Source organism: Esox lucius, chromosome 7 (genome assembly GCF_011004845.1).
Source record: "Esox lucius isolate fEsoLuc1 chromosome 7, fEsoLuc1.pri, whole genome shotgun sequence".
NCBI lineage: Eukaryota > Metazoa > Chordata > Actinopteri > Esociformes > Esocidae > Esox > Esox lucius.
The window spans coordinates 17,633,175-17,746,635 of record NC_047575.1 but is presented as its reverse complement, the minus strand read 5'-3'; the positions used below and the strand labels follow the sequence as shown (position 1 = coordinate 17,746,635).

Here is a 113,461-nt window from a genome sequence, read left to right as displayed (position 1 = left end):
TTTAACAAGCTGCAACTATTGCATGTTCCTTGTTGGTTTTTAAATTACCTTATGACCTTATCTTTCATGTCTTTCTACATCTTTAATTTCCCGATTGTCAAGCCTTTGGAGATGTAGCAGACATGAAAAGAAAAAATTTAAGACTGTAAAGAAGTAAGTGGCCTTTTATATTGCTCCTGCTCTGACTTCCCATAAATCGCCTAGTAGAATTAATTCACAGAAGAATTTGGAGTTGGAACATACAATTTCTGTTGTTATATGCCATTTATTTGCAAAACTTTTATTAAAATACTTTTGTAATTAATACATTATATATTTAATATGGCTTTAATACCAATAACTTTTTGGTTTGAGTGAGACAATGTATTCCACTAAAGTTATTATTTCTTTAAGTTATTGTTTTATTAAGATTAGAACATTTTTCATTAGAATTTAGATTTTTGTGCAGTTATACATTTAAGTAAGTAATTTAAGAATTATTATTGATGTGTGCGTATGAATAAAGTGTTTAGAATGTCCTCAGCAATACAATTTCTTGGATATTCATCACTACATGTAAATCAGAAGATTGAAATGACAAGACTGGACCCCTAAAGTATAGTATGTATTTTCAATTTCATGTTCACTAAATATGGGCTTTTACCCAAAAGTGTGGAGATATAAATAATCTGGTATACAGTCAATTGTAAAAAAATAAATATTTGATTAAATATTTTCTGGGCTGTAAATTTGGGCAAGCATTTGTGAGTACATTTATAAAAGGTTAATATTTGTCAGAGACTGACCAGCTATTGTGTTAATTTGACCAATAAGTCATAACCGTTTATATTTTTTTATATAACGCATTTACAAATGTTTGAAAATAATTAATAGCGTCATTTTTAACTCCATATATAATCAGGTACAGCAAGTTAAAGGGGTAGGTACTTAGACTGTGTTGACACATGAAATTAGTATACAATCTTGCTTTTCACGGCCAGAATGATTTTGAGCACGACTTGGAGCCCCACCTTCCAGATAATATATTCACAGTTTAGCACCCCGCAGTCTGATCCAAAGCTGTGACATCAAGGCAATGGCCCCTCGCAGCAGATAATGGCCACAGGCAACACTTTGAACAATTCCCAGAATGCCACCAGACCCCTAATGGAGTGAGCAAGCACCCTGTTAGGCAATCCTTGCCCTTGGTTGTCACAAAAAGGATTTGCTAGTTATATTAAGTTGGGCAGAAACACAGTAATCACCCACCATTGCAAAGGGGCAGAATGTATTGTAAAGTGTCGCACCTCAAAATATTGATATTTTCTAATTATCTTTGCATCCTTTATGTTTCACAAAAGACTGAAACATCAGGGTTTTCCAAACAAACAAAAAAACTATTCCTATCATTTGGGTGGAGCTGGGGTGCAGGGATTTCTTTGGTAATGGTGAGGCCTACTGTATTTTGTTTGTGGACATTGACATACTGTACTGGTAAAACAGTTACAGTTTTCGCAGTTGATGAAATATAGACTTTTACCTAAACTAGGGTCAAGTTGATCTCCATAAATAACTCTTTTTGGTGAAACAGTATGTTAGTCATTTGTCATTGTTTTCACATGCAATGTCAATGCTCAAATCAAATTTTTGCCAGCAAACACAACTCTTTAAAACACAAAAACACAAACCTCACATTAAAAAAAATTGTCACAGCTGATACAGATGATACAGATACACACTTGAATGTGGACTTGAAAAAGTATTGTTTTGGTACTTATGCGCTCTCTTCTTCATTTCTTTTGGTAGCACGTTGCTGCATTCTGAATAATATTATTTTACTACAATGTTTCTGTTTTGTTTTTGTGATCGATATATAGTCAAACATTAAAGATTTTACAGTTTTTCTCAATTGCTTGGGCACTTTTGATCATGCAGCATTCATGTTTTCACAACAAAAAACACGGTTGGCCAGAACATTAAATTGCATTTGCAGAATGCACCAAGACACACAAAATCTAGTACTTGCATCAAAATATACTTGTCACCTGGACCAATAAATACAATACAGTGCAGTATATAGGCTATAGACTATTTGTTAATACTGTAATTATAGTTTGTACCATAAAAGGCAAGTAAAGATATTAGAGTATCACAGAATGGGAAGCCTTTTTTACTCAAGTAGTTTTACTAAAAATGAGCAATGTGGAATGTCAATGAATAGCATGAATATCCAGAAACCAATGGCATTACAGTATTTTTTGTAACCTTTTTCCAATTTGTCTTTTACAAATATTATATTTAGAGAGAACACTCTACCCCAAGCTAACAAACACTGCAAAAACAAAGCAATTTAAATTGTATGTTACACATATACAGTGGGGAGAACACGTATTTGATACACTGCCGATTTTGCAGGTTTTCCCACTTACAAAGCATGTAGAGTTCTGTAATTTTTATCATAGGTACTCTTCAACTGTGAGAGACGGAATCTAAAACAAAAATCCAGAAAATCACATTATGATTTTTTAATTATTCATTTGCATTTTATTGAATGACATAAGTATTTGATCACCTACCAACCAGTAAGAATTCCGGCCCTCACAGACATGTTCGTTTTTCTTTAAGAAGCCCTCCTGTTCTCCACTCATTACCTGTATTAACTGCACCTGTTTGAACTCGTTACCTGTATAAAAGACACCTGTCCACACACTCAATCAAACAGACTCCAACCTCTCCACAATGGCCAAGACCAGAGAGCTGTGTAAGGACATCAGGGATAAAATTGTAGACCTGCACAAGGCTGGGATAGGCTACAGGACAATAGGCAAGCAGCCTGGTGAGAAGGCAACAACTGTTGGCGCAATTATTAGAAAATGAAAGAAGTTTAAGATGACGGTCAATCTCCCTCGATCTGGGGCTCCATGCAAGATCTCACCTCGTGGGGCATGAGTGATCATGAGGAAGGTGAGGGATCAGCCCAGACCTACATGGCATGACCTGGTCAATGACCTGAAGAGAGCTGGGACCACAGTCTCAAAGAAAACCATTGGTAACACACTATGCCGTCATGGATAAAACTCCTGCAGCACACGTCCCCCTGCTCAAGCCAGAGCATGTCCAGGCCCGTTTGAAGTTTGCCAATGACCATCTGGATGATCCAGAGGAGGAATGGGAGAAGGTCATGTGGTCTGATGAGACAAAAATCGAGCTTTTTGGTCTAAACTCCACTCGCCGTGTTTGGAGGAAGAAGAAGGATGAGTACAACGCCAAGAACACCATCCCAACCGTGAAATGGAGGTGGAAACATAATTCTTTGGGGATACTTTTCTGCAAAGGGGACAGGACGACTGCACCGTATTGAGGGGAGGATGGATGGGGACATGTATCGCCAGATCTTGGCCAACAACCTCCTTCCCTCAGTAAGAGCATTGAAGATGGGTCCTGGCTGGGTCTACCAGCATGACAACGACCCGAAACACACAGCCAGGGCAACTAAGGAGGGGCTCCAAAAGAAGCATCTCAAGGTCCTGGAGTGGCCTAGCCAGGCTCCAGACCTGAACCCAATAGAAAATCTTTGGGGGGAGCTGAAAGTCTGTATTGCCCAGCAACAGCCCCAAAACCTGAAGGATCTGGAGAAGGTCTGTATGGAGGAGTGGGCCAAAATCCCTGCTGCAGTGTGTGCAAACCTGGTCAAGAACTACAGGAAACTTATGATCTCTGTAATTGCAAACAAAGATTTCTGTACCAAATATTAAGTTCAATGCAATAAAATGCTAATTAATTACTTAAAAATCATACAATGTGAAAAAAAAAGTGGGAAAAGCTGCAAAATCGTCAGTGTATCAAATACTTGTTCTCCCCACTGTATTGTACTCAGTGTGGTATTGCACTGTAACCTACATACTGTCATTCCTGAATATCTTTGCCGTTGATCTAATTGAATTGGATCCGCTGTCCAGTCTCTCTCATGAAAATTCCATGATTGATAAAATGGTAAATAATTGTGACACAAATTTCCTCTAAAGCTGTAGTTATTTGTATTCCGCTCTGAGCTATTCCAACACCATGCATCGGAATCCCTCTTCCCTTCTCCTTGCTTGGTCCATTCTTGCAATTAGCAACTCATAGGTGACCTCTTTAATGCATGAATAAGAATTGATTGTGGGTTGAACAATGGTGCAAAGATGTTTTGTATACATGCAGAAGAGTTTCACATTCAATGGAGCCGTTTGTATCAGCTGTGACCAAATGATTTAATTGTGTTTGACATGATTTACTCAACTGAATTTTTACGTTTTTAGTTGAGTAGTGATTACCCTTTAGCAAAAATTTGCTTAGCATTAGCAGTGTGTGAATGCAATGAGAAATGACTACTGTACCTGTTTTGCTAATGAAAAACTGCTGTGTTCATTAGGTTAAAATGGAGATTAATTTGACCCCAGTTTACTTAATAGTATCTTGGCCATCAAGACAAACTGTGTGTATTATTAGCATAGCTGTGAACATGTTTCTTAATAATAATGCCAAGAGTAGATTATCAGAAGACCCAAAACACATACCAAGAAGTGTTTGATCAAGTTCTTGAAGAGTCACCTGACACCAAAGTAAACACACTCAGAAAAAGTCTTCCAAGAAATGGCCATCGTTGACCGATACGTTTTTTATTTCAGTATGATAATGGCCCCATACACTCTGCACAGAAGATTAAGACCTACAATAATTGGAGTATAAGTCCTGGAACACTCGCAGTATTAGAGTGCTGACCTCAACATAATTGAAGCTGTGTGGTATCACTTGATCTGGAAAAATAACAAAAACCAAAAGTTACTTTTGCATTCTAAAGGAGGCCACACAAAATACTGATTTGTTTTAAGAATACAAAATATGTTTGTAACTTTTCATCTTATTCTTGTTTATTTGTGTTTACTTCAGTGTGGCCAGAGAGGTCAACACAATATCGGAGTCAGTTCAGAAGAATGACATGATCCACCCTAACAAAAGTTGCAGTTAAATGAAGGACTATGACAACAGATAGCTTAGTTCATTCTGATGTCATTTAACACCTTGACTACACCAGAATCCATGGAAAAAAGTTATTATTCAGAAATTTATTTTTTAAGCTGTTTAACAATTTCTGAATGATGTTGATTATTAAAAGACGGTTAGAAATTGATTTAAAACAATCAAGTGTGGTTTCAATAACGTAGATTTTGTGTAGCTGGAAAGTGCCTGTGTGGACAGTGAACAAATCATTATAATTTACCATAAAAAATATGTATATACATATAAATATACACACATACACAGTACCATTCCAAAGTTTGGAGTCACTTAGAAATGTCCTTGTTTTTGAAAGAAAAGCAAATTTTTTGTCCATTAAAATAACATGAAATTGATCAGAAATACAGTGTAGACATTGTAAATGTTGTAAATGACTAGTGTATTACAAAACAATTTTGCAATTATGTGAGCATAGCTCACAATGGTTGTGCTGATTAAAAAAGCAATAAAACTGGCCTTTAGATTAGTTGAGTATTTGGAGCATCAGCAATAGTGGGTTCGATTACAGGCTCAAAATGCCCAGAAACAAAGAACTTTCTTCTGAAACTCATCAGTCATTCTTGTTCTGAGAAATGAAGGCCATTCCATGTGAGAAATTGCCAACAATCTGAAGATCTTGTACAACGCTTTGTACTACTCTAACCAGAATAGAAAGAGGGGTGGGAGGCATCAGTGCACAACTGAGCAGGAGTACAAATTCATTAGTGTCCCGGTCAAATTGGATTTGATATGACCTTTTTAAATGGATCACAATTTCATCTAAATTCTCATGAATGTTGGACATAAATTCTTTGAAATCAGCTATGAGAGTGGGGAAATGCTTTTATTTATTGAAGTGATGGTTGGTTTTATCATTTAGCCGGTTCTTTCTTTAATACACATGTGGAGTAACACCAGGAAAATCAGTAATGACTACAGTACAAAGATGTTTAGATTATCTCTCTATACAAGCCTCATTTCCAGCTAGTGAGCACCTCAGCCTTAAAGAAAGCAGATAACTAAATATAGTTATGTAGTTTCCTTACAGTTGTACTGAAATATTAGGATTTTACATTAAATATTTATATTGGTTTTGCTCTGTGCAAGTTTAATAGATGAATCATTCCCTCAATTATTTCTAGGTTTTGAATGATTAACACTTATTGAGGAAATATTTAGTCATATTCCATAACGCTGTAATTTCTACAGGCTCCTATTTGACCACATGTCCTGAACAGACTGGATCAAGTTGGTCCCAAGGATGTAATCTGATATTTTTTTTTATCACTAATCAGCTCCAGATGAAGGCATGAAAGAGGAATGTGTGCTTCTGAGTGAGCCTCCTCAAACACAATGGAAGGAAATCATGCCAGAGAGGGCCTCTCGCATTGCACACGCCTGAGTATGTGTGTGCCTGTGTGTTTGTGTGCATGTGTGGCGTCTCCCTGCCCAGGCCAGCCTTGTGTACGCGGCTCATTAACATTTCCCATACACTTCCTGGCTCTCAACTTGGAGAGGCTGCCTGGCACATGTAGTTGATGAGGAAGCTGCATTGAGCCCACCGTACCTTTTAAAGAGCTCAATGAGGGCACTGTTTCATGTGAACCCCCATGGTATGTTCTCAGTGAGTACCATAGCTGTGTAATGGAGGCTGTTCTGACTGAGCTAATCATACAGAATAAGTGCTTGTGCACTTTGCGGCACCTTTTTCAATTTTTGTAGGAATGTATAAGCTTATAACCTTTCTAAATTGTAAAAGCTACTAAAGAGACCACATAAATAATACCTACTCTAAAAACATATTGCACTGTTAGTATTCAACTCTTTTAAAAGTGCATTTACTGTAATTCAACACTGGGTTTTACACAAGTCTATCAGGGCATAGATAGTGACAGAAATACATTATTTTTAGTGATTATAAATGAAATGTGTTTTGATTTCTTTATTTTTAGCTTGTCATCCTGCATCCATTGAACTCAAAATGGATTCAGCCTTTCTCTCCATTTTTCCAAAAAAAGGACTGTGTCATTACTCTGTGTTTGGTGATGGTGGTGAGACACTGTGCATTTTGTGTTGGCGCATTAGTCATAAGAGAGGAAATGCAGTTTCTCATTTTCTGTTGACGTGTCAAATGTACTAGCTTTTTCTCATTCAATGAAGCGATGCTAAAAAAAGAAATAAATGGATTTATGCTGACATCCTGTTAAAAAGCCCACAAACCAATATGACGTGTTTCAGCAGCACATTCAGACATCCAGAACCTGCCCTGTCAATAAATAAGACAGACCATTTCTAGTAGGGCAAACTTTTACTGCCACCTATAGGCTCAAAGAGAGCAAACAGCTTTTCTTTGCTTGAATTAGAATTTATTTATTTATAGGGTTTTTTCTAAGTTTGTGTGCTTCAAGTAAAAAAATTGCCTTTTGTTTCTGCAATTGCTTATTTTATGTGTCATGTTGTCATGCTGAGTCATTTAGATGGCCACCAACTTTTGTAAAAATCTAACAATAAACATATTTTTGTTAAGTGTCTACTCTTTCAACTCTGTTATGAGGGAAGGGGGTTATACCAAAGGGAAGCTCTTTTGTAAGCATATGGTTATGCTGTGTGACCCAGGTCACTTGCCCACTCGAGACAGCGGGAATAAGTGGTACAAGAAAAGTCTAGAAAGGTTAATGACAGTTTAGGATAGATTAGTGGCTCCTCTTTGGATGTAATTCACCCTAATTCCCTCTTATCTGATAAATATTACTCATCCAGATTCTGACCCTTCAAATCTGTTATCCCAGGTCCTATCTGAAAAAATGTGACTGTGTTTGAAAGGCGAGTGAGAAGGATTTGGGGCCAGCAAAATTGAAGACAGAATATACTAGGATATTTTGAAAAGGATGTTTCCGCAAACATGCATATAGTATCTAAGCATGTAAAACATCCAATTAATTCATGATTTTGTTACTAAATTATTGAATGTATTACATACCGTTAACTTTAAATGAAAATATCCAATCTACTTTGATATACAAGGACAGCCTTGCATATTATTTGTATTTCTGACATCAGGAATGTTTTTCATTGTTTCACCACAGTAAGAAAAAGCGTAGCTTTCTTACTCGACATCATTTCCCAATCATAGAATTGCACTGGGTAGGGTGCAGCATTGCAAAATGACTGAAAACAATGGCTGCCCGTGTTTTGCTTGGCACTCTCATAACAAAATCAGTTGTCACAACCGCCTGCAACAGAACAACACAGGGAGTATGATGAACTCTATCATTAATATAAATGTAGAACAATGTATTTTTAGAGTCCTAATGTACAAGTGTACTGTAGATACTTTACTGATTGTAATACAATCAACAAACAATCAACAACCTGTCTGTTGTTAATTAAGTGTTATCTAAGGTTACATCTAGGGGGGCTTGACATTACGAGAGAGAGAATAAAACCATACTTTGACTTATATTTGTTTGCATTACAATTTATTTTCATAGTGTTTTAGTTTATACTGGCATGTTTGAGATGCACCACACAGTATTGTGGTCATCAGTCCAGGGGAAAATGTTGCAGTATGTGTGCACACTGCACAGGCACTTAAAACAGTTCCAACAGAATTGTCTTCACCCTTGCAAAACTCCCGGGAAGGTCTATTAAAAATGTGACTATAGCTTGAGACAAAATGTGTCTCTGATGGCAGTAGATACCTGCAGGTTTACACAACAAAATAATCTAGTGTCTTGAGGCATCTTCAAAAAAGGCAGCATAATATAACCAAGAATTTAGGATTTGGGTAAGGATTAAGGTTAGGATAAGGGTTAGTGTTAAAATAAGGGTTAGGATTAGTAGATAGTTGAAATGTCACTAATAGTCTGTAGAGCATCAACAGATGGACTTTCAGGTAACGTGTTATCATGTAGACCTGCAGCTGAGCTGAGAAACCACTGATTGGTCAACCAAACATTCAACAGAGTTCTTTCACTCTCTCTCCTTTGTGCGTTTTGAATATGGCTGGAAAGCATCCACAGTTTCTCTTCTCTGGTGAATTGCAGTTGTTTGGAGAAAAGGTGGTTAACATCCGTACTGTACTGACATGTAGGTATTGTCAAAGAGTGAAAATAAAAAAGGGATTATCACACATTTTAATGATATTTCCATTTTGGAATGTGGCCAATACCCATAGCTTGTGGTGAAAAGGGGTTGCTACAGTATAGGGATTGGAAGGTAGTCATTCCCCACCCGTATGGCATATAGGAGACGTCTGTTTGTCTATCCAGTATGGAAAACGTTGCAGAGTTGACACTGCATTCAGTAACATGAGAGGTATTATCCTCAATTAAATGCTTGATACTCATTATTAGAGGTTCTGTCGAAGAAACACTTCTGTGCGGTATTTCTGCAATGATTACACTGATTTTGGTCCAGGGCATAGATAGTTAGACATGACAGTGTTTTTGTAATTTAAGACAAACTTTGAATAATAGCATCACTTTGGACAATTCGCAAGTTCCTTTTGATGATTCTTTTAATATTCTCTGCTCAAGTGCTATATTTTGTGACAAAGTACAATCTCTTTCATCCAACACAAGGAGATATGCTCTGCAGATGTCAAGTTGTCCAGCCAATGCATTGAGACTTTAAAGGGATTACATCAGCATTTTCACAGGTGCAGTGTTATCACCTGAGACCTGGAATCCTCACAAACCAAACAGGCAGAGACAGAAAGCATTGGCCTGAGGAGTATTAGGGCCTGAGCAGATTCAGTCCATGCCTCGGCACTCCGGCCTATCACGTTACGCCAGCTTTCCAAACATAGCAGGACTATCCATGTCTGCCAAAGGAAGTGTTATCTTATCTCACAGTTGAGCAGGTTTGGACTCCTCTACTTTAAGTACCTTCTCCATCCCCTTAGCCTTCAGCAAGCTTTTAAGAGTGAATCAGCTTCTAAGTGACCTCTGGAAACAAAAAGCTCTGTGGCAGCTTAGACAGTAATCAGGGGCTGGGTTGAGGGTGATACTACGTTATGCCTGGCAGTGGTGACCAACCTATGACCTTTGGGTTTGAGACTAATCATTCAAGCTCCTCAAAGAGGCATTGTATTGTAATATGTATGTAAAATGCTGTTGATCTGTGCACCAAGGAAATTTATGAGACTTTCGCTCGAGGGACCACTCAGGCAGTCACTGTCTCTGTTACACTAAATTATTATTCTACTGACGAGCAGGGTACACATAACCAATTCATGTCTTCCAATATTTCTTCCTCAATGTGTTACTGAAACCTGACAATTCACAAAAATACGCATGATCTTCAAAGAGGCAAAATATTGTGTGTTGCAACTATGTCAAGAAGGTTCCTTGTGGTTAATTGAATGTCTTTTTTTCAGCTTGTTTTAACTGGATCTGAGGTGTTTTGACTTATGTCACTTTGCTAATCTGGCTAAAACTGGGTTGTAAGCCAACCATCAACCAACAGTCTATTTGAGAGACAGCAAGTGTCTCATTTGAAGACAACATTTTCCAACCAAACTCGGCTCAACAGTCATTGACCAATAAATACATCCCATAGGAAATATTGATTTTGCATGTGTTGGGAGTTTGTGGGGGATTGAGGTTTGATATGAATGAGACATTTTATGAGAGAGAATAGACAGCCACACTGAAAGCAAGACAGTGCATCATAACTGCCAGCCGTAGTCTACCATTATTACCAATCAACTATTTACAATTTTACAGATACCAGGGAGCCCTTAGAGATAATCAAAGGTAATATTCTGGTGTTGTGTTCACACACAAATACACTAAAGTATTTTTATTATCTGGGTTGATATCTAATGTAATGTAATCTAAGGACTTATTACATTTCACTTTTAATTCCTTTTCCATATGGTTCCCTGATCGCCTGTCCCTCTGAGTTTTCTGTTCTGGACGCATGAACACATAAAATGGCCCAGCTGGTCATGAAGCCATCCATCCACCCATCCATCTTCTTCCGCTTATCCGGGGCCGGGTCGTGGGGGCAGCAGTCTAAGCAGAGATGCCCAGACTTCCCTCTCCCTAGACACTTCCTCTAGCTCTTCCGGGAGAACACAGAGGCGTTCCCAGGCCAGCCGGGAGACATAGACCCTCCAGCGTGTCCTAGGTCTTCCCCGGGGTCTCCTCCCGGCGGGACGGGCCAGGAACACCTTCCCAGGAAGGCGTCCAGGAAGCATCCGGAACAGATGCCCAAGCCACCTCAGCTGACCCTTCTCGATGTGGAGGAGCAGCGGCCCTACTCTGAGCTCCTCCCGGGTGACCGAGCTTCTCACCCTAAGGGATCGCCCAGCCACCCTGCGGAGAAAGCTCATTTTGGCCGCCTTTATCCGGGATCTTGCCCTTTCGGTCATGACCCAAAGCTCATGACCATAGTTGAGAGTAGGGACATAGATTGACCGGTAAATCTAGAGCTTTGCCTTACGGCTTTCTTCATCACGACAGACCGATACATTGACCGCATTACTGCAGAAGCTGCACCGATCCGTCTGTCAATCTCCCGTTCCATTCTTCCCTCACTCATGAACAAGACCCCTAGATACTGGAACTCCTCCACTTGAGGCAGGAACTCTCCACCAACCTGAAGTGGGCATGCCACCCTTTTCCGACTGAGGACCATGGCCTCGGATTTGGAGGTACTGATTTTCATCCCAACCGCTTCACCCTCTGCTGCAAACCATCCCAGTGCATGCTGAAGGTCCTGGTTTGAAGGGGCCAACACGACAACATCATCCGCAAAGAGCAGAGACGAAATTGTGTGGTCCCCAAACCTGACACCCTCCAGCCCCTGGCTGCACCTAGAAATTCTGTCCATAAAAATTACGAACAGAACCGGCGACAAAGGGCAGCCCTGCCGGAGTCCAACATGCACTGGGAACAAGTCTGACTTACTGCCGGCAAAGCGAACCAAGCTCCTGCTTCGGTCGGACCTGACAGCCCTTAGCAAAGGACCCATGACCCCATACTCCCAAAGCAGGGAGTCATGAAGCCATCAGAGGTAAACATATACAGTTAGGTCCAGAAATATTTTGACACTGAAATAATTTCCATTATTTTGTCTCTGTACGCCACCACAATCAATTTGAAATGAAACAACTGAGATGCAATTGAAGTGCAGACTTTCAGCATTAAATCAAGGGGTTTAACAAAAATATTGTATGAAATGTTTAGGAATTGCAACCATTTTCATAAACAGTCCTCATATTTCAGGGGCTCAAATGTAATTGGAAAAATTAACACTATCATAAATAAAATTTAAATTTTAATACTTTGTCAAGATTCCTTAGCAGGCAATGACTGCTTGAAGTCTGGAACACATGGACATCACCAAACATTGGGTTTCCTCCTTCATGATGCTTTGCCAGGCCTTTACTGCAGCTGTCTTCAGTTGTTGTTGGTTTGTGGGTCTTTTTGCCTTAAGTTTTGTCTTCGGCAAGTGAAATGCATACTTGATCGGGTTGAGATCAAGTGATTGACTTGGCTATTGCAGAATATTCCACTTCTTTGCCTTAAAAACTACTGGGTTGCTTTCACAGTATGTTTTGTGTCATTATCCATCTGTAAAGTGAAGCACCGTCCAATCAACTTCACTGAATTTGGCTGAATCTGAACAGACAATATATCCCTATACACTTCAGAATTCATCCAGCTGCACATCATCAATAAACACTAGTGACCCAGTGCGACTGGAAGCCATGCACGCCCATGCCATCAGTCTGCCTCCAGCTCATACCACAGATGATGTGCTATATGCTTTGGCTCATGAGCGTTTCCAAGACTTCTCAATACCTTTTTCTTCCCATCATTCTGTTACAGGTTGATCTTAGTTTCATCTGTCCAAAGAATGTTGTTCCAGAACTGGGCTTGCTTTTTGAGATGTTTTTTGACAAAATCTGATCTTTCTATACTTGAGCCTTATGAAGGGTTTGCACCTTGTGGTGAACCCTCTGTATTTGCTCACATGAAATCTTCTCTTTATGGTAGACTTGGATAATGACATGCCTACCTCCTCGAGAGTGTTCTTAACTTGGCTGGATGTTGTGAAGTGGTTTTTCTTTACCATGGAAAGGATTCTACGATCATCCACCACTGTAGTCTTCCATGGACGTCCAGGCTTTTTCTGTTGCAGAGCTCACAAGTGCATTATATTTTCTCAGAATGTACCTGTTGATTTGGCCACTCCTATTGTTCCTGCTATCTCTCTAATTGATTATATTTTTGCAGCCTAAGGATGGCCTGTTTCACTTGCGTTGAGAGGTTCTTTGACCACATGTTGTGGTTTCACAGCAACAGCTCCCAAATCACTCCAGACCTTTTACCTGATTATTTGATGAAGAAATAATGAAGGAATACCCCACATCTGTCCATGAAACAGCTTTTGAGTCAATTGTCCAATTACTTTTGGACCCTTGGAAAAGAGGGGGCTACTTATTAAAGATCTGCAATTCCTAAACCCTTCCTTCAGTTTGAAAGGGAATACCCTTAAATTAAAGCTGGGAGGCAGCACTTTAAGCCCATATTCATTATTTAACTGTAATATATTTTGGTAAACAGCCTTAAATAACAAAACTTGTGTCCAATTATTTCAGGACCTAATTGTATATAGACTAATATTCAAAGGTTTGGGGTCACTTAGAAATGTCCTTGTTTTGAAAGAAAAGCAAATTTTTGTCCATTAAAATAACATTCAATTGATCACAAATATTGTGTAGACAATGTTAATGAGGTAAATGAATTTTGTAGCTGGAAAAAGCAGATTTTTAAAGGAATAGGCATCGGTCTATTCTTGTTCTGAGAATTTTAAGCTATTCCATGGGAGAAATTGCCCAAAAACCGAATATCTCATACAGCACTGTGCACTACTCCCTTCACAAAACAGCACAAATTGGCACTAACCAAAAAAGAAAGAGGAGTGGGAGGCCCCAGTGCACAACTGAGCAAAAGGACAAATACGTTAGTGTCTAGTTTGAGAAACAGATCACTCACAGGTCTTCAGCAGGCAGTTTCACCAGTCCTGTCTCAATGTCAACAGTAAAGAGGCAACTCTGGGATGTTGGGCTTCTAGGAAAGTTACAAAGAAAAAGTCAAAACTCAGACTGGCCAATAAAAAGAAAAGATTGAGATGGGCAAAAGAACACAGACACTGGACAGAGGAAGATTGGAATATAGTGTTATGGACAGACAGATCTAAGTCTGAGGTGTTTGGATCGGTGGCAAAGTGGGAGGTTTGTACAGGATAAAAGGGATCTTGAAGAAAGAAGCCTATAACTTATTTTTGCACTGCCATGCCATACCTTGTGGACGGTGCATGATTGGAGCCAATTTCCTCCTACAATAGGACAATGACTCAAAGCACAGCTCCAAGTAATTCAAGAATGCTTTACAGAAGAAACAGTCAGTTGGTAATCTGTCTATAATGGAGTGGCCAGCCCAGTCACCAGACCTCAGCCCTATAGAGCTGATGTGGGAGCAGCTTGACCATATGGTACGTAAGAAGTGCCCATCAAGCCTATTCAACTTGTGGTAGGTGCTTCGGAAAGAATAGGGTAAAATCACTTCAGACTACCTCAATAAACTGACAAGAAGAATGCCAAAGGTCTGCAAGGCTGTAATTGCTGCAAATGGAGGATTCTTAGACAAAAGCTAAGTTTAAAAGACACAATTATTATTTATTTAAATAAAAAAATCATTATTACTAACCTTTTCAATAACCTTTTAATATTTCTTATTCATTTTGCTGTATTTCCAATTCAAGTTCATTTCATGTATTTTTTCATGGAAAACAAGTACTTTTCTAAATGACCCCAAACTTTTGAATGATAGTGTATCTCTCCAGGATCTGCTTATCCAGACAGCTGATACTGCTTTGATATACTATCGAGCTTAAAGACTAGAGACAAAGAAGCAGAGCACAACACATGTTTGTTTTGTGTTTCCACTTCAAACAGACTGTGGTATTTGAACTCAAGTGAGGAGGGGAGTGAGGAACTTCCCTGCAAACTGTGCTCCTAGTCATATCAAAGAGGATTTCTTTCAAAACACATTTCCCTCTCTGTTACCGGCGCGCACACACACACACACACACACACAGAGTTGGGGAAATAATTATGACATGTTGTATGTTTGAGTTTATTATTTAATGTTATAAAAACAACATTATTTAAACCAAAATATAAATTGATCATCATGCGCGCATTAACCAGTTCTGTGAAGGAAGAAGCGCTAGTATAAATTTTTCCGGTTTTGTTAAAAACAGAGTATATCTTCGATAATATTAGCCGAGTCACATAAAATGTTATTTAGTTATCTACTTGACGCATTACTCTCAGAACAATAGTAGGCAATAGGCCTATTTCAAGTTTCAAGGTTTATTTGTCAAATACATCGAACAACACAGCCAGGACGAGTTGCACCAAATAACTTTTACAGGAATTGTTTAATAGATTAGGCAACTATTTGTTAGATAGCTGTAACATGGCGCTGCCTTCATGTGGTTGATGGGGCCACGTCAACTCCATCCATACAGGTAGGCCATGTGATTCTGCTTGCTTTGCTTCTCTGAAAATTGTGTTCATTGGTGATCATTGCCTCCTGACACCATTTACTTTAAAGCGCCCATATTATGACTGCTTTTCAACAAGTTAAAATAGGTCTATAAGTTCCATAAAACATTTTTCTGAAGTTGTTTGCTGGAAATAGCTTGTAGGAAAAGATTCTTACCTCCCTCTATTACCCTCTGTTTCAGTCCCTTTCAAAGTGTTCTGTTTTCTTCTGCTCATTGCATATTCATTAGCTGCTGTTCCTTTGCCCACGCCCTCTCTAACTGTTACCATGCTAGCGGGGAGAGCATAGTAGCGGTTAGCGTTACCTTGTACTATGTGGCAAAACACTAGCTAGCTAAAATGTTAGTTTGCCAAAACACTTCTTGGTTAGTTTGTGTAGAATTGCAAAATAAAGACAGCTAATTGTTTAGAACTACTTACATGTCCCTCGTCTGCAGGTATTCCACGCAAAGTTGGAATTGCGCACTCTTTTAACAAAAGTTTCTTGGCTAATCCTGCCTTGTACTGACCGAAGTTGGAGAAACAGCCCGTCTCAAAGTGGTTAGCACAAACCGACAATTTTTTGACAACTGTAGCAGGGACATTGCCTTTTAAAAAAAATTCAAGCCATGCCACTCTTCTGTCCTCTGCGGCTGGGACGCGATGGAGTGTTTTGTGCTCCTCTTTACAGCCAACAAAAGCACAGTTTAAGTGATGCTTCGACATGGTGCTTCTGAATCAGTAACACCATGGAGGATATCAGAGAAGAAGTTACTGCTGTACCTGGTGTGTGGAGGCTATAGACGGTGGAGAAATTAGGTATGTTCTGTTGGGGTGGAGGGTGGGAATATTCAAATTTTTCGGACTGTGACGTCACAGTCCGAGGAGTTTTCTAACAGCTCACCCAGAGACTGAAGACAGAGGACATTCAGAAAACCATATCTCACTCAAAACAGCATGGATGTTTTTTTTTCAAAGTTTGTATGCGTGTGGAAGCACCAGAGACACAAAAGAACACCCCAAAACCCAGAAAAATTTATTTTTTCATAATATGGGCACTTTAAGCTTAAAGTGCAGGTTTATAATAAAAGTTTATTTCTTTCATTTGCGTTTTAAAAATCCATCACTGGTGGCCATAATAATCGCAGGTTACGTTCGCGCGGGTAAATCTTATTTCTCTGCGGGTGTTCACGATTGCAAACGTGCATTTGCGTGTCGTGGGTTTCTGCAACAATGTTGGTTGTGGAGCAAATCATCAGACTAATGCAGATTTAGTTTATGTGTGAAAAGCTACGGATATCTTAATTTTTATATACAACAATGTCAATGTCAAGCTGGGAGGAGACCTCGGGGTAGGCCCAGGACTAGGTGGAGAGATTATATTTCGACACTGGCCTGGGAACGCCTCGGGATCCCCCAGTCAAAGCTGGCAAATGTGGCTCGGGAAAGGGAAGTTTGGGGTCCCTTGCTGGAGCTGCTGCACCCGATAAGCGGATGAAGAAGATGAGAGAGAACAATGTCAATACCCTTTTCGAGTAATAGCCATTTATTTTTCAACAATGTCTTGAAGCAATTAAAAACATGATTACAACAAAGAACATCATTAGATTTTGGGTGGTGTTCAGATAAAAAGTTAGATTCTGGAAGATCGAGGTTTATTGGATTAATTGGAATGACTGAATATCTGACAGACTTAACGTGTAATGTAGAGATGTAGCCCAATCATATTGATGTAAAAAGCAATGGTTTAGAAACCCATTTCCAAAATCACTGTAGCCTACATAACCCATAAGGTAAAATGTGAATTCCGTTTTTGGCCAGCTATGTAAACTCTAACATTGATTGATCCCACAAAAGGTGTTCAGTTGGTTATAGGCTATTCCTATTTGTTTTCCAATGCCTCTTAATATGAAAGTAATCTAAAAGTAATTCAGAGTAATCAGATTATGTTACTGAGTTTGAGTAATCAAAAATGTACGTTACTGATTACAAATGTGGACATGTAACTTTAACGGATTACATTTAAAAAGTAACCTACCCAACCCTGCGCACACATACATACAAAAAACAACCTTTGAATTTCTCTTACCCTAATCTTATGAAAGTGAGTTTTAGGTGTTCATACGAGTGACAGATTATCTTCATGTGGGCTAGTGTAAGGTTCTTTTTCATTGCAGTAATCCAAGGGAAAAGACACAAGAAAAACATAAAATTAACAAAACAATCCTTCAGACCTTCAACCAACCCCCTTTTGGTTCTAATGGGTCAGACTTAATGTTTAAATACTTGTATATATTTTTTTTCAAATATGCAAATTGTCAATGTAATATCTGTAACATTCAATTTTAAAATGTTGCCAAAAATATCTTACAGAATAATACAGAAAAGCTTATTATTCTTGAAAATAATACAGTAGTTTACTCTTAAAAAACATGGTTTAAAAGGCTTATTTACAGTTTGTTTTAATTCCTCTGGTACAAATATTATGTAGTTGTTTTTCAAAACTAAACTGAACCCACTTATAACTTGTCATCAAAGCGTGAGGTAGTGCAATTCTCTCAGTTCAGTTACTCTAACAATCACAATCACAAGCAATGTAAGACATATGTTTTTAAATGAGTCTTTGCAGTGCCTAATGTTACAGTTTGTTATTACCACATACTTGTGTGAATAGTTCCAAAGCAGCTAAATAAACTGTATTTAATATTTGAATATTTATCTGGTCTCTACTTCCCTCTATTGGCTATAAATATGTCCACTGTTGTTATAGAATTCCCTTACCAGCAGGGGGAACTGCAAATCCATTTATAGTACATGAAACCTGTCACCATATTGTCAAAGGTTCCTTTCTCATGGCTGATACCATGTGGAAGGCTACCGACTGGCACAGTGGTTTAAGTCAGTTCCTTACAGTATAGTCATTAGGTCAATACATCGCGTTAAATGGAAAAAGTGCCAACTACAGTACATTACATTTCATGGGAAAAGCTGTATGTCCTTATGTCAATGCGTTGTATTTATAGGAAATAGTGTCCATCTGAAGTTTATGAATGACTCCACTGACTGCAATTAATTGAAAAAGACATTGAGCCTTGTGACATTAATCTTTCCCTACTTGAGGTCTACTAGCAACAGCATTCCCACTGGCCTCTTTGTCACTCGACTGTTTTGAAGGTTGGTGGGAGGGGTTGTTGTACAACAGGACATACATCCACAATGAGCTTTGATGAAGATTCAATGTAACATGTAATACTGAGGCTTCAAAACAACTCTGAAGAAGGCAAATAATTGCAGGTAAACCCTTTATCACAAAATAGATTTTAGATTAAGTCAAACATTATCTAAGTCACTAGGATTGCTGAGGAGTCCACAAAATTAGCATTGTTAACTATTTTTGATTGACTTTACTAGCTAAGGACGATATTGCCATCTGTCTAAAATAATTTTGATGATATTAAACAAGGGTTAAATAAGTGACGGAGGTGCAATCCATGAATTGCAAACAAATACACTTAATTTCAAACAAATAGGCTTCATTTAATTTTGTCTGTTACTAAAGTGTCAGTCCTGCACTTGTGACAGAACTGCATCAAAAACGTCTTCTAAAATGTCTTCTACTAAAATGCTGTTCAAAAAGTTAATTAAGCAGCTGTACAGGTGGAAAATAAACTGTGGTGCAGAGCAATGTACAGGGGAGCATGAACTAGGAGATTGATTGTTGGATTATTCTGATTGAGCTATCAACTATCATCCCAGATATGTAACTCAGATTTCTTATTAGCTTTGAAGGCCACATTTGATGCATAGTTCCTCTAGACTGTCCAGACATTTGGGCTGGAGTTTCTGGGAACAAGATTACATTAACAGCAATGCATTGGGAAAAAGGAGTATACTGGAATACTTTGACAAAAATGAAAGCCCTTTGAATAATGTATCCATTATTCCACTAATTGATCACAATCCACAGAGAAAACTTCAACCATGTGACATATTTTTTATATGTCACATGGTTTTATATGACTACAATGACTTGACAAGGAAAAAGGCTATTTTTGGCTTAGGTTTTAGGAACATTTCATAAACAAGGGCTCTGCTCACTTAGTATTAGATGTTACATTTCAAGGTACGGTGGGGTATGGCTCTTTGGTGAGAGAGGGATGTGAACATTGTTGCAAGTCGGTGAGGCACATTTTGTGTAGTGGGCTATGTGTATTATGATTTCATATGCTACACTATGTGAGCCCAGAGTGGAACAGACGGACAGCGGAGGAAGCAACACTGTTACACATGTACTGTTTGGTTGAAGGTTTGAATAAATGAAGCTAGGAATAAATGTCTCTCCATATTTCAATGGTGAGACATTTATCTCTGCTCTAATTTGTCTTGTGTTTCCTGTCAAAAGTCTTTGCATTTCTATGATTCTACCATGGCCTTTCTCTAGACTCACTGTGTCTTCCGATCCCCATCCAACTATGACCCAGCCTGTTATCTGCATCTGCTTGCCTGCCATTGAGCTGTGTACCAAACTGCTGCCTGTCCCCGACCTGTTCCTTCCTTTTCCCTTGGTCAGATACATTATTTGTACTCCACACCTACTCGAGTTCAAGGGTGCATTTGGGTCCAACCCCTGAGCTGTCACACAGTACAATAGGTGTCCTGTGTAAAAACACTAAGACATGGTTTCAGATAGTAATTAAACATCTATGATATATGACTCATTGGGGATGCAGAGACTTAAGATGTTTGCTGAAATCTAGGTTAGCACCCTTAAGATATCTAATTGGGCGATGTTTCCAGCTACATGTTAAAATGACAAGGGTTTCTCTCTGGTTATCAGAGCTGATGGGTTTAATTTTCTTTGATCTTGATTCCAAGGTCTGTCATAAAGGGAGCCCATTCTACCCATCAACCGGTGACAAGGTGTCATCAGCCAGTCTGACACAAGAGAGATGCCCTCTTTTTAGGGCTAGCAACCCTATACAGTCTAATCAATCCACAGAAGTCTTTAGAGTCGGTTAGTCACTCGTTTCAATGTAGGTTTGCACTCCTGCTGCGCCTTATTTCTCTGCACAATTCTGAATATTGTGAGCTGGAATTATGAAAATTATGAACCAAGACTGCTAGTTCAGGGATTGAAAAAAATAAATGTATTGAGTACAGTACAGTGGCAGTTTTACTTAAAGGGACACTACAATCCTGCCTCTGAACAATAATTTGACTTGTCTCCTCATCATCTTTCCTTACTAAATGAGATCAGTGTAGTACTAGCTAGTCCAGGGGGGTTTAGGGTGGGAAGGAATGTACTGCAAGTGTCTAAAGTGAGTAAAAGAAGTCAATGCAAACTGATAGACAGACCAGCAAGACAGTTTAAATTGGGAATATGTCAGTCACTCTGATCAATGCTGTTATTTGAAACATTTAAATAATATATTACCTGCAGGTGTCTGCTGGTAATTTTTGCTTGGTTTTATGCAAGTAGTACAATTAAAAATCTTATATATTGCTCCTTTAAAGAAAATAAGGCTTCTTTTTAAAGAGACTTTTTCCACCAAAGTAGGTAACTCATATGAACTAATACTTCACATCAGAACTTTACTGTGTTCTTGGGAACACTGTCCTTCATGGCAACTGAAGGAAACTTGCCTTGACAATTTTCTGGCTTCTCTCTTAACATGGTTAACATGGACATCTTCTCTGTCTTCTTCTCTGTCTTCTTCTTTGTCTTCTCTGTCTTCTTCTCTGTCTTCTCTGTCTTCTTCTCCCCGATCAGGTACACCTGTTTATAGGCAGTGGATTGGCCATACTCCACAGAGATAGATAGTGGGTCCTCTGGTCTGTCTGACAGTCATGATTTAATAAAAATCCTTTCCATCACAATGTTGCAATGAAGTAGGTGACATTGTGTGGGGGATATATAGAAGTGAAAAAACCTGTCAGCGAGCACTTAAAACCAGTGACTCTCCTCTAAAACATGATCAGGGTGCTTGGATTTTTCAAAGGGAAAATGATCCCATGAACAGTCTGTTGTACACACAAACAAAATGATAAATTGTGACAGGGTACAGAAACGGTAAGTGTCTTCGGCAACACTTACTTGTGACAGTCATTTTCTTTGATTGACTCTGGGTGTGTCCTCGAGTTATGCCAAGGTCAGAATAGGAGCAAAAGAAAAATGTGTAGTAGCACGATAACATGGGGTCCACCAAGCTCTAATTGAGGACAAATTTGGTATTTTTCAAAACAGTTCATCCTCATCAGTTGCTCCAAGCCCTAACAGCCCTGATGCTCAAAGTGACCATACCCAGCTGGATTCAGCATGAACTTCATTGTACAAGGATTTGGGATTTGTGTGGGCGGAGATGACGAGGATGTCTATGGCATCTGTATCCACTCGTACATGAGGGAGGACAAATACGCTCAGAATTGAATCCTGTCTCAAATATACTGCTCAAAGAAATTAAGGGAATGCTTAAATCACACATCAGGTATCGATGAAGGAAATATATTTAAGATCAAAATCTTTACTGTACGTTGAGAACAAAATGAATTACACAACTTTGCGATGTCGGATGCACCGATACATAACGTCCCAGAGGTTCTCAATTGGATTCAGGTCTGGGGAACATGAGGGCCAGTCAATGGCGTCAATGCCTTCGTCATCCAGGAACTGCCTACACATTCTGGTCACATGAGGCCAGGCATTGTCCTGCACCAGGATGAACCTAGGGCCCACTGCACCAGTGTAAGGTCTGACAATGTCTCAGAGGAGATCTATGCAAATCTGTGCGGCCCTCCAAGGACATGCCTCCCCAGACCATCACTGACCCACTGCCAAACCAGTCATGCTGGATGATGTTGCAGGCATTATAACAATCACCATGGCATCTCAAGACTCTTTCACGTCTGTCACGTGTGCTCAGTGCGAACCTGCTCTCATCTCTGAAGAGAATGAGGCACCAATGGCGTACCTGCCAATTCTGGTGTGCTCTAGCGATTGCCAATCAAGCTGCACAGTGCTGGACTGAGAGCACAGGTCCCACTAGGTCCCACACTGTTTCCAACAGTTTGGTCAGTTGCCCACTGGAGGTCATTTTGTAGGGCTCTGGCAGTCCTCCTCCTGTTCCTCCTCACACAAAAAAGCCCTGCTGCCGGGTTGATGCCGTTCTACGGCCATGTCCAGCTCTACTTGTGTAACGGTCCATGCTCTTGAGACTGTACTGGGAGACACAGTAAACCATCTTGCAACGGCACATATGGATTTGCCATCCTGGAAGAGCAGGACTGCCTGTGCAACCTGAATGTGCTACAGGTACTGCCTCATACTACCAGTAGTGGCAAAGACACTAACAAAATGCAAGACTAGATAAGAATCAATCAGGAAAGATAAAGAGAGTGCAGTTGTCTGTGGCCACCACCTGCAAGACCATTCCCTTTTTGGGGGTTGTCTTACTGTTGCCTCTCCAGTGCACCTGTTGTTACTTTCATTTGCACCAAAACAAGTGACATTGATTCATAATTGCTTATGCTTCCTAACTGGACAGATTGATATCACCGAAGTTTGAATGACTTGGTGTTTTACTGCGATGATTACATGTTCCCTAATTTTTATATGTTCCCCATTTTTTTGAGCAGTGTATTTATCATAGGATTATTCCATTTAATCTCAGAGAGAAGGTAAAATATGTATGCTATTTGTCAAACAATTGTTCTCTAGGTGTCATTTTTTCCCAATAACAGGTTGATACAGCAGGGAGCCTTGGACAGTACAGCATTTTTAGTTTTCATTAGCATGTTTAATTTACACACATACATTTTGAGAACAGCAGTTTTGACAACAGATTAATACCATATTTATGCTGACTACAAGTAAGCTACTACACAGGCAATATACCTGTCTAATAGTTAATATCAATGTTTGGGTTTTGAAATAAATTATTCAGCATAATCATACCAAATAAATAGCCTATTCTATCAAAATACAAGTAAGTCATGGTTCTAAAACCCCAGAAATGTGTTTCTACAACAAAAATGTAATAGTGCATTTTAATTTTTTTATGCCACTTCTCAGGGCTGGCATCTGGCCATCTGTGTGTAAAGCTTTGATGATGTCATCTTTTTGTGCCCTCCCAGGGTCGTCTACGAGAACCTTTGATGTTCTATACCTTGCAGCGCATGGCTGTGTGTGATGAGGTGTATTTATGAGCCATTACATACCACCGTCAAACTCTTTGCCCTGCATGGGGTTGATATAGGGCAATGAAATGCTAGGTGATGATGAGCTCCAGCAACCAGGATTTCCTAAGGCATTCAAACTATTCTTTTTCAACTTGCTGGTTGTATAGTGGTAAACAAAACTGGTGGGTAACTCTGCCTGATCGCTTGTTGCCGTGAAAGAAAATAGCATTTTCCACAAAAAGGGCATAAGCTGTGTTTCCTGTCATTTCCCCTCCAACACTCCACTGAAAATGTAATATGTGGAAAGAAATGTGACCCTCTTTGATGTGTTGACCCACATGATGTGTTGCTACGTTATATAGATTTATTTAAGAACAGCCCTGCTAAGAGAGACAATGCTTTCAGCAATTAGATGTTCGCAACATTTAGCAAAAGCTATGTTCTTTGATTGTTGTTATGAAGTTATGACCTAATATGTCTCATTGAAAGATGATAATAATGCTATAAAAAATAAATGTTGGACTTTGTTTCAAAACATTCCATGCAGAAAAAAACAAGCAAAAACAGCAACAGACTCAGCTAACCAGCTCTTACTATAATATTATTGTGCATGTTTTAGAGAAACACTAGACTGCAAGTATATTTCAAAAACCTCTGATTGAAACGTATTCTTGTTGGCTGTGTTGACCTTGAAATCTAACTGACCAATCTATCAAATGCAATACATAAATATATTAAATGAAGAAGTTATACCAACATCAAAAGTACTGGCACACCTACAATCATTAATTTCTGTGCACCCTCCCCTGGAGCGAATAACAGCCCTGAGCTTCTTTCTTTTAAGTTTGACATGGTTGGAGAACACCTTTGGGATCTGGAACACTCCTCCATGCGGCACATTTCAAGATCCTTGCAATGTGCTGCATGGATCTTGAAATCTTGAAAGGTCTGTGCTCGTGAACTACCTCGTTCGATTCCCTCCACTGGTTTCCAGTTGGATTCAAATCCAGAGACTGAGATGGACATTGGGAAACGTACATTTTGTGTCCCTACAACTATTTTTGTGTTGATTTTGATGTATGTTTGGTTCTCGTTTAAAATTAAACAAGAACTTTAAAGTGAAGTAAAGTTAGATGGAAAATGTAATGACACATTGGAATGATGTAGTACACCATAAACAGAACCTGTTTTGGCTCAGCTTTTGAGCACCACTTGAGGACCCCTGGCTAAAGGTATACAAAATTATCTATAATTTTCCTATATCATATTTTTGTTAAATAACTTGATTATTTGGTATTCTTTATTGACTCCTTATGGTTTATAGTAGGGGTGTGCCGAGTACCTGGACAAAATTAGTATCAGAAGGAACATGACCTGATTATAAAATGCCATTATCTATTATCAGATACATTTACAGAAAACCAGAATGTCACTCACATGGCGAGGAATGCAAAGAGCTTGATTCTGCTGTAAGGAAAGCCCACTTCTATGATTGGAATCTATCATTTATAAACACTGCCCTCTACTCGTTTTCCCAGAGAAACACTCTCACACACACAGCACACATACATAATGTCTGCAGCATTTTCAGATTTTAACAGCTTTCACACTTTTGTCTTTCTGTACTAAACTCTACAAATCTCCAAATTAATTTTGCAGTAATTACAATAATTTGATATATAACATCAAGTTAGTTATATCTACCACTGACTTTGCTGGGACGATGTTATCATGGAAGTTGTTGTTTTTGGTGTTATTTAAATCTGACAATGTCTTTCCCAGTATAAGTAATTACAGAGAAAGAGAGAAGTAAATTGAATTAACACATGGGCTGGAATGGTGAGCACAAAGTGTCTCTCATATTCATCCAGAGAAATGTATTACTGTAGATACAAAACAAGTCATAATCTGCATTACTTTGAATGACCAGATGGGAGAGCCATTGTTAAGTGTGTGAGAAAATAGGTATGCTTTATATTTGTGAAATTGTGTTTGGCATGCCTACAATCAATATCTTGTGAACCACTCCCCTGGAGTGAATAACAGCCCTGAGCTTCTTTCACTAAAGTTTGACAAGGTTGGAGAACACCTTTGGGATCTGGAAGACTAGACTGCGAGTATATTTTAACAACCTTGTCACAGACATTCCCAAATTGTTGGAACAACAACAGTTACTAACTACAGCAAATTGAATAATCCCATTTTTTGCATCAATATGCCTTGAAAAGCATAAGATTTTTTTAATAATATGTGTATGTGACCTATGTTCTCAACAAATTTACTTCAAAACCCTGGACTACACTAGTATGTCCAAGTGTTTCATAAATAATATGCCTTTTCAAATGCTTTTTAATTTTTTTTGGGAAAGATTGACTTGTGAGTTGCCTTCTTATGTCCTTATGAATTACACATATAATCTGCTGAAGTAGTCTCCAACCTTTTTTGTGGTACTGTGTACACAATTTATCCACTTTGGCAGCAGCTGTGCCAGATTGATTTAGCAATAATCTTGTTCTATTTCTCTTCAAACAGTACAGTGTGGGTCTGGTCTCTCTAGTACATCTGCTTTGTTGACGTCTGTCAGATGTTGAGAAAATTAATGGTTCACTGCAAATGTTCACATCAGAAAAGGCAGCTTCCCACTGCTTAGTTGTATTGATGTTCAATTTTCATTTTGAACATTGGATCTCATAAAGTTATTCTAAAAGTGTGATCTATTTCCCATGCTGGAAAGTGATAAAAGGCATATTTATGTTAAGCTTGTTTTATTGCTCTTGGAATGGTGCTGCTACAGAAAGTATTTTCTAAATGTAATACTTTAAGGAGCAACATGGCCCATTGAGGCGATGGGGTACATCTGTGGGACAGCCCCTTGGTTCTGGGACAGGGACAAAGGATACATGATTTAAACTATAACTTTGTCTGGCTACTTGATTGTTATCTAAAGAAAGTATGTCATACCATGTAGGAAAGAACAACCTAATATCTGTACTTGTTCATAAAATTCATAAAAAGTAAGACACATTTCATTTTTTTGGCTTTCAATTCCAGCACATTGGACTTGAATCCAAATATTGACCAAGATTGATCAATTTTAGGGGATTCAGGTCAGGTCATTGACTTGGCCAGTCACTTCACCTTTTTGGTTCTGAATAACTCCTTTCTTGGTATTTGCTATCTGAGCAGATGAGATGATTTTATTTACAGTTCAGAATTCAACTGCTGCCCTCAGGTCTAAAACAGAACACACCTCCACCTTATTTAATAAAACTGTATGCCAGTTCCTTTTTGTCCACACGTTCCTCTTCTGCCATCTCGCTGGCACATAATCTTTTGTCTCAAATGTTCACAATTTATTTTTGTGTTTATTTTGGCCATGATCACTTTGAAGCAAACTGGTGTTTTTGCACCTTGCAGTCCTTGCAGTGTAGTTAGACTGGTAAAGTCTTCTGCAAGTGGCTCACTCATCCATGCCTACTGTACCATCTGGAGTGTTCCTGATCTGTCAGACTGTTCTCTATTGCTTTTTTCTTCCTTGTGAGCATTCTTTGGTCAACCAGTTTAACAGTTGACTTTGGAAAATCTAATATTTGTCTTTGATTTATTTATTTTCAGTTGACAACATGACTTGCTTGTGTTGTCAGATACCAGCAACCAACTACAAAAGTGAATGCAAAGCCTAGACATTGACAGCTCTCTTGCGCAAACACTACTGATGCAAACAAACACACCTGTCTAATGAAAGACAGGAGTGAAGCCAATTGTTTTAATACTTTTGTTACCGAATGCGCTGTGTTATTTCGAAATAGTCATCCGATATGGAAGAAAATACCTTCAAATTAAAGCTGACAGTCAACTTTAACCCAATCATTGTTGTATCATTTGAAATCAAAAGTGTTGCAGTACAGTGCCAAAACAACCAAACTTGTCCAAACTTGAGTCCCTGTCCAATTACTTATGGATTGCACTGTATTAGCCAATAATTACTTTTCAGCTTGTAATGCAAAGACCACTTAACACTTGTTCATGTCAAATACCTGTTCATGTCAAATACTAGACTAGAATGTTGTTTGTATCGCCCTTTAATTTACTTTTACTTTAATTACTCCCATATTGAGACAGCATACAATCAGTCAGTTCCCTGTGTAGCCTAGTCTTTATTAACTATGAATACGCCTTTATTAAGGAATGGGCAGTAACAAATAACCAATAAGGTTTGTATGTGAAAATACAGTCCAAATAAACTTTTTACTAACCTACTCACACACGCACTTCTAAACCTTAATTTTTTATTAATTTTTTTATAAATTAAAATAAACATTATATATCTAGAAGATGGCTATAAAATAACACAACACATACAATTTAGTAATGTTTTGACTGGTAGTTTGTCAAGGGAGCTTTCCTAAACTTGCATGAGATTTGTTTTAAAATAGCAACATTTCTTTCAGTTCCATGGCAAATGTGAATGATTGCAGGAAATACTTGAAGACATAAATCTTTCATCCAACCATTTAGAGGGGGACAACTGATTTGAAATGATTTAACAAGGTTTGTGAATCCCCAACCAAATCTCGCCTAGGGCCCCTTAAATTCTACAGCTGGCCCTGGATAGAGTTGACATTATTGAACTGTACAGAACATGAGGGGCTTTATTGCAGGAAATGTAATGAAAAAACATTAAGAAAATACACTTTTTCACTTAGACTGGCTGCTGAGCTTCTTATATCATCTGTCACTGTTTTGAAACATATTCAAGCGTGTCCAATTCCAGATAGAATGCAAAAGTAGGCTATGCTATAGTTTATTAACATTGTCTTTTCTGAAACGTGTTCATTGTACATCATTCAAAACAGCACTGTACTTTGAAAGAATACCTAACTGTTGACCTCAAAGCATAACACAATGATTCAAAACTGACTGAGATCAAATATTTAGAATGCAGATTATTACTGAATGATATTTAGCTGGTAAAATATATTTTTTTAATTCAGTCATGTTAGATTTACATACATTTTTGGATCTATTGATCTATTCTTTACAGGTTTAGCAGAGACTGATGTCTATGAAGGAGGATTACAGATAGTTTAGGACACTTAGAGGTCTACAGGTAGCTGTAACATTGAAAGGTGTTTAGCACTGGAAAGTGTTGGGTGTGGAAAACAGTCACATACTGTACATCCCACTGCGAACAAAAAGTTCATGCTCCATTGCCATTTTTACATGATGAATCCATCGTCAATATGTGCAGCTTTATCCCACATGATCCCATTAAGAGACTTAAGTAGTGCTCTTTTAAGGAGCAAAATTATATATCTTTATCCTATATGTTCACTTTAATTAATGAGATCATAGACCATCCTTTCCTGAGAAAGTTGATAGGATGTTCTTCACATGACAATGGTTAATAGCAATATTATGGCGTTGGAATGGTTGAATTTATTGGGAGATCAACAGAAATGATTGTGCTGCCAATGTTTATTATTTTAGAGATTTTTAACATGTGAATCAGACCACTTCTTTCCCTTTTAAGCGACAGATTTGAGGAGATAAAAATATATTGCTGTACATGTCACTATTAAGCTATAATGCTTTTTTATGTTAACACTTTAAAGATGCTAGCCCATATGCTTTCAGAAGGCATGATGTTTTTTCAGCTGTTGATATTGTAATAATGCTGGGTGTATGAACACTGTGTTAGTATTGGGGATGTGCCCAGAATAGAGATTACAACAATATAATCGACATTGCCAAAGTCGGTGAAAGACTATTCCAATGATTCTCCCTGTCATTTCAACTCCAACATTAGCACAGAAAAGGAGCTGATGTAATATAACATTGGCTAGCTAACTTGCAAGCAAACTAATGTTATTTAATAACTAGCTAATTGTCAACAGAAATAACATAACTTCAACTTCTGGATTAATTCATGGTGATGTTCATTTAGTGTATTTAAAAGTAATTAGCTATGATATGTAATTTCACCTTACATTTTCAAGTAGTCAAATAGTTCAATATAACAGTAATTGTAGTAGGTACATATGGTTTAAACTGTTAAAAAAGGAAATAAGATGAATGTCTGATCATAAAATGGTCAAAATTAGTCAGCATGGCAGGTTAAAAACAGTCAAACATTCAAATGAAAGATTGCTGTATTTCCTAAAAATGTCAAAACGAGGAGTCATTCCCATGTGGTCCTACACATGGTTTGTCAGATGTTGTAAACCTCCAGTTTATGGTAACCAAGTGAATGTCACATCCTGTTTAACTGTGGGTGTGTTGATGTATAAATTACCAAACACATATCTTTCTTGATATTTTATTAGATAAATGTTGATATAATCCATGACAATTGAAGCTGCTGACATCAGGTTTCCTTGAATTTAAAATCAGCATGAAAAATGTCAGAAGTGTGATGATATAATCCAGTATGTAAATACAGGCAGTTTCTCCTAAAACGGGTCAACCAGATGCTGAAAATGTAAAACTGCATTGCACTCCAGTTGTGATGACACTGTACACCCTGACAAGTAGGTGCATTAAAGAATTAGGATACATGATTTGGTGTGACTTTTGTTGGAGGGCATTAAAAGTAATGGATGGGGTTCAGAGAATAAAAGCAGAAGCCTTTGCAGTTACATTTGCTTTAGGTACGATTGGGAGATATCTGCTGAAATCAAGAGGACCTTCCTTTGTAGAAACCTTAAAACTGGTAACATTTGGGAGTATACTTTTAAACGGGAAACAATGTGGTTAAAATAAGAGTATGAAAGCATGGGATAGAATAATTATAAGTTATCTAGTGTGTATAAATTATTGTGTAGTTGTTTGTTTGTGAATTAAGACTCTGGATTTGAGTGTTTTTACCCTATAGTAGTTTGATTTAAGACTTAAGATTTAAGATTAACAAGACTTGTTGACAGTTTTGCGTCCAAGATTTGAAAACAATTATAGTGTAACCAGGTGAAAATGTCAGTTATAGCACATCACCTTCCTAGGTAATATGGGATCAACTGATACCCCCATGACTACTGTTAAATGAAGACAGTATCACTTTTAGAGTCAATTGGAGAGGTATGAGCGGTGACCTAGTATGGGAGTTTTAAAATAGTATTTAAATATTATGTCAAAAATTGGGTTGGCCTGTGGTGTTTGAGAAAGAGAGTTATCCAACACAAAATGTTTATTAAGACTCTATTAATACTAACCACCTAAAATGTTATTATTACTCATCTTATTATCAGGGAAAATAATATGGTTAAATTAAAACAGGTATGAGAATGATTTGCTAAATACAACATATCAAATATTGAAACTGAAAAATGTTATTGTTTCTTGAAAGGAATATGCCCTATTTGAATTTGAGGCCAGCAACACTTTTCAAAGAAACTGGGACAGGGGCAACAAAAGACTGGACAAGTTGCGTAATGCAGAAAAAACATGTTAGGTTAATTGGTAACAGGTCTGTAACATGACTGGGTATAAAAAGGGCATCCCATAGAGGATGAGTCTTTCAGAAGTAAAGATGGGGGGGGGGTTCATCACTCTGTGAAAGACTGCACAGGAAACCATTTTTGAATAACGTTTCTCAACATAAACGTCTGTCTCTCAGGTGGCACTACATTAAAAACAGACAGGATTCTGCGCTGGAAATCACTGCATGGGCTCAGGAACACTTCCAAAAACCATTGTCTGTGAACACAGTACATCCCTGCATCCACAAATGCAAGTTCAAACTCAACTATGTAAAGTAGAAACCATTTATAAACAAGATCCAGAACCGCCGCCGCCTTTTCTGGGTCTGAGCAACTTTGAGATGGACTGAGGTGAAGTGGAAAACTGTCCTGTGGTCTGACGAAATAAATATTTAAATAATTTTTGGGAATCATGGACTCTGCGTCCTCCGGACTAAAGAGGAGAGAGACCATCCGACTTATTATCAGCGCACAGTTGAAAAGCCAGCATCCATGAAGATATGGGGATGCATTAGTGCATGTGGCATGGGTGACTTACACATCTGTGAAGGCACCATTAATGCTGAACAGTATGTACAGGTTTGTGAGTAACATTTGCTGCCATCCAGACAATGTCTTTTTCAGGGAAGGCCTTGCTTATTTCAGTAAGACAATGCCAAACCACATTTTGCACGTATTAGAACAGCTTGGCTCCGTAGTAAAAGAGTCTAGGTGCTAAACTGGCCTGCTTGCAGTCCAGACCTGTCACCCATTAAAAACATTTGGCACATTATGAAATGAAAATACGACAGAGGAGACTCTGAACTGTTGAGCAGCTGCAATCCTATATCAAGCAAGAATGGGAAAATATTTCACTTTCAAGACTACAGTAATTGGTCTCCTCAGTTCTCAAACACTTATAGAGTATTAATAAAAGAAGAGGTGATGCAACACAGTGGTAAACATGCCCCTGTCCCAACTTTTCTGAAATGTGTTGCTGGTATCAAATAAAAAACTAAATATCAGTTTTAATTTCATGTTATATTATTTTCAGTAAAATATTGGGATACATGATTTGCGCATCATTGCATTCTGTTTTTTATTCGCATTTTATGCAGCGTCCCAACGTTTTGGGAAACGGGGTTGTAGGTTCTTTAGAAAAAATAATACTGTGGGTTTGGGCTTCTGTGATTGTGGTTGTTAATGTTTGATTTAGTGTCTGTATGTTAATTAAGACTGATGTTGCAGCTCTGTTTTTCTAAGATGACATTGATGTTGCACAACGTCTCATCAAATTATAAAGATATATTGCAGTATCAAACAAATATGTACGGGCTGTGGGGGAAGGGCACTTTAGTAGTAATTCACAAGTCAGAGTGCCTTTTTAGGGTAGGTTTAAGGTTGTAGAGAAGCACATTTTAAAGATGCATAAACACTGATGATTCAGTGTCATTTTAAAAGGCATTTCACTCTGGGGAGCCTTAGCCGGTTTGCATCATAACTGACAGATTTCTATGTCAGTGACATTTGTTTCAAATGTAACTGGCCAGAAAGAGCAAGGAAATGGCATTTACATTCTTACCAATTCTCTGTACTCTGTATTGTTCGGTCCTTCAGTACACGTCAGAACATGTATTGATGTACTAAAGAGATCTGAAAACATTTATATAAATCTTATTTTCCTTCATTTTGTAAAGCTTCCCTGTAATAATGATGTCAATGAACAATGTCAACAGAGTCAATTTGTCTCTATTTGCAGTTGTCTTTGATTGATAGAGCCATTTGATGTATTTTAGCGATGCTCTTAATTGTAGAGATCTTGACAAATCTACAGGGTGTCCAAATGTTTCCTCTTTCTGAAACACTACCATTCTGGGAGGAGTCCCTCCTTCTCCCCACAGCTGATTTTCTGAACATCATCCTAGTAGAAAGATTGGGTACTGCTAGCTAGTTAACTAAATTTACATTACTTAACATAGTGGCTTGTTATCATGATTTGAAGGATACGTTTTTGCATGTTTATATTCCTCCATACAAAAAAAGGAACTATAGGTGCACCACAGGTGCACCATTAAGAGCATCCTCTCAGGAGTATGTCATCAGCTGCCATCTTCCCTCCGTGCAAGGCATCTACCATACACGAAAGCACAGAACATCATCAAAGAGGTTATGCTCTGTTCACACAGCTGCCATTTGGTAGACACTACTGGAAAATATTGAGGCATGCACTCCCAGACTCAAACAATTTTTTGGGGCTCCTCAACCAGCAACACGGATCTAGGCTCATACTGATCACACATGAACTTTCCAGATGCTCTGATGTCTTTCCATGTACATTCAATCTACATTAGAATATGATTTTGTATGTACCATCCATAAAAATATACATATATTTATAATATTCAATACTTCTACCCATAGTGTTCATATTCCCCATTCTACATTCTTTAAAATTGGTGCTAGTTTACAATGTATATTATTGTTATATTTTTACTTTATATATTTGTTCATTCTTACAACCTACAGTAGATGTCATGTGCCTTGTCACAGGAAATGAATTGTTCAGAATGACGTATTTAGACAAGGCACCTAAATAATTAAACTGTGAATGTGAACTTGATCCAGAGCGTTCTGCTGATGATTTCCTGGTAAGATGTAAAATATGTATTTACTAATCCCATCAGTACCACAACAGTTTAATAAAGTTGAATAAACCAAGATGGCAAGTAAGTTTATTCCACTGATTTGTGATTTAATTCTTGCTAAACAAACAGTGGTTGTAGAAATGTATGTTTTGCCTCTAAGGGTATGTTTTGCCTGTATGTTTAGTAGTTACGGTAATAATTGAGGTATTTAGCTAGCAATAATAAAGTTAAACACATGGGCATCTATTTTTAGATATGGTTAAAACTGCAAGTTTAATACAACATTTGAGCCTATCCATGCTTGATAGGGATCCATCTGCCCGGATGAAGTTATTCTGAAATTATTCTGGCTAGTAGAACAAATAATGGCATCATTCATAGAACTACAACCATGCAAACAAACAATGTATTACATCTCCTGGCCTTGCGGCACTGGACAACAATGTCTGGGTAGCACTGTTATTTAGTAAGCCACAATAGTTCAAATCTGGTGTCACCTTCAGATGAAAGTACCCGACCCTACTTGGATGTATTGTTTACATTTCAAAGAGAAACAAGGCTTGTGTATTAGTAATTTCAAATAGAATTCAATTTTGTATTTACACTTGCAACAAAAAACACTGGACGTGTTTACTTTGACAAGCAAAGACCCAAAATTCTTTCCAAAGCTATGCCAACCTAGTTTTTCAACCAAAAATCTACACAGGTTTATTGACATTCTTGAAAGGTAGTATGCAACCTGGCTATGTTGCTGGGCCAGCTAAATATAAATTATATTAACCAAAGGGAATATAGTTAGGTATGAGTTTTCACAAACTAGTAGCTGATTCACAGCTGATCAAAACAAGCTTAACAAGAAAACATGTTGAAGGACTGATATTTAATTATTTTGTGGCTGTATGTTGAATTGAAATATACGTTTCTGAAGTAAGTTATTTACTAAGCCAGTGACTGTAGCTAATTATCTCAGTAACTTCAGAGCCTGGTTCCTCTCTAGGTTTCTTCCTAGGTTTTGACCCTATTAGGGAGTTATTTTGCTTGCTGTTGTTGCTTGCTCTTTGGTGTTTGTAAAAGCTGTTTGAGACAACAGCTGATGTAAAATCTGTTGGTACTTTATAAAATACATTTGATTGATTAAGTAACAGGAAGCGACTTTTTACATTGCATGTCACTGCTCACATCTACATCAGAGATTGAGACTTTATATTGAGACTACAGTAGCTGCAGGCATAATCTGTGGGGAGTGTTACATGTTACTTCTGAAGGTGAAATTCCACAATTTACATGTTTACCTGTGTACATTATGGGAAAGAAATTATGGCCAATGCAAATCTCTCTAAACATCTTGTTTATCCAAATAAAACCATTGTGGTGTGAAGAGACCTTAAGTTATCAAGACACCAACTGACTCTTACTTCTTTGTAAATAGCAACAACAGTCCATATCCCTGCATCTAGATAAAGGAGTTTAGTATTTCGTGGGATCTGTAAATATGTAAACATGTACATCAACTGTCAATTAATGTACAGGACTCCTACCACTAGTATTCCATTCCATATAATCATCAAATCGAAGACTTAAGTAGGCTGTGTGTAATCAGTCCCTATTCTGCTCTTACATGTTGTCACAAGCAACGCCTTATGCCAAGTACAATTCTGAGCAAATGGTAATATAGGAGTGAGTTAGAGTGATTCTGATTCATTCACACAGCAACTGTAGGTGTGAACAGATTCAAACCAAAAAGGTGAAGTTGTCCATTATGGTTTAATGCGCTAGTTGTTGCATAAATTTGCCATCTATGTTTTCTTTCTGCCTCTACTTCATTTTGCTAATAATAACTTTCAAATATTGACCAGTAGAACCATTACATTTCAAATAATCATCAAAAACCCTATATCCTAAAAACTGCGCTAAGGAATAAAAAGCTATAAGTTGAACCCATTTGCATTCTCTGCAAATAACCCTTTTGGAACCATTCAGTTTATTCTCTGTAGGATCTGAAATATATACAGTATGTATCTGTTTATAGCTGATTGTTCAACCATACCAGATACAGTACATTTACGAATATATACAGACCTCTAAAAGACATGTCACAATTATATATATTTTAATCTTATAAAAATATAACGTGTATATTGTTGTTGGACGTGTCAGTAGAAAATTGCGCGCAAGATGTTTCTCTTTTGACACCAACAGTCTGTATCTTTTCGTGTGCCATCTCTGTTCCTTTACCATCTCTGGTGTTAGTGAAACGTTTTATAGGAGTTTTTCAATGCAGTGGCGCGTAATAGGCGCAGCCCAATGAGCGAACGAGGGCGGATCTTTCGAACCGGATTGCTAGTCTATGTTACCGTATCAGTGTAGGTTACCGTACTTTCACCTTGATTAATTTTGGATGGAAATAACTGTCGATGTACTACATTTTGACATTAGACAGCTCAGGTTAGGGCCGTGAAATAACAGACAAAAGCCGATTATGCTGAAATAGCAACGACTGAAACCGTATTTAGACATGGCACCTAAATCTCTGCCTGAAAAGTTTTTAAATTTAGAAGAGAATGACTTGAAAGAGTCTACCTGCATTTGCAAGAAACAGTGTGACAACTGTAAAATTTTTCTGGGATTCTTCATCTTATCCCTTTCATTGCATCTAGTAACGCTGTTTTGTTATTTGGACCTGAGATCTGAGGTGAAGCGCGAAATTCTACAGAACAGGGAAGAGGCACTGTCATCCGACCAATATTCTCCAGTATTTCAGCTCTTGGATATCAGCTACCCAACTGATCTGCAGGTAGGTTAATTTTCGCCTACTCGCACATAAACACAAACTATTTACATTATGTAAGGTATATAGACTACCAAGTGATTTGAGATAGAGTATCAATTATTTCAAATACATTTTTCAGTTTTCAACATCCATTTTTTGAAGACCTTGCATTTTTGTGTAAGCTTATGATAAATTTAACCTATATTAACCGACCAGAAGTGCAAGGGAATGCGTGCATGGTAACTGATTATAAATGCTATGTTTAGACCGTAAGTGATCAGGGTGTGCTTTGCATAAAAGTGCCTGAAATGATCACATGGTTAACACATTTTTCACTTGAGAGATGTTGAAACGTGTAAATAATTTCACATAGGTGTGTAGGATGGGTATAGTTACTGTACTGTCATTAGTTAACTGATGTTCCTTGTTAAGACACAACAATATATTTGTGGTTCTTAGATTAGAACTGTTTAGACTAGGCTTTTTTAATACAGAGCTTAATTTAACAGTTTGCCCTGTCATCTATTGTGGCGTAATGGCCCAATCATCTGTTGTTGCTTGATTTGAATAGGGAGTTCATGGTGTGTAAGACCTGATGGTGCTTGTTGAGACAGACATCTTTATCGGGAATATGTTGTATGCGTGCCATCAGCATGTGGCACAGAAACATTCCACCAATTATCTCCTTGTATTAACATTCCATTGATCCAAGATGTCTTGTCCATATTATAATCAAATATGATTTTGTCATATGGTCAGATAAAAACTTTGGGTAATTGTTCTAAACATCGCTTGTCCGCAATTTGATTAGCCTGCGGATTGACAACATGAGAGCAAATGTTCTCACTTGTCTGTGATTATTGTGTACAAGATGGCTCTGCCAAACATGTGGTTGGTTTAAAAAAAAAAGTTTTTTCACAGAATCATGATCAACCATGTTAAAATATTTTTACTAATAATTTTTTTTTGCAGTAGAGGATACAAAGTGGATGTGTTGCAATTGCAGATATATTGGCCAAAAATATTCGGCAGTGTTAAAATCCATTTAACCATCTAGAAACTGGTAAAATGAGAGACGTTTTTTGGTTTGGTAGATGATGTCAGTTCTCTGGTATCCTTATTGTTGCCTTTGACCTTGCTACCAGCTGTGAAAGTTACACCGTACTAATGATTCTTATAATTAAATATTCTCATAGTACATCTATTCATTCTTAGCATTTATGTCCAGTCACTATGTTTTAAGGCCGATTGATGGTTTGTTCGCAGAGGTTTATGTTGAAAAAATAACTTTTAAAAGCCCAAATTATATTTTGAATGAACTAAAGCAGGTAAACAACCCCCTGCTTTCAACTTCCCCAGGCATTGTGGCTTGTTTCCAAAGCTCAGTGTGAAATCTCTGACTAGCACAGTTAGGTCTTGACAAAGATCCGGTGCCAACCCTCAACCCGGTATCAAATTGGACTGTGTGCTCTTTTCGAGAGTAGGATTTCTTACAGGATATAACTTTAATAGCAACATTGTTTGTGTGCGCAAGTAATTACATCCACTCAATTACTGAACTCCATTAAAATGTAACATTGTGGGAGAATTTACACATGGCTATAAATGTTAATTGTTGCAGGCCAAGGCCCATATTAGAAATGAGAGACCGTTAGCCATTTCTGTGGAAATATCTGTGAAAGATGCAATTATGGATTAGTTTTTGATGTGTTTGTCAGACATTTCCATTACATACTGTCCATTAAAATTACTGATTTAAACTAAGGCCCAAATTAAAGAAATTAAACATCCAGTGGGGAAAGGTCAGGGTTCAATAGGAGGGCTGTGTAGGGGTTTGATTTAGGAATATTTTACATAATACTTTGTAGTGTCCAACACTTGCAGTTGTAAAACTGAAGGAATATGTATTTAAAGACATTTCAAGTTGGGAGTTTCAAGTAGCATAGCGGTCTAAATCACTGCCTGCTATACAGATGCTTTACTGCCAACGGGAGTTGAATCTTGCCTCCAGTTGTTATCTTTCGATCTAAAAATCTACGAGAAATGTGATTAAGCATTTTCAAAGACAATCAAGTTCAACAACCTTTTTTAAACCACAGAATGCATCCCACACAAAATACACAAAATGTGGTGAATGTGCAAGCTTCTGAGCTAAGCTGTGAAATTAATTGATGATGCATTATTATCTATTACATCCACAATTGTTGTAGATGTTACAGTGCCAGTCCCATTCACCTTATCTAAATGTATAAAAAAAAAATTGTATTGAATTGTATTCTTAATGTTGCTCAACAGTGGCTCTCAAAAGTATTCACCCCCATTGGACTTTTCCACAGAATATTGTGTTACAGCATAAAATCAAAATAAATTGTATCTGTTTTTGCCACTGATCAACACAAAAGTGCATAATGTCAAAATGAAAAATAAAATCTAGTAGTTGTTCTAAATGAATTACAAATACAAAACAGAAAATAAGTATTCACACCCTTTGCTATGACACACCTGAACCAATTGTCGGTATAAGTTATGCAATTTGTTGAGTCCACTGTGTGCAATTATTGTGTTTCACATGACTTCTGGTGTGGTTAAATACACCTGTCTCTTTGAGGTCCTTCTGTGGATTAGTATAAGTCTTAAGAAAACACATCATATAAATGAAGGAACATTCCAAGAAAATCCAGGATAAGTACAAATTACAAATCAGGGTTGGGATATAAAAACATTTCCAAGGCATTGAATATCCCCCAGGGTTCAGTAAAGTCCATTATTTACAAATGGAGAAAATATGGCACAACTGTGAATCCTTGTCCAACAATTTGTTTTACTTGTCCTGGACAAGCGAACCCTGGGAATGTCTTAAAAACTCAAATGTCAATGTCCTGGAGTGGCACAGTCAAAGCCTGGACCTGACTATAACTGAGATTATGTGAAAAGTGTTAAATTCCTGTTCACCCAAGGTCCCCATTCAACTTGCCCAATCTCATGCATAGAAAGCGCAAAAATTGCTGTGGCAAGATGTGCATAGCAGGTAGAGACTTATCCAAAGAGCTGTAATTGCTGGCCAAGGTTATTGACTGAATAATTGATTGTAGTAACTTTCTGTTTTGTATTTGTAATTCATTTAGAAATAAGATTTTATTTTATCTTTGACTATATTTATGATTATGCATTTATTTTTGTTGATCAGTGGCAAAAACTCAGTTTTAAGTAAATTCTGACTTCATGTTGTAAGACAATAAAATGTGGAAAAGTGATAGTTATTCTATATAGTATTACTATCACTTTTCCACATTTTAATATATATATACATATATGTCAGATCCTTTTTCACCTTTAATGTAAACCCATAACGTAAACAATTCAATTGAAAAACAAACTGAAAACTTTGAGGAGGAAAAATAAAAAACCCAAAATATCCCAAAATAAACTAAAACTTTGTTGAAGCACCTTTTGATTTTATTACAGCACTTTTGGGTAGGAGTCTATTAGCATGTCACATCTTGACGTGGCAATATTTGCCCACTCGTCTTTGCAAAAGTGCTACAAATCTGTCAGATTGCGAGGACATCTCCTGTGCACAGCCCTCTTCAGATCACCCCACAGATGTTCAGTTGGATTCAGGTCTGGGCTCTGGCTGGGCCATTCCAAAACATTAATCTTCTTCTGGTGAATCCATGCTTATGTGGATTTGGTTGTGTGCTTTGGGTCGTTGTCATGCTGAAAGGTGAACTTCCACTTCATCTTCATCTTTCTAACGGACGCCTGAAGGTTTTGTGCCAAAATTGCCTGGTATTTGGAACTGTTCATAATTCCCTCCACCCTGACTAAGGCCCGGGTTCCAGCTGAAGAAAAACAGCCCCAAAGCTTGATGCTGCCTCCACCATGCTTCACCGTGGATATGGTGTTCTTTGGGTGATGTGCAGTGTTGTTTTTCCAAAACATACCTTTTGGAATTATGGCCAAAAGGTTCAACCTTGGTTTCATCAGGCCGTAACACATTTCCCAAGTGCTTTTGGGAGTTTTTGCAAACTTCAGCTGGGCTAGGATGTTTTTCTTGGTAAGAAAAGGTTTCTGACTTGCCACCCTACTCCATAGGCCATTCATATGAAGAATACGGGAGATTGTTGTTACATGTAGCACACAGCCAATATTTGCCAGAAATTCCTGCAGTTTCTTTAATGTTGGCCTCTTGGAAGCCTCCCTGACCAGTTTTCTTCTGATCTTTTTATCAATTGTGGAGGGATGTCCTGTTCTTGGTAATGTTTCTATTGTGCCATCTTTTCTCCACTTGATGATGACTGTCTTCACTGTGTTCCATGGTATATCTAATGCTTTGGAAATCATTTTGTACCCTTCTCCTAACTGATATCTTTCAACAATGAGATCCCTCTGATGCTTTGGAAGCTCTCTGCTGACCATGGATTTTGCTTTGAGATGCAACTAAGAAAATGTCAGGAAAATCTGACTAGATCAGCTGAACTTTATTTGTGATTAATCAGAGTCACTTTAAATGATGTGAGTTTGAATATGTATTGTTAATTCTGAAGTGTGTCCACACTTATGTAACCAGGTTATTGTAAGGTTTTTATTTTTTATTTTTCCCTGTCGAAGATTTCAGTTAGTTTTTCAATTGTGACATTGAAAAAATAATGTGACATTATAGGTCACATTAAAAGTGGAAATAGTTCTGACATGATTTATCTTTGTCTCATACTTTTACATCACAAAACCTGACATTTAAACAGGGGTGTGTAGACTTTTTATATCCACTGTATTTGAAATGCTTGCAAAAAATGTATTGGGCCTTGCACCATATTTTCTACTGGAGACGGGTGTCTCAAATATTTTTACTGTTTAGGATCATTTTGACAGTTAAAGATGTTTATATAACTAAGAGATTTACCTCTTGTGACTCATGTTAGCCCACAGAAGGTTATAACTGAATTAAATGTTTATGTACTTACAATGGATATAAAGTCACCGCCCCCTTTAAAAAATTTCACATTTTGTTGCCTCACTGCCGGAAATGAAAACACATAAAAACATGACTACATTTTATACACAGTAATATCCAGGTGAAAATGTAATTCAAAGAAACTCTGAAAATGTATTAAAATTAAAACATTTAAATCCCTATTTAGATTAGTGAACACCCTCCTCAGATAATACTTGGGGGAACCACATTTTGCTTGAACTACAGTACAGCCATCAGTCTCTTTGAGGCCAAAGACTGCATCGGAATCAAAAATGTGCTTTTTGGCAAATCTCTAATGAGACTTAACATTGCCTGTTTTGAGGAGTGTTTTTTTTCTTGCCACCCTACCATAGGGGCATGATTTGTGTAGCGCTTGTGATGTGGTCACATGTACGCATTGACCAATCTTTGCCATAAAGGCCTGAAGCTCTTTCAAAGTTGCCATTGGTTTCTTGGTACTCTCTCTGATTAGTCTCGTTCATGCCCGGTCATCCAGCTTAGAGGGACAGGCTGATCTATGCAAAGTCTGGGTGGTGCCATACACCCTCCACTTATTAATACTTATCTTAACTGTGCCCCAAAGGATAGATAAAGCCTTTCAAATCTTTTTATTTCCATCCCCTTACTTGTGCCTTTTGACCACTTTATCTCGTAGACCTTTTGAAAGTACCTTTCCGCCCATAGTGGATTTTTTGCTTTGAATTGCATTACTGAGCACTGAGGTCCACTATGAACAACTGTTTTTATTCGAAACCAATCAAAATGTATTTTCATTTTTGTATTTTATTTTCACTTGGGTATTGTGTGCGACAGTTTGTAAATAAAGCTTGCTATTTACACAGTATCCCAGTCATTACATAACATCAGCAGCCATTTTACCCTTTTTCCTATTAGGCTTTTTACTCAAAGCTGTTGTAGACCTAGGTGAAATCACATTCTTTACTTATCAGTTTTGAAAGGATGAGATTAATTCATTTTAAATTTTTCATTATCGGGCCAACAGCTATGCACTAGAAACATGTTTGTGGGCTTGGCTAGCCACAATTAGTCCTTTATATTCTAATATTGGATTTTCAGACCATGCATATAACTGTTGTTATTGCTCTTCTTTGTGAAGTTCAATTTGTGCGGGTAAACCCAGACATTTTTGGTGGAGTAATTTGTGCAATTACTTGACTGAGGAATTCTCATGAAACAGTTGTCTCTGTCCTCTGAATGGAGATCATAGATCCTTAATTAGTGTTTGTAGAAAATAGTCAGGATTACATTTTCTGGAGTTTAAAAGGGCAATTAAATGCCGTTGTGGATTTTGTGCTTTTTGTGGGCAAATCAATTTGTTGCCTAACCAGAACACATCCTTTAAAAATGATTTCCTTACAGGACTGCATGACAGGACTGTATTATAAATGAATACCCCTTGATAAAAGCATATACCGAATTTGTGCATGTAGAAAGGGTATGGTTAGAGTACATTATTGTGCCTTAGGGTATAAAATAGTGTGCTGTAATTTCTCAGCCATTGATTTAGCTTGAGATGATGAGTGCCAACTTGAAGGGTCACTGTGGTTATCAACCACAATTCAATGCTAACTCTAGTCATGTGTATAATGCTGGTGGTTGCAAAGTGTAAAAAAAATAAGTTTTTGTGTCTGACTCAAACCTCATTGGTCCGACTCCTTGTGATGTACACAGCTAGTTTTGTCTTTGTAGTGAGTTAGCAAAATCATCACTCTCCCTAGCTTGGGTATGTGTGCTTGGAAGTATGGCCTGATGTGACAATTTAAAACGTAATTGCTAAGGCTCGAGGGTTGAAGGGCTATATACTCTTGTCCAGGTGTTAGATGGAAGTGTGAAGTGCAATCAAGATTGTGGATTTGTTGGGGTCTGTGGATTTGTTGGGGTGGTGTGCTTTTTGTGGGTTCAGAGTGTCTGGGATGATTGTGATGTGGGTCATGATCAACCTTCAAAGCATTTGATGGCTAATGATGTGTGGTATGTGGATTTATAATTCATCCGGGTCAGCTTTGTGTTACATGTGAACAGGGACTACCAAGGTCTGTTTGAAGCCAGTTGGTATTACGGATTGGATCGGGGAAAAGTTAAAGGTGTCCAGGAACAAACCTTCCAGTTAGTCTGTGAATACAGAGTTTGCGCTATTGGCTTTCCATCTGCCCCTACGGCCTTGCAAAGGTCAATCTGTTTAAAAGTCAGCAACAAATATCAAGATCACATCATCGTCCAGAACAGCAGGTGCTCTCAATATAGGGGCTGTCAAAAGGCAGCATAGTGCAGAACCAGTCCAGTGGGAATGCGTCTATTTATACAGTATTTACTGATGCAGGAGACCGAGGTTCAATCACTGGTTCTACCTTTCATGCTGTGTCTCCCAAAAAGCAGTATGCAATAAGAACAGGAGTAACAACAAGCTAAACTAATGATGATGTTGTAACATCTTTTTTTTATTACCCCATGTATATCCGTTGACATGTCCATTCAAAAAATATCCACAGACCACAACATGTATGAAGGTTTCGAAATCTTCATCCTTCAATCTATTTAAACCACTATACCTCCCACAAGGGATCTGTAAATCTGTTATTGTTTGCACATGACACCCCTCAAGTTTCATGTACATTGGACATGTTGACCAGTAAATTACCTGATACAGTCAAAATAACATGGAATTTACTTTAGGAAACACGCCCCAACTCTCCACCTTTAGATTTAGTTTGACAATAGTATTTCCCAATGACCATCATCTGTCACAATCTCTGGTTGGAGGACAACACACATCACATCAATCACAAGGATATCACACCAGTGAATGTGCTATTTGCTGCAGCTAAATATCTCTCTCATCCTTGACCCAGTTTTACTTTTAACGAAACCGCTGCACTATACTGCAACCAAAACTCTGCCCATTTCCCTGCATCTAGATCGATGCCAATCCACTGTATATAAATGTATCAACATTTGTAGAGTTTCTGTAATCGGGCCCCTTAATGTTGTCTATCACTAGCAGCACCATCACACTATGTAACATTCTGGTTATGCGTAAAGGTACTTAGCGAATTAAGGCAACTCTGATACAATATCAGTTTTCTGTCTAATTAAAATTCTATAGATTTAAAGGAGTGCTCCAGGCACATGATCGTCCATTGTTTTAGAGAAGTGATCTCATCTTGTAAAAATATTTTTACATCCAGGATTAGGGTTGTGACAAATCATAAAAATCCATGTGAATTGGCGCGAATAGCTAGTTGTCGTTTTATTTCCAATTACACCGTCATCAAACTGTAAAATGTGTGGTAAGTAGTCAGCAGATTGCTGAAGAATTAAAAATGATAGTACTTAATGTTAACATAAGAAGTCTTGTATGTAGACTAGCTAAAGCACCAAACACGTAGGCTCGAGTTAGATTGGTAGAAAACACAAGATTAAACATTAAGCCAGTGTTCGTGCTAGCTTGTTATAGTTTTAGTTGGTATAAAAGTGGTAGGCAACATATATGGACTGATTACATAAAATACGCAGACGCTTCTTTCAGGCCAAAGAAGTGTCAATGCAAGTCAAGCTGGCCAGCATGAGGCAGCTACATCAGAATGAATTCACCAGAGAGAGAGCCTGAAAATTAAGTGTGCCAAACATCTACATTAAGAAAAAATAAAGCACTCCAGAGCAATTGCAAAAGGACCTGCAAGATGAAGGAAGACCACTATAGGGAATGACCGAATACATTCAGCGGTGAAGGTAAAAACCTAGTCAACATTCTTCAGGAGGAAGATGTGTCAAAGAATGTAGTCTTGTATACAATTCACAGATGAGTACACAAGATAACTTTATATCCCAAGATGCAAACCAGAATGGCCAGTTTATATTTTGCAAAGAAAGTACTTAAAAGAGCCAGTAGATTTCGGAAAAAAGACAGTTGCAACAAAGATTAATCAATACCAGAGTAATGGAAAGAGGAATGTTTGCAGAAAAAAATGCCCATGATTCAAAGTATACCACCTCATTTGTGGAATATAGTGGAGGTGTACAATGGCGAATGGCTGCAACTGAAACTGTCTCTTTTGTCTTCATTGATTATGTGACTGCTGATGGCAGCAGTAGGATGCATTCTGAAGTGTACAGAGACATCTCAGATACAACCAGATGCTTCTAAACTCATTGGGTGGATTGAACATGCCGCCAGACAGTGACCCCAAACACACTGCCAAAGCTACCAAGGGGTTTTTCATTGCCAAAAAGAGAAATGTTCTTGACTGGCAATCACTTAATCTGGATCAAATTCAGCATGCCTTTCAGAAACGTTTTGCATGAAAAAGATATTCAACCGAACTAAACATGACTACTTTATTGTATATAACGTTAATCCGTTAAAATACTTTTGGTACAGCAACTCCTAAAATGGAGTTGCTGTGTAAAAACAATGTGTTGTACTTTCTTAAAAGTTTATCCCATGTGGATGAAACCTCAGCTGCTTAGTTAACATTTAACAGTTAGGAGGTGACTTGATGTGGTGAGCGGTCTTGTTAGTCTCTGTGGGACATATGTGAAGTTTCTGCCCATAAGTCCCACAGCATGGGGAAAAACAGTTCAGGTGGTGGGATTCTTTGGTCATGATTGGCCTGTACTATTCACCTTCCCTCCCTGCCAGAGGAGCATTTCTGGAACAGTGGGTGGCCGGGGTGGGAGGGGTTAGCAATAATCCGGCATTACACAATACAATACTTTTAACTAGTGAAGTTTTTTAACAAGTGAAGGCAAAATAGGGAAAGGTTTCAGGTTAGTGTTGTTGCAATTTGCCTTGTTTCACTTGTTACACTTAGCACTTCATTTCCATACATACAATTTAAGTCATGAATAATTGTAGCTCAATCAATTAAATAATATTCTGCATTATAATATTTCTTCGACTTTTGTGCAGCATAGATAATTGTAAGTAAAGAAAAGTAAGAGACTATGAAAAATGGAGGAGTAGTGAAAGCTAGTTGTCAACCATGCTGCAGAACAGATGTGGGGCCACATTTTACAAAACATTTTTCATGTGGTTTCTGGTTGTCCCAAATTGTTTTTCTTTTTTAAAGCCACAGAAACTGTGCCAGGAGCAAGGGTAGGGTGATCACTTCGAGGAACAAAGGGGGGGGGGTGTATGAGGGGGTGTATGAGGTAGCAGGTGGAAAAACAGATTTGCCAAATTGCTGACAGGTGCTTCAAAGCCTTGGTTAGAAGGTTCAAATACAAAATGCAGTAGGTGAAATTGAACAAGCTTTTAGAATTTGGCTAAGAGCATTTCAAATCAAGATGTTTTTTTAATTTAGTTTTTATGATATTTTTGAGGATTTTGTCTCCCACAATAAAATCATAGGTACCATCATAGGTGTGTCCATTAGTAAATTAGTCAGTTAGTTAGTCGAGTTTACTGTAGTATATTTAGATAAAAGAAAATCCACTGTCCTGGGGTGGTTGCTTTGTCTTTGGTGTAGCGTCATAGGGGCGTTTTAGAAGGAATGGGTGCAGGGTATTGAAACTTTGGTGGCATCTGCACTAGGGCTGCAGCTACTTATTATTTTAATAATAAATTATTCTATTGATAACATGCTCAGTTATTTGAATATGTGAACAAAAAAATGGCTCATGGTAAATGGGGTGTTGCTTTTTACTTTGTGTGATCTCTTGGTCCTGTGTTTCATGAGCTGAAATAAAAGATTACTGTATATACATTTTCATGTGTATATCTGTAATACCAGTAATGTGAAATCCCAAGATTAGGGCCTAATCTCTTTTAGTACAATTCCTATTATGAACTGTAACACAAGAAAATCGAATAATTTGTTGCATGTTGAGTTTATTTTTATTCTTTTTATTCTAGGAGAAAGGTAGAGTAAGAAACACATATGAGGAAGGAGGAGGGTGTAGCTTTCAAAATGTCATTTTTTTTTTATTACGCCAGTTCCCGTAGGCATTTGGCAGTCGTAGTGTTAAACAAATAGTGGACGATGTACAATGACATCTCAGTAGGAAACCTCCCTAATCGGGCCCCATGAAGAGAGGGGAAACTAGAAAACAAATATTCTCTCAGCTCCAACGTGCTAATGGCAAGCGCTAGCAAGACAGAGATAAGCTAATTTGAAGAGGCACCGCCATCTTTCAAATCTGCTATGTGGGTCCATTTAGGATTCAGCGTTCAATACAATGACAAGAGTAAGAAGACCGTAAACCATCTACAAGCATTGTTTTGCCACTGTCGGCTACACGAGTGAAAACACTTATAACATGATGACGTCATTCATACCGAAACCGTACTATTACCTTGACCCACAAATCTGGATACGTACCGAACCGTGGGCCCCTGCAATGGATGAGATGCAAACTTGTGCTGTTGGTGGAAATATAACACACCCAATCCATTTGCTCTGTCTTACCTGCTTATGGTCTCCCAACATCTGTTCTGAGAAGGTAATTGCAAAATGCCTGTCTGGGTCTTCATGTTCTTGACTAAATAGCAGGAAACCAGTGTGAAAATATACTATATTCTTTTGTAAGTGATTAAAGTAGCAGACTATTCTCCATTTGTGTTTTTGCTTTCCATAGTGAATAAAGCATTAAAGCTAATTATGTTATACTAAAGTAAATTGAACAGGCTTAAAAAGTCAAATTTTTGATTTGTTATTGTTACACATAATACATTTTTTCACTATTATTAGAGGACTGTTGACCTCTGATTTTTCAATATCGAAATCACAAATAAAGTATTGTATAATTTGGTCAGGTGCATGATTAACTGCTGTACTAAAAAATGTATCTGTAAGCAAAAGACTACACCTGTAACTTTTCAGGATAGGCAGGATAAAGATGCAGGTAGAATGAAGGAATTTTAATAAATAACTAATATATAACTAAACTGAAAGTAAGACATGATAACCAAAACAAGGTTAAATTGGAACAAAAAGCAAACACAAAGACTGACAAGATAAACTACAAAATAGAGGCATTGATCAGGAACACAGGTGAGGGCAATAACAACAAACAGGTGTCCATGCCCTAAATGAAGGCGAGAGGGCGTTGAGTCTCACATCCTGTGCCAGGACGTGACAGCACCCCTCTGATTCATCACTGTGGACCTGCAGTAGAAGTCAATATTAGTGCAAAGTGTGTGACAATGTTTTCAAAATCTATTTAGAATCTTAGCAGTTTGCATTAGTTTTGCCATCAGCACCCGGTTGATAGGACTGGCACTGGACACAGCTGTTTAGGCACCTGTACTACTATATCATTTTTCAGAAAATCTAAAATTAAGTTTCTAGTCATTGTTTTCAACCTGGTTCTGGGAGTTTTATTTTGCATGTTAATTTTGACACGCCAAGTCCTTAACACTCCAGTTCTTCTCCTAAGCTTTATAGGGCCTTAATGCAGTATTGTGCTCTCAGAACAGCACAGGTTGTAACACTCTATTGGCACAGGGCCTTTGAAGCCTTATGATGGCAACAGGATAACATTGTTAACAATAAACTTGTGACGTGCCTATAGTGAAGTGCATAGGTGTATTATTATGTTGAAGGTGTATAATTATTTCGTTTTCTGGTATCTATTTTACTCAGCTCTGTGATGGAATTATACTGCATCACCAAGCAGTGCTCAGAATAAGAATATTTCTGATGGTGAGGTAGTGTAAAAATGGAACACAGTTTGTGTGCTGTACATTTGCCAATAAATCAATGCAATATTATTTTTCGTTTCTTCAAATTGCGACCATCTTTGGGTTATGTTTATGCACCTTTGGGACTGTTGGTTACCATCACCCCCTCGAAATATGCCTTGGAAGTCTATCTTTGCACAGACATTCTGTTCTACATCCAGCCTGTAGGAGCATTCAAGCCAATTGCAAGGCTGATTATCAAGACTAACAGGTGTGAAACACAGGTGTGTGCGATAAACAAGAATTCAGAATGGTGTGGGGGTATATAAAAATGACTGCTTGGTGATGTATTGATGCCCATGCAATCAGTACCATCTAATGATTAATGTAACTATCTGTTGAGGCCGATGTACTACTAAAACCAACTAAAGTGGTGTTGCATGGCCTAATTACCTCAGGTACAGTACATATTTGCTGTATAGCTAGACCCGGAATCCCGACTGTTTAAACAGTACAGTTCGACCTTCCTGTATTTGTCGAATAGAAAAGCTCTGTTAGACTAAACGTTAGACAATTAAAACATTTTGTTTGGCAAGATGTATTCACCATAGGCCTGTAATTACATCTGTCCTACAACACACTGTTGTTTATTAGACAAAAATGTAACAACGATTTTGCTTGTTGAATTTGAAAGAATTATGTCCAGAACAGGCTTCAAACATATTGAAGTAGAGTGGTACTCCAGGTCATGTCAAATTCATAATCCAATTACAATGAAAATAACAAAGGATTATATGTAGAGCACACAATTTGAAATCTGACGCAAAAGTGCTCCTACCAAAGACTGTTGAATACTGTTTAACATTGAACAAAATGATAATTTCTGGTCTCATATACATAACCTAGCAGCTGGATATGGTCTGCTTAGTTCATTGATGCCCACTACACTAGAAAAAAGTTAAGGAGTTGAAGTGGAATTGTATTTGATTCCCTTAAAGCAGCTTGGGTGAGTGCTTAGGTTGTTAAAACAACATGATTGAACTGCAGCCTTTATTCCTTAAAAGCCTCTGCATTCAAATTAATGTGTCTTTTGGAGGGGAAGGGTCACTTTTAATGAACCCTGTAAAATCTGGTATTAAAAATGTAAACTAAGAGAACATTAAGGACTCAGAAAACATGATCCTGTGTTAAAGATGTTGAAAAGACTCCAGCCTTTTCCTTCAAACAACGAGATAATGCTGTTAGACTGCTGCTTAAAGTATTACAGAACAGTTAATAACTAGGTGTAATTTATATGTCCTGCCAGGTTCATGTTGAGAGTGATTTGGGAAAGCCAAATAGCTGAGCTCTCTGATCTTTCAAAATGAAAGTTGATGAAGTTGTTATGAATAAATTGTCTCATGGACCAGATTTCTCTGAAAATGAAATGACGTTCTCGGTCCCAAAAGTAAACATCCATAAATAAATCTCTTATTTTGAGAAAGGCTCATGTTTTCCACTAATTTTATCTTTCTTGCCCTCTTCTGTCTCTTGATGTCATAGAGATATGATTATGACGGTGTCATTTGTGATAAGCCAGGATCTTTGTTTCTCGCAGAGCAACGTCCAAAGGCCTTCGTGACTGCCTTACTAAAAGCAGCTGTGAGACATTACTGGGACTAGATGAGATAACGCGTGTCTGAGACGTCCCAGGCCCTTTGTTGATATGCAAAGTGTTTGATGTCAGTTTTAGTGCAGCTTGGCTTATGAAAAATACATTTCATTTGTCATGTTGGGAAGCCTTGTATGACTTGTACTTTAACAAATGTATCCCAGTTTCTTTCTTTATGATTTAGTAAAATTTCAGAGAGTTATAAAACTCAATTGCAGGGATTAGGGTGTTCCCTTTTTCATTTCTAGTATCTACGCAAGGATGGACAAGAGGTTTTCTATAGAGCATTGGCATAATGGAAGGCATGTTCAATGGCCATCTATTGACCTACATGTACAGTTAGGTCTGGAAATAATTGGACACTGACACAAGTTTGTTATTTTGTCTGTTTACCAAAATATATTCAAATTACAGTTAAATATATATGGGCTTACAGTGCATTGAGGGTATTCCCATCCAAATTGGAGTAAGGGTTTAGGAATTCTTTAATATGTAGCCCCCTCTTTTTCAAGTGACCAAAAGTAATTGGACAGTTGACTCAAAAGCTGTTTCATGGACAGGTGTGGCTTGTTCCTTCGTTATTTCTTCATCAATTATGCAGGTAAAAGGTCTGGCATTCACATGTGGAAGCTGTTACAGGAACATTAGGAGTGGCAAAATCAACAGTTTTGTACATTCTGAGAAAAAAATTACGCACTGGTGAGCTCTGCAACAAAAAAGGCCTGGACATCCACCGAAGACCACAGTGATGGGTGATCTTTGGATCATTTCCATGGTAAAGAAAACCCTTCACAACATCCAGCCAAGTGAAGAACACTCTCTAGGAGGTAGGGATGTCATTATCCAAGTCTACCATGAAGAGAAGATTTCACGAGAGCAAATTCAGAGGGTTCACCACGTGCCAAGCATTCATAAGCCTCAAGAATAGAATGGCCAGATTAGGCAAAAAAACATCTAAAAAAGCCAGCCCAGTTCTGGAAATACATTCTTTGGACAGGTGAAACTAAGATCAACTTTTACCAGAATGATGGGAAGAAAAAATTATGGCGAAGGCTTGGAACGTCTCATGATCAAAAGCATCATCTGTAAAACACGGTGGAGGCAATGTGATTGTATGGGCATGGCTTCCAGTGGCACGGGGTCACTAGTGTTTATTGATTATGTGACAGAAGCAGTCAAATTAATTCGGAAGTGTATAGAGATACATTGTCTGCTCAGATTCAGCCAAATTCAGCTAAGTTGATTGGATAGCGCTTCACTTTACAGATGACAATAACCCAAAACATACTGCTTAAGCAACCCAGAAGTTTTTAATGCACTGAAGTTGTATATTCTGCAATGGCTTTATAAAAGGAGAAAACCTAGCATTTGGTGATGTCCATTTGTTCCAGCCAGGAACAAGCCAGGAGTGTAGGTTTGATTTAAAATGTGAGGGGGTCAAAGACTGGCGTAGCGTGGTGATAGCGGGCAGGGGTGCAAGCTGTCCTTACATTATTATATATTTTGCAACTATCATTCATATACAGTGGGGAGAACAAGTATTTGATACACTGCCGATTTTGCAGGTTCTCCCACTTACAAAGCATGTAGAAGTCTGTCATTTTTATCATAAGTACTCTTCAACTGTGAATGACAGAATCTGTCACTCAACTGTAAAACAGAAATCCAGAAAATCACATTGTATGATTTTTAAGTAATTAATTTGCATTTTATTGCATTACATAAGTATTTGATACATCAGAAAAGCAGAACTTAATATTTGGTACAGAAACCTTTGTTTGCAATTACAGTGATCATACGTTTCCTGTAGTTCTTGACCAGGTTTGTACACACTGCAGCAGGGATTTTGGCCCACTCCCCCATACAGACCTTCTCCAGATCCTTCAGGTTTTGGGCTGTCGCTGGGCAATACGGACTTTCAGATCCCTCCAAAGATGTTCTATTGGGTTCAAGTCTGGAGACTGCATAGGCCACTCGAGTACCTTGAGATGCTTCTTACGGAGCCACTCCTTAGTTGCCCTGGCTGTGTGTTTCAGGTCGTTGTCATGCTGGAAGACCCAGCCACAACCCATTTTCAATGCTCTTACTGAGGGAAGGAGGTTGTTGGCCAAGATCTCGCGATCATGGCCCCATCCATCCTCCCCTCAATACGGTGCAGTCGTCCTGTCCCCTTTGCGGAAAAGCATCCCCAAAGAATGATGTTTCCACCTCCATGCTTCCCGGTTGGGATGGTGTTCTTGGGTTGTACTCATCCTTCTTCTTCCTCCAAACACAGCGAGTGGAGTTTAGACCAAAAAGCTCTATTTTTGTCTCATCAGACCACATGACCTTCTCCCATTCCTCCTCTGGATCATCCAGATGGTCATTGGTAAACTTCAGATGGGCCTGGACATGCGCTGGCTTGAGCAGGGGGACCTTGCGTGCGCTGCAGGATTTTAATCCATGACGGCGTAGTGTGTTACTAATGATTTTCTTTGAGACGTTGGTCCCAGCTCTCTTCAGGTCATTGACCAGGTCCTGCTGTGTAGTTCTGGGCTGATCCCTCACCTTCCTCATGATCATTGATGCCCCACGAGGTGAGATCTTGAACTTCTTCCATTTTCTAATAATTGCGCCAACAGTTGTTGCCTTCTTACCAAGCTGCTTGCCTATTGTCCTGTAGCCCATCCCAGCCTTGTGCAGGTCTACAATGTTATCCCTGATGTCCTTACCACTTCTAGAAAAACACTCTGATTAGATAAATATCTACCTCATTCTTACGTTATGGGAGGTAATTAGCTAGAGGTAATGTCAGCTAGGTTACCAAACTTTCATGAGCCAAAGAGCACAGTTGCTAGTTTCAATGGTAGTCTATATGGTAACCAGACCTATCCAGCAACTACCTCAAAGCAAAGTGCTTGCGTGTGGTCCTAAAGCCTCTCTAATTCGAATTATGCAATTGCTTACCATACTCCCACTGCAACGTTCTAAAGAGGTTGAGCCTTGCTAATAATAAGAGTTGTGTTGATAAAAAGGGGGTGGGACATAATGCCATTTTTAAAAATTGTCCCACTCATGTATAATGAAACCTACGGCCCTGCTTCAAGCAGTCATTGCCTGCAAAGGATTCTCGACAAAGTATTTAAAATGAACATTTTATTTATGATTGAGTTAATTTGTCCAATTACATTTGAGACCCTGAAATAATGGGACTGTGTATGAAAATGGCTGCAGTTGCTAAACCTTTCATAGGATATTTTTGTTCAACCCCTTGAATTAACTGCAGCTTCAACTGCATTTTGGTTATTTCATTTCAAATCCATTGTGGTGGCGTACAGAGACAAAATTATGAAAATGTCCAAATATTTCCAGACCTATCTGTATTTCAAAGTCAAGAGTCTGTGTATAGTCACGAAAAAGCACTAATCAACTAGCTGTTGAAGATTCATATCTGATGAGTTTGTCATTGGGGGCCGTGTCACCATTAAAAGACAATTGACTATTATCTCCTATTGTTTTAACCCTTCTGTTCCTCTCTCAAAACCTTCCTTTTCAACTTTTTTGGAAAGGAAAGAAAAAGGTGCAGTGGTCTCTTCATTTTTTTCGGAGCTGTATATTTCAATATACAGGATTCCTATAATCTGCAATAAATGTACTAACAAAATTCTAGTTTGAACCAAAGCCCTTCTTCTAAATAAATGGTAAAATGCCACTCGTGCATCCCCACATAAAGGCCATCCCAATACATTATAATTTAAAGTTGAGAAAAACATATCTGTGGATGTGAATGTTGGTTCTTCATCCTTTCTAAAGAATTACCTATGAATAAGGTGATGTTATTCCGCCTTAAAGTGATATTAAGCAGCATTTATACCAGATATTTTCACTAATCACATTTTTCTGTGCTGATCCGATTGGTCAAAATATATTTTTCATTTAAATGAATTGATTTATGAAACACTGAACATCCTAATAGTAACAGATTTGGATTTCTAGATGGGGGTGTATTTGATAACCAGGTCACTTTTATTTATTTTATCTTTTATTTTCTCCTTAACTACGCATCCAATACCAATTAATCATTAAGTCTATGGTTGGTTGAGATTTAGGATGAAAAAAGTTCTATCTGGGAGCTTTTCAGCCTCGTAAGCTCAATATTTGGATTGGTTTGATAATTTGCCATTGCATTTGATTAATGTAACAATCCATACACATGCTCACTCCCAGTCTTGTTTTGTGTTGGGCCACCTTGACGCCATCAGTAAGAAGTTTATAGACAACAGTATGACAGCTATTCATTGTTTGGTTCTGTTTCCCTATGACATTTTTTACATGCTATGGACTGTCCATGGACTTCTTACTGGAGCCAATATGTGTGAGAGATAGAGACAGACAATGTGTAAGGGAGACAGATAGACAGAGACAAACTGAGAGGGAAATAAACAATGTCTCTCAAAGTATTTTTTTCTCAAAACTCTGCTTACATTCATAACCACTACTTGATGTCACTTTCAGTTGCTCTGTCCATGTTGTCTGATAACAGATGCTTCTCTTTGTCAGTACAATATTGTTTCGCAGCTGCATCTGTGACGTCTGTTTGATGATTTAGAAATTATTTGCATGTGAATCCTTTGTAAGTGGTGAGAGATATTACACAGGCAGGCTGCCTTTACAGGACTTTAAAATGTGCCATCATCAGCTCTTCATTATAATATACAGCTCCAGAAAAAATTAAGAGACCACTGCACCTTTTTCTTTCCTTTCCAACAAAGTTGAAAAGGAAGGTTTTGAGTGTGGAACAGAAGGGTTGAAATTAAGAAACCACTGCAAATTGAACATAGAAAGGAAAGAAAAAGGTGCAGTGGTCTCTTAATTTTTTCCGGGGCTGTATGTATTTTTGGGAATTTTATACTTTGAGGTATTTAGACTGGTGAAAGCGCTTTTGCTCAAAGAGCAGTGAGACAGATTTATATCATGTTAATCAATGTAATTCCCAAAGTTGTATGTAGGATGTGTTATTGTTGAGCTGTCGGAATATTTCACACCTTGCTGCTCCAAATTTGCTCCATTAAATTATAGAAGTTAACTAACCCATCCACTATGTGTGTTGACCATACCTGTTTTGAACGAAGCCTATAGCTTATTGTATTTTAAAGAACATTTTGAAAAGGTCAACATAAGCACTCATTATTAGGTCATGTGTGGTATGTCTTTTAAACAAAACATTCAGTATTCACTCAAATGGCTACAGTACCATTGGACATTATCCAGACTCCTTCACTTTATCCAGATTTGTTGTGTTACTCACTTCAGCTGATTTAATACATTTAAAATGGCATAAACATACACACAATACCCCATAATGACAAAGCAACATTTATTTTTGGAAATGTGTGAAAATTTATTGAAAAATATAAAAACCACAGAAATCACATTTACAAGTATTCAGGCCGTTTGCAATGGCACTCGAAATTGAGGTCAGATGCATTCTGTGTCATTTGGTCATCCTTGAGATGTCTTTAGAACTTGATTGGAGTTTAATCAAGTTGAAGAGACAAATTCTAATTATTGTACTTAATTTAGAAAGGTTCTCCCAAGGCAAACAGGTCCTAGGCAACGGGTCAGACTAAGAGCGGTTCAAAACCCCTTAATGAGAAAAATGTTGAGGTCATTGACGTCGCCCGGTATGGCGCAGCCGGGGCCCCACCCTGGAGCCAGGCTCGGGGTTGGGGCTAGTGCGCGAGCGCCTAGTGGCCAGGCCTTTCCCCATGGGCCCCGGCCGGGCTCAGCCCGAAGGAGCGACGTGGGGCTGCCTTCCCGTGGGCTCACCACCCACAGGAGGGACCATAATGGGCCGGTGCGGAGAGGATCAGGTGGCAGTCGAAGGCGGGGGCCTAGACAACCCGATCCCTGGACACTGAAACTAGCTCTAGGGACGTGGAACGTCACCTCAATGGCGGGGAAGGAGCCTGAGATTGTGCGTGAGGTTGAGAGGTTCCGACGAGAGGTAGTCGGGATCACCTCTACGCACAGCTTGGGCTCTGGTACCCCACTCCTTGAGAGAGGATGGACTCTTCACCACTCTGGAGTTGCCCATGGTGAGAGGCGGCGGGCTGGTGTGGGTTTGCTTATAGCTCCCCAGCTCTGCCGCCATGTGTTGGAGTTTACCCTGGTGAACGAGAGGGTCGTTTCCCTGCGTCTACGGGTCGGGGATAGGTCTCTCACTGTTGTTTGTGCCGAACGGCCGAACGGCAGTGCAGAGTACCCAAACTTCTTGGAGTCTCTGGGAGGGGTGCTCCGACTGGGGACTCTATCTGGGAGGGGTGCTCCGACTGGGGACTCTATCTGGGAGGGGTGCTCCGACTGGGGACTCTATCGTCCTTGCCCACGCCCACGTGGGCAAGGACAGTGACACCTGGAGGGGCGTGATTGGGAGGAACGGCTCCCCTGATCTGAACCCGAGCGGGGTTCAGTTATTGGACTTCTGTGCTAGTCACAGTTTGTCCATAACGAACACCATGTTCAAGCATAAGGGTGTCCATCAGTGCACGTGGCACCAGGACACCCTAGGCCGTAGGTCGATGATCGACTTTGTTGTCGTTTCATCTGACCTGCGGCCGTATGTCTTGGACACTCGGGTGAAGAGAGGGGCGGAGCTGTCAACTGATCACCACCTGGTGGTGAGTTGGATCCGATGGCGGGGGAGGAAGCTGGACAGACTCGGCAGGCCCAAGCATACTGTAAGGGTCTGCTGGGAACGTCTGGCCGAGTCTCCTGTCAGAGAGATCTTTAACTCCCACCTCTGGCAGAGCTTCGACTGGATCCCGAAGGAGGCTGGAGATATTGAGTCCGAGTGGACCATGTTCTCCACCGCCATTGTCGAAGCGACCGCTAGGAGCTGTGGCCGTAAGGTCTCCGGTGCCTGTCGAGGTGGCAATCCCCAAACCCGGTGGTGGACACCGGAAGTAAGGGATGCCGTCAAGCTGAAGAAGGAGTCCTATCAGGCCTGGTTGGCTTGTGGGACTCCTGAGGCAGCTGACGGGTACCGGCAGGCCAAGCGGACTGCAGCCCGGGTGGTTGTGGAGGCAAAAACTCGGGCCTGGGAGGAGTTGGTGAGGCCATGGAGAAGGACTATCGGCTGGCCTCGAAGGGATTCTGGCAAACCGTCCGGCGCCACATGAGAGGGAAACAGTGCCCTACCAACACTGTTTACAGTAGAGTCATAGTAGAACCTCGGATTCAGGAGGAACAGTGTGGTTTTCGTCCGGGCCGTGGAACACTGGACCAGCTCTATACCCTCTACGGGGTGTTGGAGGAATCATGGGAGTTTGCCCAACCAATCCACGTGTGTTTTGTGGATTTGGAGAAGGCATTCGACTGTGTCCCTTGCGGCATCCTGTGGAGAGTGCTTCGGGGATATTGGGTCCTGGGTCCTTTGTTAAGGGCTGTCAGGTCCCAGTACGACCGAAGCAGGAGCTTGGTCCGCATTGCCGGCAGTAAGTCAGACTTGTTCCCAGTGCATGTTGGACTCCGGCAGGGCTGTCGCCGGTTCTGTTCGTAATTTTTATTGACAGAATTTCTAGGCGCAGCCAGGGGCCAGAGGGTGTCAGGTTTGGGGACCACACGATTTCGTCTCTGCTCTTTGCGGATGATGTTGTCTTGTTGGCCCCTTCAAACCAGGACCTTCAGCATGCGCTGGGACGGTTTGCAGCCGAGTGTGAAGCAGTGGGAATGAGAATCAGTACCTCCAAATCCGAGGCCATGGTCCTCAATCGGAAAAGGGTGGCTTGCCCACTTCAGGTTGGTGGAGAGTGCCTGCCTCAAGTGGAGGAGTTTAAGTATCTAGGGGTCTTGTTCACGAGTGAGGGAAGGATGGAACGGGAGATTGACAGACGGATCGGTGCAGCTTCTCGATTTACCGGTCAATCTACGTTCCTACTCTCACCTATGGTCATGAGCTTTGGGTCATGACCGAAAGGAAAATATCCCGGATACAGGCGGCCGAAATGATCTTTCTGAATGATAGGGTGAGAAGCTCGGTCACCCGGGAGGAGCTCAGAGTAGAGCCGCTGCTCCTCCACATCGAGAGGGGTCAGCTGAGGTGGCTTGGGCATCTGTTTCGGATGCCTCCGGAACGCCTTCCTGGGAAGGTGTTCCGGTCCCGTCCCACTGGAAGGAGACCCCGGGGAAGACCTAGGACACGCTGGAGGGACTATGTCTCCCGGCTGGCCTGGGAACGCCTCTGTGTCCCCCCGGAAGAGCTGGAGGAAGTGTCTAGGGACAGGGAAGTCTGGGCATCTCTGCTTAGACTGCTGCCCCCACGACCCGGCCCCGGATAAGCGGAAGATGATGATGAATTTAGAAAGGCACATACCTGACTATATTGGGTCGCACAGAAGTTTAGTCCATGGAACTTGAACATCAGGTCAAACTAAATAACTGGACAAAAAGGTCATTGGTAAAGGCGATAACCAAGTGCCCAATGGCCACTCAAACTTTCAGAGTTTCTGTGCAGAGATGATAGAACCAGAAAGATATTATCTGCCACCCTCTATCAATCTGGATTTTATTTCGAGTGGCTAGATGGAATCAACTCCTGATTAAAAGGCATACGACATGTTGCCTGGAGTTGAAGATTGTCTGATCGAATGAACTCAAAAGGCAGCTATTCGGCCTACAGGGGGGAGAACAAGTATTTGATACACTGCCGATTTTGCAGGTTTTCCTTCTTACAAAGCATGTAGAGGTCTGTCTTTTTTTTTTTTATCCAGAAAATCACATTCAATGATTTTTTAATAATTAATTAGCATTTTATTGCATGACATAAGTATTTGATCACCTACCAACCAGTAACAATTCCGGCTCTCACAGACCTGTTCGTTTTTCTTTTAGAAGCCCTCCACTCATTAACTGTATTAACTGCACCTGTTTGAACTCGTTACCTGTATAAAAGACACCTGTCCACACACTCAATCAAACAGACTCCAACCTCTCCACAATGGCCAAGACCAGAGAGCTGTGTAAGGACATCAGGGATAAAATTGTAGACCTGCACAAGGCTGGGATGGGCTACAGGACAATAGGCAAGCAGCTTGGTGAGAAGGCAACAACTGTTGGCGCAATTATTAGAAAATTGAAGAGGTTCAAGATGACGGTCAATCTCCCTTGGTCTGGGGCTCCATGCAGGATCTCACCTCGTGGGGCATCAATGATCATGAGGAAGGTGAGGGATTAGCCCAGAACTACACGGCAGGACCTGGTCAATGACCTGAAAAGAGCTGGGACCACAGTCTCAAAGATAACCATTAGTAAAACACTACGCCGTCATGGATTAAAATCCAGATGGTCATGCAAGGTCCCCCTGCTCAAGCCAGCGCATGTCCAGGCCTGTCTGAAGTTTGCCAATGACAAACTGGATGATCCAGAAGAGGAATGGGACAAGTTCATGTGGTCTGATGAGACAAAAATAGAGCTTTTTGGTCTAAACTCCACTCGCTGTGTTTGGAGGAAGAAGAAGGATGAGTACAACCCAAGAACACCATCCCAACCGGGAAGCATGGAGGTGGAAACATCATTCTTTGGGGATGCTTTTCTGCAAAGAGGACAGGACGACTGCACCGTATTGAGGGGAGGATGGATGGAGCCATGTATCGCGAGATCTTGGCCAACAGTAAGAGCATTGAAGGTGGGTTGTGGCTGGGTCTTCCAGCATGACAACGACCCGAAACACACAGCCAGGGCAACTAAGGAGTGGCTCCGTAAGAAGCATCTCAAGGTCCTGGAGAATTACAGTAAATATATGATCTCTGTAATTGCAAACAAAGGTTTCTGTACCAAATATTAAGTTCTACTTTTCTGATGTATCAGATACTTATGTCATGCAATAAAATGCAAATTAATTACTTAAAAATCATACAATGTGATTTTCTGGATTTCTGTTTTCCAGTACCTATGTTTTCCAGTACCTATGATAAAAATGACAGTGTATCAAATACTTGTTCTCCCCACTGTAAATGCCACATCTGTTGGAAGCAAGGTACCCCTCATAACCTGGCAAATACCATACCTTTGTTGAAGCATGGAGGTTAGAGCAGCTATCGGAATGCTTCTCAATGGCAAGGACTAGGAAACTGGTCAGGTTTGAAGGAAGGATGAACAAGTTGGGATACTTGATTTGACTTTGACCGGGAAGTATAATGGGAATGTTAGAACTGGGTCCTGCTTTGCTGAGTTACCTGCTGCTGTTGCTTGTTGGCAATTGCATCCTAAATGCCTGTTCTTTTGATTTAATTTTGATTTAATTTAATTTCAGGCTCTACTTGGCTTGTGTTTTACTCCTTTCTTAGTTTTTTGGGCATGCAAAATTGTGTGGGAAACTTCACAACAGCAATACAATAGCAGGAAGAGGTTGAATAATTACGCTGCAAAGTTATTTCTTTTACGGGACTTGCCCATGTTGTAACACGTATAGGCTAGGCCAGCCCGGCTTCTCCAGGAGTGGTTTGAGAACCATTGGCTTATAATTCTAGTTTCTTGTCTTTTGAAAAAAAATATTGAAGCTTAGTAAAAATAACATTTTCGCAATATTGATTTTCAGTTTGAATAAAGACACAAATGAGTCATATGACTGGCATCTTGGCTATTGTTTACAGAGGCTCAGTACTGTGTGTTGTGTTCAGGGGGTCTATTTTTTTAAAGCCCTGGGGCCTGTGATTTCTTAATCTGTCTCTTTTCCGTGATCATTTTCTGATTGGCCAGAAAGGAGTCAAGCCTTGACACGGAAACCACTTGTACTTAAATTGTAGTTCTGGTAAGTTTGTTTAAATAGATTCCTGAGAATCACTGTGATCACTGTTGTTTATTACTTTAAATCACAATGTACTGGATACTTGTGAAATGGTTATGGTTCAGTAACTGTAAATACCTTCAAATAATTAGTCACTTAACTTCTTTATGTTTCAAAAATGTTCATTGAGGGTTTGATATAGTAAATGTATGCAGTTGTGAAGAATCTTCTCCCTTATTAAGGTCTTCTTGCAGCTTTTACATTTCATAAAAAGCCCATTATATTGGTTTGAAGAGGCACAGCTGCTAGATCTCAACCTAGTGCAGGATCATGCTCCACATGGTTTTAATTAAGCCCTATTAACTTCCTATGACAAAATACTGACCGCTTTTGAAACTTGTCATGGCACAACATGGAGTGTGTTTACTAAATGTAACCAATTCCTGTTTCTTTTAAAGAGGGCAAATCCACAAGAGTCACAAACACATACAGATGAGTTTTTCAAAGTTGTGGCTTTTGCTACTGCGATGACAAGTGTGTGTGCAATTCCTCCACACAGACCAGTGGTGCAGTAAAACGGACATGACAGAACAGAGACAAAGATGGGCTTTACCATGACACACCCAAGGTCTCCATCGTACGCTGCCTATCATGTCTTTCACCAATATCGTTTTCAAACAGAAGAAAATGGTAGGCATTACTCTACTTAAAATGGAGGTTGACGTATGGTGTGAATTCAGATTGGGGTATGCAATATTCTTTCATCAAGCAGACAGTGTAATCTCTTTGAATTCTTTCATTGCTGAAGATACAATAGGTCTTCAATGAAACCCATCCACCTTCCCTCTGTTGCATAGACCATAGCTGTTGCATAGCTGATTCATTACTGTTATTTTGGTTAGGAATGCCCACATGTTTACTCATGGAGGTTTTTGGCTCTCCGTGGTTCTCATTGTGCAGGATGGTTTACTACTCAAAATCTATTGTTTGACTTTTGAATCTCTTTTGATGTAAATTCCCATCATATCTGACTGTTTTAATCAAAGCTGTTTGGTTACTGGATGACAAAGATGTAATCATTTATTCTTGTTTTTTTTCCTGATCAAGTGACTATGAGCAATTGTTGGTGCGTGATAAAATCAACCTTCATTGTTTTTGTAATTGTTGCATCACAGGAATGGTCATGAGACAACTGCTATTACCTGATATCAATAAGATATTAATTACTATCATATTATTTGTCATTTTCTCATCTCGTTGCGTACTATGTTTCATGTTTCCTGATCTTTCAGTGAACACACTGTCAAATATTGAAAAAATATAAAATGTGTTTGGAACAGATGTCAGGACCTGAAAACACTTACAGCTGTACATTATTTACTACACACTTATTTGCACAGAAGGCATTATTATACAATACTGATTATGAGTTCAGGTAGAATGCACTGTCTATTGAATACCTTGGGACTGTAACTGAACTATGTCTGAGGTGATGTTTTCAATTAAATCGTCATGGTAATGTCCCATTTCTGGGTTGTTGAGGACTGTTCTGTGACATAGTTGTTTTATACACTGTTCTTGTTGTATGATTGTTTTTTCTGTAAGTAGTTGAGAAAAACGAGAACAGATCAAGGTAGTTGAGTCTGAATTAAATCTGTCGACTGCATGTAATGGATGATTGTTGGTTTGCTGTTCTGGTGTGAGTGCTGTGATGTAGTCTAGCGTTGCTACAATCCAGCTGGGTCCCATCTGGCCATGGCTGCAGACTAGTACAACATCTGGAGCTCTGTGGACAGTCGGGTATCTCTCTCAATGGTCAATTCTAGTCTAATACTGGTTTTATGAGGTTAGAACATTTTCACAACTGGTCTGAACTTAGTCTTCTGACTGTAATCTCTCATCCAGTGTGTAGCACGTTGATAATGATGGTCATTATACCACTCAGCTCACACCACCACAAGATTCTCTTCTCCTCTAATTCCTTGGGAACTCTCAGACACTCAAGGTTAAAAGGCTAACAGTGTTGACTACAATGTTGAATATAATGGCAAAAATTCAGCTAAGAATACAGCTTCTCAAGCCAAGTAAAATGAGGACATGATGTTCATATTGAAAAAAAATATAATTGTTCACAAATACTGTAGGTATCTCTTGTGTCCCCTGGATTTGCTCTCAGCAGAGTTAGAAAAACCTTATAATGACTTAAAGATTGGGTGGTTCCCAATGAGCTTGGGCAATTGCAAACCGTTCAACAGTGTGTGCCACTATACTCTAAAATTCACTTCAAAAGAGCACCATCCACATTAAAATGGTTTCAATGCAGAATTATGTAATATGGATGTTTCAATGTTATTGCATCTACAGTAAACAGTGGATATAAAGTCTACACACCCCTGTTAAAATGCCACATTTAATGTGACCTATAACATGAACAATTCAAATGAAAAACAAACTGAAATCTTTGAGGGGGAAAAAATAATACAAAAAAAAACACAGTAACCTGGTTGCACAAGTGTGCACACCCTTAAACTTATCCTTTGTTAAAGCACCTTTTGATTTTATTACAGCACTCAGTCTTTTTGGGTAGGAGTCTATTAGCATGGCAAATCTTGACGTGGCAATATTTGCCCACTCTTCTTTGCAAAAGCGCTCCAAATCTGTCAGATTGCAAGCACATCTCCTGTGCAGAGCCCTCTTTAGATCACCCCACAGATGTTCAATTAGACAATTGGATTTAGGTCTGGGTTCCGGCTGGGCCATTCCAAAACATTAATCTTCTTCAGGTGAAGCCATGCTTTTGGGGATTTGTATGTGTGCTTTGGGTCATTGTCGTGCTGAAAGATGAACTTCCAATTCAACTTCAGCTTTCTAACGGACGCCTGAAGGTTTTGTGCCAAAATTGCCTGGTATTTGGAACTGTTCATAATTCCCTCCACCCTGACTAAGGCCCCGGTTTCAGCTGAAGAAAAACAGCCCCAAAGCATGATGCTGTCACCGCCATGCTTCACTGTGGGTATGGTGTTCTTTGGGTGATGTGCAGTGTTGTTTTTGCGCCAATCATTCCTTTTGGAATTATGGCCAAAAAGTTCAACCTTGGTTTCATCAGACCATAACACATTTTTCCACTTGCTTTTGGGGGACTTGACGTTTGTTTTTGCAAATTTCAGCCAGGCATGGATGTTTTTCTTTGTAAGAAAATGCTTCCGTCTTGCCACCCTACCCCATAGCCCATTCATATGAAGAATATGGGAGATTGATGTAGCACACAGCCATTACGTGCCAGAAAATCATGCATTTCCTTTAATGTTGCAGTATGCCTCTTGTAAGCCTTCCTGGCCAGTTTTCTTCTTGTCTTTTCATCGATTTTGGAGGGACGTCCAGTTCTTGTTAATGTCTCTGTTGTGCCATATTTTCTCCACTTGATGATGACTGCCTTCACTGTGTTCCATGGTATATCTAATGCTTTGGAAATAATTTTGTATCCTTCTCCTAACTGATATCTTCCAACAATGAGATCCCTCTGATGTTTTGGAAGCTCTCTGCGGAACAGCTGAACTTTATTTGTGATTAATCAGAGTCACTTTAAATGATGGCAGGTGTGTAATGACTTCTATTTAACATGAGTTTGAATGTGACTGGTTAATTCTGAACACAGCCACATCCCCAGTTATAAGAGGGTTTGCACACTTATGCAACAAGGCTTTTATTTTTCACCCCCCCCCCCTTTCAGTTAGTTTTTCAATTGAAATGTTCACATTATAGGTCACATTAAAAAGTTCTGACATGATTTATTTTAACCCTAACCCTGGCATTTTCACAGGGGTGTGTAGGCTTTTTATATCCACTGTAGATTTTAATTTAAACTATCGTAATAACATGTAACATTTATTTTGAGTCCCCAAGGTGTTTTTGTAGATGCTCTATTGATCATTAACATTTTATATATATGAAATCCTCAGTCCCAGCGTCATGCTTGTGCAGTGGGCCTTGGGTTCCTCCTGGGGCAGGACAATGCCGGTGTAGGGCAGTTCCTGGATGACGAAAGCATTGATGCCATTGACTGGCCCTCATGTTCCCCAGACCTGAATCCAACTGAGAAACCCTGGGACGTTACATATCTGTACATCCGATGCCACTAAGTAATACCACAGACTGTCCAGGAGCTGACTGATGGCCTGATTCCTGTCTGGGAGGACATCCCCCAGGACACCATCTGCCGTCTCAGGAGCATGCCCAGACATTGTCAGGAGTGCCATACACACTAGTGAGTCACATTATGAGTTGCTGTGATGAAATTCACACAATTTGGAACAGCCTGTGATTTCAATTATTTATTCTGAGTTTGAATCCAACTCTCAATCCGTTGGTGATTTCGGTTTCCATTGACCATTGTTACGTCATTTTGTTCTCAACAAATTACACAATGTACAGTAAAGATTAACTTTAATATATTTTGTTAATCAACACCCAATGTGTGATTTCAGTGTTCCCTTAATTTTTTTTAGCAGTATATATATACTGATCAGCCATAACATTATGACCACAGAGAGGTGAATTGAATAACACTGATAATCTTGTTATCAGTGGGTGGGATATGGTAGGCAGCAAGTAAACATTCTGTCCTTAAAGTTGATGTGTTAGAAGCAGGAAAAATGGGCAAGTGTAAGGATCTGAGCGACTTTGACCAAATTGGGCCAAATTGTGATGGCTAGACCACTAGGTCAGTGCATCTCCAAAACTGCAGCCCATGTGGGATGTTTCCAGTCTGCAGTGGTCAGTACCTATCAAAAGTGGTCCCAGGAAGGAAAAGCGCTGAACCAGTGACAGGGTCATGGGCAGCCAAGGCTCATTGATGCAAGTGGGGAGCGAAGGCTGGCCTGTGTGGTTCGATCCAACAGACGAGCTACTGTAGCTCAAATTGCTTAAAAGGTTGCTGGTGCTGGTCAGAACACACAGTGAATCAAAGTTTGTTGTGTATGGGGCTGTGTTGCCACAGAGTCAGCGTGCCCATGCTGACCCCTGTCCACTGCCGAAAGCACATCCAATGGGCACATGAGCATCAGAACTGGACCACGGAGCAATGGAAGAGGGTGGCCTGGTCTGATGAATCACGTTTCCTTTTACATCACGTGGATGGCCGGGTGTGTGTGTGCGTCGCTTAGCAGGAGAACACATGGCACTAGGATGCACTGTGGGAAGGAGGCAAGCCAGCGGAGGCAGTGTGATGCTTTGGGAAACCTTGGGTCCTGCCATTCATGTGGATGTTACTTTGACACAAACCACCTACCTGAGCACTGTGGCAGACCATGTGCACCCTTTCATGGCAACAGTATTCCGTGATGGCATTGGCCTCTTTCAGCAGGATAATGCGCCCTGCCACAAAGCAAAAATGGTTCAGGAATGGTTTGAGGAACACGACAACAAGTTCAAGGTGTTGACTTGGCCTCCAAATTCCCCAGATCTCAACCCAATCGAGCATCTGTGGGATGTGCTGGACAAAAAAGTCAGATCCATGGAGGCCCCACCTCGCAACTTACAGGACTTCTGCTGCTAACGTCTTGATGCCAGATACCACAGCACACCTTCAGAGGTCTAGTGGAGTTCATGCCTCGACAGGTCAGGGCTGTTATGGCGGCAAAAGAGGAACCTACACAATATTAGGCAGGTGGTCATAATGTTATGGTTGATCGGTGTGTATATTAGATTATAGATCACTGGGATCATGCTTCAGTCCATCATGTCAAACTCCATCATCTCCCTCTCCCTTCCTCTACAATACACATTCTAAGATCCTCTCATACTCCTTTCCAAAAGTTATGGGCTTTAGGTTTGAATGAGTTCTCACCGTGTTTCTTTTGGATGAGCAACTATACCTTTGGTCTGTGCCAAAGGCTACTCTGCACAGTGCTGATAGGGCAGCTTTGCATGTGGGTTTTAGTTTAACTGTTAGCTATGAATTGGTATTAGACAATTGATTTGACTCGTCAACTGATTTGACTTGAAATGGGAGGTTTCACAGTAATATTGTTGAAAAAGGTTTAATATGACAAGCGCACTCGACGACTTCCTGTGATTGACAGCTAACATGAGAACACTTGGACAAGGGTGAATCCTGTTAACACTCAAAAATTTTGTCTTACATGGTTCCAGTGCCTAGTTCAAACAAGGGCCCCTGAGTGTTTGCTGATTCATGTAAGGCAGTGGGCTTCAAGACATAATTTATTTCCATTCTTTACAACACTGATTTAAAATAGTCCCCATTTACTCTATTTACAATAGATTCTGTGCAGTATAAACAGTAGCAGTTGTGTTTATTCTTTAAATTATTGATGCAGAAGGTCATGAAATGTTCCACACATTTATTGCGGGCGTTTTTTATGGGCTGTTCAGAACATAATGACTAATGACATTTTTCTTGGTAGAAAAACACTACTCATGAAGGCACGCTTAGGTTTGTATGACAAGTGAAAATAAATATAAAGGCAGAGGAAGCTACTGTGAAACATGCCCAAACATACAGGGTAATCACTCTTCCTCTCAATCCCTGTGATTCAAGCACTGCTAAACATATTGGCCACAGAAACATCTTTGGAATAAATGTTGTTTTCTTTTTATTTAATTCAAACTGTCTTCTACCGCTCTAAAAATGTGTTATCTGACTCATCTTTTGGTGTCCAAAGATGCCACAAATCACCAACATTTTAGGAAACAAACTTCTTGATTCTTTCTCAGCAACACTAAACAACCTTGTATTTTTCTGTTTTCATGTATTGTTAATAAATAGAACTATTTATAACTGCTATTCAACATTTATAAGTAGACCAGCATGGCATGCACACAAATGTTATATGAATCAATAAAACAGTAGCCCCAGGCTCTAGTGTCTCTCCCATGGCTTCTCTTCCCAAAAGTGATACAACTACCTGCTGTGCCAAAAATGCTTGACATGTCACTGCAGGACAAAATTAAGGACAATTTTGGAATGAATTGTTTTGGTAGCATTTTTCCCATACATACATACTTTTCAACTACAATGTCCTGTAATGGTTCATTGTGACTCTCAGTACATGCTGTTTAGACAGAGAGAGAGTATACATTTGTCACACTTATGTACACAAAATCACACACAGAACAGAGTAGCATTGGTCTTCATAAAGGGCAACACTTGGTGGTCTGTTTGCAGCATTGAATAAATGAAATATCTTGCATTTCTCAAATCATTGTTTCTTTCGGGGGTTAACATGTGCCTTGATGAGCTGTGGACTCCCTCTTTGTCTTGGACCCCAAGGAGAACTCATGTTTGACAGACGAGCCTTTAAATCACGCCCCAGACCAAAGAACATGCTGAATTGACTTCCAGATGTGAACTTATTGTAACCTTATCATTCATTGTATTTTAAATCCTGTTTGTGAATGGAAGAATATCAAAATGAAATTTGTTATAAAATAATTACTCATTACATATCTATAACATATTTATTACAGATCTATTAGCAGTTTATCAACATGTTATGACAGGTATACTACCGGTGTAGACAAAAGTGTTCGAACACCTCAGTTGTTCCAGTTTTATTGAAAATCACATGGTTCATTGTCTCAATGTAATCTGAAATTAAAGCATGGAACAAATAAACAATTAGAGGCAAATAAATCATGGGATTGTTTTGTATAACAAAATGTAATCTTTTGCAGACTTTACAACCAAACACACTCGTGGCATAGAACCCTGTTTCCAAAAATGTTAGGACGCTGTGTAAAATGTAAAGAAAAACAGAATGCAACGATGTGCAAATCATTTAAACCATATTTTCAAAATAAAATAGTACCCAGACAACATTTCAAATGCTGAAACTGAGAAAATGTTGTTTCTTGGAAAATATATGCTCACTTTGAATTTGATGTCAGTAACATGTTTCAAAAAAGCTGTGACAGAGGATGGGCCTATCATAAGTGAGGATGGGGACGGGTTCACCACAATTCAATAATAAAGTTTGGGGATCTCATCACATACGGTACACAATATCATTCAGAGAATCTGGAGTAATCTATGTACACAAGGGATGAGCACGAAAACCAATATTAGATGGCCATGATCTTCAGGCCCTCAGGCGGCACTGCATTAAAAACAGACACAATTCTGTAGTGGAAATCACTGCATGGGTTCAGGAACACTTCCACAAAACATTGCCTGTGAACACAGTACATCTCTGCATCCACAAATGCAAGTTAAAACTCTACCATGCAAAGAAACCATTTATAAACAAAATCCAGAAACGAAACCACCTTCTCTGGGCCCCAGCTCATTTGAGATGAACTAAGGGGAAGTGGATAACTGTTTTGTGGTCTGACAAATCAAAATGTGAAATTATTTTTGAGAATCATGGATGCCGTGTGCTCCGGACTAAAGAGGAGAGGGACCCTCTGACTTGTTATCAGCGCACAGTTCAAAAGCCAGCATCCGTAATGGTATGGGGATGCATTAGTACACATGGCATGGGTGACTTCCACATCTGTGAAGGCACCATTAATGCTGGATAATATATACAGGTTTTGGGGCAACATATGCTGCCATCCAGACAATAGTTTTGTCTATTTCAGGGAAGGCCTTGCTTATTTCAGAAAGACAATGCCAAGCCACATTTTGTGCATATTTCAAAAGCATGGCTTCACAGTATCCGGGTGCCTAACTTGCCTGTCTGCAGTCCAGACATGTCGCCCATTGAAAACATTTGGCGCATTATGAAATGAAAAATATGACAACTGAGAACCTGAACTAGAGAGCAACTGATATCAAGCAAGAATGGGAATACATTTCACTTTCAAAACTACAGCAATTGGTCCCAAATGCATACAAAGTATTGTTAAAAGAAGAGGTGATGCAACACAGTGGTAAACATGCCCTGTCCCAATTAAACGTGTTGTCGCCATCAAATTCAAAATTGGCATGTATTTTTCCAAAAACAATAACATTTCTCAGTTTCAACATGATATGTTGTCTTTGTACTATTTTCAGTTAAATACAGGGACAAATGATTTGCACATCATTCCATTCTGTTTTTATTTGCGTTTTACACAGCAGCCCAACCTTTTTGGAAACAGGGTTGCAATATAAAAAAGTCCTATTTTTTGTTTTGGTGAGGGATTGTGTTATAAATCCAACCACACTATATACCATTGTATACTATGTATGTACTGTACATGCAATTAATATTGCCTCATTAGTTAGTAGCTAGTTTCTTTTATTAGGAGTCTGGGATGTGATTCATGAACAATTTCTGAGAGGTTATTTGAGGAGGAGTACTTTGGGTATTATTAGGGAATGATGTTAAGAAAGTATTCCCAAATAATCTTATGAAAATAAAGTTTACAAGCAGGAGTGACTGGTTTACAGGGAGGACGTTTCTGCAGTACATACAAAATGTGTTTGTAGGATTTCACGCATCAAGCCTTTTGTGTTGTTGATGTCGGCAGCATTTTAATCTGTCAGATTTTTGACAAACAGACGAATTCGTTTGATAATCCTTCCGGAACCCTTTTGGATGTGGGTGATTTTGTATATAAATGTTGATTGGATGATCCCTGCAGTATAGATCTTCTTGGCATCTTCACTGTGTGAAGTTCAGATGGGTACACCGTCTTGGGCCCAGTCCCAGAAGCAGCAAAACAGCTTGAAAGGTCTGTACCTTTACTTCCCTTAGTACAGCGCAAACAATGAGATGTCCGCCGTTAATATAAAAGATGCAATTTAAAACGCACCTGGAAACACCACCTGTATAGGAATACTTCATGTCTCACAGCAGACTCATGTTGCATAGTCTAGACAATGTGTCTCACCAGCCTTTCAAAGCTCCAGCGCATTAGGTTAGGATTTGGCAGGTCAGCATCTGTTTCAGTGGTGGTGATACTCCACACTCCTTCCAACTCCGCCCCAGCCCATACTGGGTTCCTCTAATATTAGATGCTCCTCTCTACGTCTCCACTTCCCCTCTGGCTTCTATCCTGTCAGGGTTACTTTTTCCCCTTGCTTTAAACCGTCTCTAGTGTTACCTCTCTCATGCTCTTTAAACTTGTATACTTGTATCATAAGTAACTCTTCTACCGTTATCTCCAACCTGCAGTTGTTCCTCGTTTGGATTTGAATTCAAACAATTATGATGAGGTTTAAGTGTTAGGATATGATTCTCAGCTTTTATTCAAGGGTATTCTAGTAGTTATTGGTTTTACCATTTAGAAATTTAAAAAAATTATGCATAGTCACCCAAGCTCTAATTATTAGGACAATTGACTAGACAATAGTTTCAGGTTAGTCATGTTCTGTCACCTTTTGTGCAGGCATGAGAGGTGTCTAGTCTTGATTCTAGGCTAGGGCTGTCATGATTTTAACATTTTAGTTGATGATTAGTTGTATAGTAGTACACTATTATACTGTTGGCCTAATAATATTGTAAGAATACACGTAGTGTGTTCAGAGATGGTTCTTCAGATTTGTGGTTTTCACACTTTTGACCGCTTCCTTTTTTGGCTCCTCCAAATAATTGCTTCAGTTGACATAAAACCATAATGCCCCTAGAGCAATGCAGTTGTGTTCGGCTTTGGAACTAACACTAAATCCATGTTGTTAATGATTGCTCTCCACAAAATGCAGCCGCAAAGAAATGACAATAAAATGTTCTTGCGCTTCGTAACATTTCACCTCTCGCTCTGCTGCACATAGGTTAGTTATTTGAAATAGTTCATTCTAAAACTCTTATCTAGGCTATCCTAACGTAGCAAAACTTGTTTCAACGCTCAGTTGTGTAATTCTGTTAAACACAAAAACGATTAATTTTATTTTCAAACATAGACAATGTGCAATGGGACATCCTTAACCCAAACCCTAATCTTAACCCCAGTGCTGTGATAGCTGACCCTAACCAAACCTTAGCCTAAACCTTTTCATTTCGTAACCTTACTTGAAACCTTAACCCTAATCTTAACCCCAGTACCTAATTGGACAATTGACTGAAAAGCTATTTCATGGACAGGTGTGGGCTAATCCTTCGTTATTTCTTCATCAATTAAGCAGGTAAAAGGTCTGGAGTTGATTCCAGGTGTGGCATTTGCATTTGGAAGCTGTTGTGAACCCACAATATGTGATTAAAGGAGCTCTCAGGCCATCCTTTTTTGCAACAAGAAAATCCATCAGAGGAACTTTAGGAGTGGCTAAATCAACAGTTTGGTACATTCTGAGAAAGAATAACTCTGTAACACAAAAAGGCCTGGACGTCCACAGAAGACAAAAGTGGTGGATGATCGTAGAATCCTTTCCATGGTAAAGAAAAACACCTTCACAACATCCAGCCAAGTGAAGAACACTCTCCAGGAGGTAGGCATATCATTGTCCAAGTCTGCCATAAAAGAGAAGACTTCATGAGAGCAAATACAGAGGGTTCACCACAAGGTGCAAAGCATTCATAAGCCCCAAGAATAGAAAGGCCATATTACACTTAAACATCTAAAAAAGACAGCACAGTTCTGGAACAGCATTCTTTGGACAGATGAAACTAAGATCAACCTTTTACCGAATCGTGGGAAGAAAAAAGTATGTAGAAGGCTTGGAACGTCTCGTGATCCGAAGCATACCACATCATCTGCAAAACACGGTGGAGGCAGTGTGATGGCATGGGCATGCATGGCTTCCAATGGCACTGAGTCACTAGACTTTATTGATGATGTGACAGAAGACAGAAGCCGCCGGGGCCTGGAAAAGCATCACAAAGGAGGAAACCCAGTGTTTGGTGATGTCCATGTGCTCCAGACTTCAAGCAGTCATTGCCTGCAAAGGATTATCAACAAAGTATAAAATTCACATTCTATTCATGATTCTGTTAATTTGTCCAATTACATTTGAGCACTTAAAATAAGTGGACTGTGTATGAAAATAATTGCAATTCCTAAACGTTTCATAGGATATTTTTGTTCAACCATTTGAATTAAAGCTGAAAGTCTGCACTTCAATTGCATCTCAGTTGTTTAATTTCATTCATTCAATCCATTGTGGTGGCGTACAGAGCAAATATTATAAACATTTTATCAGTGTCCAAATATTTCTGGACCTAACTTATTTGTGACAGCCCTATTCTAGGCTTTGTATTTGCTTTTGTCATCTGCTATTGCTCTCAATAGATTCGAAATTAGGTCTTCCACATGAGAGGCACTGTCTTCAACCACGGCATTACACGTTTCAGCAGTCGCTAGACTCCATTGAGGATTGTGTTAAACTGACTAACGTTTCTTATTACGTTTACCTCCACCATAGCGCCAATGGACTATATTGCTTTTGGCACTTTTTTAACAGCTTATTAGCCAGTAATAGGCTTACTAGTATCTACTAAGTTCCTGGGTATAATCATAACAATTGAGCAATTGCTAGCAAGACTGAAGATGAACTTTTCCATGCCAGAAACAGTCGCAATATAACTGTATACAATTTCAGTTAAGGCTAATGTAACTACTGTATGTTGTAGGCAGCAAATATGTTTGTCTATTCTGACCCAAAATACATGCACGAATGCGTACTGTGAAAATCCACCCGAAACAGTCCTAATATAACCATAGATTGCCAGCAAAGTCTATACGGAACAATTCATAATGCGTACTTGGCTTCATCTGCAAGGAGATATGAACTCAGGACCTATAGTTCGCAGGGCCGCCTCTCTAACCACTGTGCTATTTAACAAGGTATAGTCAGTCAGTCACTCACTCACTCAGAAAGAGACATTCGCTCTTCTTGGACATTCGCTCTCCGCTTACACGATCCGGCAAAAATCATAGAAGCCATTAGAAGGAAAAAACTCAAATAAATCCATAACATGACAGAAACTAAACAATATTTGGGAACATGAAATAAGAATGCCACTGAATTGGTGCTGTGGTCTCAGTCATGTTGCTCAGTACAGCTACTGTCTTGCGGCCAGGGGTTTAGCATTCAGTGGCACAAATTGATTCAACTCTGACCAGGTGGACAGGTGGATGTTTAACAGGGCTGCCTTGTCTCATTGCTCTCTAGGGACTACTTGGGATAGGTCAGGTGACTGTGAACTCAGTCATGTTTTTTTGGCTATGGAATGCGTCCTACTCCCATTTGTGTACTAGAAAAAATGTCTGGGTTAAGCAAGCAGTGAGATTAGTTGGGCTGGGGTCAGAACACAGGGGGTAACGCAACAGTTCGAAAATGTCATTGGCTTTAAAACTCTGATTGGTTAAGAATGATCACGTCTTTTATAACCCCACATTTTGACATTACCTAAATAATTGCAATGGAAGGAATCTCAGACGGTATTATATTACAACCATACATCAGTGACACATTACATTTCAGTTTATGTTGTCGGGCAAGACGATCTGAATTAAGTTGACACTGTTTGGAGACAACACATCAGTCAGCAAAGGTTTTTACTGCGCAGGTCATCTTGTCTAGATGTCTCTTACGCGGACTGAGCCAGCTAATGTTGAAGCACTGCTCGTACAGTGTTTCAGTTTGAATGAGGAAGAAGAAACAAAACCTTCTGTTGTTTTCTCCCATTCATTGAGATAATACTGGCCTGAAACTTTTTCCCTCCTGTTTGTGTTCCTTTACCTTTTGTTTGCTTCCTGTTCTAACTTGGCATGGGTACTTCTGTGGGCTGGTCTTTGCTGAGTTATATTTAGTGTATAGTCATTGTGGATTTCTTTCATAACCTATTTCCCTGTTGCTTAACCATGTTTTGAGCCTTTGACAGTAAAAAAAGAGAAAATTCACTTTATTTCACATAATCCTTTACATAAAATTTCAGTATTGTCATGTACAAACAGACAAGCTGAGAGAGGCATTTGGGCTTGAATTAAGGGATATGTTGGCAAACCAATTTCACCAGCCCTTTATACGTTTCTACTGTACAGATACATTTTCATATTTTCAAGTTAACCTATATGCATACATTTAGCAACACAAAGCTGAATAATAACAGTAGACTACTTGCCACTTTCTTACCTTTCCTCCATGTCACTCACATTTGACTCAAACATGTAGAGGTATAGAGGTGTGTTATGTGCCGAGAAACCTATTAAGCTCCTGTTAGAATGAACAGCTCTTTCTGCCACTACTGCTCAGTCCATTCTTGTCATGGGTTTGGTGACAAGCAATCTTCATTTTTATTTTTAAATCTGTGTAATTATCTTGACTCATAGTCTTTATTTAAGTTTACCAGACAGATGTCCCTGACAGACATTTCTGCTAACGATCCCTGTTTCTGGGGCCTGTCTCCATGTCCTTGGAAATGTCCCTGGTTAGCCGTCAGAAAGCATTGCTGTAGTAAACTAAAACGGATATTTCATTCACATTCTTCAGTCTCACTTTACAGGCAATCAGAACTGCCTGTAAAGTGAGACTAGGATCCTGCTCATGGATTAGCCCAGGGGTTCTGTGGAGGGCATTGCAATTGGCCTGTACTGTCAAGGTTTGGGTGGGCAGTAGTTGCATATGGCGGTTTGGGAGCCTGTGAAGTCAATCAGGCTAAAAGGCAAATAAGGATTCCACTCCCGACTTCCTGGTTGTCCAAGCAGCATGATAGCAACCAAAACGGCATCAAATGTTCTTCGACAGACACGCATCATATATTGACTGTCCTGGGTGCACTTGGAGTTACTGAGTTAAAGCCAGGCCTGAATCACAAAATGGATATCAAATAATTAGGAAGTAAAAACAAAGAAAGAAAGAAAGAAAGAAAAGATCAATGATTCATTGTAACCACTGCATAAACAATCATGCCCATGCAATGCTAAGCCATGGTATGTACTTGCCATGAATCAACAGACTGATATGTGTATTTCCTTACCAAGTATAGCTACTAGCTATGTGGTTACATTTAGTTTGCTAGGTTTATCAAATGGTTAGCTATGTGTTTATCCAGTTACCAATTGGCTTTGTTTGTTTATTTCCTTTCTAGATGATCATGATGTAAGCCTATTGTAAACAGACTTCAAGTACAGAACGACATGCAGAGATGGCAGCCTTTTTTAAACAGAAATTTCAAGGGCAACAGTGCTCATTTTTGTGGAGCAGTGGATGGGTCTGCATAATCATAAACGAGATCCTTATTCCCTTTTATTCTAATCTGTTTCATTATAAGTAGCATTTGTGTCACTGGTGTCAAATACATTTCAGACCATTCAGATTCATGTTTCCACATAAAAAGTCAATAAGCAGTTGTTACATGTATTGTTGGACTGTTTAGGATGTGTAAAAACAGCCATTGATTATTGAAAATAATATTGCGGGGTGACTTTGTTATTGAGGGATATTCTAGAATGCAAACAATGTATAGGCTAGTAGTACTGGACCTCTAAGCAAAGCCTGGCTGCTGATAATATAGAAGGGTGCCCTGGATTGGAGTAATGGTTTCTGGGTTGTGTGGTGAGACAAACTATGCACTTAAGTAGGGCCATGTGTTTTTAACACAAACATGTGCCAAACCAATCCATAGGCCTAAACCTCAAGACTCAAGACTCAAGCATATGTTAATTAAATTAGTGAACATGAGAATGTCACTTATGACAACCTGTAGTTAAAGTATTGATGTTAACTTTAAATAAACAGTGAATACTTGAACTTACTTGCATTTATGAACTTTGCCTTTTGCTTCTACAGCAGCCTGCAATGCCTTCTCTAGATTAATGTCCAGGCCCAGAAGGATTCGGTGTGGACATTGACATCAGGGTTTTTCCTGCAGATAAACCTCAAAGGCAACTGCCTTCCCAAAATCTCACACTGACCTCTGTGTGTAGGCATGGTAAAATGTAATTTTGCATTCATACGTTAAATACCAGCGAAATACTGCAGTGAATGTGATTTTAGGAGGAAACTTTTTTCATATTGGCAGTGTTGCCGTATGGGTATGGCAACACTGCCAATATTGGGATATTTTTAATGGTGTTGGGTTGTATTTACAGATAGGGTTATATAGAGAAAACAGGGCTTCAGGTTTTTTGTGGAGTATGCGGTTTCGCAGTTTACTGTCCATGAAATCTGGCAACCTTGTATACAGGACCAGACCAGTCCTGACATCGCAGAGATGTGTAACATCGAAAAAACAAGTGGATCCTAGTTTTTGTTTACACCCAAGCATGTCTACATTTTTCAGTAAAACGTAATAATAACTAAACTACATCCGATCCCTTTTTTTTACGTTTCAGATTACTTCAGATTACGTTTCAGATTTTTTCAAGAGAGCTCACGAAGATGGCGAAGACTGGTGAAAAGATTATTAGATTAGGGTATGTCCATTATGTAATACATTATATATGCAATATACAGTGTAAAAACTTAAAATCAACATATTAAGTCACTAACAATATAAATATATGAGTATATGAGTGTGAAGACACTGGATCAGCGCAAGCAAAAGAACCTAATACAGCTGAAGGAAGTCAAGAGAAGGGGATCAATTATGTGGCGTCAAGGACGGGGAAAAACAATGGGACAAGGCTGTAATATACACAGCTCTGTGGTGTTTTTAATGCAAGTCAAATTAACAAGAGTATAACAATGAAAATAGACAACAATTGACTATGATAAATTATAAAGCTTGATGAGGGATTTCATATTTTCTATGTGATTCCTAGATACTCTAACATAGAGCTAGTGGTATTGACGCTCATTGGCTAAATGTTTTTTGGGTAGCTCAAAAAATGAAGACATAATGAAGAGGGAATTATATGCTCTGTGTGCTAGTTGAATTGTGGAGCCAGTGTGTTTGGGGGCTTAGTTGAACAGCCAAGCAGACACTATAGGCTGGATGCACTTACCGTAAATCCCATAAAATGTCTACTAGCCATCAACAGGTAGAGGAGAACGAAAAAAAAAACATGAAAGAGGATAAAAACCTACATATGTTAAAAAAAGATAAAATATGTAACATGTTAATATATAGAATAAATATATTGCTTGTATATTTCAGTTACTATTAGTGAGGACATTGTAGCATACCTTAGCTGCATGAACAAAAAAGTTGTGATTCTGTGAAAAATGCTAATAAAAACACAATGCAATGACGTGCAAATCATTTAAACCCTAATTTTCAATAGAAAATAGTATAAAGACAACATATCAAATGTTGAAACTGTTTCTTGAAAAATATATGCCCACTTTGGATTTGATGCCAGCAGCACAGAAGACTAAAAAAGTTGTGTAATGTTAAAAAACGAAACCTGGTGGAATATCACAAAACTAATTAGGTCAATTGGCAACAGGTCGGTAACCTGATTGGGTATTAAAAGATCATTCCTGAGAGGATGGGTCTGTCAGAAGTGAGGATGGGGAGGGGCTCACCACTCTGTGAAAGACTGTGCAGGCAAGAAGTGAAACAATTTAAGAATCAAGTTTCTCAACGTAAAATAGCAAAATGTTTGGGGTATACAAAATCATTAACAGATTCAAGAAAATTCTGTATGCATAGGACATGGCGGAAAACCAATATTGGATGGCCATGATCTTTAGGCTCTCAGATGTCACTGCATTAAAACCAGGAATGCGGGGGTTGGGGAACTACCTTTGCCTAGTTTTGAGCCAGGAAAAACCCTGAACATGGGTGTGCACCAGTCATCCCAGGAGGCTGAGGAATCCCTCATTGAAAATAGCGTCTGCAGCCCCTTTTCCCAGGATTGCTTTCCTTTAATTATTGACAGTATCGCTGTCTAGAAGTTTGCTGGGCTTCCAGGCTCTTTTCCAGTTGTTCCTGATCATTGATATGCATTTCTTTCTTATTTGAAAATATATATTTTTAAAAAAAGTTTTCAATACATATTTAAGTGCCTTTGCTATGGACGATATAAACCATCACTGTCTTTGGCCAAAACTTTTCAATTTCTTTCTGCAACTTGAATATATAATATGAATTAATTTGGAATAGTAAGGACATGAGTTTATCTAACTTCAGATTGTTTTAATCATCCCACTGAAAGACAATTTCTGCTCAGAGAGCATGTTCTCCTGTAAAATATGGAGGCCTAAATTCATAAATTTACATTTCAGTCATTTAGCAGACGCTTTCATCCAGAGCGACAATAAGTACATTCCTCCAGTAAGTATGAAACCGAATACATTCATGGATCAGTGTTCACACATTTCCTCTTCTTTTTTTTTTAATGCAATTTCAATTTAATTTCTGTCTTAAAAGTGTGCCACAGATATTCAGTAAATATTTAGTGGTTCTAGTACCTAAATGGAAAAGTACCAGTAGAGTGTAGCTGACACAAAGCTGAGGTTCAGTGGTCTTGTCTCAGGCTCTACAGACTGTAATGAGTGCCTGTCAGGTTAGCTGAAGTTTTGGCTGTCCTCTCTCTTTACGGGCTGGCTGGGATATCAAAGGCCCCGCTGATAAACAAAATAAACTCCCAGCACTGCTTTCACCCTTTATTTTCCTGCCCGGTTTTAATGTCGGCCAGGTGCAGCGTTAAGCACAAACTCATTTTTAAGCCAGCATGCAGTGTGCAAAGCATCCACAGAAGCCTGTCTGTTGCTGGGATCACAGCTAATACCAACAGCCATTGAAATTGTTAAAAGGTTGTTGTTTTTTTAAAGTAAAAGTTTTGACAGTGTATAAAGTTGCTCTTAATAAAAAAAGTTTTTTATATTAAGTCCATCAGTTATTTACCTATTTAACCATTCTTTTATAATTTGTGATAATATTATGTCATATTTGTTGAAATAACGAAATATGTTCTTTTATTTCCTTATTTCGCACATCATTACTGTATTCTCTGGTCTTTCCCACAGTAATAGATGACGATGGGAATTTGGCATGTGTGTCAACTAATTTATACCCCAATGATAGAGGAAGTCATGGCTTACCACTAATGTGTTCCTAATCACTCAGGTGAACTTCATAACATAAAATATCAATGGGAGTATACTTCCGTCAGATTTTACTCTATATAATTTTTAGGGGTGACAATTTTGGCACACGTTTTGGATAAAAATATAGAATTTATTGTACATTTATTTCTTTCAATCATTGTACTTCAGTTAGAGGTTTGTGGTTTGTAAATATTTTGAAAGGAAGACCAAGAGGATAAATGCACACCAGCTCCACTGGAGCTGTTTGAACATAGGCCTATCCTGTTGTTTCACAATGCATGAGTTAAATTACAGATAAAAGCATGAAAATAGGAATATTGCCAAATATATGTCTAGGGAATTGCTATTTTTTTATACATTTATTTTTGAATACCTCTACTTTAGGAAAGACACTTCAACACCTTGATCATTTATGATACATCATTTGAATACCTCGTTTTTATTGTGTCCTTGCACAGCAGGTCTACAGTACGAAGCTTGTGAGGGAAACAACCGATAGCTGAAAACGTTCAAAAGCTAGTGCAGATTTGTAGGAGTGAAATGGAAAGCACTGTATGTGCCAATCGAGTACATTGCATCATAATTATGCACGTCACTCTGGTTCTTCGTTGGAAGCGTCAATCTAATCACTTGGACTTTTTCATCAGGGATATGCCATCGACCGGCAGGTATGTACTAGCTTATGACTCACCTCTGGAGAATATAACAATAGTTGGTGTAAGTGGACTGTCCCCATGCAGAGTTACCATGAAATATAACTTTTTGTTAAGCTCCATTTGAGGTCATGCTCATTCTTGTTTTTCTCACAACAATGATTATAAAGGTACAGTATTTCCTTTCTTAGTGCCACTCTTTAACAACAGTCTTTGAGTTTCGACATACGGTTTGGGATGAGTTGGTCTTGCTTTTCCTTCACTCTGCTGTCCAACTCATCCCGAACCATCTTTATTGTGTTGAGGTTGGGTGACTCTGGAGGCCAGGTCATCTGTTGCCACACTCCATTACTCTCCATCTTGGTCAACGTTGTCACCTACAAAGCACCCCCCCCCCACCATCACACCGCTTCCTCCATGCTTTAGGGTGGGAACCACACATGTAGATAATCCGTTCACCCACTCTGCATCTCACAAAGACACTGTGGTTGAATGCAAAAATCTGAAATTTGGACTGATCAGACAAAAGGACAGATTTCGACCAGCCTAAATTCCATTTCTTGTGTGTCTTGGTCCAAGCAAGTCTCTTCTTTTTCTTCCAGTTTCATCATAGCGCTTCATGGTTTTGCAACTGCAGTTGAAGAAGTTCTTGAAATGTCCTTGATTGACTGACCTTCAGTGGGATTGTACTCTATGCCACAGTATTACTGAATACTTGTTTCTGATTAGCTACAAGCAAACTCTAAATTGCACATAAAACCTGACAGTTAGAGATGCTCCACATAAGATATACAGGACACCTAATCATGATGTAATACACATCACTGCACAGATGGAGACCTAAGGTAACAAAGAGGTAAACCAACAAATAAATTAGATATGTTACCAAAAAATCCAGGTCAGATCCAAGTGAGAGTTGAGTGAGAGAGTTGCATGAATAGAGAGACGGTACAACAATTATATCAAGCGATTTATGAACTATTCAGCTTTATTTCCCGTTAAGCAAGCAATCATTTTCTGTTTTATAGTTGTTATTAATAATTTTTCACCTTAACATTATGGACATTGTTGTGTTGATCAAAGGGCAAAACTCCTGATAACTTTTTTGATTTCATGTTAAAAACAAAACAAAACGCTCGTTGATGAAAACTGTCAGGTTCTGGCTGGGGTGCCTCTAGGCATCTCTATGTGCCTGGGGGCCACAGCCAGGGTCTGACAGCAGAGGTGCCTCCTGGCATCTCTGCACTGCTGTTTTGGTGCTCCCCAACTGTAAGCAGCTGCACTGCGTTGCCTCTAATTGGGGAGCCTATTTAGGTTCTAGCTATCCCACACTCAGTGTGGTTCATTGTTTAGGCTTATTGTGCTACAGCTCGCGGTCATCTGCGCCCTTTGTTGTTTTTGTGGCTGTGTAAGAAGTAATAAAAGGAATGACTTCCCACTCATGCTCTGCACCTTGTGTCCTGCCTCACCTGCACCGTGACATAAACTGAATGGCTGTCTTCATATTTACTGAACAAATAGACTTTAGTGGCTTCTTAACATGGAACTAACAATCACATAATCTGAAAAGATGAGAAAAGAAAAGGAAGACTTAGGAAAAAAAGACAGCTCTTTCTACAAACTTAAATGTTTCTTCAACTGTCTCCATAGAACGTCTGAATAACCTTTTTTGGTTCAATTTGGAGCTCCAGTGCTCCAGAGAGCATTTTCTTCATGAAACCTAAAAGGTTTTTACTTGGAACCAAAAATTGTTCTTCCCAGAACTATAAAGGGTTCTCCGATGGGAACTACTGAAGTGGATATTAACTTCTCAACATTAAATGATCACTGGAATTATAATTTTTTTTTGTAAATGAGTGTTAAAGGGCATTTTTAGGATTTAGGAGCCAAATTAGGGTTGCACGACATTGGAAATAACTGACTTTGCGGTATTTTGTTTTTCTGCATTATATATTGCGATATGAAAAAATACAGGAAGTTTTCACCAGATGACTTGAAAAGCTCTATTTAAGAATAATTATTCTATAATGATTGGGGTGATTTTGTAGGGAACTGCATCTTCATGGAAAATAAAAATGAAACTGAAAATGGCGTTTTACCTTTTGACTTATTTTGGGTAATTTATTATATAAATAAATACAGTGTTTAATTCACCATGGTTCTATTGTATTCATGTAATAATCTTTTATCAATTCAGACTAAAGTCAATGATCTAACATGTTATGATATTAATAATGCATGTTGCTTACCCTTAAATAAAGGGGCTCATTTGTGAATGAAGAGGTGTGGTGTCTATAAGGGATCTTTATCTCAGGAGGCTTTATCTCAGTACTCCATATAGCATTCTCTATGGAGGAAGTTTCATCATCACAATAGGGAATTAATGTCAGTACTCCATATAGCATTCTCTATGGAGGAAGTTTCATCATCACAATAGGGAATTAATGTCAGTACTCCATATAGCATTCTCTATGGAGGAAGTTTCATCATCACAATAGGGAATTAATGTGAATGACAAAATCAAATCAAAAAGTAATTTAACATTGTATTACATTACAAACCTCCTTTTTGAAAATAGAAACATATCTTTAATTTAAACCATTTGAAAAATGAAAAAGAGCAGCTATACATCAATCCTGAGTAGTTTACAAAAACAAAATACAGTGTTTATAAAACAAATCATTTGTAATAATAAAAGAAAACTCTAACTAATAAATACCAATGAACTTAACATGAATAACAGATATCAACACAAACCATTGTATTTAACAAACCTTTGTTTTTAAAATAAACTTATTTTCTTAGCAACAGTGCCAATGGAAAACAGTGTTGATCATCATGGCTAGACAAATGCGGATTAAATTAAACTTTTCAATTGTATAAAATCTGTTTTTTTTCTAAACAGAGTACTGAGTAAAATAAATTTAACCTGTAGAATAATATAGTAAATCTAAATTATATTAAAATATAATAACTGGACTTTAAGAATGTATACACTGCTCACTCAAACTTGAAGGTTTTTGGCCAAGAATACCAGTCTATTCACCATAACAGGCTTGAGACATGACCGTTGGCAAGTGACAATGTTGCCACTTGTACTAAAAGGCCTCTCTGAGGGGGAACTTGTAGAGGCGAGACGTGGAAAGCTTACTCTATGTGTTTTCCACCATGCAAGTGGATCTTCCTCTTTGTTTATGGAAGGTGTTAGCAGGTAGTTGTTTAATTCTGCTTCCACAGCATCCTCGTGGGTCAGAGAGGAATCACCCTTTGCTGCAGCTCCGCTCTGTTTAAAGAAACTTCCCAAGGACTTCTTGGCTTTCTTTTCCTGGGACATATCAGCAATTTCAGGCTCCACTTCAGTGCTGCTGCTTGACTTCTCCTCCAGGCATTCCATAATTTCTGATGCCACTCTGGCCTTGACTTGGGGCTTGTTGTCTTCACTGATGAAGTCCATCTTGAACCGGGGGTCCAAACAAGAAGCTGCATCTAGCAGCTCCTGAGTAGCTTCATCTCTATATTTCTCGTTGATGTAGTGCAACATCTCAGTTTCCAAGGTCTTGGTCAAGTCTGTGTCTCCCTCTTGTTTTATCCGTATTGAAGTGTTGAAGAGGTGAAGAACTGGCTTCACATATGAGACACTAACATAGTCTTGTCCTGAGAATGCATCTGTGAAGTCCAGCAGTGGGCCCAGTGACTTACTGACAGATTCCAGGACATCCATATCTTGCCAGGTTAGAATTAGATGCTGTGTCTTCCTGTCCTCAGACAGGACCTGAGTTATAACCTTCTGCTGCTCTACTATCCTGCTGATCATCTTCTGTATGGAACCCCATCTTGTTTGGCATTCTGATATGAGGGAATGTGAAGATAGATTGGGTTCCTTCTGGGCTCGTTCAAGAGCACTTCTGGCCTTCCAGCTGTGAGTGAAGTGACCCACCAGCTTCTTGCAGACACCTGCAGCTCGGTCAATGCATCCATCCTATTTCACTGCATTTTCTAAGGGAAAGAACTAAGACAAAATAAAGTACTTATTATACACATTTAATACATTTACTTTAATAAATGATTTATAAAAATAAATTGCTCATCCAACGGTTTTGCAAATGATTAAACAATTAGTTATTTACAAGTAAAATGTAGAGCTTCAGCATGCTTTCTTTATGTTTTAAATACCTATAATAAAACTAATTCATTCTCATATAACTTATATCTCATGAGTTTAGCACTAACTATTTTACTTAATGATAACCCAAAATATAGGGGCATTAAATTGTTATTGTAAACAAATACAACATTTAAACATAAAAACATAAGTATTTGATACACTGCTGATTTTGCAGGTTTTCCCACTTACAAAGCATGTAGAAGTCTGTAATTTTTATCATAGGTACTCCTCAACTATGAGTAAAACCAAAATCCAGAAAAACACATGGTATGATTTTTAAGTAATTAATTTGCATTTTATTACATGACATAAGTATTTGATACATCAGAAAAGCAAAACTTAATATTTGTTACAGAAACCTTTGTTTGCAATTACAGAGATCGTACATTTCCTGTAGTTCTTGACCAGGTTTGCACACACTGCAGCAGGGATTTTGGCCCACTCCTCCATACAGACCTTCTCCAGATCCTTCAGGTTTTTGGGCTGTCGCTGGGCAATACAGACTTTCAGCTCCCTGCAAAGATTTTCTATTGGGTTCAGGTCTGGAGACTGGCTAGGTTCATCATCTTGAACTTCTTCCATTTTCGAATAATTGCGCCAACAGTTGTTGCCTTCTCACCAAGCTGCTTGCCTGTTGTCCTGTAGCCCATCCCAGCCTTGTGCAGGTCTACAATTTTATCCCTGATGTCCTTACACAGCTCTCTGGTCTTGGCCATTGTGGAGAGGTTGGAGTCTGTTTGATTGAGTGTATGTACAGGTGTCTTTTATACAGGTAACAAGTTCAAACAGGTGCAGTTAATACAGGTAATGAGTGGAGGGCTTCTTAAAGAAAAACTAACAGGTCTGTGAGAGCCAGAATTCTTACTGGTTGGTAGGTGATCAAATACTTACGTCATGCAATAAAATGCAAATTAATTATTTAAAAATCATACAATGTGATTTTCTGGATTTTTGTTTGTCACAGTTGAAGTGTACCTATGATAAAAATGTAAGACCTCCACATGCTTTGTAAGTAGGAAAACATGCAAAATCGGCATTGTATCAAATACTTGTTCTCCCCACTGTATATATATATATGAAACATTAATGCCATTGGATATCAGCCCTGGCATTCAGAGCTTTGGCTATCAACCTGACAGTCTGTATCCTTCATTCTTCTCCAGCCCCATCCTCTACAATTAAAATGTATGAAACTCATGATAATTGTTATATTTCAGAACGGGTTGCTAGGTAATAATATGTAATAGTATAGCAATAGCAACAGTAGTATACTAGAATGTACAATTGGGCATAACTTACCAACTGCAAGATGCAGTCTGTGGTTAAAGCACTGCAATTTGGTCCACTTGTTCAGGGCGGCAGCCTTCACCATGTTCACAGCATTGTCTGTTGTAATACAGACTAGACGCCTCTCATCTAGGCCCCAATCAGCTAAAGCTTCTCTCATCCCTGTTGCGATGTTCTCACTTTTATGATCCTCTGGAAAAAATGCACTTTGCAAACAGCGACAACTTAGGTGGAAGTCCTCATTAATAAAGTGTATGGTCAGACTTATGTCGGGCTCCGTTGTCCGGCTGGACCACAAGTCTGTTGTTCCTGTATAATATTCAACTTGTGACAGCTCTGTTTCAACTTGTGCCTTGCATTTCCCGTACAGCTCTGGGATGGCAACTTGAGAAAGATAGTTGCGTGATGGCATTACATACCGCTTGTCAAGCGACCGGATCATGTTTTTAAAACCCTCTTTGGTAACCGTGTTAATTGGTACCATGTCTTTGGTGACGTGAAATGTTATTGAATCTGTGATTTCTCTCTGCCGTTTGGAACTTTCTCGTATGGTGTAATACTGGCAAAGGCATCCGAAATAGATTTTTGCTTTGGAGGGCACTGAGATGCTTTGCACTCGTTATACGAAGATTTGTGATACCGCCTCGTTTCATCACACGCAGAGCCTGCATGTCAACCACCTGCAGTAACAAACTCCGTGTTTAATATAATGTGTGTCCAATAACCCATAAATCGGAGTAAATTACATTATATCAGACAGATATAATGCTAGTTAATTTTTTTTCTTAATATATATATTGTAGACTGATATATGTTCACCTTACTAAATTGCACATTCTGCGATGTGACTATTGCGAATGCATACATCGCAATTTCGATGCTGAAACGATATATCGTGCAGCCGTAAGCCAAATCAATATTTCTTTTATATAAATGCCATGTAATTGAAGTGTGAAGGTACATGTTTATGGAACCTTTGGGAATCATTCCAGAGATGCAGCACAAACAGAAATCTCCCAAATGCATACTTTTACAAACTCCAAATCTCTCAGTATCATGCAAGTCTGTGGATGGTTTTGAAACAGAATTATGGCATTCAAAACTGTAATAACTTTCAAATAAATATGGCTTGCCTACAAAATGTTTGTAGACATGTTGGTAGGTAATGACAGGTAGCTAGCTAACCAGCTTCTTACTTTGTTTATAGTGAACTGCATTCCCTAAAAGACATGCATTTGCATATCTGAAATAGTAGGGAAACAAGTTTGAGCAGGAAAATATTGAGTTCCACAAAATGGATAAAAATTTTGCAGATAACATTTTGAATTACATAATTACGTTTCTACAACATCTACAGACTTGCACATTGATACTATGAGCATTGCTGCTTTTAATTTTCCCTGAATATAAATGCCTCCAGTCTGTACATTATCTTGGAAGAATTACAATGAGTCATACAAAATGTTGGCATTTCTTCCTTATATTGTATTCTTACCATACGGTCACTCATTTTAATTCATTACTGCTGCTACATACTGTTATTTTTCCAGTTCTAATATTTCTTATTCTTTGATCTTTTAGATTGTTTTTGTGACTTGATTTATTTCTGTATTTTAGGGGTTTGTCTTCAATAGGTTCTGCCCTATTAAAGGTTTTTGAAGGAACTTATACAGTTTCCATTTGAAGAACCGTAGATTAGCTCCAGAAACCTTATATGTTGCAACTCAAGCATTTTCCTGCACCTGCAATAACATCTGCTTATCTGTGTAGGTGATTTAAGTTTTTGCAGATGACTCATGTTAAAATCAAGTCAATAGTCAGTTTTCTTTGCCTATCTAAAGGATGATGGTGGACTTTTTGAATTAATGGGTACTGCTTTCTATTATAAAATGTCATAAAATGTGATATTCTCAATGAGTTATCAATACCACATTATAAAGTAGGAAATATGGCTATGAGTGCCATGCTCTTCCAAGAACAACATTGTGAGGCCAAAATCGGATTGCCTGATATATAGCAGACTCTGTCTGAATTGAGTTTTCTGCATCTTGTAACATTCAGACAAGCATGATGCCTTCCATCAGCGAAATCATGTTTTCACATTGTTTACCCTGGAGTTGCGCATTCAGCTGAAATATTTGTACTTTTTTTTTTTAATCCTATCCTGCCTTTACTTTTCTCCCTCTCCCCTTCTGCTTCTCCATTTCTCCCTCTCTTCTCCTCCCTATGCTCCTTTCCTCCTCCCTCTCTTCTCCTCCCTCTCTTCTCCTCCCTATGCGCCTTTCCTCCTCCCTCTCCTTCATAGCCTCTCATTTTTTCCATATGTCATCATAGACATGATAAATGTTTTACTAAATAATTATTTGCTGTCCCAGTGGGAGAACGCTTTGAACAACACTATGGTTCCATGTATACCTGCAGTACAGAATGTCTATTCAAAGGGTTCTCCCTCAGAGACAGATAAATAACTTTTTGAGTGTGTAGTATCTGTGTAGAGGAACTCTGCCAATCTTATTTTGGTCTAAACTCTGTTCCACAAGTGTCGGTCTTATACTCATTGAACAAAGCCAAGTAATTCAATCTTGTGTCAACAAAGGCCAAAATAAAGACACAAATCTAATCTTTCCCAGCAGGGTTCTAGTCTGCATTTCAAATATCATCAGAACAACAATTCTTTCTCCATTCTTTGCACACACTGACCCCTATTTCCATTAATTGTATGGGGTGAACACACTTCATTTATGCAAGTTGCCATGATTGTTTAGTTGGAAGTCCTTCAGAGGCATGACAGTATAAAGATAATGCAATATACAGTTGTAATTAAAAATGATAGCATTTTTTACTCACTGACCAACAGAATAGATTGCCTCTGGGGAACAATGAAGAAAACTCTCGCTACACAGAAGACAGAGAAAATACCATTCATCGCACCAAAAGAAGCCAGCAGAATAAACGACTTGATTCAGGTATGTATTTTTTTTATTTTTTTATTAATGATTTGTATACATTCAGAGAATGTGTTTTTTACTTTAATGTTCAAATTTGTATCATGGCTATCTACAGATTACTTCCAGGGATCTACAGATTACTTCCAGGGAAAATATTTGTATAATTAACAGAGCAGGGACAGAGCAGACCTGAACCCAGTATGCTGCATAGCTAATGGTAGGAGTGATATTTTGTGTAATGGTTACTATGCTTAATGGTGTTCATGAAGAAATTATGAACATGTATGCTCTCTACTTAAGTTGCTCTGGATAATAGCATCTGCTAAAGGACTGATATGTAAATGTAGTAAAACATTTGTACACAGAGGCTTCAATGCTTTTGCTGGGAAACCAGAAAATAGGTCTAATAGGCAATCAATTGCACATTGCAGTATTTGTGCAGTAGCTCTTCTCGAATGGTCATATAATTCACAGGCTGGTTTTGAGTACAGGTTAAGCCCTCAAGGGTACATTTTCACTTGTCACAATGAAAAAGTAATTTGACAAACAGCCACACATTTAGTATTAATTGCAGCAGAACAGTATATGCTAGGAATGAAAGAGATTCTAAAAAGAATAACATATATTTGTATGTGAATGACAGCCGGAGATATTGAGCCTCAAACACAGCTTGGACATGGTCGCTCTAGTCTATCAATGTGCCCCCTTAGCTCAAGTGTCCAGTCACCTACAAAAGCGCACACCAGGTTTCTTGGCTTCTAACTTTTTTAAATAATAGTAATTCACTTGATTTCAGGATAAATTCAGTAGGATCCCCTAGTGGGCACTGATGATGTGTCAATCACCATGCACCTATGAGGAATGTGATATTAGGTGTTAGATAAAGTAGTATATCAGATTGATGCTAGAAAAAGGTATTCACTAGTAACAAAGATACGGCACAAAGGTGCTGCTTGCCCCAGAGGCATTGGCAAAGGCCAGAAATGCAAGACTTTGCATTGGCTGACTTTGAAATGACTGCCTGGCTTATTACCACACATATTTCCAAGATTAGCATGGATGAGTGACTCCCTACAACCATCCAAGAAAGGGAACAAGTACTCTATAGTGGAAAATACTCTTAAATTATGTGGGAAAACATGGGAATTATAGAGACTTAGGGTCCTGTGTTGCTCACCTGGAGCATGGTGTAACTAGAGTTGTTAGTTTGATTTCCACTAAAATTAAACCAGACTGTCCATCACACTTCCACCTGCCTCAAAATCAGATGAGACATTTCTGTGGTGAACAAACCTTCTGGGACACTTGATCTGTTTTGAACTCCCTCACCTTTGGTTTAGGAGACAAAGCAGGAGGAAGGGAGGGAACCCAACCTTGTCTGTGTTTTCTCCCTGGGGAGCTTAAGCAATCTGTTAAGGGTGGCATTCATCTTCACAAGCACAACATTATTTAGGTTGTTCACCTGTTCTCAAAAGAGTGCAGGGTCACCTTTGTAAACAGTAGAAATGGGATTGCTGGGAGACATGCCCTGACACAGATGGCTGCACTGGTTGGGAGAAAGACATTTATGTTTACCTGTCAGGTTGTTCTTTTTCAGTATCAGTATCATGTAAATTAATCTGTTCACACCACAAAACGTATTTATCTTCACGTAACAGTCATATTCACAATGCAGCTCCCTTACCAGGCTGTGATGCCAGGATGCTGCCTGTATGCTGCCTGTATGCTGCTCTTGTGGTAGGTACAGGGAGCCACGCTAAATGTATTTAGCCGCTTTAGGGAGTAGACACTGGTGGCATTAATGGTCCGTGACAGGTCCTCGGCTATGTGGATGCAGGGGAGCTTAAACTGCTCTTACTACTGTAGCCTTGTTGATATGGACTGGGGCGTGTTCCCTCTCTTCCTAAAGTCAACAATCATCTCCTTTATTTTGCAGACATTGAAGGAGAGGTTGTTTTCCTGGCATCACAATGTCAGTTTGCATAACTCCTCCCTGTAGTCTGACTCGTTATTTGTGTCTTTGGAAACTTGATGATGGAGCTGGTGAAGTGCAGAGCCAAGGAGTTGAGGGATTAGAGTGGATGGCTGTGAACACATCTCTGTGGAGTCCCAGTGTTGAGTCACTGAGGAGGAGGTGTTGTTGACAATTATCACAGCCTGAGGTCTGCCCATCAGAGAGTCCAGTATCCAGTTTCACATGGTATATATTTCCTATTTAAACTCATTTCATGTATGTTTTCATGGAAAACAAGGACATTTCTAAGTGACCCCAAACTTTTGAATGATATAGTGTATATAATGGAATCCCCTGCCATGAATCATAGCCAAAGTTTGGAGATTAGAGCTGGACAATGCATAATCAATGCAGTATGAGATTACACAGATCCATTTGGACAACTGGTGGGGGATTCTTGGCAGTGAGATAGATTGTTGTGCCATGCCAAGGTTTACTTTAATTTGATTTATTTTGGGGAAAGGCATGTTGCCATGTGGTAGCATGTACTTTCAGTTAGTTCAAAAGAAGCACAGAGCTATACTCTTTTCTCCACATTCTTAAAGCTCTAGCCATTACAAGAGTTTAAGAGTGCAACTTTGTCTTAAATTAGGCTATTTTGAAGTAGTGACTTTGAGTAAGCATTCATGCTCCCAAGCCAACCCAGAGTATTTGACACATTGTTTTCACACATTGACAACAATCTATCTTACTGCCAAGAATCCCCCACCACTGACCCTTTGTTCTCCCTCTGATCCATCTGATAGCCATGAGATCTGGTATTTGTTTTCTTACTGATAGATTTAAATTATCGAATGATACAGTGATGAAATGTGAGGAAGACTGGTTTCTAGAATTAAGTGTATTGCAATGTGTCCATGGCTAAGGATGCTTTTGGCAGTGTTGTGTCTGACACATGCCAGACTGTGTACAGTGCTAGGAAAAACAGCCTTAATGAAAAATGGAACCCAAATACAGGGGTAGATCGGAGAGGTACCATCTGTATCTTTTGACTGTTAACGGTTAACACTCCCGTGCGGGGTACAGCGGAGTTCTCAGCTGTTGATTCATCAGTGGATGTGTTAATGATGGAAGTCAATCAGCTTGCCCTGGGAGAGGACTTGAAAGACATCTATGCGTTATCAGACCAAAGGAGCTGGTACTGAAGCATTTGCCAAAATAATAATTTCTCTTTCATGTCAGATGCACTTTGCCTTCATAAATATGCAGTTTTCCTTTGCAAGCCATTTCAAAGCAGATGTGTGTTTGTAGTACGTGTTGTGAAAATGTGTTTTCAATGTTGGCCCTCTTTGATGGTAATTTGTTCCATTCATTAAAGTGTTTTACCACTTTTTTAGTCACAATCTGTTTACAGATGGAATATGGGGGATTCTATTCAGAAATCAATTGTCATGAGTGTAAAACCATTAGAGCTCGGTCATGCTATGGGGACAGTCTTGGTCTGTCTCATTGTTGTTGTTCTGACTCTCCATAACACGGTGACCGGTATTTATTGCCTAAATCCTCAGTGAATAAATTCCTGGTACACTTTTGGAGCTGGGCTGAGCCATGTGACTAAGTGAGGACACCTGTTGTATAAACAGTGGTGTCAACAGAGTCATTCCAAGCACAAGAAAAAGGGTTTAGACATCCACAATCCCACTGTCAAATCTCTGAGAATATAGACAAATGGATTCCACCCAACCCAAAGAAATCACAGGATTCATATAACATTCAATAACTATAGTACACAACATTGGATTTTGACCATACCGCTACTTACTAATGATTAAAGATGTATGGAACCCAAATAAACATATTCAAATGAAGTTAGAGAAAACATTTGTTACATTAGTTAAAAAGATAGCCATAGAAAGTCTACACCAGAAATCTAAAACGGCGGAAGAAACAAACTCTCAGGTGTTCTTTCTTGATTGAGCTTACATTCACCCAAGTCACCACAAGTTACAACAAAGCAAGGCAGCCATGTTCGATTTCCAGTCACCTTCCATGGAACCCAATTTCTTACACATCAAATAAATCTTCTACAAAATGATGTAGCAGAATTTGATTTGATATGAGGTGCATGTTGATCTTGCCTATTTGGTATCTTCTGGATTATTTATACAATGTAAGATTCTACATGTAATTTTTTTTTAAATGTTAGTATAATTAGGTTGGTTTGCATATCTGACAACCAATGGGAAGATCCAGTGAACTAGAATGTTTTGGATTTAGTTTTTTATACTCTCAGGCACAGTCTCTGTGTTGATACTCAAATTTTTTCTCATCTTCCCATCTTCGCTGTAGAGTTATTCACCATTCGGATGCATAGTTAGCCATGCATTACATGTTTACTTTGTACATCAAAGAAACCATTGAACTCATTTGAAATTAAAGTCATCTGGAATAAATACAAAATTCAAGCTAGCGTCTTAAGCAAATTGTTCTTCTTACTTTTGATCTATTATGTTTTGAGAAAAATAGATGTATTGCGTGAGAAGACACCCAGACAACATTAAGAAACAACAGTAATTAAAACAGCAAAATGTTAACATTTATTGAGAAAACAACTTCTAGGCCGATTCCAACAAAAGCACAAAAAGTGTATATCACAGGTCTTGTGATTGACAGTTCTTGCCTATTTTCATGTATCTGTGTGACAGATGTGTTTACCGAGTTGATCACAGTTCTTAGTATATTATTTTCAATGGTATAGTTGTAAAGCTTATCATGGGTATATTCATGAAAATCAGCTGCAAAAAATTATGCATGCTGTGCACTCATCAAAGGCCAATTCACTTTCACTGTCCATCCCAGAATCATGTCCAGTAACATCCAAGTCTTGTTGCTCCAAATAAACCCCAGAACGCAGCTGTAGGCACACCCTCTCTCATTAACAAAAAATTCTGCTCAGGGCCCCAATGGCCTAAATGGACACAGTGATTTGAAAAAGCTCTGAAATATCTTTCTGAAAGTCTGTTTGGAAATATTTCTCAAACATTCCCATGCTTTGATTTCTTTACAATCATTCTTGTGACACATGTAACACACAAAGCTTTTTTTTTCATTCTATGTCCAAACTTGGGTAAGAAGTTTCTCAAACTCTTTTTGCTTTGTTTTACATAGCCAAAGCTACTGCAACATAAAACAATCTGGACAATGAAATGCAACTTCACATATATTTTCTTCAAATCAGCTAAATTCATGAGTCTTTAAATATTAATTACTCCCAGACCCCCTCCTGCTCGCTAGTGATACAAATACTTTTCTTAAAAATCACAAAAGAGTTTGGCATTTCAGATGTTTTACTCTTAACGTGTTCCAGATTTTATCACTCATTAAAGAGAAAAAAGAGCATTAGCAATTTCTTGTAGGATTCTATTCTGTCACATTTACGAGAAGTGGAGAGACAGTGTCTATCCTAGCCAAGCTAATCCCCTAATATCATGGTCTGTCCACGGTAAAATAATTAATCTCAATAGCATTCTTATTCCTTTTCATATCATTGAGATTCAGCCTTGTGTCACAAAACCCGAATCAAGTAACTGTATAGAATTATGACTTTATAGGGTTATATTCAATTCTGCAATCTAGACTAGGTGTGTGCTGAGATGGAAATATTGAAACTTTGTAGAAATAGCTTTGAGAGTTGAGATATATATTGTGCCGGGGTCAAGTATTTTAACCTTTACAGTATTGCATCTTCACCCATGTACTTGTATTGACTGTATGTTTTCATCTCTTTCAGAATCTCATGGAAACAAACGAAAAGAAAGGAAAAAAGGTACAAAAACCTGTCTAACTATAAAGAGTGACATTGATAATGAATTGTTAATTTTCAATAAGACATTCTGTGTGCTTTTGATGGTACATTGATAACACTAATGTGTTTCCCACTCACCAGAAGAAAAAAAAACTTTATGGTTGACACTGGATTTTTTGTTGTAATGAGTTTGTTAGCTAAGTTGGCCACAGTAGCTAGACAATTAGCTAATTAGTAAATAACCTAATGTTAATAGCTAGCTAGTTTAACGATAATTACCTTACCCTGGTTTAGTCAATTCCACTGCCAGTATGTAGGTGGAGAGGGAGAAGGAAAAGTGAGAATCACGGTTCCACTTTTTAAGAGTCTGCTTTTAATTCCTCAAGTATTTCTTAAGTTTATTTCAATGGATTTTTTTTCCGACTGATACTTTGTTCTGTTGGATATTTCAGACACTGGCATTCAAAATCAATTATTATAAGGGGACATTGGTTTTATTTTGGGAAATATTTGTAAGAAAAAAATTTAATATGTTCTTTTACAAAATAAAATGGATTCAAGCTGTTGGAATAAGTATTCAACCCCTTCACATTAATCTTTGGTAAAGACACCTTTTTTGCAATAACAGCGTTAAAGGTGCACTATGCAACTTTAAAGCCATTTTAACTCCACCTATCGGCTATAGAACCGATATTCAACCTGAGATGAATATCGGTTCTACAACTCCATTAGGATCTGACACTAACATAACTAACTACAAGCATACTGATCGGTCTAAAGCAGTATCACCTCCAACAGCCGATGCTGCAGCAATGAACACAGACTTCCGTTTCAAATGGGGTTAAAGTTGATGGGCCCTTTCCATAACTACAGAACACAGAATAAACCGCTAAACCTAGCAAAACATCTGGGCTATCCATTACGTTAGATGCATTGCCATATTTCAGAGAATCGATGGCTGTCTAGCAAACATGAAACCATAATTATGCTATCTTGCGCTAGATGGTAGACGCTAACATTTTGCAGAGAACACCAGGTTGTAATACTTTTCCAGCAAGAAATGGAATCAAGGAGTGTCCTCAGACACAACTTAGCTAGCTAATGTTAGCTTATTGTCTCAACCAAAGACTTCCGTGAAACTTTCCTAAAACTTATTTGTGCTCATACAAATAAAATAACATTGAATGATTTTCTAGGTAGTGTAATTGTTTCTCCATTATCATCAATCTAGTAAATTACACATAGCTTTACTTGACTATCTAGCCAACTAGCTAAAGAGGTGATGTAACCTACTTGTCACGTAGAAAGGTAGCCAACTCTGCATCACTGTTCACACAAACTTCAGCTCTTACCGTCAAATGCAAAATGTACCCTCATTTTACTCTGTGCTTTGTCTTGTGCTCTCATTGCTTCCGTATATTTTCATTTCTGGAGCGTTCAGTGTAGGCTACATGAACCCAAACAAAGCTTGTCTTTGGCCTTAACCCCACACAACTGCAAGGAAGTACACGCCTAAGAACAACCCGGCCTACTACGTTTTACTTGCAACCTTGGCACTGGGGATAATGTCAGTCCTGACAATCTGCGAGACGCTGTTTTGTAACGTTGTCTGATGGTATGTAAAGGAAAATGCTGCATAGGGCACCTTTAAGTCTTTTGGAAAGTACAGTATCTCACAAAATAACTCACCAGACAGTCATTAATGTCTAAACCGCTGGCAACAAAACTGAGTACACCCCTAAGTAAAAATGTCCAAATTGGGCCCAATTAGCTATTTTCCCTCCCCGGTGTCATGTGACTCATTTGTGTTACAAGGTCTCAGGTGTGAAAAATGTTGTGTTATTGCTTTCACTTCTGCTGTACACACTTTTGTTGCCAGCGGTTTAGATATTAATGGATGTGTGTTGTGTTATTTTGAGGGGACAGCAGATTTACACTGTTATACAAGCTGTACACTCCCTACTTTACATTGTAGCAAAGTGTCATTTCTTCAGTGTTGTCACGTGAAAAGATATAATCAAATATTTACACAAATGTGAGGGGTGTACTCACTTTTGTGAGATGCTGTATGTTCCAGCAAAATCACTCCAACCACAGTGCCAGAGCAGAGGGAGTTTGGCTCATTCTTCTCGGTTGATTGTTTCAGGTTGTTTAGGTTGGTTGATTGATACTTAAGTACTTATTTTCAAATAGTGTCACATATTCTCAATGGGATTGAGATCAGGACTTTGACTGGGACAAGGTGGGACATTCACCTTTTTGTTCTTGAGCCACTCCAGTGTGGGTTTGGCCTCATGTTTGGGATAATTGTCCTAGTGAATTTCCCAAAAATATGTTTTTTCCCCTGAATTTTGCCGCATTCATTCTTCTGACCACAAAAACATTTTCCCACATCTGGATCACTTGATTTCCATTGGTTGTTTTTTAGTAACAACTTCTTTCTTGCTCCCCTCAAATACAGGCTTGTTTTATGCAGAGGTCTAGATATGGTTGACCATTGCTACCAGCCACTGAACTCATTAGCTACTTCATAGTGATTGTTGGCCTCTCTGGCATCTCTCACAAGTCTCCTTATGGGAGAAATGCGTTTTGAGGGACGTCCATTTCTTGGCACTACCTAGGTGGTGTTATGCAGTGTCTACTTCCTGGTTTTGATCCAACTATGCATGCTGAGATGTCCTAATACTTTGATGTTATTTTGCAGCCTTTTCCTAATCTATGCATTTGTATCACAGTCTCTAACTTATGTAGAATGTTCTTTGGTAGTCATTTTGATTCAGAGTCACAGCTTGACCAATAAACCTTCAGCAGTGGGGGTTTTGTCCTGAGAATGTGACTGCAATTTTAATGTTTCACAGGTGGAATTCAATGGTAAGGTAACTACGTCCTTGTTGGGTCATTTTCTTTCATCTATTTTAACTGTGAGCTTCCACAGCACAGTGTGTAAAAACTTATGTAAGCATCATTTTTCTGTTTACATTTTGTCTTATAAATATTGACCAACTTAAAACTAATCACAATTAACAAAAATTCATGGGTCAGTGTTTTAAAATAAATTATCCAACAGAATGTCATTTAAACATACCATTTGTAATTCTGTAAAATAAAACAATTGGTCAGCGGTCTGAAAGCTATTGCAAGATACTGTAAATGTTCCAGTAAGTCATTTCGGATTAGAGCATTTGTAAAAATGTTGGGGTTTAGGTTAATGGAATGTTATGTCAAAGGTTTTACTTTCTGGAAGGCGATTGCATATACATCAGCCTGTGAAGTAGCAGCGCCTCCCAGTTCTGTTCCAACACTTGTGTTTTTGCCCAAAGTCAGACTATTAGTCAGTAGAGGAGGTGTTTTTACTTTTATTTATGTTATAGCAACCAACCATTCAGATTCTCTTAATATTTTACCTTTTTAGGCAAGAAAGGCCCCCCTGGTGCCCCTGGGCCTCCAGGGCCACAAGGACCACCTGGTATTCCTGGCATCCCAGGAATCCCTGGAAACAACGCAATGGGCCCCTCAGGACCACCCGGTCCTCCAGGCCCTGCAGGACCCCCTGGGCCACAAGGACCCCCTGGTCTTCAAGGACACTCAGGTGCATCCTCAGTTAAATAAAATTTAGCACAAATCCTGACCTGATACTTATGTGTTTTTTAACCTTGTGTAAAACAAATTACAAGGATTTAATGATTATTTTTCTGCACAGGGGGCAGAATAAGAGATAGCCAGGTATGTTACCCATTAAATGATTTCATGATACACTTTTTGTATATATATATATATTTATATAGGATTCCAGTTTTCCAGGAATTAATTATATTGTTATCATTTATGTTGCAGCCTGCTGTGGTACATCTTCAAGGCCAAGAAACAACAATACAGGTCAAGGAAGGTAAGAGTTAAATTTTAGATATTCTGGTCTTCCCAAAACAAAACAAATTTACTTTCAGAAAAATAGAAACATAACAAGTCTTAGTTATTAGGACGTGGCTGCGGATCTGACTTTTTCTCGACCTTTAGTCCACCAGACAAAAAGATCTGGAGCATCCTGAAGCATCCACATATGCAGATCATGTTCTGCGTATGTGTTCATTCTCTAATTTGTGCAGTGTCTGCTGTAAGTAAAATCCTTGTTTGCAAGTGTCTACTACATAGGCTGACACTTCTCAGATGAAGAAACCAACAGCTGAAGTAAAAATCAAGTTAGAAAGAACAATATGCAGGTTTGTCTCTTCTTACCAAGTGAAACATCAATGCTTTATTCTGCATAAACTATTTGATTGCAATCAGTTTCACGGGGATATGCATTTAGATCTTTTTGGCTCACAACAGTGTTGTTTTGAAGTAACCTACAACGTATAACCCCATTGGGACACTGTGGAAAATGCTAATGAAAACAGAATGCATTGATGTGCTAATCATTTATCCCTATAGCAAATAGTACAAAAACAGCATATCAAATGTTGAAACTGAGAAATGTTATTGTTTTTGGAAAACACATACCTATTTTGAATTTGACTCTTTTGCTGCGGAGCCATACTGTTGGTTTTTGGCCCTCTTGAGATTTCTCAAGATTCTGTGAATATTTTAATTATATCATGTACCGTAGGTGATGAGATCTCCAAACTCTTTGCAATATTATGTTGAGAAACTTAAATTGTTTCACAATTTGCTTCACAGAGTGGTGAACCCCTGCCCATCCTCTCTGGAATGATCTTTTAATACCCATTCATGTTACTGACCTGTTGCCAATTGACCTAAGTTGTGTAATTCCACCAGGTTTAGCTTTTTAATATTACATAACTTTTCCAGTCTTTTGTTGCCTCTGTCCCAACTTTGTTGCTGGCATCAAATTCAAAGTGGGCATACAATGGGGCAAAAAAGTATTTAGTCAGCCACCAATTGTGCAAGTTCTCCCACTTAAAAAGATGAGAAAGGCCTGTAATTTTCATCATAGGTACACTTCAACTATGAGAGACAAAATGAGGAACCAAAATCCAGAAAATCACATTGTAGGATTTTTTATGAATTTATTGGTAAATTATGGTGGAAAATAAGTATTTGGTCTATAACAAAAGTTCATTTCAATACTTTGTTATAAAACTCACCTAAAGGATTATTAGGAACACCATACTAATACTGTGTTTGACCCCCCTTCGCCTTCAGAACTGCCTTAATTCTACGTGGCATTGATTCAACAAGGTGCTGAAAGCATTCTTTAGAAATGTTGGCCCATATTGATAGGATAGCATCTTGCAGTTGATGGAGATTTGTGGGATGCACATCCAGGGCACGAAGCTCCCGTTCCCCCACATCCCAAAGATGCTCTATTGGGTTGAGAGCTGGTGACTGTGGGGGCCATTTCAGTACAGTGAACTCATTGTCATGTTCAAGAAACCAATTTAAAATTATTCGAGCTTTGTGACATGGTGCATTATCCTGCTGGAAGTAGCCATCAGAGGATGGGTACATGGTGGTCATAAAGAGATGGACATGGTCAGAAACAATGCTCTACCATCTGAATGTCTTAACAAAAATCGAGACTCGTCAGACCAGGCAACATTCTTCCAGTCTTCAACTGTCCAATTTTGGTGAGCTCGTGCAAATTGTAGTGGAGATGAGTGGTACCCAGTGGGGTCTTCTGCTGTTGTAGCCCATCCGCCTCAAGGTTGTGCGTGTTGTGGCTTCACAAATGCTTTGCTGCATACCTCGGTTGTAACGAGTGGTTATTTGTAGGTGACCAAATACATTGCCAACAAAGGGTATATAACAAAGTATTGAGATTAACTTTTGTTATTGACCAAATACTTATTTTCCACCATAATTTACCAATAAATTCATAAAAAATCCTACAATGTGGTTTTCTGGATTTAGGTTCCTCATTTTGTCTCTCATAGTTGAAGTGTACCTATGATGAAAATTACAAGCCTTTCTCATCTTTTTAAGTGGGAGAACTAAATAATTTTTTGCCCCACTGTACATTTTTCAAGAAACAATAAAATATCTAAGTTTCAACATTTGATATGTTGTCTTTGTACTAATTTCAATTGAATATAGGGTTTAAAAGATTTGCACATCATTGCATTCTGTTTTTATTAACATTTTATGCAGCGTCACAACTTTTTTGGAAACAGGGTGGTAGTTTTGAATGGGTTTTACAGCATATTATGTTAACAAGCAGTGTCATAGCTGTGTATTATTTTAATAAAAAATACAGGCTTAGAACATTACAATCAATTTGCAGTAAATGGTTTAGATAGCTAGATTCTTTACATCCACTGGGATTCACAAGATGACAGCCAAGTTTGCTGATTGGCTCAGAAGTCTCTAAAGCATTTAACAAAACAATTAATAGAATATAAAATTGGAGTCACTGCCTTGCAGTACAGCTGCAAAAGTGTGGCCAAGAGTCAACGTTTTGGTAGCAGCATACTGACTGCGTCTGGTTGTCCTGCCGAGAGCAATGCAAACTGGATCACTACAGTCCACAGTGGATGGGTAGGATCTCCAAATGGGTGACCTGTCTAATTTTGTTCTACCAACTACTCGTTGTGGGTAGAGCGCCTGCAAGCTCAATCTTAATTGGTTATTTGCTGGAGAATGTAATCTCTCCCAAGCATGTAGATAGTGGCACATTCTTCCTGGTTGAGCAAGCAGTGTGATGAGAAGCAGAATAGCTTAGCCAGCTGTGCATTGGTTGATTGATCCGTTTTCTGCTCTCCTGAACCCGCTGGGAACCATGTTGAGGCAAGACTGGGCATAACCAAGTTTTGGGAATCAACTAAACTGTATTCTCAATAAAACCAACAAAAGATTTAAAAACCAGATACAAATTAATAATTACATTATTTCTGATTCTCTACTTATTTCACATGCTTTTATCTGTGGTTCCCCACACTTTAACTCCTATGGTACAGCTGGTTCCTGAAACTTTACTAGCTCTAACGGATCATTTTCGTTTTGGAAAATGTTGCCTGTTGATGTTCTTTATGCTATATGTGAGCTAAAAGAAAGCTGTAATGTTGGTCCTGACAGTCTAGAAAGCAAATGTGTTAAACTTGCTGCTCATGTAATAATGTATCCACTTGCTGGTTTATTTAACTTGTCCCTGTCTGCGTGTTCAATTGTTCCCATATGGAAATGCCAGAGTTACCCATCTGATGTGAATAATTATCGACCAATTTCTATTATTTGTATTATTTCAACAAATTATTTTTTTATTTTTAATCAATTATCACAGTACAATATTTTATCTCCACCCCAATCATGTTTTAGACCAAAAATGTCTACTACCAGTTTTTCTACTACCACTATTCACTAATGATTCACTAACCAATCCACATGTGCAATTTTTATCAATCTTTTCAAGGCTTTTGATATGGTTCCTGCGTCTTGATAAGCTCTATTCTATAGGTTTCAATCAAAATGCTCTCCTCTGTTTTAATGCCTATTTTCATAATCAACCTGGTCTCAGAAGGATGACGTAGACTATTTTACATACATTTTAGGCAGGGGATTTCGTAAGATATATTATGTGCAGTAAAATAACGTTAGAGTCGGAATGGAGAAAAAAAATGCAGTAACCATGGTTCGAACCAGCGACCTTCTGCGTCCTAGACTGGCGCGCTACCCACTGCTACCCAATAAGGAACATGCGATCTGTCTTGGCGAGTGGTCTTGTCACAATATAAATATGTTTGAAGTGATTTTCTTTGTAATCATAACCCCAACCATAATCCTAACCTTAACCCCAGTGCTGTGATACCTTACCTTAACCCAAACCCTAACCTGAACCCCAGAGCTGTGAGACATAACCCTAACCAAACCTTAACCTAACCTTTTTTGTTTCCTAACTGTAGCCCAAACCTTAACCCTAACCTTAACCCCGGTGCTGTGAGATCTAACCTTAACCCTAACCCCAGTGCTGTGATGCCTAACCTTAACGTAACGTTAACAATAAAATGCTTTTATAACATATTCTAGCGACCTTGCTATTGCTGTTACTCATCTTAAATTACCATGTCTAGTGTGGGGCAGTGGGTAAGGTGTCTGCCTTCTCATCCAAATGTCGCCGGTTTGAAACACAGGTCACTGTTTTAAATTCATTTGATTGAATGATTTAAAACAGTGTGTGGGGTTGCTTTAACTTGGCAGAATATTTTATAACACAGCCTATGAGACAGGAATCCTAGGCACATTTTTGTGGCATTTTTCTGCATGCATTGATACCTAGGGTGACTACATTAATGGAGACCAGAGGAAAAATGTGTCATGGTCTGTCAGAAGACCATGACACAAGAAAAACAAAAAATTTTGTAACACCTACTTGTTGTACTAATTACCAAAGTTAGATATGATATTATTGTGTAAAAACAAAACGTGATTCAGAATTTTTCTCTACAATCCAAAAAACGATTCCTTCCCATTGCACTCATTGAAGCTCAGCCTCTGTTTCAAATCATGATGACAAGCCGTTGTGTTGTGTAATGTGAAGTCAGTTAGCAAGGCTGCAGTAACCTGTGGTCTGGGATGTCTTCAAAACCTGCTGAGGGTGAGGGACTGGGCCAACGTGCCATCCATCAGACGTGCCGCCCCACCAGAGTTGCAGTCTTTTAGAGAAATGAAAAATGTAGACAATTTAAACGTTTATCAAGATATTTGCTGATAGGAATATCACTGAAAGACCCATGGCTCTCTCAATCATGGACAACCGCAACTACACAAAACTGTACTTGTAGCGCGATCAGTATGACATGGAGGCTTCGTAAATTGAAAGGAAAATATGACCTCATAAAGGTTTCAGATTTCGCTTGTCCTTAAATACACTTTCTGATATAAAAGAGTCTGTTGTTTAGCATGTTGTTTAACAATTATGTGTGAAACAAATCTCACAGAACGTGATACAAACCACCTAAGGCTCTCCCAGGGTGAAATGCCCTTATAATAATGTATATTAAGAAGAATTCATTTCTACAATAAAGGCCTGTACACAATACATTTGATATCGTATTGCACAATGCATTCAACCCTGAGCAAAAAAGTATCCAACTGATATCTCTTAATCATTCATACGGTTGTGGCAAAAACTATTTACTTTCCTGCCCTAGATTTAAATATTTTTTTGAAGTTTAAACTAAAGAAAAAGTTGTGTTCACAAATGCTTTAATTTGTGTGACAACACAACTACACAGGACCACAAACAAATTCTAAATATATGAATATATGAATATTTTTAAAGGTATATATTGTTTTGTGCGGTACAACTGAAACATGGATTTAATTAGGACTTTTGTTACTGAACAACACAAAAGAAATCTACAAATTGCTTTAAATTAATTACAAATACAAAACAGGGGGGAAATGCATAAGTATTCACCCCTTTGGTCAATATTTGGTAGACAGTTGTAGCCATGTGTCTAATTGGATTAGTCTCTACCAGCTTTGCTCATGTGGACAAATACATTTTTGCCCATTCTTTGCAATATTGCTCTAGCAATTTCCATCAAGTTGATTAGGGTCCTTTGGTAAAAAGCCATTTTCAACTCTTTCCACATTATCAGTTGGATTTGATGTCTGGCCTTTGGCTTGGCCACTCCTTTGGCTTGGTTACATTCACAGTCTTGTCCAGGACCCACTCCAGTATTAACTTGGCTGTGTGCTATGGGTCATTGTTATGCTGAATAATGAATCTTCACCTCAGTCGAGGTTCTGTGTGCTCTATATTTTGCTCTGTTCATCTTCCTCTCACACCTGACCGGTTTCCCTGTCCTTGCCGCTGAGAAGCATCCCAATAGCATTATGCTGCCACAACATGCTTCACATTTGGGATGGTGTTCTCCCGAAGATGTGTATTAGTATAAGTATTAGGTTTGTGACAAACATTGCATAACATTGCACTAATGCCCTTCTTGCCCGGATACTGTTATGGACCAATTAATAGTTGTGCCATATTCTCTTACGTTTTTGAATAATGGGTTTTACTGTGCTCTGGGGGATATTCCCTGCTTTGGAAATGTTCTTATATCCTACCCATGATTGATGTCTTTGAAGAACCTTGTTTCAAATTTCATTTCATTGTCTTGCTTTGAATGTTTCTTTGTCATCATGATGTAGTTTCTGTTAGGAATTGTACTTACCAACTGTGGGACCTCCCCAAGACTTGTGTATTTAACCTGAAATCACCTTAATGGACTCTATTTATCTAATTACGTGACGTCTAAAGATAATTGGTTGCATAATAACTAATTAGTGTCTCATAGAATAAGTGTCTCATAGAAAAGGGGTAAATACTACAGTCAAGTATGTTCTGCTTTATATTTGTAAATAATTTAGAACAAGTAGCACATTTTATTTTTCACTTTGACATGACGTTTTTGTGTTTATCAGTGGCAAAAACAAAAAATTTTTGGAAAGGTCCAAGGGGGATCAGTCTCTTGTGAGCCACTTTTTATGGTTTTATGAGCTAAAATGTTTACACAAAATTGCTGGGAAAAACTGGGTTAATGAAATAAATTTATTGTTTAGTGTAGCCCTCTACACTTGTAAGTATAAAGCTATGTGCAGAGGACCTTTTGATAGCAGAGTTTCTGTTGTTGTTGACGGCTTCATAAAATAAATGATATTTATTTGATTGATTGTTATGTAAACAACTAAGTCATCCTCCCTAGAATTTCAGTGATTGTTTTGTAAGCAAGTACAGTCAACTCAAGACACAAACAATGAGTTGTGTTTTGGGCTCAAACATAATCATTTCTCAGAAACAACACATTGCCATGGGTAGTATGGCATTTTTCAGAAAAACATAGGTTTCAAATGTTTTGGCACCCAAACAACTATGTTTTTGTTGATTATGTGTGTTTGGTGTCATTGTCTTGTTGAAAGGTCCATCCATGGCCAAGTCTCAATCTCCTGGCAGAAGCAACCAGGTTTTTTGGCTGAAATATCCTGGCACTTATTGGAATTCATTATGCCATCCATCTTAACAAGATCCTTTGGAACACTTGTAGCAAAACAGCCCCAAAGCATCAGTAACCCACCACCATATTTTACTGTGGGTGTCAGATGCTTTTCCTTGTATCTAGTCCCCTTATGTCTCCAAACATGCAAATGGTGTGCATGGCCAAAACCTATCTGTCTTATCTGACCGCAACACATGATTCCAATTCTATTTCCAATTATATTTGTTACAAAGTTCAGGCACTGCAATTTGTGGGTTGGGCTCAATAAGAGCTTCTTTCATGCAGCACTTCCAAAGATCTTCTTGACATAGAGGTGTCATCTAAGACTTGAGTCATCTTTACTGTGGGTCATCTTCCTTAGCATTACATAGCATAACTAATATTCTGGCACCCTATTTAGTTTCCCACATTTCCATGAGTAATAATTGGATATTAAGAAAAAGATACCCTGGAAGATATTTTCATTCTTGTCAGTCAATCTTTTGTTTAGGTATGGTTTTTGTATTATTCAGTTTTGTACAGTGGGGAGAACTAGTATTTGATACACTGCCGATTTTGCAAGTTTTCCTACTTAAAAAGCATGTAGAGGTCTGTAATTTATACAAAAATCCAGAAAATCACATTGCATGATTTTTAAATAATTAATTAGCATTTTTTTGCATGACATAAGTATTTATTTTTATATATATATACAAATTTTTTTTTTTCACTTACCAACCAGTAAGAATTCCGTCTCTCACAGACCTGTTAGTTTTTCTTTAAGAAGCCCTCCTGTTCTCCACTCATTACCTGTAATAACTGCACCTGTTTGAACTCTTTATTTGTATAAAAGACACCTGTCCACACACTCAATCAAACAGACTCCAACCTCTCCACAATGGCCAAGACCAGAGATCTGTGTAAGGACATCAGGGATAAAATTGTAGACCTGCACAAGGCTGGGATGGGCTACAGGACAATAGGCAAGCAGCTTGATGAGAAGGCAACAACTGTTGGCGCAATTATTAGAAAATGGAAGAAGTTCAAGATGACAGTCTCCCTGGGTCTGGGGCTCCATGCAAGATCTCACCTCGTGGGGCATCAATGATCATGAGGAAGATGAGGGATCATCCCAGAACTACACGGCAGGACCTGGTCAATGACCTGAAAAGAGCTGGGACCACAGTCTCAAAGATAACCATTAGTAAAACACTACGCTGTCATGGATTAAAATCCAGATGGTCATGCAAGGTCCCCCTGCTCAAGCCAGCGCATGTCCAGGCCCGTTTGAAGTTTGCCAATGACCATCTGGATGATCCAGATGAGGAATGGGAGAAGGTCATGTGGTCTGATGAGAAGAAAATAGAGCTTTTTGGTCTAAACTCCACTCGCCGTGTTTGGAGGAAGAAGAAGGATGAGTACAACCCCAAGAACACCATCCCAACCGTGAAGCATGGAGGTGGAAACATCATTCTTTGGGGATACTTTTCTGCAAAGGTGACAGGACAACTGCACCATATTGAGGGGAGGATGGATGGGGCCATGTATCACGAGATCTTGGCCAACAACCTCCTTCCCTCAGCAAAAGCATTGAAGATGGGTCGTGGCTGGGTCTTCCAGCATGACAACGACCCGAAACACACAGCCAGGGCAACTAAGGGGTGGCTCCGAAAGAAGCATCTCAAGGTCCTGGAGTGGCCTAGCCACTTTGTTTTTGATTCCGTCTCTCACAGTTGAATACAATGATACAAAGCATGTGGGAAAACCTGCAAAATCGGCAGTGTATCAAATACTTGTTCTCCCCACTGTATATTCATCACCATGTAAACATGAGGTTATCCAATTGTTGATCAAGGGGTCAAGACCCCTGACCCTGCACGTTAGATAAGAATGTTTTCTCCCTGGGCACATGTACATGTAAAACCTGGTTGCATAAGCATACTAATTACATCATTCACCCATTCAAGTTACAGTCCAGTAACTACGCCTGTCACCCTTAAGGCTCGAGCACACCTACACTTGGTTTGTGCACAAACGCATGATCAATTATCACGTCACCTGAATAAGCGATTTTCACATTGACACTGATTACTTCTCATCAGAGAATGCAGTGTATACGATCAGTTTTGCACACTTGTAAGAAATACCCTATTCTTCTCGCTTTTGTTTACTGTTACTAGCAATTTCTGTTACTAATGTTTTCTTATTGGCTCAGGGCTGGGATTGAGCCGGATCCGTAGCCACTACATATGTTATTGGCTACACTTAAGAATAATTTGGAATGAGTTAAAAAATGAATTATTAATGCAACAATGAAGAACACTGTCTCTAATTGTATGGCAATGACGGATGTTGAGTGACTGCCCTTTTCTCACGCTGAGATCTTTCAGAAGGCGTACTGAGAAACTGGAAAATGATATCCATGCATCACAAGGTGTTCAAGATGCATTCACGATCTGGGGAGCTAGAGGTGCTGGTAGATGGCACCTACTTCATCTATAGTCAGGTAGAAGTGAGTACGGTCTTGGGCCTAACTCCTATCACCAGCATGTCACTCGTTCTTTCCCTCTGCAGTCATTTACATTACATTAGTAATTTAGCATATGCTCTTCTCCAGAGCAACTTAAAGGAGTTAGCGCATACATGTTTTTGTAGTTATATTTCATAGATACGCAAGGTAAAAATATCCATGTTGGCTATCGTAATATCTGCCATATAAAGCCATAGTCTACAATGACTGTTTTAATAGATTTCCAGATACATTTACTAGTATTCAATTGAAATTACATTTGGCATACTGCAGGTATCTTTATCCAAATCCATTTGATTGATTTAGCCAGTGCTCTTGGCTGCAGGGGGAAAGCTCTCGATGAGTGAAGTGAATGTATTGCATGCCCTTCAAAGTAAGCCACTATATATTCTGTGGTAATTTGCTAAATTTACTCACTATTTCACATGATTGTAAATAAAAAGTGGCATTGTTAATTATCTGTTAAGTAACAGATTCTAGTTCATATTTCAGGTATTCTTGAAAGACAGGACAATCTCAAATTTTCTATGGATAATTTAAAATAAAAAATATCTATTATATTTTATAGTATATATATATATATATATATATATATATAAATTATATCTGATCTTTCTGCCCAAATCCTATTAGCACAAGACGATGAAAATACGTCTTTAAAATATATTTTAATTATTAATATGATTTGTTGCAATTTTGTTTTTCCTCAGTTACTTTATGATTCTTAAACCTAATAAACATGAAACATATTTGAACCAAAAAGAATATCCTATCCTAATCTATCAGTCAGTAGGCATATAAAAGTTTATGGTAGTAAGCATGGTGATTTCATTGTTGTTTGTTTAAATTAAACATAAAGTATTTTACCAACCATTAGTGATATTGCTACAATACATGTAACGAGGACATGACGAAGATGTCAGTCAAAAATGTTATTAGGTAAATTCAGAGAGGGCTATTGTACTGTTTATAAATTGGTAGTTTTTAGCAATAGACATTTCCCCCAAGAAAATATATTAGAAAATATCTAAATATATTTTATGCTCAATAAATGCAAAGAAAATTAAATACTGTTGCCCTGCAGTACAACGATTGTCCTGACTCTCAAGAATCCCAATTTATTTTTCCCTCAGAATGAAACATCATGTTAATGGCATGTTTATCCTCACATAATTCTTCCGCCAGGTTTACTATCTCAACTTCACTGACATTGCTAGCTACGAGGTGATGGTGGACAAGACTCCATTCCTCCGTTGTACACGGAGTATTGAAACAGGACAGCGCAAGTTCAACACCTGCTACACTGCTGGGGTCTGTTTGCTGCGTGCCCGGCAGAAGATATCCATCAGAATGGTATACGAGGACACCTCCATCAGCATGACCAACCACACCACCTTCCTAGGAAGTATCCGTCTTGGGGATGCCCCCCCAGCTGGCCACTCCTAAAGAGAAAGGCCACCAAACTGTCTATCAAGCCAGGACCCAACCCTCTATCAGCATATCAGCCTATGGCCTGGGGAGTCTCCGCCCTGTGTACTCTGCATCTACCACATATCACATATGAACTAATGAGGAGATGAGGTGGCCCAGCTACTCCTCAGATTACGTGTACAGTGCATACACTATTCACCCTCAGCCGAGGCAAGGCCCCACCTTCAGGCTACTACTGAGCTGACAAGCCCCACCCCCTCCCTTATATTTGGGGTATCGCTGAAGTAATGATATTAACACTGCCAGTTATCTCTGACTGAAAGATTCCATCCACAGTGATGATGACACTGACATTCGGTTATGATGATGATCGTGATGATGATGGACAAATATGCACACAGCGTGTCAAACAGTAAGCAAGGGAGGAGCTACTGATGTTTGAGGAAGGATAATGCATCAGTCTGTACTTATAGAATAGTCCGTTTATAGAAAATAACTTGGTTTCCTTGATCATAGCATGCTTGAGAAACCATGGTTGACAAGAGTTGGTCACAACTCCACTTAAAGAACTGCATAAAACACCTTTTATACACTATTAAACACATTTATAATGTTTGTTTTATTTACCAAACTCAACCTGTTTTGGAGTAATGAGTGACTTTTGGTGTGGTATTTATTAAAGGTTTTGCATTTTAGTGATTTACTAGATACTCTTATCCAGAGCGACTTACAGTGGTAATTGCATACAGTTTAATTATTTTTAATATTAGTGCTTCTATGGGAATTGAACCCACAACTTTGGCATGTACTATGTAGGCCATTGTACAACATTGATGCTACTGACAAAGCATTGGAATACAATGTGTATGTTGAAGCATAGCATTTCTATGTTAGAATGTGCACTGATTAAAGCAAATTAATGATCTGTATGCATTGCTTTAGCACTCCTGCACTCTGTTGAAAAACAAGGTCAACATGAATATGAGTATTTTAGTTTCTTTTATGTATCATCTGTAATAATATATAGTAGATCTCTATCTCTGTATGTGTGTGTGTATATATATATATATATATATATATACACACACACACACACAATATACAAACTTTTGAATGGAAGTGTACAGTACATGTATGTAAATTCACCAAAGATCAAACATTTTGTTGAAAGTATCCTCATCTCAACTTATAAAAAAGAAATTACTCTATAACTTAAATCTCTGACTGCTACGGTCATTTTTAAAACAATGTCAGGCTTGAAAATCCATTCAGCTATTTGAGACAGTCTCACTACCAAAACCATAAGCAAGTTTTTTTACCTATGGCCATAGACATTATGTGATCCTTTACTGCTATCTACTGGCAACTGGACACATTGTTGCTGAAATCTTTATTACAAGCCAAATCCTATCTTTCTGACATGTTTTTAAGAGCTATAGATATTAAATAACATACAATATTACGTGTTGTTTAAAACAATGCCAGCAGGGGTCAGAGTTTAACAGTGTTGGGTCATTCACCGCCCAGTCAATCTTGAAAATGTATGACTAAAGCGGAATCAACACCATTGTTTTCATATGTTGAAAACAGTTATGAATACAGTAATTTAAAGCTAATCAATTGTAGATATAAAACCATTACCAAGGGAAGTTTAACTTTTTAGTTGAACTGTGGTACATTTACATCATCCAATACAACTTGCAGTTCAGAAACAAATCAGAAAGGACAGAGAGTGTGCCATGGTCTTAGTAGTAGTACTAGTATTACTTTAGTAGTAATACTTTAGTTGTGTAGTAATCAGAATTAATTTGATTCAGTTCAGAGCTTATGGTTGATTTGATTATTAGTACTAATACTATAGTTGTGTAGTAATCAGAATTAGTTTGATTCAGTTCAGTGCTTATGGTTGATTTGATTATTAGTAGTAATACTTTAGTTGTGTAGTAATCAAAATTAGTTTGATTCAGTTCATTTCATTATCCAACTCATGCTTTGCAATATCATTCAGTCTCTGAGCCAAGTAGAGTAACGTAATATTTGCACAAACTCTGGTAGCTTTGGTTCAAACATACTTTATTGAAGTACACATTGTTGTATGTATTGTGATTGTGATATGCATTATTTTTATTGTTTATAGGTTAATAGGATTTATTTGTTACCCTTTGTTGAATATAATGTACATTTGTATACTCTGTTTTGATTGTATATATGTATATAAATTATAATTCTGTTTTTGTAAATGTAATTGATTTATACATAGTTTAATTCACACTTTTTATGTATCTTTGTTTTTCAAGCAATGATTATAGCAGACAAATATGGTGAATGCAGCTTAGTGAAAGCAACTTTTAGCAGAATGTATGCAGGCTAGATCTTGTTTCCTATTCACCCATGCAGGTCATGGACAGACTATGTACCTACAGTACAAATATTTATAGTTACAACTGTCTGTTTGTAAAGGCCTTGTTACACCTTGCTGTAGGTGTATAGCATCTGTGCGAGCTGATCCATTTGCAATCTGATTGAGACAGTAGATGTGGATTCTATTGCACTGGAAATTCCATCATCCTGCTCCACCACTACCAGAAAATCAAACCTATCTTGTCTTTCCGCAGACCTACTGGGGTGTGGCCTTACTTTAATTGTCTGCTGATCAAGGACAGTAAATGAGCTGTTAAGACGGTTATACTAAGCAGCAAAGAAACAATGCTAAAAAGTACAGCATGTTAATGCCAGCCTGTCTACAACATCCATTACTTACTCCACATTTTGTTCATGTACAGTGCCCCCTTCTGGTAAGATATCATACTTACCATATTTGAACAATGGACTCATCACTGAACTTTAAACAATCCATTTGTGGCATAGTTGTTTTATTTATTTGAGTACCATCTCCTAATATTTGGTAAAAAAATTATTATAATAATGGTCTAAACCCACTATTAGCTTTGGAGCTCTGATATGATATGAAGATAACAAAAATACATTTCAAAGGAGCAATATGTACAATATGTATTTTTAGTGTACTAATAGCATCAATACAATCAAAACATTTCCAGTAGACATCTACAATTAATCTATAAAGTTAATGTTTCAAATAATATTTTTCATTAAAATGTATCCGATTGCCTGAAATGTTCCCTTATTTAAACTTTCTCGCCAGTCCGTCAATCAGGTAATATTGACTTGTAATCTCCTTATACTCACTTTAGACACTCGC

At 38.7% G+C, this 113,461-nt stretch overlaps 1 protein-coding gene across 3 annotated transcripts; it reads left to right on the top strand.

The window, feature by feature from the left end:
* Nucleotides 1–36,271: 36,271 nt before the first annotated feature.
* eda (ectodysplasin A) lies at nt 36,272–111,265 on the top strand. 3 transcript variants are annotated; one of them, XM_010895443.3, is made up of 8 exons: nt 36,272–36,654; nt 89,500–89,608; nt 95,335–95,370; nt 98,762–98,938; nt 99,050–99,072; nt 99,184–99,235; nt 108,671–108,792; nt 109,996–111,265. In XM_010895443.3, exons 1-8 carry the CDS (start codon nt 36,376–36,378, stop codon nt 110,254–110,256), a joined length of 1,059 nt encoding a protein of 352 aa, XP_010893745.2. In that variant the 5' UTR covers nt 36,272–36,375; the 3' UTR covers nt 110,257–111,265. The 3 variants fall into 3 exon arrangements, with proteins under 3 accessions (XP_010893745.2, XP_019903664.2, XP_019903663.2); XM_020048105.2 differs by having other exon boundaries at nt 108,662–108,786; XM_020048104.2 differs by having other exon boundaries at nt 108,662–108,792.
* The last annotated feature ends 2,196 nt before the right edge of the window (nt 111,266–113,461 follow it).

Excerpts from the sequence above, each read along its gene's own strand:
- eda (XM_020048104.2), top strand. The coding sequence starts at position 36,376 with ATGGCACCTAAATCTCTGCCTGAAAAGTTTTTAAATTTAGAAGAGAAT. Across the intron at positions 99,073-99,183 it reads GCAGAATAAGAGATAGCCAG|CCTGCTGTGGTACATCTTCA; the intron begins GTATGTTACCCA and ends TTTATGTTGCAG. Across the intron at positions 108,793-109,995 it reads TCATCTATAGTCAGGTAGAA|GTTTACTATCTCAACTTCAC; the intron begins GTGAGTACGGTC and ends TTCTTCCGCCAG.